This window comes from Xiphophorus couchianus, chromosome 14 (assembly GCF_001444195.1).
Source record: "Xiphophorus couchianus chromosome 14, X_couchianus-1.0, whole genome shotgun sequence".
In the NCBI taxonomy this organism is placed as follows: domain Eukaryota; kingdom Metazoa; phylum Chordata; class Actinopteri; order Cyprinodontiformes; family Poeciliidae; genus Xiphophorus; species Xiphophorus couchianus.
The window spans coordinates 23,940,509-24,084,687 of record NC_040241.1 but is presented as its reverse complement, the minus strand read 5'-3'; the positions used below and the strand labels follow the sequence as shown (position 1 = coordinate 24,084,687).

General features: G+C 40.2%; 1 protein-coding gene and 1 long non-coding RNA gene across 3 annotated transcripts; one reads left to right on the top strand and one right to left on the bottom strand.

The window, feature by feature from the left end:
* Positions 1–74,556: 74,556 nt before the first annotated feature.
* npy2rl (neuropeptide Y receptor Y2, like) lies at positions 74,557–126,789 on the top strand. 2 transcript variants are annotated; one of them, XM_028039244.1, is made up of 6 exons: positions 74,557–74,860; positions 100,825–101,066; positions 101,197–101,329; positions 115,617–115,782; positions 120,944–121,097; positions 122,432–126,789. In XM_028039244.1, exons 2-6 carry the CDS (start codon positions 100,878–100,880, stop codon positions 123,005–123,007), a joined length of 1,218 nt encoding a protein of 405 aa, XP_027895045.1. In that variant the 5' UTR covers positions 74,557–74,860; positions 100,825–100,877; the 3' UTR covers positions 123,008–126,789. The 2 variants fall into 2 exon arrangements, with proteins under 2 accessions (XP_027895045.1, XP_027895044.1); XM_028039243.1 differs by having other exon boundaries at positions 100,822–101,066.
* On the bottom strand, positions 77,819–78,799 carry LOC114157963 (uncharacterized). The gene is made up of 2 exons (XR_003598299.1): positions 78,051–78,799; positions 77,819–77,910 (listed from the first exon to the last, which is right to left on the bottom strand). It is a non-coding gene; the product is annotated as an uncharacterized LOC114157963 (long non-coding RNA).
* Positions 126,790–144,179: the final 17,390 nt, after the last annotated feature.

Below are 144,179 nucleotides of genomic sequence, written 5' to 3'. Positions count from 1 at the left end.
GTAGAACTGGGTGGTGTAGAATCAGATGGTGTAGAACCGGGTGGTGTAGAACCAGATGGTGTAGAACCAGATGGTGTAGAACCAGATGGTGTAGAACTGGGTGGTGTAGAATCAGATGGTGTAGAACCGGGTGGTGTAGAACCAGATGGTGTAGAACCAGATGGTGTAGAACCAGATGGTGTAGAACTGGGTGGTGTAGAACTGGGTGGTGTAGAATCAGATGGTGTAGAACCAGATGGCGTAGAACCGGGTGGTGTCTCTATCCTCCTGGTTCTAGTCAGAACTCCAGCAGCAGCGTTCTGGACCGTTGGGTTGTCAATCAGACCTGTGAAGACGCTGCTGCAGGAATCAAAACCACTGGATGAGTTTCTCTGATCTGAGACTTTAGTCTCTGGTTCTGGAAATGTTCTGCTAATGCACCAATTTCATTTAACACTTTAGTGTTTCAGCTCATTTTGAAAACGTTTAGCTCTAACTTAGTTTTTCTGTACAAATTCTAAAGCTCTAATTTACTTGACTGTTTTGTAAACATTCAGCTAAATAAATTTTGACATCTGTGTTGAAGTTTTGGTCATATTCATGCTCTTATTTTGAAGTGGGAGAGCACTGTTTCCTTTCTTCACGTTCTCAATGACGAGACTGATAATCTGCTAATTTAGCTTTCATAGGTTTGCAGCACTTTTCTTTGCACTTTGTGATTTTCTTTGAAAATACAAAGTACAACATAAATAAAAAACATTATTTATAGAAAAAAGAAAATATTTGATTATAGGCTTTGGGATTTAGGAGCAATGAAAACAAAAACTGAGTTTTAAAAACATTTTTCAATATTAATGATTAAAAACTAATTAGTGAGACCAGTAAAGAGAAAATGAACTGATCTTTATCCTCCTTTTATGCTTTTGCAGAAACTCGTCTGAGTTCAGAGAAAAATGTTTTTATCCTCAATAAAAAATGTCAACTATATTTTTATAAAATATTCTACAATATTGTTTAAAAAGCAGAAAGATTCTCTGTAAAGTTGCTACCATCCTAAAGATAAAACAGTTATTTCATTCCCTGACATCTGAAAGTGTGAAGTCCTAGAAGTTGCACTGACTTCCTCTAAAGATAGCAGCTTTCTTGTTCCTCCAGGCAGCATCACAGACGGAGCGATGTTTAAAAATACAGCTGCTGCCTTTTATTTTGGCTAATTATCATAAGAACAGCTCCGCAGAGCGCCGCGTCCCGGATCAAAGGAAACATTCCTGATCCGTCAGATGCAGAACTTTGTTTTATACTGACGTTTCCAGCCGAGGACGACGTCTCTGTGTGTGTGAGTTCGCTCAGATAACGAGTCAAAAGTCACAAACAAGCATAAAGTTCTGATGGGTCCCTCGTTTCTCCTAATTACCCTCTAATGATCCAGACTTTTAATCTTTAAACTTGTCTTGATCAATGCTTCTCAAGGCGTTTTTTCTCTATTTGATCCTAAATTCAGGGTTTAAACCATCAAAGAACCAACATCTCTGCTGTGGGCAAATTACAAAGCTGCATGCTAACAGTTAGCATAAATGGATATGTATAGAAAAAATAATCTGTGAAAAATTATCTCTTAAAGTTATCTTCTGTCATTCCTCAGAGTTCGTCCCAAGGACAAAGGGAGACTGGTGGGAATCCGATGGGAATAATCTCTTATTCTGTTGATAAGGACGGATGTGGAGGAAAGAGAAACGTAAACTGTTTCCTCTTAGTGCATATAAACTGGTTATCAGGTTTAGCAGAGATTTTGACTCCATTTATAGCTCAGAATGTCCTTGAATTGATAATAAATAATAGTGCTTTAGTATTTTTAAAATCTATAAGTCTTTACATAGAAAATTAAAAGGTTTATATAAGATCAACAAATACGTGACTCTGGTTTATTTATCAGTTCTGCAGTATTAGGATGTAATGTGCTGCTAATATCAGCTGTGTGTAGAAAATGTCAGTATGGACTGAATAACTGTACAAACCGTCCAGTCTGTAAGAAAGACACATTTATTGAAGTTGAACCTGAAAGATACCAAAGATAACAGTTTGAAAGTGAAACTAGTTCTGACCAGGTGATTCCCAGGAAGCCAGTCGTTTAAAACTCGACAGCCAGCAGGTGATCAGATGACGGACGGAGAACGTTTCTGGTTCTGGGTGAGATCTCTGCTGGACTTCATTCCTGATCCTGACAGAAGTTTGAAATTTCGACTCAAGTTGCATTTAACTTGAAAAAAATGAAAAAGTTTCAGACTTTGAATTTTGACCTAAAGACTTGAGACTTGAAGTGAATTTGAAGCTCAAAAATTTAAATCTTTACTGTGAATTAGAGAAAAAACTTGAAACTTTACTTAGATTTCCCGTCAAAGACTTGGACTTGAAAAATGGCTTGTGAGCATCTCTGATTCTCGAAGACATCAGAAACTGTTTGTGCACTGAAACTCTTTTGTTCGTTTTCCAACTGGCCACATTTTGGAATTTGGGAACAAATAAGTTAAACTCAAAAACCCTGAACAGACAGACAGTAGAACTAGAAAAGATCCTGGTTGCTTGAAATTAAAATATAACATAAACTCCTGGTTTGTGACTAAATGCATCATAGAGTAACATATTTGACAAAATAATAAATGTAATGTAAAGTCAGTCCGAAAGGATTTGTCGGATGTGTTTAAGTAACTTGATCACCTTACAGATTAAACCTTCTTCTGACAATCTAAATATAAAACGACTCAAAGTTTGAGCTTTTGTTCCTAAACTTCTTCTAAATCTAATTTTCTTTCCCTCTCCAGCTCGTCTTTATCCTAATTAGTCATCCCGATTATTTTCGTGGTCCTGGCCTGAAAGGCCTGATCTACTTCCTCAGTCGGCACGTGTTGAAGACCATCACTCTTCCCACCTCGTTACCCTCTCTGTGTTGTCAGAGTGCTGGGGCGATCGATTCAGAGGCCTAATCTATTGGATAATCAATAGCAGAGCTCATTATGGAGAGTGGGCTCCTGTCTGTTAATAATGTGGGCTTTAGTAGACAGTAAAAGAGGAAAACAGAGCTGCAGTTTTCATGTGAGGTTTGATTAAAGGACAATTAGAGGTTAGAGGTCTCCTGGAAGTGGCACAGGTGCTTGTTGTAAGGATTAATGATGGTGGTGTGTTTTCGCTTCACCTAGCCTGCTAATAAACCAGCTGATGACAGTGTTTTGTTGTTGCGCAACACCCCCCCCCTCCTTTCTGTCTCTACTCTCTCACTCTCGTACTTCCTCTTCTGAGAGGGGAGATGTGCTACCAGCTCTCCGTCTAACGGGTCCGTTGAGTTTCCTAAATCTGCTGGGATTTACCCTGTCCAGAACTGAAGTAAACTCTGTTTAAGCTGGTTTCGAGAAACGATTCGCCTGGTTATCTGACGGCCTACATCCAGGTGTCCCACCCTTCTTCCCCCTGTGAATTAGCCAGACTGAGCAGCCTACAGCCAACTAGTTTCACAGAGCACACCTGTTAACGGTCGCTCGTTCTCTATTTTGCAACTTGCATTTGTTATTGAACCAGGTAGGTTTTAGTGACTCGGGCGAGTCCCAAGGATGAGGTTTTAAATATGGGCTACCAGCAACCTAAAAACATTTTCCACCTCTTCCTCTCCAGAATCAAACATCACAGCTATTTTACAACCATCAAAGAACTTTAAGGTGACTCATTAACTGAATGTCCACAACATCTTTTAGATTTTCTTTATGCTAAATATTTTATTAGTAAGGCATTTTTGCAAGGGTCAGTACAGCTTAATTCAGTAGCAGAAATAATCAAATAAGTAAAATCAATCATCTAGTCTATCTTTCCCTACTGCTGACACTGAGAACTAAAAAAGGGAACCTTTGAGAGAGACGGACGGAGTTTGGCGTTTCGAACCCCAGACCTGGCTTGATGATGAAGAAGGTGTGGCAGCAGGAGGAAGATGTTGATCGGCGAAGGCCAGGATCTCCGCAGGTCTGATGAGCTTCCTCTCCGCATGGATGCTGAGGTCACACAGGACTTGGTGCTGGCAGGAAAAAAGGCACCAGTTCTTCTTCCTTGTCTTTGTCTTCATCTTTGTCTTTGGGGTCTGAACCCAGCCGATGAGAGAAGTGCGATTCGAAGCCACAGATTGTGGGCCAGACGGGTTGGTCTCCATGTGCAGGACAGTCTCCGGCTCCGTGGCCCCGGCTCTTCTTCAGCTGCAGAGTTCTTTGTCCATCTCGATCTTGGCTCGAAGCTGCCCGGAGGATCCAACGAACGGTTCCTCTTTTGCACTCACCTTATATAGGGTTCATCCACCCCCCTGGTGCGCCTGCTGTCTGCTTAGACAGATGATCTCATATCCATCACTGTCTTACAGACATTTCCTGATGTCTGTGCCAATGTCTCAGGGTTGCTCAACCTCCTGTGTCCCTTGCCTGCACAACCTTTCACCTACTCTCTACCTCCAACATATCAGTGATGTTTAATTGCAGTTACACCTTCTTACACCATTTCAAGTTTAATGTCAAAATCACATTTATATCACATTTATTTTCTTTAGCTTCTCTGATTTAGCATTCATTTATAATTTTATAACCATAACTTATATCACATTTATTTTCTTCAGCTTCTCTGATCTATCATTCATTTATGATTTTATAACCATAACTTATTAATTATTCTTATTATAATCTTAATGTGAGTTATTACAGATGTTTTTCTGAAAAGAAACCAAGAATAATCCATGATTCTAATTATATAATACCAAAGTTACAGTTACTTGTTTTTCTTGTAAGTGTTCTCACAAATGTAAGTGTAAGTATTATTACAATTAAACCAATATTAATATAAGTATTTTACTTTGAATCTTATCCAATTACTAATAATGTTTAGATTTCATTCTTTAAAACTTTCATGCTTTAAACTAAGAAGTAGTCTCAGCTATTTTTATAAATCTGCAGGCTAGAAACTTCCTCTTTTTCCAGGAAACCTGCTTTTCCTGTTTAATGACTCTCTCTGACTGACTATGATTTCTTATGATTAGATAGAAAAAAGTAGAATTAAAGCAAAGTTTGCATGAGACAAAAACAACACACACAACTAGATTTATTTTATTGACACTTAAGTCTACTGTTGGGCCTTGATGTCACTTGAGTGATTCATTTTAAAGATAACTTTATTTATTATTACTGTTAAACTAACTTTATTGACACTTAAGTCTACTGTTGGGCCTTGATGTCACTTGAGTGATTCATTTTAAAGATAACTTTATTTATTATTACTGTTAAACTAAAATCTCCAGCATGGGGAAGTGGGATGAGCTCGGATTTTCTTGACAGTTTCCAGCAGACTCCTGGATCTGAAGTGGTGTCAGACCTCTGAGATCAAACAACAGCCCTTTCCTCCTCCAGAGATCAATGAGAATATTTGAATCAGTAGCAAACAAACATGGCGGTTTTCTCTTGTTGGCAGGTGCTTTTAATCAAATCTGATCAAACTATGCAGGTTCTTTTTGGACAGAAGAAGATTTTTCCTTCAACCCTTCCAAACAAGCCAGACTAACCGAGGCCCGTAGTTTTCTACACTTAAGGGAAACATTTCTGGGACCCTCACTCTTGACAAGAAAGCATAGTTAATGTTTTCTAACTCTTCTCAGATTCATGGGCAGCAACATTTTCTCCTATCATGTTACTGATAATGTTTTCTCAATGTGGCATTGTAGGAGCCATTGCTGTTGAGCCAGTCTGTATCAAGTGGGGGCTCGTCCGGGATATTACAGTTTAAGATTGTTACCTTTTAACTTTAGAGGTGAGGTGTAGCTGACTTTTAGAACACATATTTTTTAAAAATGGTAAAAAACAACTCACACACACTTAAGCAAATATATATAATATTATGGAGGAAAACAAAAGCCACACTGGACAAAATGGACAAAAAGTGTTCAACTTAAATCTGGGAGAATCTGTCTGAGCAAGATGAGCCAAAGACGGTTGACATAAACAAAACAAAGAAAATCTCAACTGATTATTGTAGAGCTATATTTATGAAATTCCCTTTTTGATTCTTTGTGGTACAGCTGGTTGCACTGATGCCTTGCAGCAGGAACGTCCTGAGTCCAAATTCCAGCCTGGGGTCTTTGGAGTTGGCATGTTCGTCCCACCTAGACGTGTATTCTGGCTTCCTCCCAAAGCATAAACACACTCTGTTAAGATAGTTGGTCTCTTTAGGTTGCTTCCAGCCATGAGTGTGAGTGTGATTTTATTATTTGTCCAACCTGATGGACAGGTGACCTGTACTTGGTGCCTTTCGTCCAATGGATACTGGAGGTACAGGCAATGGAGGGATGGAAAATCCCTCTTTGTATTCTCTAAATTAAATTGATGCTGATCTCTGGCCCTGGAATAAAGGGCCAGTCCAACACAGTACAGTAGTTGTTTGGCTCCTGATTTCAAAGTTAAGATGTTTTTTTGCTTTATTTTTGCACTTTGAAGCAATCCTTACATCCTGTCAACACTTTCCCTGGACTCTAGAAATGAATCCAAAGTTTCTACACTTTATGACTGATGATGCTCTTTAGCAGCGACTTCAGAGTCAGATGGAATAATGAGTTGCCGAGTCGGACTCTGTATCATCACTTTTCTTATAGAACATCTTTCCGTTGCTCATTACTGAGAAAAATGCACACGCAGTATGTAAATGAAGTAGTTGGCAATTTTGTAATGTATTCCTGAAGCACGGAGTAAATGACTGCACGGAAGTGAACAGCACATCAGAAACATAATGGGCTCAACATTATGATGATGCAAGTACAAGAAGATGTGAGAAGCATTCCTGTCTTTGCTCTTTTGTCAAACTGCTTGACCTTCCTCATGGCTGAGAGGACGTTCTGGGTTTCTACTCAAACACTCTCATTTCATCCGTCACTCTCACTTAAAACCCACATTCATGTGTAAATACTTCCCAACATTTCAACCTTAAAGATTGTCTCCATATTACGGATTTATACGGCCAACCGTGCAATCACAAAGACTTAACAATCATGGGTCACCTTGGGGAACACCCAACATGGAAACGTTGACAGAGGGACAGTTAGAGAATGAATGGATGGAAGAATCAATGGAGCCATTGATCCAGGGACAATGCCTCCATCTAGGGCAGAAGGTAGAGAGAAAGTTGGAGGTTGGACAGAGCAGTAGAAGAATTGATGGAGGTGTTGATAGACGGATCGTTGGAAGATGGACCAACGAAAGGGTTGATTGAGGCATTGATAAAGGGACCGTTGGGGGACGGACAGATGGAAGGGAGATTTGGAGGATGGACCAAAGATTGATTGAGGCATTGATAGGACAATTGGAAGAAGAAAGGATTATGGAGGCGTTGACAGATGGACGGACAGGAATCAGTTGCTACTTCCTCTGTTTTATTTAGCTGGACTTGTTTAGTTGAAAGATTGAAGGAATCATTAAAATCTTGAGTTCAGGAAACCGGAGCTCATTGAAACTCTTTATTTCCTCACAAACAGTCCCTGTTTTCAATTGTTCTATGATCCCAAACATTGGACTGTTTTAAATCATATTCATGGTTTATGTGAGAAAACACATTTTCCTCCACCTACAGCCTCCTTCCTGAATATTGCCCAAATGCTGTAAATATGTGATATTAATCTCAGCGAGTCTGTGTCTGTGTCGCTGACAGATGGAGATGAGGGTGGAAGGAAAGTAAAAAGCAATCACACACCCTGACAGACGTTTGGTTTCACAGCCGTTGCTCCGGCTCGGCTGAATCCTGGTTGTCTGCCGGCTTCGTCTCCTCGTCACAGTTTAACAGACAAGATGCTTTGCTGTTCCATCTCCACTTCTCTCTGTTATTCCTTTATTTTCTGCCTCCGTCTTCCAGCGGCGCCGTCATCTTCATCCGTGCTGCGGCTTGTTTCCTCACAGCAGGTTGGAGCAGAAACGCCGGCCTCTCGTGTTTCTGTCAACGAGCTTCCAGCCATGGAGAATCTGTTGTTTTCAACCGATTCACAACGTGAGTCAGGCTGAGCCTCGGATTTACCTTCTGACAGTCATCATCATCATCGTCATCATCATCATCGTCATCATCATCATCATCGTCGTCGTCATCATCATCGTCATCATCATCGTCATCGTCATCGTCATCGTCATCGTCATCATCATCATCATCATCGTCATCGTCATCATCGTCATCATCATCATCATCTTTTTTGGCGTCAAATTCTTTTAGATTCTTATCTCCTTTAAGACTATCAGGTTAAATTATTTTCTGTTTGGATACTTTTTAGTTTCTTCAACTAGATATTTCTTTCCATCCGTTCATTTTTCCACTTTATTGCCATATATTTTTTATGTATTTTAAAATAAAACTATGAGACATTAAGTCAACCAAAAGCAGAGCAGAGTTGTGAAGTTGGACATAAGAGGTGGAATAATCTTTAAAGTGTGGCGGTTATTTAACTCTGTTTACTCTGTGAGGAGCATTAATGGGTCTTTACATGTAAACTAACAGACTGCATAGAGTTTGTGTTGAGTGGAGAACTTCCTCATTAAATCGGCCCCCTGCCAGCTCATAAACCTTCAGCTCCATGTGGGATTAATGCATAAAACTGATGTTAATCCAGTCTAAATACATGTAACACAGCTGGTTCTAAACAGAACCGGCCTTTGTTTACGCAGAATAATGTGAAGAATGGAGCCGACAGGGTGAATGGCTGGACTCTGGATGAATGACGGCGCTAATGAGCGAGGTCAAAGTTCAGAGTGGCTGGAGCCGACTGAAAGGCTTAATTACAGCCACTCACAGCCGACCACACCATCAACCCTGAAGAGCTGCGTAATGACTGCATGGCGCTGCACCATCAGCTCGCTCCTGTTTACACTGAGCAGGGCGAGGGGAAGCCCTGATTGGCTGCGGTCCGAGGGCCGCTGGCTCCCAGTCCAGCTCATTACAGACACACTCGGCTTCGATCTGCCCTGTTTTAGCCTCACTGGCCTCCTGTCTGCATACGCCGCTCCGCGTTTATCTCGATTGCTGTCATTAGAGAGGACTGAGTGTATCCATTTGCTCTTCAGCAGTTCAGCATGTCCTTAACTGCGTCTTCCCTCTGCACACTGGGAACAAATAAAAACCTGACAAACTCCCCTTCCTCCCAACATGACCTCTGTTAATTGGCTTTTCTTCTCCGCGCTGCAGAGGGCGTTTTACTTTAGGAGAAATGATGCCGTGCGTTGGGTATGCGCTGATGAATAAATGCTAAACGCTGTCCTCACTGAATGATGCTTATTTTATGGAGATAACTGGAAATCGGTTTAAATCAGAGTAAACAGAGGCGACCTTTTCAAACGCCGACATGCCAGCAATGCGGAAGATAAGAAACATAAAAGGTTTTATTCTGAGGAAAACGCTGACAGTCAAACCACTTTACATGCTCTGCTTTTTCCAAATGGAAATAATTATTTATGCTCAATATTAACTATGCACTGCTTGGATTAATGTATAATTACACCAACAACTCATTATTTTTACTTTAGATTCAGGTATTCACTAGGGTTGTGGATTTTACCTGCCTATGAATAAAATTGTTCCTGTTTTAATAGTTTAAACACCAAATATAACTTAACATACATTAATACACACATTGGAAACATGTTAGCGCTACAGAAGAAGCTAACATCCAAAGTCTTCCTTAGCTTTTCTCTACAACCAATCAGTGCAAACAAGAAATTATTGAAATTGATTGGCTTCTTTGCAAACACCAGCCAATAACATGTCGTTGTTCGGTATGTCAGCTTCCCAATCTGCATTTAAAAAAAATATATTTTAGATTTGCTCCACAAAAACAATGGGAGACAAGACAAACTTTACACGAGTGATTTAAAGTGATGTTCCACAGTAAAATCCACAAAGATTGAACCGTAAATAGGCGTAAATTAAGTTCTTAATTTTAATATGGCACAGACAACACAATATTTTGGTATTTAGTATTCAATCTAACCACTAGATGGCAGCAAAGAGCTTTAAAATTCATCCTTGGTATGTGAAAAATTAGCAGAAATAATCTTCCAGATGTTGTGTTGGTCTAAGTAATGCTGGCCGTTTGGGAAACTGACTTTAAATCAAAATTTAGATTTGGAGAAAGTCTTGCTCATAGTTTGTCTAGATGAATTAAAACAAAACACAACACAAAGCATCGATCCAATAGTCAAAATCTTTAAAAAAACGACCGGCTGGGAAAAGGATTTGTTCTGAAAATGTTTTGATCTAAACCACAGATAATTAGATGTTTTTTTCTGCTTCAATGCACCTGAATCAAACAATCAGTTCAGTATTAAATCTCTGGAGCAACATGTTTGTTAGCTTTTTGTCCCAGGTGAGTCAAACCACAGAAACCTTTAATTTGACACTCCTGATCAATTTTATTCCAATAAAATACATTGGCATTTGTGGTTCCAGCAGGACAAGATGTGTAAAAGTTTTAGAGGTGTTAACAACAAAGTTATTTTCCTGCCTAATTTTATTGTTATTAAGAAGCTCAATAAATCAAAAAGCCCAGGAGAAAGAAACGTAACCAAACACAAACTCAGCTTCATGTTTACATCACAGCTGCTCTTCATCACAACAGGCTTTGGCTCGTTTTAATTTGGCAGGAAGCTCAGAGGGTCCAACTCTTTCATTTGTGTACATTGTTGTTTTATCTGCAGGAGCGCGAGGTGGATTATGTATATGTTTGCATTTTAGTGGTGTGTGATTAGATGCTTTATATCCGCTCCAACAGCAGAGTCAACCCTGCTGCAATTTAAAAGGTCGCGCACCTTATAAACGACACCGCACACACACACACACACACACACAGCGGGAGGCCTGACATTATTACTGCAGACGTGAAGAAAGCCGTCGCCTTCCTGAATGCTAACTAGTCCTAATCCTTCCCCCCTTCGGGACCCATAAGTGAGCGTGTCGCAGCTTCAGAAGGAAACATACGTCGGTTGGTTTTTTTCCTTAGGATTTAATTTTCCAGACTGTTTATGTTCCTGAGGAAAGTAAATTAAATTTTAACGCTCTGCGCTGCAGACTTAATGGAATCCTGTGTTTTTAACAGGAGCAGAAATTAACATTTATAGTGTAAGTATTGATTAACTGGCAGCTTTGATTGATTTGTATAATAATGAAAAAATAATGGAACCAAACACTCGTCCTAACTCAGGTTAAGAGTTTCTGGGTGAAAATAATTTGATCTTGGCTGGTTGGAGGAGAAAGTCCACAGAAACTCTTTCTGTTGCCTTTCCAGGATGTTCTGGTAAATTGGGTCCCAGCAGAACTTTCTAGAGTCCAGTTCTGACTCCTGATCAGGTAACCAAACTACCGTAGTTTGGCGCAGGACAGCAGCTCTGCTTGGTGCTCTTTACCCAATATCTGGTTACGTTTAGAAGTGATTTTATCTGGTTTGTTTGGTGATAAATTCAGAGTGAAACTAAATAAAAATCTTCAAATGGTTTCTGAATGCTTGCATTAAAATTCAGAAGTGAAAGAGAAATAAAAGCAGAACAAAACAGACAGAAAAAAGTAGTTCTAGTTGTTTCTAGACAACGAGACACTTCACTTCTGTTCTGCATGCAAATTCATTCTGTAGTACAACGTCTCCTTCCTTCCAATTAGCTGAAGATCCACAGTGGCATTATGGGAACTTCCTGAGCTCAGATTCCAGCAGAGACAGAGTAGCATCAAGCTCCTGATCTACTGCAACATGTGGTTTTCCTTCAGGAAACACAAAGAGAACAAAGATGTGCTGCTTCTCTGCTGGTGGTAAAGCTCTTTATGAACTGACAGAGGAACTCATGAGAGGAGACAGCTGCTGGGTCTCTGGCTGTGTGGGCAGGAGTAGAAAATACTCCTGCAGCCGATGAAGACGTTGTTTTGTCATGAAGGACCATCTGATCTCTTCAGCTCGGACAGATTGTCTCTGTGTTGTTAATAATCCTGTTTCCTCTGGTCTCCTCCTCTCCACTGACGCCCCATCAGGCTTTTCTTCTTCTGCTTATTCATGTTGGGAATCAACAAGACACGAACAGCGAACAACTGGAGACTTTGTCCTGATTTTCATTTACTTATCTAACTTGGATAAAATGAAATGTTTGTGTTTGTGACACCCTTAGATGTTTGTCACATTTGGTTATGTATATTTCCTTCTTTTGGTTTTTTAACGCTACTTTTGTAGATAATAAACTAAATATTGTGAATTTCCCAGTGGAAAACGTAGATTAATGGCGGTGTAATACCACTAGTGCCACTAGGGGGCAACACGCCGGTGAGCTCGAAGCCGTCTGCCTTCAGACCGGCAGAGAAAAAGAAGAAAACGCGTCACTTGTGGATTTCATCATGTTTAATGTTCTTTACAGGTTTGTGAATTATTTAACCTGAAAATATTTAATATTTAAAACTTCCGTGAAATCTAATCTACCTTCTAATTTATGTCTTGTTTGTAAAATGGCGTTTTTGTTGCGTTTGAATGTATCGTGAACGTTTTAGTTCATCTTGATTTATTTTATTGTTCACCTAATAAATGGTTAGTTGATACAAGTTACTGTGCATTTTCTTAAATTTAATTTAAAATGCATTCATTTTAAATTTTAAATTCATTTTAAATTAAATAAGTGCTAGTCTGCTACATCTGTCACTCTTCTATGGGTTTCCCATTTTGTCAACATTATGACTAAAGGCAACATATTAAACATAACTGATTTCCAGTCTGTAAATGTTTGTTAAAATAAGTACTGAGAATTTAGCTGTAAGACAGTTAAACTGGGTGAAATATGTACATTTTGTTTTCTGCACTTTAAAAATATTATCCTCAGAGAATTTGGACTTTGTGAAAAGAAAATGATAACCTCGATAGTGACGGGTAAATGTTTGACAGTAACTGAAAAGTCATTGTTAAAAGAGCAAAATGAAATGTTTGTGTTGATGAGTCAGAAGAAGGGCGTTGATTTCATCATTTTCCTTGTTCCTTACAGAACAATTTTTCATCTGCCTGAGACCTGTCATGTTCAGAATGAGTTAGAAACGTTTTTAAAGATCAAACTCAGTTATGTTTCATATAAACCGAAGCCCCAACATTTTCTTTTCCTCCATGACTGAAGAGCTGAGCAGAAACTCTGAGCACGCAGCAGGATTATCTCTTAAGATTTAGAGCCATTCCCATAATCTGGGTATCCTTAAGATTGACGGACGGTGATAATCTGGTCAAAAGTTGATCAAATGATCTTGTCGTGTGAAACAGGCTTTAGTTTGACCCGAAATAATCAGAGAACCAGGAAGTCCAAGTGCCTCCTGGATCCCAGACATGTTTTCATCTGGTGCAAAGATAATTATCTTAAGTTTTATCTTTATTTAATAGAAGAAAACTGCCTGTCATCCAACATTTAACAACATCTAAGCTTTCTAGATGCTATTAAATGATGTTTAGATATTTCAATTAGGTATAATCAGGTGTACAACTGAATATCATCTCCATAGCAGTGATCAGAGTCTTTACAGTACAACAGAATTTACTCAAGCAGGAACAAATAAAGAAAGAGCAGAGGCTCCAAAACAGAACCTTGGGGTCCACCAAAACAGAACCAAAACAGAACCTTGGGGTCCACCAAAACAGAACCTTGGGGTCCACCAAAACAGAACCAAAACAGAACCAAAACAGACTGGAATAGCAGGAGATTGGTATTTAAAAGTACCTATAAAAATGTTTTAAAAATCTGTCAGATTCTGAAGGAATGAAGAAAACCAAACCAACAGATTTCACTTCTTATTCTGAATTAAAATGATTCGATGCTCTAAGAAAAGCTGTTTCTGCTCAACAGGAAACATGAAAATCTGACTGCAGATGCATTTATGCTGAGACACAGAGGCAGACGGTTTATTGGTGAAGTCTTTTTAAAACAAATGCATGGCATAAAATCCCTAAGTTGAAAAATGTATTGAACTAGAAAAGCCTGCTTGTGTTCACATCCCTGCTTCAAATCGAAGGTTTAATATAATCTGCTGGTTTTCTTAGAATAGAAAACTGTTTGAATTTACAGATGGCTGGTGTGACTGAACATTGGACTGCAGTCGTACCTGTTGTTTTAAAGTGAAGTGCCCTCCATGTGCCCTTTCTGCTGCTCTCTGGTTCTGGAAACACAACTGAGCTGAACTGGATCTATATGATGAAACCTGCAGATTGAATGTAATTGATAGAAAATGACGTTTGGGTTCATGAATACAGAGTGCAGTGAAATGAAAACCTCCCTGTTTGTGGGGAACATTGTCATCATGTTGAAACCTAATCACCATGTTTACCTGGAGCCTGCGGTCCGGGAACATTCACACACCTTTCATTTCCCTGGAAACGCCCAGAAACTCGGGTTTTCCTCGCCTTGATAAACTCACCTCTGCATACGTTTGGAGACGTCATGTTTTCTTTTCATGAAAGGAGGCGTTATTTTTCCATTAGAGACTTTGTGGAGTATAAATCATGTGGATTTGTTTGGGCCGAACAAAAACAACAGAGGAAGGAAAAACACAAAGTAAAGATTGATTCTGTTTTTCATGCGTTGCAGTTTGTTTTGGACCCAACAGACTTCAGTTTTCACTTTCACTGCAAAAACAAAATCCTTACCAAGTACGTTTGGAATGAGACAAAAATAACTGAGTAACTTTTTTAGTAAATAATTCCTTAATATTGAGGAGAAAATATTTGTTCCATTATAACTCAGGGAAATGTTTTGTTATAAGTGAAATAATCTGCCAGTGTGTTTTCATCAGTATTAAAGAATTATTGACTTAAAACTGTAATCTTTTATTTCTTGCAGAAAAGTTACTTGTAATTTAATTTAGTCTCTTTTCAAGTGAACTGAGATATTTTCTCTAGAAACTTGACCAAAATTACTTGGTAATATTTTGTTTTTTTTGCAGTTTTAACAATAAAACTTTAAACTTTTTGATCTTTTTGGTGAGTTTTATTATTCTAAATTTGTGATTCTCTGATTACTGTAGTTGCAGCTAAACTACACGTCTCTGTCTCTTTACCCTGAGGCTTAGTGTTACCAGTAAGATGGTAAAAACATAATTGTTCTTCACATCTTTTGCTGTCAGTGTAATTTATTGAAGCAAACTGGACCTTGTTAGTAAAGTACGTTCTGTTCTGGTTGGTCCTCTGAAAGCTCTCTAATTAAGAGGCATCAACTCCTGGTGGGAGCCACAGACACACCTGGATGCTTCCAGGAAGCCGTTGAGTTTCCCTCTTGGTTTCTGGTTTCCTGTCATTTAAAACCAGCAGAAACTCTTCCAGTTCAGAGCAAACGGATCCATGACCAGGTCTTCCTGCTCTCTCTGCTCCGGCTCCATGTTTGTTTGGTTTCCACCTGGTTTCATCGTCAGCACTGCCTCCAAGCGCTGCTGTTTCCAGGTAAACTGAAAGCATTCACTATTAGTTCTTTACTAAGGGCCCTGTATATTGTGGTGTCTGTTGAGCGGTTGCCGTGGCAACCATCAAGATAGCGGTCTTTTAAAGGAGAGCATTAGATTGCGCATTGTCTTGTTAAAGATACCTAATGTCTCTAAGAGCACAAGTTTCTTTTGGTCGTCTTGGTTTTTGAATGACGTGAAAACCTGTAAAATTATCATTAATAAAATCATTAATAAAATAAAATAAATTAGAGGTGGAACATCTTCCAGTCTGGAGTTACAGTAAATTGGACGAGGTCTTTGGGGTCCCTAGCTATAAGGTTCCTGCAGAGAAATTAATAAGATCAGAAGAAATACCTTCAGGGTAGTTGTAGGGGAACTATATTTACAGGTTAACTAACCAGCCTAACCAGTTGGTAAACCTCAGGTTGCCATAGAGAACCTGCAGGTTGCTGCATAACAGGATCTTTACAGATTACCAACAAAGGGCCAATTTCTAAAATGTTCCTTCAGGAAACCTTAGTGGGTTCCTGCAAAGTCTCTCCAGGGTTCTTACAGACTTCCTGTACGGTACCGGATGGTTTACCATCCCAGTGTTACCAGTAAGATGGTAAAAACATAATTGTTCTTCACATCTTTTGCTATTAGTGTAATTTATTGAAGCAAACTAGACCTTATTAGTAAAGTACGGTCTGTTCATTAGAGCTTCATCATGTTCCCACAGGGTAACAGGATAAATTCCAGAGTTCAGTTAAAGGTTTCCTGGTTACATCATGCCAGTTTGATCTGTCGTCCACCATTGTCTCCTGCTATCATCTGTCTGCTCTGGTTTGATTCCTTTAACTTGATGAATTCATTTTTCTGTAATTAAAATCATCTCTTGTCCTAATTTCTCTTCAGTCCGTCTCCTCCTCCCTCCTCTGTCCTACTTATTAAACTCACCTTTGTCCATCGTCTCCCCAGGATTTAAACCGTCGCCTCGTCTCCGTTTCTCCTCCTTCCCTCTTTCTGATCAACCAGTTTCTGTTGCACAAGTTCTTACCTTCCTATCTTCCCCCGCGTCTCCGTCTTCTGCCAACTTCTGCACCCTCCTCCTCCTCCTCCTCCTCACGCCTTCCTGCTCTGGATCTGTTACTGAAGTGCTAATGCAGCCTGAAGTCATGTTTGAAAAGAATGTGTGAATAATTCGAAAGAACAAGAAGCGTCTCTGCAAGAAAAGATGCCAAATTCCTGCTGATTGATTGATTGTGTAAAGTGCAGATTTATGTAAATCTGTTCTTCCTGATGGAGAGCAGAGATGGATTTTGTGTTTTTGTTTCCAGCTCTCTGATTTTCCCAAATGAAATATTGCAACAGGCTGGTTTTTGGGCACTGAAGTGCTGGTCCGCCCTCCTACAGACACAGAAAAATGAGCTTGTTAAAACCCTTTCTTTCTTTTTAACCTCCATACAAACCATAATTTCCTGCATAATTAAGGTCATTTGTCTGGAAAAAAACAGTAGAAGCTTTAAAAGTGCAGCTTTTAGTTGAATATTTACAATTTTGGAAATAATGACTCAAAATATGGGATGAATTAGTAAAATAAAAACATGCTGAGGATAAATAAATAAAATAAATCCTGAACAAATCTATATTCATGTGTGAAAAGCTGAGCAGGGTGAAGAACATCCGATGCAACAAAAGGAGATTCCTGCAGCAGGATAACAGTGTGGTCCCTCTGAGTCTGCCAGCAAAATGACTAACATGAATAATGTATGGATTAAACACAAACTAAAAATGCAGCCATTCAAAATCCTTACAGGATGAAAACAACAGGAAAAAACACAAACATTGGTTCAGAGAAGCTTTTCTCTTTATGTAATTCTATCAAAACGGCTTAAAATATTTGAGAAATAGTTGAAGAGAACCAGCTTCTGTAAAAACCTGAATATTGTGTCAAAGTTCCTCAGTGCAACAGACACTAGACTGTTAACAGACAGAGTCATTGAAAGTTGAGTGGAAGGAAAAAGTATGGTTGGAAAAGGTGCACCAAAAACATCCACTCAGGAATTTGTGGAAGTTTTGCAAGGAATGGATCATCATCCGGGCTGAGGAGAACCAGAACCAGATTATTGTTCAGTGGTTCTCTGTTCAGATTAAATGAAAGATTCAATTTTTATTTCTAAATCCCTGAATCTGAAGAAAGACGAAGGATGACTTCACACCTGTTCTGGTTAGTCTGCTTCAGTCCAACTCCAGTCCGTTTGTTTAGAAACTCCAGTCCGTTTGTTAGAAACTCCAGTCCGTTTGTTAGAAACTCCAGTCCGTTTGTTAGAAACTCCAGTCCGTTTGTTAGAAACTCCAGTCCGTTTGTTTAGAAACTCCAGTCCGTTTGTTAGAAACTCCAGTCCATTTGTTTAGAAACTCCGGTTCTTTGGTAATATTTCAATACATAATCAACCAAAAAAACAAACCCGGGTCCTTCTACAAATGGTTCAGTTGAAATGAACTCTGGTTTGGTTCGAATCCATATGTGAACAGCGAGCAGACTGGAGACCACTCCAAAAGCAGGAAGTGGATTACAGCGCAGGGCATTCTGGGTAAATACAACCAAAACAAACACATTAGCCAAAGACTAGGTCTGCTAAAATCTGACTCCACTTCATTTTTGGTTACATTTTGTTATGAAGTATTTCTCTCAGCATCGTCTTCAGAGGTTTTGGAGTTGTTTCCTTCTGTGTTTCTGAGTGCAGCGCCCCCACAGGCGAGGAGGGGAACTGGTTGCTCTAAGGGTTGGTTTCGTTTGACTCGACGCTGAAAATGTAACAAATGTCGCAGTTTTAGTCCTCAGTCGAACCGAGTCAACTGGACTATCAGCTGAACATCTTATATTTTCAAGTTTCCTTCTGCTGACAAGCTTTATGGAAATGTTGATTTCTTTATGTTCCCAGCAGGACTTGGTACCGACCCACTCTGTGTCCAAAGATCCCAACATGTGATTCAGAATCTGTGGAGTATCGTGAAGAGAACGACATCAGAACCAACAATGCAGATGATCCGAAGGTCGTCAGAGCAGCCTGGATCTCCACGCCACGCCGCATTGATGCATTAATCCATAGTGAGAACATAGAAATGACTTAGTTTTTGTGTTTAGAAACAGGGGTGGGAGGGGCAGAATAATACATGTTGACTTTAGCTGCAGGTTTTTACTGTAAAACTGAATTTATTATCAACTTAAAACAAAACTCCTGATTTTACTGTCATCTCCTAATTGATTTCCAGCTGACTGACTAAATCAGAGTTTTTCCTGCCATCACGTTTTTCTCTCGGCTGCTCATCTTTACTGCAGCCATCTGTAATCTCTAATCGGGATTCATCATTAGCCCGGACGTTTTCCATTATCCGTTGTGAAATGATGAGCGACGCAGCGTCTTAATCCGGAGGAACTCTTCTCCCCCGAAGATCAAGAAAATCTGGAAGTGCAATTTTCCCAGCAGGAGTCAGGATTTAAATGAACTTCCTGTCGTCTAATCTCACCGGGAATCTGCACAAAGCCGTTTGCTCACCATCAGCCTGCATGCTGGAGCTTTAAACTGATTTTTCCTGAATCATTTTGAGCAGTAAAGCCTCGACTCGATTTAAAAACGCAGAAGGAGGAAGAATCTCTGTGCTGTTTGTGTTTTCTCCTCAGAGGTTGGAAACGTTTTTCACGTCGTCACGTTTTGTTTTCCTCTTTTGATGCCGCGATCTGGAGATCTGTGACATATTTATCACCGCCTGAAGAATCAGAGTTTTTATAGCCGTTTCATTTCCCCCAGTTGCTGGGATGCATTTGAGAAAATCAGTTTTCTCAGTTTTTACTTTGGACTTTGACTAGGCCATTCTGAGTGATCATTTAAAGAATAATATTCCACAACACAACTCAAGTTCAGCCTGATGGAACATCAATTTTCAATTCTTACCCAAAATTCTTAACTCAATTTAGGTCTGAACTTTGACTAGACCGTTATGGCTTTTAATCTAAACCAAAACTGACTAATTAACAGCAAAATTAGTGAGCATGTGATCACTTTGCTAAATGATAAAGAAAAAGAATGAACTGAACTGGAGACTCAGTTTGTTTCACAGCTGAAACGTTTGGATGTAACCAGATGCAGAACCAAACGTTTAACCTCCCTGGAACGTAAACAACCAGCGGTTCAGCGCAGAGATGTGAGTTATGGTCATAGATTTAAATTCCCTGAAGATGCAAGATTATCTGTGACCTTTGCTGCTGCTGCGCCGCGTTTAAATATCTGTTTTAAGAGGCTGTAATAACAGGAAGCTGTGGGCATTAAAGCTCCTCTCCAGGTCTCGCTGTGGCAGACGCCGTCCTGTTGACAGCGGTGATGTGTGTCAGGATTCATCAGCCGTTCACGCTGCTGCTGCGGCCTGGCGCTGCGGCGTGGTGCTGCGGCCTGGCGCTGCGGCGTGGCAATGCGGCGTGGCAATGCGCCACTGTACGCGTGGGATGGGATTACGTCCCTGTGGATAATTGGTCAGTCAGCCAGCGAGCTTCAGGAATGACAGACAGCAGCTGCAATCTGCTGCTTTCTTTCATTTTCACCAGCAGCAATCGCACACCAGAATCCGAATCCCCCGGTTCTGTAGTCCGGCTCTGGTGATGAAACATCAATCTGAGTTGATCCAACTTCCTGTTTCTGCAGGAACTTTTAGATTGAGGCTGAAGCAGCAGAAAGAGCTGGAATCACTCAGCATAGAAACGATTTGATTAATGAAAACGCTGCTGATTCCAGGAACATTTGTCATGATTTTACTTTTCCTCAGTAACATCTCCTGGATGACACCATCAGCTGTTAGCTAGCTCTGCTAATCCACCTCATTTGCTTTTGCTGCTCCACTTTAAATCTCAGAAAGTCGTTGGAGGAGAGGATGTGATCTTTGACCTCCATGGTGGATGGAAACTGGTTTTGATTTGGCTTGTTGAGTAAATTTTAATGTTTATTAGTTTAGTTATTTATGGTTGAGATGGGAGAAGTTGTTCCGATGGTGGTGGCAGCATGATGGAGAAAGGGGCGGAGCTAAAAGCAGAACTAGTTCAACTTCCAGCAGGTCAACGACCAAAAACATGGAACCGGAGCTGAAATGGATCAAAGCATGGGCTAAAATGGCCTAGTCAAAGTCCAGACTGAAATCCAGTTGAGAAACTGTGGCTTAGCCAGCTGATCAGAGGCACTTAAACAAACGAACCTGAGCCGGTTCAAAAACTTCTTTCTATAGATGATCAAAGCTAGAAGAGACAGACACCAAACGACTGATTTACTCCACACTTTTCAGATTTGTATTGTTTTCTGTTCTACTCTCTCTAATGCATTGCTTTATGTTCTGTTACAGAAGATCCATGTTAAACAGTCGTTTTAATACGACTAAATATGTTTAATGAACAGAACAAAACCATTAAAATAAAGAGGCGTGAAACTTTATGATGGCAATTTATTTAATTTATTATGAAACTAAAAACAACGATAAATTAAATAATGAACACTGATGATAATAAGGTAATAATGATCTCCCCTGATTACATGTTAGATCTGCTTGCCTTGGTTTTCTGGTGCTTTTTAAAGCAGAAACTCCTCATTAGAGTTTTTATTGCATCAAAAAAACTTTTTACTTTCATTTTCTCCAAAACTTTTCACTTTTCTGCTCTTTTATTTTCCTGCCAGCAGCAAAAAGCCTGAAATTTCACGACGTTCTGATAATTAAACCATCCTGCGGTTCAACCAGAGCAATAATTTAACACATTTAAGAGCTTAACGGAAAATAAAATTCATTCTTTATGTTCTTTTTAGGTATCTTCACTGCAGAATTTTTTTGTATATTGTGTGGAAGTTGATGGTTTGTTGCTTTAAACATAAAGTGTACAGTTTTATATTTTACACGGTCCCAGAATTTCAGTGCATTTTATGTAAAATAAGTTTTTATATGTTACTGAAAAGTTACTAATGACTTTTGTCTCATTTCACTCTAGACTCAAATTCCTTGGTAGGTTTTTGGTTTTTGCCGTGTTGGGAAACAAAACGCTCAGAGTTTCTGTGGAAGCAGGACTAGAGAACTGAAACAGGTTGTTTCAGGCTAGTCCTCTAGTTTCAGGACTAGAGAACTGAAACAGGTTGTTTCAGGCTAGTCCTCTAGTTTCAGGACTAGAGGACTGAAACAGGTTGTTTCAGGCTAGTCCTCTAGTTTCAGGACTAGAGGACTGAAACAGGTTGTTTCAGGCTAGTCCTCTAGTTTCAGGACTAGAGAACTGAAACAGGTTGTTTCAGGCTAGTCCTCTAGTTACAGGACTAGAGGACTGAAACAGGTTGTTTCAGGCTAGTCCTCTAGTTTCAGGACTAGAGGACTGAAACAGGTTGTTTCAGGCTAGTCCTCTAGTTTCAGGACTAGAGAACTGAAACAGGTTGTTTCAGGCTAGTCCTCTAGTTTCAGGACTAGAGGACTGAAACAGGTTGTTTCAGGCTAGTCCTCTAGTTACAGGACTAGAGAACTGAAACAGGTTGTTTCAGGCTAGTCCTCTAGTTTCAGGACTAGAGGACTGAAACAGGTTGTTTCAGGCTAGTCCTCTAGTTTCAGGACTAGAGGACTGAAACAGGTTGTTTCAGGCTAGTCCTCTAGTTTCAGGACTAGAGGACTGAAACAGGTTGTTTCAGGCTAGTCCTCTAGTTACAGGACTAGAGGACTGAAACAGGTTGTTTCAGGCTAGTCCTCTAGTTTCAGGACTAGAGGACTGAAACAGGTTGTTTCAGGCTAGTCCTCTAGTTTCAGGACTAGAGAACTGAAACAGGTTGTTTCAGGCTAGTCCTCTAGTTTCAGGACTAGAGGACTGAAACAGGTTGTTTCAGGCTAGTCCTCTAGTTTCAGGACTAGAGGACTGAAACAGGTTGTTTCAGGCTAGTCCTCTAGTTTCAGGACTAGAGAACTGAAACAGGTTGTTTCAGGCTAGTCCTCTAGTTTCAGGACTAGAGAACTGAAACAGGTTGTTTCAGGCTAGTCCTCTAGTTTCAGGACTAGAGGACTGAAACAGGTTGTTTCAGGCTAGTCCTCTAGTTTCAGGACTAGAGAACTGAAACAGGTTGTTTCAGGCTAGTCCTCTAGTTTCAGGACTAGAGAACTGAAACAGGTTGTTTCAGGCTAGTCCTCTAGTTTCAGGACTAGAGGACTGAAACAGGTTGTTTCAGGCTAGTCCTCTAGTTTCAGGACTAGAGAACTGAAACAGGTTGTTTCAGGCTAGTCCTCTAGTTTCAGGACTAGAGGACTGAAACAGGTTGTTTCAGGCTAGTCCTCTAGTTTCAGGACTAGAGGACTGAAACAGGTTGTTTCAGGCTAGTCCTCTAGTTTCAGGACTAGAGAACTGAAACAGGTTGTTTCAGGCTAGTCCTCTAGTTTCAGGACTAGAGGACTGAAACAGGTTGTTTCAGGCTAGTCCTCTAGTTTCAGGACTAGAGAACTGAAACAGGTTGTTTCAGGCTAGTCCTCTAGTTTCAGGACTAGAGGACTGAAACAGGTTGTTTCAGGCTAGTCCTCTAGTTTCAGGACTAGAGGACTGAAACAGGTTGTTTCAGGCTAGTCCTCTAGTTTCAGGACTAGAGAACTGAAACAGGTTGTTTCAGGCTAGTCCTCTAGTTTCAGGACTAGAGAACTGAAACAGGTTGTTTCAGGCTAGTCCTCTAGTTTCAGGACTAGAGAACTGAAACAGGTTGTTTCAGGCTAGTCCTCTAGTTTCAGGACTAGAGGACTGAAACAGGTTGTTTCAGGCTAGTCCTCTAGTTTCAGGACTAGAGGACTGAAACAGGTTGTTTCAGGCTAGTCCTCTAGTTTCAGGACTAGAGAACTGAAACAGGTTGTTTCAGGCTAGTCCTCTAGTTTCAGGACTAGAGGACTGAAACAGGTTGTTTCAGGCTAGTCCTCTAGTTTCAGGACTAGAGGACTGAAACAGGTTGTTTCAGGCTAGTCCTCTAGTTTCAGGACTAGAGAACTGAAACAGGTTGTTTCAGGCTAGTCCTCTAGTTTCAGGACTAGAGGACTGAAACAGGTTGTTTCAGGCTAGTCCTCTAGTTTCAGGACTAGAGAACTGAAACAGGTTGTTTCAGGCTAGTCCTCTAGTTTCAGGACTAGAGGACTGAAACAGGTTGTTTCAGGCTAGTCCTCTAGTTTCAGGACTAGAGAACTGAAACAGGTTGTTTCAGGCTAGTCCTCTAGTTTCAGGACTAGAGAACTGAAACAGGTTGTTTCAGGCTAGTCCTCTAGTTTCAGGACTAGAGAACTGAAACAGGTTGTTTCAGGCTAGTCCTCTAGTTTCAGGACTAGAGGACTGAAACAGGTTGTTTCAGGCTAGTCCTCTAGTTTCAGGACTAGAGGACTGAAACAGGTTGTTTCAGGCTAGTCCTCTAGTTTCAGGACTAGAGGACTGAAACAGGTTGTTTCAGGCTAGTCCTCTAGTTTCAGGACTAGAGAACTGAAACAGGTTGTTTCAGGCTAGTCCTCTAGTTTCAGGACTAGAGGACTGAAACAGGTTGTTTCAGGCTAGTCCTCTAGTTTCAGGACTAGAGGACTGAAACAGGTTGTTTCAGGCTAGTCCTCTAGTTTCAGGACTAGAGGACTGAAACAGGTTGTTTCAGGCTAGTCCTCTAGTTTCAGGACTAGAGGACTGAAACAGGTTGTTTCAGGCTAGTCCTCTAGTTTCAGGACTAGAGAACTGAAACAGGTTGTTTCAGGCTAGTCCTCTAGTTACAGGACTAGAGGACTGAAACAGGTTGTTTCAGGCTAGTCCTCTAGTTTCAGGACTAGAGGACTGAAACAGGTTGTTTCAGGCTAGTCCTCTAGTTTCAGGACTAGAGAACTGAAACAGGTTGTTTCAGGCTAGTCCTCTAGTTTCAGGACTAGAGGACTGAAACAGGTTGTTTCAGGCTAGTCCTCTAGTTACAGGACTAGAGAACTGAAACAGGTTGTTTCAGGCTAGTCCTCTAGTTTCAGGACTAGAGGACTGAAACAGGTTGTTTCAGGCTAGTCCTCTAGTTTCAGGACTAGAGGACTGAAACAGGTTGTTTCAGGCTAGTCCTCTAGTTTCAGGACTAGAGGACTGAAACAGGTTGTTTCAGGCTAGTCCTCTAGTTACAGGACTAGAGGACTGAAACAGGTTGTTTCAGGCTAGTCCTCTAGTTTCAGGACTAGAGGACTGAAACAGGTTGTTTCAGGCTAGTCCTCTAGTTTCAGGACTAGAGAACTGAAACAGGTTGTTTCAGGCTAGTCCTCTAGTTTCAGGACTAGAGGACTGAAACAGGTTGTTTCAGGCTAGTCCTCTAGTTTCAGGACTAGAGGACTGAAACAGGTTGTTTCAGGCTAGTCCTCTAGTTTCAGGACTAGAGAACTGAAACAGGTTGTTTCAGGCTAGTCCTCTAGTTTCAGGACTAGAGAACTGAAACAGGTTGTTTCAGGCTAGTCCTCTAGTTTCAGGACTAGAGGACTGAAACAGGTTGTTTCAGGCTAGTCCTCTAGTTTCAGGACTAGAGAACTGAAACAGGTTGTTTCAGGCTAGTCCTCTAGTTTCAGGACTAGAGAACTGAAACAGGTTGTTTCAGGCTAGTCCTCTAGTTTCAGGACTAGAGGACTGAAACAGGTTGTTTCAGGCTAGTCCTCTAGTTTCAGGACTAGAGAACTGAAACAGGTTGTTTCAGGCTAGTCCTCTAGTTTCAGGACTAGAGGACTGAAACAGGTTGTTTCAGGCTAGTCCTCTAGTTTCAGGACTAGAGGACTGAAACAGGTTGTTTCAGGCTAGTCCTCTAGTTTCAGGACTAGAGAACTGAAACAGGTTGTTTCAGGCTAGTCCTCTAGTTTCAGGACTAGAGGACTGAAACAGGTTGTTTCAGGCTAGTCCTCTAGTTTCAGGACTAGAGAACTGAAACAGGTTGTTTCAGGCTAGTCCTCTAGTTTCAGGACTAGAGGACTGAAACAGGTTGTTTCAGGCTAGTCCTCTAGTTTCAGGACTAGAGAACTGAAACAGGTTGTTTCAGGCTAGTCCTCTAGTTTCAGGACTAGAGAACTGAAACAGGTTGTTTCAGGCTAGTCCTCTAGTTTCAGGACTAGAGAACTGAAACAGGTTGTTTCAGGCTAGTCCTCTAGTTTCAGGACTAGAGGACTGAAACAGGTTGTTTCAGGCTAGTCCTCTAGTTTCAGGACTAGAGGACTGAAACAGGTTGTTTCAGGCTAGTCCTCTAGTTTCAGGACTAGAGGACTGAAACAGGTTGTTTCAGGCTAGTCCTCTAGTTTCAGGACTAGAGGACTGAAACAGGTTGTTTCAGGCTAGTCCTCTAGTTTCAGGACTAGAGGACTGAAACAGGTTGTTTCAGGCTAGTCCTCTAGTTTCAGGACTAGAGGACTGAAACAGGTTGTTTCAGGCTAGTCCTCTAGTTTCAGGACTAGAGGACTGAAACAGGTTGTTTCAGGCTAGTCCTCTAGTTTCAGGACTAGAGGACTGAAACAGGTTGTTTCAGGCTAGTCCTCTAGTTTCAGGACTAGAGGACTGAAACAGGTTGTTTCAGGCTAGTCCTCTAGTTTCAGGACTAGAGGACTGAAACAGGTTGTTTCAGGCTAGTCCTCTAGTTTCAGGACTAGAGGACTGAAACAGGTTGTTTCAGGCTAGTCCTCTAGTTTCAGGACTAGAGGACTGAAACAGGTTGCTGGTAGAGCAGCCATCACCAGGTTCAACATTTCCCGTCTGCATGTTGAGGAAACGAACAGCCCGGCGCGTAAACATGAAATCTCACATCAGCAGAAGGTCTGATGGCCTGAGGGGACGAAGCTTCTTCCTCCGCGCTGTCGCTCCTTCTGCTGGTTGTGCAACGAGCCGACAGGGAGGGCAGAGACGACGAAGGCCGGTGGGAGGAAGAGGAGCGACAGAACAGAGGGATTAACCAACAGAGAGAGAGAGAGAGAGAGAGGAACAAAGAGTGGGTTAGATCCAACCCACTGAGACTGAGACGGCCGAGTCCCAGTGGAGACTTTAATCCACAGCAGAGAGACGGAGGCTGGGACAACATTTACTTCTAACCAAGGGTGTGTGTGTGTGTGCGTGTGTGTGTGTGTGTGTGTGCGTGCGCACCCGTAAGACTGAACACATACCTCTACAGAAAGCCTAGAGTTTTAACTGTTTTACTGCTTTATTTTATGGTAGCACGACTAGTCAGTGCTGACTATGAGTTTGTGATTTCCTTCATCGCTTAAATTTTAAACTCTTATAGATTTTCTTTTTCTGTAACACTTGCTAGTGTGAAACATGTCAGTAAATGTTCCTCATTTGTACACGTACTTCTGAACAATATCTGACTAAACAGGCCATGGTGAGGTTGCTCATATGTATCTTTCAGCTTTCCCTCCACCCATTATCTTACACACTTTAGTGTGTTCACTAACAAAATATAATACACCTCTAATTCTTTAAATTTTTCATTATTAAAACTTTTAAATGATCAATGTGAACCATCAGTCTGTATTAAAATAGCTAATATATTTCATATTATTTATTTAGATTTGATGTTTTAATGTGTGCCCTTGGATTTCTATTGATTTATTCAATGTGTAAATATTTATCAAACTGAATAGCTATTCCGTTTTTTATATAGTATTTTTTTCTTTTGGTGTTTGTTGCACAAATTTAAATATATGCTGGATATCAGCCAAAAATTCAATCAGTGAATTTGTGTTTTTTCTTAAATACTCCCTCTCACCGAGACTTACTTACATCTTCTGACAGCTAGCTTATAATAACTTATAATAACATTGACTAAGTTTGCTATTGGTACACTTTACCTAAAAATAAAAATTAAACATACTCACTACACAACCATGCTCCAAGAGTTGCTCATAACATGGTGAATTGTTTTGTTACCTTAAAAATGATCTGCAGCTTTTGTTCCTTGATGCTGTTCACTAATGTTCACTAACAGACAGTACAACATCTCTTGTAATTGATAAGCTTATAAATGATCAATGCGAAGCATCAGTATGCGCTAAAGAAGATCATATCAGTCAGATTAAGTAAAATATCATTAAACTCAAAGCAATCAAAATTATATTTCTCTGAAAGTCTTTTTTTTTTTCAGGGAGTTTAGACTGTATGAAAGGAATCAGTGAAATATACTATGAAATATTTTATCTGCTGCATCCCCATAATAAAACTTAAATTGTGAATTGAATGATTACATTGCATCTAGATACAAAAGAATCAACCGTTGATTAGTAATCATACTGACTAACAAGATCTGATCAAACAACAAACTTGACTACCTCAAGGGATTTCTCACATTGGAGAATAAACCATCTGACTTTCTTTAGCCCACTAAATTTAACTTTACCAAAGTTTTGCCTTGGTGCAAACAGGTACTGAGTTTGAAGCGGATCAGACGCCTTCAGCCATCTGCTAGAGCTAGACTCCGGCCTTCCTCACTGTAAAATAAAACATTAGACTTAAACAAAAAGTTCAAGCGAACATCACTTAATTATCATCGACTTGTTTGTACTCATCTTAAACAAGTGGCAGGAACATTTGGATATATAAGAAAAAAGCTTTATAAGTTAATCTATTTAAGTTGAGTCCATGCAACAAGTAAAATAAAATAAAAAGTGAACTATTTGAAAGTAGTGAGGATTTAGGGTGGTAAAAGTTGAACATTTTAACATGACCAGACACTACGCCATTTCTGCTCAAGCAAACCAAAAGGTTTTGAACAGAACAACCATGTCAAATAATGAGACCATGAATCTTTAATCTATGTAGCAAATATATTGCTGCTGCTGCTGTAGGCAGAAAATAAAAGAAGTTTTACGGAGAATAATATTTTGGATGAGTTTAAGAATATTGTCTGCCAAAATCACACGGTGTAACTACACTTGTCTTTTATATGTTGCAGTAATTGAATCTTTTTGAGGCAATTGGTTTGCATAAATTAAAGTAAATACGGTCTATTTTCCCGCTCCACATACTTAGCAATGTGCCAGTTAGCTTCCCAGTCTGAACTTCTGGGCAATGTCTTGATTCAGTCAAATTTTCTATCTCGTATCTCCTGAACTCTGATATTTTGCTTGCTGGTCTTCATCGTGCTCTGAATGCAGTATCGGGTTTCTCTTACTTTAACCCACCCAACTTGCACCTGATTGGCATGTTAGCCTTTTGATTCCCTCCCAGCGAGGCGGTGCTTCACAAAGCAAACTGTTTGTCAAACTGTTGATCTGTGGCTGTTTTAGAAGATATGGTGACTGAGGTTTAGACAGTACTAGCCAGCTCATGCAGCTTGTTTTTACTAGATGGCTGTCCTAAAAGTACATATCTTTAAAATATGAATAAATACGTACAATTCCATAATTATTCGATCCAACGGTTATAGAAGTTTTGTAATAATGCAATTCAGGTATTTTACATTTTCTGGACTAAAGGAGGATTTCAGTTCAACACCTGTGGTTTCTTAATGTAAGTGTTTCTGCTACTGGACAAGAAACAGGGTTAAAAGAGGATTTAGAAAGCAAAATACAAAGATGATAGTTGTTTTTACCGAGAGCAAGGCTGTGACTAGTTATCAGGACAGAACGAGACCTGTAAAACTATTGGGCCCATATGACCAAGGAGGGAACCAGTCATCTGCTCCAATAATTTATTAGCCTTTAGGAAATATTTTTGGACACAGCCATCCGCAGGAGCAAGATGAAGCAAGAACATCACAACATCAGATGTATTTTTTCATCCTTCTATCCGTGATTTAAAGCTATTTTTAATTTTGCGTCATCTTAAAGATGGAAAGAGTCAATTATTTTTTCACCCATGGAAAAGTGTAATGTGTTTATTATGAGTAGGATTAACCAAGCTGAAGGAAAACAAAGAAAAAGGATAAATAAATATTCATTGATACAGAACCGAATCAGCAAATATGAACTTATGAAACTATTGAAACCTTCAAGAATTTTATGTTGTGTAAGATATTTAAGAAACTAATACTGAACCTGCGTTCATGAATTTCTTTATTCGGTCGTTATCTGTAAAATACGTTTATCTTTTGTTTTGTTGAACACCAGACATCTCATCTCTTTCCCACAGTTTTTCACTTAGTTCCACTACTGCTGTGGATTTTATAGTCAATGTTTAAAGCCAACAGAGTCTGAAGCGATGGAGGAAATTTACGTCAATATGGAACCTGTTGGACAAACCGCATCTAATCACATAGGTAAGAACAAAGTTACAGAGAAATCTAGTATGTATTGAATTCAATTTTGCTAAGGTTGAGGTTTTTGTTAAGGTTGAGGTTTTTGTTAAGGTTGGAGCAGCTCCAAAGAGAGGCTCTGCCTCCGTGCGGCTATCTGTTTGGGAATGTTTTACTTTTGGCTGAACTCATCGCCCTCAGTGTACACAGTGAGTCTTGTTCTAGTCATCTTAAAGATGTAAAAAGACTAGATTTTATGTTTCTGTTATATTAAAAAGTCATTGTTCCCCTTCTAAAATCAAACTGATCAAATAGCAAGGGTGTTAGCAGAGTCACCCTTCGGCACAGCGTTCAACGTGACAACATGAGACTCACACAGGTTATGGCTTTCGTGTTGAACCCTCTTTGCATGAAGGACACACCTTTTATTGTACACGAGTGTTTTCAATTAGACAGGTCACGTGATGTGACTCACAATAATCCAATAATGATTAAAACAACAACAAATGAGAGCACAAAAACATTCATACTGTCAACAAAGGGTTTAAATAACAGAATAAAGCTTAGTGACTCAAAGTTTTGCAGAGAGGTGAAACATTACACTAAGACAAAACATTACACATGAGTTTGATTCATTTCAGAGTAGAATTCAATTTTTAACGAGATCCAAATTTTTTAAAGTTTTTGACCAACCTTAAAGTGTCTTCAGCTCGTGGAGCCGTTTCAGTGAAGTTAGCGATCATGGAGGGAAACTTGCTGCTGCTGTTCTGCTCGGTCAGAATGTTGCTGATGTCAGAAAAATCTGCTGTCATGTCATGAGCTGAAAAAAAATTAACAACCATGTTTGCAAAAAGAAGTGGCAAGACCGTATTTTCACTTAAGACTTATAAAATAGTTTCATGATTTTGGTTATGCCTGTAGAATTTAAACTGAGGTAACACTGAACAATGAATCGTTGGGTAAATAGTTTGAAAAAAGAAAAGATATTAAAGACCTGCTAACCTAAATGGCTACAAATGCATCATGTGACCGGAAATCAAAATTATTTAATTTGGGTCATTAATCACTCATCCATCAAACTCCGATTAAAATTTGACAGAAGGTGGCCCATATAGTCTCTCTGCTGCACATGTGTTTGGGGTTTCTTCAAATCTTTGGGGGCAATTTGCAGTGACCAACTGACCTGACCGACATGTTTTAGGAGATGTGGGGGGAACCGGAGCACCCGGAGAAAACCCACGCAAACACGGGGAGACCATGCAAACTCCACACAGATGGTGTCTGTGAAGACGCAGCGCTAACCGCTGCACCACCGTGCTGCCCACGTTTTTTCCAATTGGGTTGGGAAGGGATCTATTTTCTAGTTTGCCAATGGGGGGAAAACCTTTTTAAATTTGGTCGTGACGGAGCGTGGCATGGCGCCCCGTTCACAGAGGCTACAACCTCCATGCGTTTGATTCCAGTCCTCGGTTCGTCTCCTGCATGTCTTTCTCCTTCTCTAAATATCAAAATCAAGAACTTTAGACACGATCTTGATTGTCTTCACTTGTTTGTTTCTTTTTTGGCTTCTTCCATCCCAGAGTGTTTCGTACCTTCTTCCAAAATGAAATTTTAGACTTTTTCTTTTTACCATCTGGATTGTCCAAATCCTCCAGGATGGTTTCTCCAGCGACCTCGGTCTCTTCTGAGGATTCTGGATCCATGGAAGAACCTGATAGAGGTTCTCCTGAGAGATCCTCCTCTGAAGAAACCTCTTGATTTAATACTTTAGCTTGGTTCTGTGAGTTTTCTTCCTTCTCTTGGGAAACTGTGATGGGTTGTTGTTGGAAACCTTCTTCCTCGGCTCTCAGAGTGTCGGCCAGCAGCAGATCGTCTCTCGCTCTTTGTAAATCATTTTTCACACAAATGAGCTCCTCCTGGTGTTTTTCTACTTGCTGTTTTAATGCAGTTACTTCGGTTTCAAACCGACTGTTTAGCTCCATGTACAAACCGCTAACATTATCCAGCTCAGCCTTTGCACTCCTTTCCTTGTCTTGCAGGATTTTCTTCTCTTCTGTTGTGATTTCTTGGAGGATGGCATATTCAGCTCTCAGCTTCTCTAGAAGCTTCTTGTCCTCCTCTGTTTTCTCCAGGTGAGCTCTTCTTTCCTGCTCTACCTGATGCTGGTATGTCTCGATTTCTCCTGACATTTTGTGGAGGAGCTCCTCCTTCTCAGCTCTCAGCTGGTCTAGAAGCTTCTTGTCCTCCTCTGTTTGCTCCAGGTGAGCTTTTCTCTCCTGCTCTACCTGATGCTGGTATGTCTCAACCTCCTGCTTTAAATCCATATTGTCTCTTTCAAACTTACGTTTTATCTCCTCGTGCGAAATGTGAACCTGATCCAGTTCGTTCAGCATCTGCTTCTCTCTCTTTCTCAGAATTATAATCTCTCTAGCCATTTTTCGAAAGAGCTCCTCCTTGTCAGCTTTCAGCTTGTTGACTAGCTTCAGACTCTCTTTCTCTCTTTCTATGTTTGCATCTTTCTCATGTTTTATCTCTTGCCTTACCAGAGAAATGTCTGCATCATATTTACATTGCAGCTCCTTGTAGGAAGTCTTAAGTTGGTCCAGTTCTTCTTGGACAGCCTCAGTTTTCTTTCTCTCAGCCTGTATTCCAGCAACAAATGCTTCCTGGCTGAGGAGGTGGGCCACCTTTAAATCCTCAAACTCCTGCTGCAAGGTCTTCTCCATGTTTTTCACACCGTTATAAAATGTGGAGTCAATGTCTGCAGCGTAAAGTTCTGCTGGATCACTGGACATCTCTTCTCTCTCTAGTCTCTCCAGTTCCCTCATTGCCTCTTCGGCCTCGTTGATAAGAGTTTCTCTGAGAGCTTCCTGCCTTTTTAGACTCAGTTCCATCTCTTCCAGTTTGGCCTCCAGCTCGGCCGGGTTTTGGTCATCTTCTAACCTCCCCTTGCAACAAGACTTCAAATCCTCAAAGTCTTGTTGCAGAGGCTTCTCCTTCATGTCTTTCACATCGTTGTGAACCTTGGAAGGAGTGACATCAGAGTTAAGGTCTCCTGGATCACTGGACATCTCTTCCCTCTCTTCTCTTTCTAGTCTCTCAAGTTCTCTTTTTGTCTCTTTGATCTCATTAATAAATCTCTCTCTGAGGGCTTCCTGCTGTTTTAGCCGGAGTTCCATCTCTTCCAGCTCCGCCTCCAGGTCGGCCATGCCTTGGTTGTCTTCTATCCTGGCTCTCTCCATTTCCAGACTGAAGGCCAGTCTGTGGGTTTCCTCATCTAATATATCCAGATGTGCAGGAGCGAAGCTGCCTTGGGGGTCTTGCTGGACTCCCATTCTCGCCTGGGGTCTCATCATTTTGTTGCAGTATTGCTGAAATAAGTGAAACATTTCTTCTCAATACAATCACTAAAGTTGTCGATTGGTAAACTACCTTAAAGAGCTTTGCACACGTCTGAACTGGTCAGTGATATTGCAAGCAATGAAAAATATGCAGAATTGTGTCGCATACAATTCTGCAGTTGATGACATCACAGACTGCATCGCCAGTGACATCACAGAATCTTCCTTTGCTAGCAGTGTGACATCATTCCACCACCAAATATCTCACTATTTATTCTTGTTTACATTAAAAATAGTCCATGATTCACTCGTTTTTATCCAAACTCATTTCCGTTTGTTGCACCAGAACATATTGATGAAAACCAATTAAATTGTTAAAATATCAATAAATAGGTGTTTCAGCATCAATACGTGTTTCTTAAAATAACATAATATTGAACATCTTTTCACACTAATCAGTCCATCCAGGATTGTTTTTGTGCTTTTCTGCCATCAATATCACAGATTTTGTGGCGCTAATTTAGAAATATCTGTAAGGAATTTTTTACAATATTTGCGCTAACATATGATGTTAAATGTGATCTTTTATTAATCGCTCTATCGGTCATGGACTATAACTTGACATCAGGTCAGGCTGAGACAGCAGGCACTTGAACCCAAATGTTTATGGTCAATTTTGAGAAAAAATGTCGATAAACTCAGAAAACATGTTGATAAACTCAGAAAACATGTTGATAAACTCAGAAAACATGTTGATAAACTCAGAAAACATGTGGGGATCTGTTGATTTTTGTGTGAATTTTGCGGTTATTTGTAAAAACTGGAGGGGCCCATTGCTATGATTTGGAGTCTAGAGGGCCACATAAAAAGCTATGGCGGGCCAGATTTGGCCCTCAGGCCTTGAGTTTGACACACGGGCCATATATGATAATCTATAGAAGTTTTTTCAATATCTATACATTTTGAAGTTAATTTTCTTTTGTATTGTGGAAAAAGAGAGTGTGAAAGAAAATTTATAATAAATCGATGTAAACAACATGAAAAAGTAAAAGATAAAAACTAAAACTATTGATTTATAAATCTTGTTGAAAGTTGGTGTTACCAGGGTCTTCGACCTCTCCCCTGACATCCCGAAAGAGGGTCAAAAGACCCTGAGTCCAAACTGACGACTCTGATGGCTCAAATTAACCTTCATTCTTCAATTGTACATGTGGCCGTTGACCGTCAGGCCAGAAGGTAGGAGTGTGAATAGTCCATGTTGGGGGTGGGTATCTATGATGGAGGCAGCTCTACAGTAGACTCTCCTGTAGGTAATGCTCTTCAGTTTAGTTTTGAAGCATACATGAAGTGTTTTTGGAGAGATGTGACCTTTTGCAGCTGATCCATGATGTTGTGCTGCATTATCCAGGTCTCCCGCCAGGTCCTCTGATTGGAGGAGAGGAGGAGATGGCGGGAAGCGGGGAGGGGAAGGAAGCCCCCCCCCCAGACCGAAACATCCAGTGAGGGGGGGAGATGCTAACCGAAGGCGGAGCTAGCTCGGACTCTGAGGAAGCACAGACGGACAGCAGCGATGATGCCCCCCTCCCCGACGCCCAGCTGGCTAAGAGGCCGGCATCTGAGTCACCTCCCGACCTCACCCCCAAGGTAGGGAAGAGAGGAAGGCTGGAGGAACTCTTCGGTTCTTTCGGAGAGGAATCCAGAGCCTTCCTCGCTGGCTCATCCAATGAGGTCTCGTTCCTAGACTTTGCTCACCAATCAACCCCGAAGGACCCAAACAAGGTAACGGCTTTAGAAAGATGGCCGACACCGAGAGTCCGAAGGGGGAATGGAGCTCCAACCCGACCTGCACCACCATGTGGGAAGGAAGAGCTCTATTCACAGGACAGTCTCTGAACCCGCCTTGTTTTAACGACCGCCCGTTTTTTAACATGGTTTAATTTAGTATTATCTTGTTTTAATCCTTTAAAATGTCGTACTTGATTTTAGCCATCATACTCATGACTCTCACCTTCTCAACCATCAATGTTAGAAGTGTGAAGTCGCGAGTTAGAGCCCAGAGTGTTTTATCCTTTTTAAGCTCCGTGCAGTCAGATGTGTTTTTACTACAAGAATGTTCACTCCCGTTTTTAAAGAATTACACCCGGTGGCAGGACTTGTGGCCACGGCCGTCTATATGGAGCGGCTCCAATGAAAATAAAAATGACGGCGTGGCCATTTTAATAAACAACCCGCACATCTTGGTGAAGGGGAGCACCGTGGTGAGAGAGGGACGAGCACTTTTAGCAAATCTGACTTTTAACGGACAGGATTTTAACCTCTTAAATATTTATGGCTTTAATGACAAACATTATGACTTTTTAGAGGAACTGCAGCCCCACATGCTGGGAACTAAACTTTTAATAATTGGGGGGGATTTTAATTGCATTTTATCTAGAAAAGATAGGAAAAGAAATAGACAGGATTTTAAGGTAGACAAAACATCACTTTTATTACAGAGAATCGTTAGGGATTTTAAACTAGTGGACTGTTTTAGAACTATGCATCCTGGAGAGGAGGGCCACACCTGGTTCAGTGGTGATGGCTCTATGGCCTCTCGTATTGATTATTTCTTCATCAGGGATTGCGCCCTAACTGATGCTAGATTGTCACCGGCTTTCTTTTCTGATCACCTCCTTCTGTCCTGCACGCTTTCACTTCCTTCAGGTGCGACGACCGGGAGAGGTCTGTGGAAACTCAACCGCTCCCTGCTGGACGACCAGGTTCTGGTCGGCCAGTACCGGGAGCGGTACCGTGAGTGGCAGACCCTCCAAGACCTGTACGAAACACGAGCACAGTGGTGGGAGATGGTGAAAGGTAGGACCCAGACTTTCTTTAGACAAGCAGGGAAAAAGAAAAAGGAGAAAGAACAGAGATGCATGATGGGGCTGCAAAACAGATTACAAAGATATTACTTTTTAAACCAACAGGGAATGGATTTTAATAAAGAAATAAGTCTAACAACTGGTTGGAGGAAGAATCTGCAATGATGCTTCTTTATACACTGAGGATGCAGCAATCTGTCAAGTGTCCAGCGTTACACTAACAGTTAAAGCCTGATCCCCACCTTTCTACATTCCTCTCTTCCTGGTTCTTTCAGCCTGGAGTAAATGAAAACCAGCTGAGTTTATGTGTCAAGACTTAGCATGATTAGCCTCATCAAAGTCAGACATTTTTATTTTAATAATCTACTATTGAAATAACATTTGCATCATCTATAGCAGCAGTTAATGGACAGAAATATGGCTTCACTAGGATTCAAAACATTTTACCTGAGTTTCCAGGTTGCAGTTTGGACTCTTCAGTCCAGCAGAGAGAAGCTTCACTCCTGAATCCTGCAGGTTGTTGTTACTCAGGTCCAGTTCTCTGAGACTGGAGGACTGGGAGCTGAGAACTGAGGACAGAGCTTCACAGCTTCTCTCTGAGAGGTTACAGCCACTCAGTCTGAGGAGAGAGTGAAAAAACTCTGTTACTAGGCAATTCTTCAAAATTGTTTTCCAAACAACAAATATTTTTGTTTAGTAATCTATCAATTATCCTTATGATTAATCGAGTAATTGGATCAAAAAATTATAAAATAAATGAATGCTGCAAGCGGCGTCGTGCAGCCCTCGCAGCTCAGCACCGCTCCGGCCTATTGGCCACCGCGGGGTGCCGGCACTGCCACCCGCCAGCCACTGTAGACCCTCTGGCACAGTTCCCGCACCCGTCCACCAGGCGATATGCACCTACGCATTCGGCAGTGCTCTCCGACGACGCACAAAAAATCTGGCAAATTGGGTGATGATATATAGCTGTTGCTATGAAAATTGAGCCCAGTGTTGCTGCGGCGCTAAAACAGCGAAGGGAAAAGGGCTAACGTACGGCTAATTCAATTCATTTTAAAGTTTAACAATAAAGCTGCAAGAGAGACTACATGGGCCACCTTCTGTCAAATTTTAATCGGAGTTTGATTGATGAGTGATTAATGACCCTAATTAAATGATTTTGATTTCCGGTCACATGATGCCCCTCCCCCACCTTTCCCACCCCTCCCCCACCTTTCCCACCCATCCTCCACACAGATCCGTTATTCCCACGCCTTCAGACCTGTATGAGTTGTAAGAATAATACAAGTAAAGTATGAAAAACAATAAGTGTTAGATAATTGAGAATAATATACAATATAGTATATTTAAATAGGATGTTGTAGTTACCTCTGGTTTTAAACAGAATATTTTTCCTGAGACACTGCGGGAAACGGGAAAGGGCTCTGCGAGGCAGGTTAAAAAAATCCTAGTTGGGTGATTCTCATGACCTTTGGGGTCAAAACACATGCTGTGCAAGGAAACTCTATGTCACTGACATCCTCTGGCAAAGAATCGATAACAATGATGGTCAGTCTCTGGTTTTAAAACGGAATATCTTCCTGATCGGGTCTGCTATCAGCTCTTGGAATCTGCATATGTCCTCACCCAGACCCCCTGCCATGGGTGCTTGTCTGTGTGTGTGTGTGTGTGTGGGTGTGTGTGTGTGTGGGTGTGTGTATGTGTGTGTATGTTGAGGCTGATCCACCTCTGCAGGGAAAACAAGCAGCTAAACCCAAAAGAAACACGATGAGAAGATGCAACGTTTTCACCGACTCTAACTCAGTCTGGCCTCGTTTATCCGCTTGGTTTCCATCAATCATCCGTTCACTGACTTTACAAGATCAGGATTTAACTCCAGGCTACAGCTGAGCGTCATGCTGCCTTCAGGAACGGCTGGGAAATTTGGTTGATTTACTGAAAAACTTCACATTTTCAACAGTGACCATTTTCAGGCACAAACCTCTAGTCGGTTCTGTACTTTTAACTAGTTTTAACATTTACAACTTAAACATGAATTTAATTCAGAAATCAAACTTTTCTTCAAAAACACAAAATCTGACCAAATATTTCTGGAAGGTGGAATCTATCATTTTATTGAATTTCTCTGGGTTTCCTTCTGTTTTTGCATCCTGCAGTATTTTTCCCTTTTCCATGTTTTTTCATAATAATGGACAGTTTAGTGGAACAGAAAGTTTCCTGGAAATTAAAAATTCATTTCCTGGAACTTGCAAGGTGTTCAGTTTGAGCTGAGAAATATTTTATCACAGCTTCCCAGAACTTACTGGGAGCTCTCTCAAACATTTCACCACAGTTTCAAACTAAATAATTTACAAACTAAATATTCAGCTGAATGAACAAACTTTTTTTTAAGAGTACAGGTTGATCACAGGCTACTTCCTGGATCTGATGCAGAACTTCTGTGGCGCAAACTGTTTCATGAGGGAACAAACAGTTCCCAAAATTAGCAGATCACGTTTATAAATATTTTACTCTTCTTTATGAAACATGTTCATCTTTATATTCAATATCAGAACATTTGTAAAGACACACAGTCAGCAGCAGTAAATGTTGCAATTTGTAAATTTATTTGATTTACATATATTTTAATATTTATCTTCAAACTAAATATTTAGATCATATTTTCTCTCCAATAAGCAGAAACATCATCAAATCCTCAATATTTAGTTTTTACACTGCAAAAACACAAAATCTTTTCCAGTTTCTAGTGCAAATATATTAACATGTGTCTGTTAAATGTGCAGCAGTTGGAGGTAATGCTGAGGTTTCACATGTGAAGCAGTCTTCACATGTTCCACCATCACACAGCCAGCCTCTGCTCCGTTCACGTCCGGCTGACAACCTCCTGACATTCCCAGCAGATTGGAGAGCCGTCCGTCTCTTCAGAGCCGCGTTTAACGGGCCGGTTCTGGTGTTCTGGGTCAGGCTTCATACGGAGAGCCGGAACATCTTCCTCTGAAGAACTGACCCGCTTCACCCAGAGAGCAGCCAGGTTAAAACTCTGCTGCTGCAGGGAAAATGTCAGTCTGTCACCGAGGTCGTTCCGCTGGAGTGAGGATTTAAGCCGGAACATGTTGAGCCTGCTGGGAAATGACTTTGTCTCTTTGTGGACAGAAAGTTGTTTTTCAGGCCCTCAGAGAGACGAAGCTGCTTGAAACTGAAGGATTTGGGATGTTTTAAAGTCACGATTTGCAATTTTCTTGTTTCTTTCTTCAGAACGCGACAGACAACACTCAGGACTTCATCTGGTTTTGTTCCACTTGGTTTCACCCTGAGAGGTCGATTTGAACATTTTTTCCAAATGACTTGATTTAAAATGTTTCCACTGTCTTGCTGCATCAGTAGAAAAATCTTCGTAAAGATGTGAAAATCTAAGTTTATTCAAGAGTTTGGAAGGTGCAGTAATCCTAAAACATCAGTAGACACGATCCGGTTGAGTTTTATTTGTTGATTTGATGTTTTCCTCCCTGCATGGTGCAGATTGAAGTCTCTGTTTCTCCAGGACAGGCAGCCGGACCCGGCTGAGCCGCTCTGGGCGTGTGGGTGGGTTCGGCAGCTGCTGGGCTCCCAGCTGCATGTTTGCCTCCGTTATCTGTCCCTTTCAGTCACTAACAGCATCAGAGCCTGATAACAGGCAGATGGACCAGAGATGGACTGGAGGAAGAGGAGCTGAATGGAAAACAGGAGGTGATGGAGGGAGGGAAACCCGCCTCCGTCTCTCCACTCATGGATCTCAACAGAGCAAAGAAACAACGGAAACAGCAGAAATATTCATTAAGAAAACAATCTTTGAGTCCTAAATGATTTCCACACTTGTTAGCCGGAGATGAAGTCGATTTGAACGGAAGTGAAATCCAGACGACACTCAGAGTTTAATAGTTTCCTTCATAATGATATTGCTGCAGTTGCTTCCTGTTTGCCTCTGGAACCAATTTCACGGCCTGTTTACCTTAATTAAAACATTAAAATATGACAAAGCCAACAAGGGATGAACTCATTTGAAGATATTCTGCACTTTTGCTTTTTGGCCTCTTGAAACTGAGAGTTGGCTTTTAGTCTCTTTCTGAGGATTTTATTCACACCGATCAAAACTTCCTGTTTTAGTCGGCAGATTGAGCAGAAAATGAAACCGAGGAAATGTCTTCAAACTGCAGCTGAAGTTAACATGGCAAACACTTCTGCTTATATTATGTTTGTATTATTATTTCAAAGTTGTTAGCTCCGTTTAAACCTAAAAGAATCATGAAATAAATTGAACAAAAATGTAATTATTGCTCAGTTTCAAGCACAGACTCATTTTTGATTCCTGCTGCTGTTTTCTCACTTCTTGCTCGTTTAGATTCGGATTCATTGGGGATCAAAATTACAACTTTTGTTACGTTCCTGGCTGGTGTGGTTTTCTTTCACTGCTTTGAGTCAAACCAACCAAACCAGCCTGTAGGGGCGCTGCACCAAGAAAACCTCTGAATAAGACAGTGAGTGCAGCTCCTTCTTCAGGAAATGTAAACATAAACGGAGTGGCGACAGATTTTAACAGAGATTTCTCTTTTGTCTCCATATGAAGACAACAAGCCGTTTCTCCAGTTGGCTCTGGACTCGCTTGTGTTTGTTTTGGTTGTTTTCACCCAGAATGCCTTGCACTTTGATCCACTTCCTGCTTTAGGAGCGGTTTCTGGTCCGCTTGGCGTTCAGATATGCATCTGAACCAGATTTCATTTAAACAGAATCCAGACTGAGGCTTGTAGGCGGATCAGTTTGTTTGTTTTGGTTTCACCTTCACGGCTCACCGAACGAACCGGAGTTTCTACACAAACTGGAGGATTATTATCCACCATCTGTAAAAAAAAAACAAACTTTGCACTGTTTTGTGTATATTAGCAAAAAAAAGAAAAGATATAAACTGTGATGTTAGTTGAAAAATCTTCTAGCTAAACTGTTTTTAAAGGAAAACAAACGTTTTTTCAAGAGTTATGAAATTGGCACAACTAAATTTATTCTGAGAAAGAACTTTGTTTCTTTTCTTCTTTCTTAATTTTTTGTTTTCTTTCTCCTTTCATCTCTTGTTTTCTTTTCAGATAAAACACGTTGTGTATTTTCTTCTTTATATTTGAGCAATAACTTTAAAACTGGTTTCCAGTTTCCCACTGGTCATAAGTGCCGTGAATGTGAAACCATACTGGGACGACCCACAGCCGTCCCAGTATGGTTCAGCTCAGCCTCCATTCTGTCCCAGAACCCGGTACCGGTCCAGAAGACTGTCTGTTTGCTGCAGATACGTGAATGTAGGTCAGACAGCAGCACGTCTTCCTGTCCGTCTCCAGCCGTTTCTTCCTGCTCCACGTTCTGCTTCCTCTGAGCTCCTCCTGCTGTTTGGGTTGATTGTTCCCCTGCTGGACGGACCGGTGAATCCTGCAGGGTAAAACTTCTGCTACCAATCAGATTCCTGCTCTAAACCCAAATAATCAGCTCAGGCGGTCCAGTCCTAAAGCGACAGGACTCCATCTCTGCCTCCACCTGCTCTTTTAAATGGGTGATTTCTCTTCAGGCCCTCGGGGGACGCCTCAACCTGGAGCCGTTTAATTACAGAAATGAAGCAGGAAGTAAATCTGGAATAACTTCAGGGAGGATTTCAGAATTACAATCTGACAGTAAAACACCGATGTGACAATAATTAATCTTAAAGTTTGGTTTTGATTTTAGACCTCAGCTGCAGGTTTTATGATAAAATTCATAAATTCAAGCAAAGTTTGATGAATGTGTGATGATTTAATCAAATGTTTTGGTTCATTATTCTGCTGAAACGCTCAGTAATGACCCAGTTTTAGTCCAAAATCCAAGAGTTCTGGTGCCGTAAACTCTTCAACAAACTCAGAATCCAGCCCACAGCATCACAGATCTCCCACCGTACCGAACAACAGATTCAGCCCTTTATTCACCTGCAGAGTTTTCAGCTGTAAAATTCACGAAATCGACCAAAACACAGATTTATTCAAGTATAAGAAATGTTTCTACATGTTTATGTTTAAGAAGGTAGGACACGCCCATCTCATGGTTGCTATGGAAACCTGTTGCCTATTTTTGCTGTAGATTTTATTTTGTCATCCTCTACCATCCTGCTCACTCTGTCTGGTGACAAGATGAACATATTTTAATGGAATGTTTTAATTTATACTGTGACCTTTTCCAGATTCATAAACTGAAATCTTCTGCATTGTTTGGTAAATAAAATTAACTGGAATTAATGCATGTTTTTCAGTAAATGGGTTGTGAATTGGTGCTGTATAAATAACCTGAATTTAATTTAATTTTGAATGCTGGATGTTTCTGCAGCTTATGATTGAATTTGGTTTCATTTCAACATCAAGAAACAGTAAAAAAATAAGCATTTCTAAGAAGAGAGGTTGATTAAACGGCTTCAGCGTGGGTTCAGTGTGACAGAAACCAGTTTCCTGGTGGTTCAGAGGACTGACAGCAGAGCATTTATTTATTTTATTATCAGGCTTTGAGTGATGCTGCAGAGCGGCCAGCAGCGTTTGGCAGCTGACTGAGTCGCCAGCCTCACAGGAAATGATGAGCTGCTGGATGGAAACACGTTTTCCTCTGTAAACGTCTGAACCTGATGGATGCATTTATACAAACCTCTGGACTCCAAATCAATGTAATTTATGATCAATGTCATGAAACCTTCACCGGTTGCTTCGCTCTACGCCGGAGATGTCAGAATCACTGAATGGTAAACATATTTCATTATGTTAAAGATAAGCTGTCCAACAGAGAAACACATTAATGTGAACACAGAGTGGATAAAACGGCAGTAATCGCTCACTGACGACAGTCTGCTCTCACATGTCGCCATAACTGTCCAACATAAATGTGGATGAGTTGGTGAAGTGATTCCCCACCAACCAGAACTGAACCAGTTCAGGAATGAAAGCTTGGTGAAGATCTGGTTAAAAAAGATTGAATGTAAATTTATTGTTTGTGAAAAATCGTATTGAAATGCATCATTTTTCCTTTTCTTTCCACTAGAGGGCGACTTTATGTTTCTTTGTCGCTTAGAACCCAATAAAATACATTTATGTTTCTGTGTTACATCGAGGAAGTTCAAACTTTGATCATTTTAGTTTCCGTGTTTTATTTTGCATTATAATTTTTTTTGTGTCATTTGCACATTTATTCAGGAAAGTTGCGAGTAGGAACTAATATTTGGGATGTTGGTTCCACAGGGGCATCTGGGAGAGACGCACCGCCTGGTGGAGGAGAATCCAAAGTAGGAGCAGAAACAACCAATTTAAGTTAAAACAGTTTAATAAATAATGACTGTTAGTTATAAGGAGCTGATTTCTACCTTTAAAGATGTTTATGTGGTAAATCATTTTTATTGTATTTATCAAACTGTCACTGAAGTTCATGTTGTGTTTCAGTTTGATGGTGATGTAGTAAAATCTACCATTAGAGGTGGAAGTGATTCTGTCATATAAACTAAACTTTTAAAGCTGTTTTCATCGGCGCCTGCTGCAAACCAATTTCCTCTTGAAATATTAATAAAACTGAACTAATTGAGCAAAAAATCACAAGAAGAATCAGAAAAAGAAACTTGAGTCTAATTACCATTATTTATCATTAATTATCATGAATTAGGGAATGAAACAGGAGATCAGATCGCTGCTGATCTTCTGTTTCTGGTTATTCTAGTTTCATAAAAATGATCTGTTTTTGACTTCACTTCTATTATTCCTGGTTTTCTTGCCAGTTGATTATTTCAGGCGTCTTCAGGTTCATCCGTCAGCGACCCGCCGTCTCATTACAACACGGAAGAAACACAAGTGAATCATTTACCTTCATTTGTTTTCAGCTCCTCAGCAGCGCCTGTTGTTGGTTTTTTTTTGGGCCACACAAACCCTGAACATCATTAAGGATTCGTTTCAGAGATGTGCAGCTAATAAAACGTTGTTGTACAACCATCATTTCACCAGCCCTTCGTTTTCTCCAGAGCCTGAAATGCCTAATTGGAAGTTTTATTATTATTTTCCTTTTCTCTTCGCTTCAAAACCTCCTTGTGTAACAGTTGCTGTTGCCAGCAGTAGGACACACAGCAACACTTTGAATCCAAACTAAAACTGTCCAAACGCACATATGCATGTATGCATGTATGTACCGGCAGAAATATGCAGCTTCAACAACAAGCCGCTGGCGTCGCTCCAGCCTGATGTAATCAGGAGAAGCTGGACTGATTGCAGCTGCAGCCTGCCAATAAAATAAATGAATACATCGCGTCATATAAATATGATGATCTCCAGAGTGTGGCAGAACAGCTCAGGTGCTGCTGGCTGCGTTATTACTTGTGATATTAAGAAGAAGCAAACAGTCTCTCTGTGAAAACAGGAATCCAAGCAAGACGTGGCCGTTCAGCACTTTCCTTCCGGACTGATTGCACTGACTCCATCCTTTCACCTCCACTTCTCTTCTCATTCGTCTTCAGCTCCTCTTCTCTTCTGGAACAAAACCAGAGTTTATCACGTCCTCCTTCGCTGGGAAGTCATTAAATCACGGCGACCCGCTCCTGACCTGCACACAACCGACTCAATATGGCGTCTCACACCGAGACGTCGACAATGAAACCATAAACAAGGATTTTCAGGCCCTCAGCAAAAATCATTTGACATGTCATTTGATTCCTGACATTTTTTTGGTGAATAATGGAAGGAGAAGCCCACAGCATCACCGTTACAGACACTCAGAAACGCTGCAGGTATTTTAATCACAGATAGTGAATTAATAATCAAGACGGAAATGAAAGATTTTCACCAGATCTATAAATCTACTTCAGTGCTTTTTCAGGTTGTTTTGTTCCATATTGATCAAAAACAACTCCATCAAACTGGCCAGGTTCTTTTTAGTTTTATTGCAGAGAACAAAACATTGTAAGGAAGTAATTAGTGAGAAAAATCAATTGAAAGGATGCATAGGTAGTTTTTCTGACTGAGAGGAATCCCTGCGGTGAATCGAGGCTTCGCTTTGATAAATCGTCATCTGGGAACGCGTTTCATTTCATAATAAAAAAAACGACGCTGGGAAAATATAAACAAATCAAGCTGCTGCACAAAACCTCACCACGTTATGTGCTTTTCATGTCATGTTCAAAAATAGACGCAGAAGGCAGAAAATACATAAAAACGTTGCATTTATATTCACATTTATTCAGCTTTTAAGATAAAGTTCAAATTGCTTCTCCTCTAAAGTCACATTTAATCCTCCTCTCTGTCAGACTTTTTCCAAAAGGCATAAAATCAAATCAGGAAGAAGTTTAGTGACAAAAAGCAGAAGAAAGAAAAACGTCAGGCTGGTTTAGACAAACGGTTTTTATTTTGAGAACAAAGACGTCGTGTCAACAGAAACCTGCCTAAAATAGAGAGAAAACAATAAACAGAAATATAAACTTACACTAAATAAACCAGGTTTGCCTGGCAGAATATTTTAGATGCAGTTGGTTGTTTAGAAACGCCAGGTTGTTGAAAACGGAGCCCTGAGGAACTCCAGGTACACGGAGCTGAATGTGGATCTGATGGAAAACATCAAAATACTTGATTTACTGTATTTTATGGATTTTAATATGCATCACTCAAAAAAATGTTCTGAAGAGAAAAATCATTTCATTAGAGCTTAAACTTCCTGGTTTAGACTTTAACATCCAGACTTTAGGTTTTTGAAATGATAAACATTTTATATCTTGTTAGTTTGGGAACTAAATACATTTTTCCCACCGGTGCTGTGATGTTCTGGGACGGCAGCATTAGGACTTTGTTGGGAGCGATTACTGATAATTGTGGTTGTGTTGTGCGAACAGAATGAACGTCTTTTGTAAAACTGTTTCTTCCTCCACCGTGTTGGATGACATTTAAACCCTTTGGGAGGAAACGGAGGGATTTCAGGTGAAGGTTGCCTGGAAAAACCGAATCACATCATTTAGACTTTTTTTTAAAGAAATTTGTCTAGTCGGGTCAAAACTGTCATTTTCTCAGCTAATGTCTCCATATTTTTCTGATTCTATCTGATCATTAATCACTTCCTCCAGCCTGAATTAAGTGACAAATTGTACCTGTAAACTTATGAGGACAGTTGAAAACAGGAAGAGGGATTGTTCCGTATTAAACGTACATTAAATCAGTGATGATCGTTTTTCCTTAAACTTTTCCCCGTGATTCTGGGAGCGAAGCTGTAATCCATCATGCTAACTGAGCCGCTTTCCTTTAGCTCATCTAAACTTAAAGCTGCTCATCCATTATGTCTTTCATTCACAACTAATCCATATTTCTGATGCTTCGCTTTCGCCGCTGCAGATAAATGAGGGAGATCAGTTTCATCAGGAGCTGAAATCCCATCAGGTTTAATAGATTTTGGGGGAAACGCAGCGATGGCAGGTCTTCATCTGCAGCTTTGCTCTAGAAATGCATCGCCTGTTTCCATCGGCCTGCTGGCAGGTTGATGGACGTCTGGTCAGTAATCTGCAGCCTGCAGACGCCGACCTGAACCGTTTTCCACCCACATGTCCTCCTTCATGGAGCGCAGCTTCCTGTCACTGTTCCAGGTTCAGATCTGCTGCTGTTTGTGTCGCAGAGACAATAAATCATTATAATGCGTACTGAACATACAGGGAGTTATTAATATGTCAGTAAATGGAGAGCATGCATCGATCTGCTGCAGCAGGTTTCATAAGTTCCTGAAACTTTTTACACAGAAATCTAACAAGAAAACCTAAAAATGGTTTTAGTTTTTCCAGCAGCCAGATAAATAACAGTGGAGTAAATGATAAATTGTATTTTTTGGTGTCATTGTTACCGTTCTCACAGGTTTTTTTTCACATCTTGCAGGATTTACATTTTACTTCCTGGTCTATAAAAGCTCCATTTGAAACTTTTAGGCTGACTTTGTAAATCTCAGACGTTTCTTTGCATGAACACACAGAACTTGTCAAAATGTAATTTTTTCCCCCAGGCTTTCACAAGTTAGTTTAGTTTATTTTAGCGTTACTTTTCTGCAGTTTCTGTTCTTTTCTCAAAGTTTCTTTCTTTCCCTGAACGTCTCTGGACGTCAGGAGTTACTTAATGAGAACCTAGAGGTCACGTTTCCTGACCTTACAGGATGCTTTCTGAAACTTACTGGTCACTTTCTGGACGTTTGCAGATACATTTTATCAATCAGTAAAATTATTCACTTTATGTTCAGCGGTTTTATATATTTGATGTTTTCTGCTGCCTTTGCACTCAAATATTTCCTCTGTGGGACAATAAAATAATTTCTGTTCTATTGTAAAATCTGTATTTTGTATTTCTTGCACGTTTTGTCTCACTTTGTCTCTTTGTGGACATTCAGGATGATTCGTTTTTATTCTAAAATATCCTGGATCTCAACAGTAACGGGACAATTTGAAGGTTTATTATGATCTGGTCTCATTTCATGCAGAGTTCACCTTTCTTCCCCTGATTGCATTCCTGTCACACACACACACACACACACACACCCACACACACCCACACACACACACACACACTTCATTATTCAAGCAATTTCAAAGTGCTGGCTCCGTCTGAATGCTTGCGTTCATTGATAAACTCAGAACCTTTTGCACGACTAAAATACAGTATTCATTACTTCAGGCTCTGTCGTTCCTTATTGCATCTACATATCTGCTGGAATTATAAAATACAACCAGGAGTCAAGTTTGTATGACACCAAGCTGTAAATTATTCATAGAAATGAACTGATTTCCAGAAGAGTCCTTATGTATCCTAATGTGAGCAGATAGAGAAAAGGCGGTTCTGATTTATTACGTTCAGAGATAAAATTATTCCTTCAGATGAAACGTTTCACGTCTTTCAAATCGCATCATGTCGGAGTCAAACTAAAGTCAGCAGATCGTTTACAGCGTGTCAAACTCGAGGCTCGGGGGCCAAATCCGGCCCCCTGGAGCCACTAATGTGGCCATTTGGACCCAAGAGGGACAAATAAAAATGATTGACTCGATCAAATCAAATCAGTTTTTTATCTGGTTTTATTTATTTCCTGCCAAATTCCGTCAGTCTCTCCAATTTTTCCACGATTACAGAAAATCAACATATTCCTGCATTTTTTCACAAAATATATAATTATGAGTTTACTGTAAATTTTCCACCAAAATGGTAAAAAAAACCAACTTTGAGTTTATGTGATGCTAACGCCTTCCTGAAGGTGGCAGTATTTCTGGAGCGATTTTGGAAATATTTCTAAATTATCTCCATAAACCAGTGATTTTGATTACAAAGAAAACGATCCTGGATCCTGAACGAAAATTTTCAACATTAATTAATTTTAAGAATTATTTATGAATATTTACAGTTAGTTAATAGATTTAATCAGTACATTCTGGGACAGCCGGCCCTTTAAGAACAGATTCAGCGGATTACGTTCCAGTAACTATAAAGAGTCTGGAAATTTTGAGAACTTTGAAACTTTCATAAACGTTGAAGCTCTTCAGAACAACGGAGGAGTTATGGATGGAAATATTAGCAGAAACTGCAGCTGCCTGGATGGAAAATACACAGAAACTGAGCTGGCTCAAGACTTTTGCACATTATTGTAAATGTTTTCTCGAGCAGGAAAGACAAATGAGCTCCAAAGTGACATGATTTAATATGGATACATTGGATCGATGCTGACAGGAGGTAATATTCGTGGTGCAAACGAGCCTTGAGGGGCGAAAATCTGACGGTTTGTGTAATAACAGAAGAAAAAGTTTTCAGAGCAACAGGACGGATACGCCAAGGAAAGAAAAGTTCAGGAAACTGGAAACCAGTTTGAGAAAACTGAGAAAAATATGTTTGAGGAGGAGGAGGAGTGATGGCCTGAGGGATGAAGAGGTGAGTGGCAGGAAGAGCAGAGAGTAACACCAAGAAAGATTTGATTCTGTCCAAAGGTTCGTCGAGGGAAATGAGCCTCATCCATGTTAAATCTCCTGCAGCTCATTAAAACTGGACGCTGCTGCAGCTTGGAGCTTTAATTACCGTTTTACATCCCATCAGTACAAACAGGTTTGTTTATTAGCCTGGTTTCTGTTTAAACACTAACTGAGGTTCATGTTATTCATAACGTATTTTTTCCTAAAGGGAAGCAAATAAACCCATAAACTGGTAGAAATATTAAACAAAAGGAGATTCACTGCTGGCTTTAAATAAAGCCACAGTGATTTATTTCATAATTCTTGATGTTTGTTTTGGTCTTAAGGGTCGGGTTATGTGGATTAACTATGAGAAGTCACTATCTTACTCCACTCACAGCAAACTTAGAATCAATGAAAACGACTTGAAGAAACTATTTAAAAGTTACACAGATGAAAGTAATGTCTAGATGGAGTCCAGCAGAAAATATCCTGGTTCACTTCTTCAAGTTTTATCTCAATGTTTGTTTTTATTTGAGTGATTCAGCAGTGAAACTGTTTTTTTTTTTCTTTTTGAAGAAAGGTGAAAGAAAAGCCTGTCTTCATCCTGGCATTTAACAAACAGAAATAACTTGGGTAATTATAACTGAACTAAAACAAACAACTTTAAAAAAAATTAATTTAGTGTCAGAAAGTGGAAAAAAATGGTTATTTGTGTTAAGCTCATAATTTCAGCTGCATTTATCTCACTTGTTTTTCCAGATAATAGAAACAAAATGTTGAAACAGGAAGTAGAGGAAGGTGACCATAAACCAGACTGGATCTGTTTTGTGTTGGAAAGAGAACAAAGAAGTGGAACAATGGAGAACGCATCCATAATTAGTTAAATCAGAAAATATCGGAGGGACTTAAGATAACAGCAAGTGTTTCAGTTTATCTTAGAGTCTCATTTTCTGTAGAAACCATGGATGCCTTGAGAAGCATCCAGCTCAGAGCAGCATTGTTGGCCGTTAATCACCGTTTCCTGGTTAGCCTCCAGCGCCGAGAAGGCAGCAGAGATTTACTCGTTTGTGTAAAAGTATTTTAACCAGAGTGAAAGCAGACGGAGGTTTAATTAGTCTGAGGTGATTGGTTTCACCAGCAGCTGTCAGCGGGTCAAGAACCCGTCAGTAAACCTGCTGCTGATTAAAGACCCCCAGCAGCTACTCACTAATTACACTCTACACTTCCTGTTTCCTGCCTCACCTTCTCAGCGGCTGCGGTGCGTCGACGTTTTTCTCCTGATGAACCGTTTTTGGAAGTTTTTGTTTGTCAACCAAACAGAAACAGTTGGAGTTTGTCATCTTCATTTAATGTCTCATCAAGCGGGCGGCGCCGGCTGTCTGATGCTGTCGCTGCGATCAATGGATGCATAAATAAAGGAACTCAGGATGAAAACTACAAAAACCAGGAGTGAAGGTCTGACTTTGTTTTCCACGCGAACGAACGAAGCGATTTTTTAAAACATGTTTAATTTTTTCATGAAAAGCAGCTCAATGTTCTGGTTTCTCCTAGAAATCAGCATCTAGTTTTACATCAACATGAGAGTAATTTGCTTAAAAATGTTTATATTTTAGGTTTTTATCAATAGTACAGATGTTAGAAATTTAATGGAAAGTTTTAGAATAATTATTTGTGTTTATTCTGATCAAATTTGGTGACTGAATTAATAATTGGACCTTAAATCTGGGCTGTGATGATGAACACTGCAGAAAACTCTTTAGCAGAGTTTCTTGTATAAACATTTTAGTACACATGAAATGAGATAAACTAATTTATTTCAACAAGCTATAAAAGCTTGTTTAGGGTCAACAAGCCTGAATATTTATCAAGAAAGTGCGAGATCCACAAGCAGATTATTTCATCTGAGGAGGAAAAATGTCATGTAAGAAGCAGAATTATATAGTAACTAGTTAGATTTACTCAGTTACATTTACTTGAAAATAAAAAGGTTTTATTGTACTTTTTCCTTTTACTTGAGTAATTTTATTCTAAAGTATTTCTAATCTTACTTGAGTAAAATGTCTGGATTTTTTTACCCACTGAATGAAAAACAAACATGTTTTAACTAAAAACTCACCACACAGACAAACACCAGCAGTTTTTGTTAAAGTTTCATAAGTTTTGTTATTGAAAGAAACTAATTTGGAAAAAATTTCTTTTGCCTGATTTTGTTATTTTTTTGTTACTTATATGAGTTATTGTCATTTTAATCTTTAAAATACAAAAATTTCCTCATTTTTATATTTTTCTCTGTCTGATGATGTCATTTTTAAATTCTAACTGATTGATCATTTGATCAGTTACTCTGCACTTCAGTAAACTTTCTACCAAATACCTTTAAACTCTGACTTGAGTAAAAATACTTTGAAGTATTTCTTTACTTGAGTAAAATTTTGGGTACTTTAAAACAAGCTCATACAACTTACTGACAATATATTTGTCAGTTTGTTTTGTCTTATTTTACCTGCACTAAGAAACTAGGTCAGGTTAGATTTTATTTTTCCAGGTTTGGATTCAGTCGTGTCAACTTTTCTCCAAACTGATTAAATCTCAGACATTTTGCTCGGCACTTTGTTGGATCGTTTGGGTTTTTGGTCCTGAAGGCTGTTGATGTATCTGCTCCAGGATTATCTCCACACCATTACAAGCCATTAAATCTCCTCCTCTGATTTCGCTTTAGTAGGAACATGGTTTGTATTTTTAGCCTGTTACTATTCCAAACTTTCTCTCCAGGCTTTATAAGAGCAGTTAAACCGAGAAGCAGAGTGGTGAAGTGGTGCTTGGTGAGACGTGGCCTCCAAACACCCACCAGCCGAACTGCTTTCTGGATCTGGAGAGCTGAGAAGGAAAAGTAGCCAACAACAGGTCAGTGTGGGATTTTAGAAAAGCTGCTGGAGCGAAAAGGAAGAAGATTTCTCTTCTTCTACTTTCCTGGCTTGCAACAAATTCCAGAAAGCAAAAATGTCGGGCTGCTGTTTTTATGCAGGCAACTTTTTTAAATCCTAGAGATTTGCAGCGGCTGATGCTTCCTGCTGGGAGCTCAATCTGAGAGTGAGGAGAGGAGAGAGAGGAGGGACATGTTCCTGCCTGCAAACATAAAAATCAAACACAATAACCTCGAGTTTCAGGATAAATCTGCTCTGTTTCAGATTGAATTTTCTGGTTTCTCAGCAGGTCAGAGTTCACATTTCGACTCCTTGCTGCTGCTGGGACCTGAAGTAAACACGCCAGTGACTCCACACAACTCCAGACAACAAAATCCCTCATAAACCCGAGTGAAAGACGAGTTGGACAAGTTTCTTTATGTTTTTTCTGTGTTTCTGCTCCGGGTTTGTGAAGGTCAGCGGCAGCGTTTCTCCCTCAGGCTGTAAAACCTCACAGCAGAATGAAACATTTTCAACAAATAGGAAATTACAGCAATAAACTTCAACCTTAAAGATTTAATTTTGAGACTCCTTCACTGTTGAAGTGAGAGTGAACAACAGAAGAATCAGAAGTCAGTGGATCATATTCAAAATAACCAGAGAAATGTCTAAATCTGGTTTGGCAAGCGAGTTCATCCTGACAGCAGGCGGCTGGAAGAACCTTCAAAAACCTAAAATGTCATCATGAAAAACAAAACAAGGTTTTCTCCTGCTGATGTGAAAGTGTTTCTCTGTTCCTGCAGCTCAGCAGGGAGGGAAGCTTTACTCTCTCAATAAACAAAAAAACAGGAAGGTCAGAAAATGAAAACATAAACCAAACACAGAACACTGTGAAGCACGGAGGTGGAAGTGTCATGGTGTGGGAAGGCAGCAGGATTTGGCTTGTTCACCATATAAAAATATAAATAAATAAAAGTAGAACTGGACACGAACCAGAACATACCAGTAGATCCACCAAGGACTGGGCTGAAACCTGAGAAATGGAAAGCTTTAGGCCTAGTCAAAGCCCAGATTTTGGTCTCAATCAGGTGAAACTTTCCTCAGATTGATTTCAGAGCAGGTAGATCTGTGTGATGGAGTTAAATGATGGAGTTATTTCAGCCTGAAGGATAAACCCTGACTCTACCGGGTGCGGTTAGGGTCAAACATCGTTCCGTGTTGTTTGCATAACGAGTGAATCTTGTTTTCTTTGAGTTGATTCCTTATGTTTATATGAATCCAAACGTTTCTCCAATGTTTCCAGATAAATATTCTATAAAAAGACGAACATTTGACTTCCAGTTCTGGTTGTTTTGATTCAAACCTCAATAGGAAGCTGATCTTCACGGCGTCAGAGACGATAACTCTCACCGTCTATTTGGAGCTTGTAAATGCTCTGAGTCGTCAGTGAAAAGGATTTTATCTCTGCTAGTTTTGCCTGAAGGATTTAATTTGCTCCTTTCTTCTTCTTCTTCTGTTTCTGTAACGCAGCGTAAATAAATCCTCGCTTCGCTGCGAGTGAACATCCGGTTCTCCATCTGCGGTGAGACAGTTTATTACTCTGATGATGGAGGAAAAGCGTTTTAATGCGTTGAGTTTGGATTTTTAAGAGACAGATCAACACGAAGCTGAGCGTGAACCGACCCAGTGGTTATCGGGCCAGCCTCTGGTACCATCGCCGGTCGGTACCGAGTCCAACTGGAAAATAAATCAGCACCTTGTGTTTTGAGTTCATTAGCTGATTGGAGAGTTTCCAATATTTAACTTTTTTATTTTTTTATCTACTTATTTAGAGTTTTAAATGATTCCCACATTGAATGAAGCATAAACCTCACATTCTCATATTATCCAATTATTTAAACATTTTTAATATCAATAATAGCATTTTTGGGCTTTGACACGCCCACCCTGCAACATAATTTTTAATTATCTGGAAGCTGCAGTGATTAAACTTACAAAAAATGAGGCTTGAACTGTTTAACTTTGTGATGAATCTGCCTGGGTTTCACTTTCTGAAATGACTTTTTCATATTTTAATTTCTGAGATTCACCTGAATGCTAAAGTCCTGACGGGTTACAGCGTTTCTGTGTGTAGAGTAATCTGGACCTCGCCTGAACAGAACCTTCAGCTCAGAACCAGTTATCTCTGCATGCAGTTTTGGGTTTTGCTGTGTTGTTGCGCAACACCCCCCCCCTCCTTTCTGTCTCTACTCTCTCACTCTCGTACTTCCTCTTCTGAGAGGGGAGATGTGCTACCAGCTCTCCGTCTAACGGGTCCGTTGAGTTTCCTAAATCTGCTGGGATTTACCCTGTCCAGAACTGAAGTAAACTCTGTTTAAGCTGGTTTCGAGAAACGATTCGCCTGGTTATCTGACGGCCTACATCCAGGTGTCCCACCCTTCTTCCCCCTGTGAATTAGCCAGACTGAGCAGCCTACAGCCAACTAGTTTCACAGAGCACACCTGTTAACGGTCGCTCGTTCTCTATTTTGCAACTTGCATTTGTTATTGAACCAGGTAGGTTTTAGTGACTCGGTCGAGTCCCAAGGATGAGGTTTTAAATATGGGCTACCAGCAACCTAAAAACATTTTCCACCTCTTCCTCTCCAGAATCAAACATCACAGCTATTTTACAACCATCAAAGAACTTTAAGGTGACTCATTAACTGAATGTCCACAACCTCTTTAGATTTTCTTTATGCTAAATATTTTATTAGTAAGGCATTTTTGCAAGGGTCAGTACAGCTTAATTCAGTAGCAGAAATAATCAAATAAGTAAAATCAATCATCTAGTCTATCTTTCCCTACTGCTGACACTGAGAACTAAAAAAGGGAACCTTAGAGCGAGACGGACGGAGTTTGGCGCCTCGAACCCCAGACCTGGCTTGATGATGAAGAAGGTGTGGCAGCAGGAGGAAGATGTTGATCGGCGAAGGCCAGGATCTCCGCAGGTCTGATGAGCCTCCTCTCCGCATGGATGCTGAGGTCACACAGGACTTGGTGCTGGCAGGAAAAAAGGCACCAGTTCTTCTTCCTTGTCTTTGTCTTCATCTTTGTCTTTGGGGTCAGAACCCAGCCGATGAGAGAAGTGCGATTCGAAGCCACAGATTGTGGGCCAGACGGGTTGGTCTCCATGTGCAGGACAGTCTCCGGCTCCGTGGCCCCGGCTCTTCTTCAGCTGCAGAGTTCTTTGTCCATCTCGATCTTGGCTCGAAGCTGCCCGGAGGATCCAACGAACGGTTCCTCTTTTGCACTCACCTTATATAGGGTTCATCCACCCCCCTGGTGCGCCTGCTGTCTGCTTAGACAGATGATCTCATATCCATCACTGTCTTACAGACATTTCCTGATGTCTGTGCCAATGTCTCAGGGTTGCTCAACCTCCTGTGTCCCTTGCCTGCACAACCTTTCACCTACTCTCTACCTCCAACATATCAGTGATGTTTAATTGCAGTTACACCTTCTTACACCATTTCAAGTTTAATGTCAAAATCACATTTATATCACATTTATTTTCTTTAGCTTCTCTGATTTAGCATTTATTTATAATTTTATAACCATAACTTATATCACATTTATTTTCTTCAGCTTCTCTGATCTATCATTCATTTATGATTTTATAACCATAACTTATTAATTATTCTTATTATAATCTTAATGTGAGTTATTACAGATGTTTTTCTGAAAAGAAACCAAGAATAATACATGATTCTAATTATTTACTACTAAAGTTACAGTTACTTGTTTTTCTTGTAGTTCCCACAAATATAAGTGTATTATTACAAGTAAACCAATATTCATATAAGTATTTTACTTTGAATCTTATCCAATTACTAATAATGTTTAGATTTCATTCTTTAAAACTTTCATACTTTAAACTAAGAAGTAGTCTCAGCTATTTTTATAAATCTGCAGGCTGGAAACTTCCTCTTTTTCCAGGAAACCTGCTTTTCCTGTTTAATGACTCTCTCTGACTGACTATGATTTCTTATGATTAGATAGAAAAATGTAGAATTAAAGCAAAGTTTGCATGAGACAAAAACAACACACACAACCAGATTTATTTTATTGACACTTAAGTCTACTGTTGGGCCCTGATGTCACTTGAGTGATTCATTTTAAAGATAACTTTATTTATTATTACTGTTAAACTAACTTTATTGACACTTAAGTCTACTGTTGGGCCTTGATGTCACTTGAGTGATTCATTTTAAAGATAACTTTATTTATTATTACTGTTAAACTAAAATCTCCAGCATGGGGAAGTGGGATGAGCTCGGATTTTCTTGACACCCCCTCCACGAGGTCAGACCTTTCACATGCTGGGAGTCCATCACCCTCCTGCAGTTCGCCGTCCTCATCCACTAGAAAGAGAAGAGGTTCGTCTGGGATGTGAAGATGCAGATTCTTCATCCTCAGTTTTCACAGAGGGCTCAGTGTAGTCATCAAAACTCCACTTCTCTTGACACCCCCTCTTTGGAGTTTTGATTTCCCCCATGAGGTGATGAATGTCGAAGAAAACTTGGATCGCTCTGATTCTTCTACAGGAACCTTCGCTGGATGAACTGTCGGTTCTTCAGGATGTGGAATGGTTCTTTAGGGAAGATGGGCTGAGACAGAAGGCCTCAAAAAAAAAACTTTTCTGGCTGTTCAGCAGAGCAAAGCAAAAAGCATAAGCATCATGACGCTTTATCCGTAATCATGATCCTTTTCCATTTTAATCCATCAGGTTGTGACAGGAGTTCTTCTTTAGCATAATCCAATTTCTTCACGGCCCTCCCAGTCCAAAGCCTTGAAGTTGTTCTTTGAACGGCAACCTTCCTGTAATAGTGGCCAGTCTACTGTAGGATGGCATGGTGCTTGATTCTCTGGCCATCTTCTCGTAATGTTCTGGTTTGCTGTAGCCAAGAACTGGCTTGAGCACTGCTTCCTCATGGACCCCTTTCTTCATCAGTAGTACTGTGTTGAAGTTCAGTACTTACTTTACAAAATCTCGGGCGTTGAATCTCAGCTTGATCACCGTAGATGCAGGCCGATCTTGAGCTTTAATCCAAACTCTCTGCCCTGTTTTCAGTGACACTTCAAGCTGCAACTTCCCTTTTCCTTCTCTAAGCAAAAAGGAGAAGTGTCTTCGCCTCCCTGCTTTCTGTGACGTGAACGGAGTTCCTCTGCAGGGGAAGACCTGCTCTTCTAGCAGTTGTCACTGTGTCCATCAGCACCAAGAGGTACTTCTCACCTCTCTTTCCTGTTATCCCATTGGCTCTGCTACATCCATGCAGACTGAACCCCATGGGACTGTGCTCTTGATGAACAAACCTTCCATCCGCTGCCCTGGGTGCCCTGCGTATCGACCACATACCTCAAAGTCACACAGCTGCATCGGATGGGCTGAAGGGACATCCAGCAGTCCTGCTTGCTCAGTTCTTCACGGGGGTGTAGCACGCCTGCATATTCGAGGGCCTTATGCACGCACCGTACTACCTGGTCCCCGTGCTACTCTAGGACCACCTGTCCTTAGGTGTTCTGTCCCACCTCGACACCGGCAGAGACAACCTTTCTTAGTGGCACGAAAGGTCGTCATCTTTGCCCCTCCATAGGGCTTCTTCTCAGGTGTGCGCCTTGTCGCTGCACCTCAAGTTTCGGGCGGAGCCTCAGTTCTGCTTTCTTCTTCCATAAGTTGTGATGAGCTACTTGTTTCCCTCTCGCGCTCTCAAGCTGCTTCTCTCGGGTCTGTGTGATGACTTTAACCATGTCTGCGTCTGTGGGATGATGTCAGCTGCTGGTGTTTGTTCCTCTGTTGCCGGATGTCTTCTCGATGGCTGCAGTGGAGGACGCGGTGTGCTTCCTCATCCATCGTCGGCTGATGACACCTTTCTCCGTCTCCTCTGCATGGTTGCTGGCTGGTCTGGTCAGCATTACATCACGAACCACTCCAGCAAGAGTGAGCCAGCTTTCCTTTGTCAGGGGTTGATGTTTCAGTTCCTCATTCTTGGAACCAACTTCCCCACTTGCTTCAGGTCTGAGTCACAGTAGCTGTGTAGAAGCTGATGCAGTTCTGTTGAGGTCTCCTCCTTTTCCAAACGATCTGGACGGCCGGCTTCCTCCGGTTTCTTCCCCAGATTTTCCTCCTCGAAGTGATCATCCATCACTCCGTCTCTCTGTCGGTTCGAGTTGTCTATCCCCCAAAGCCTCTCTTTAGCCTTCGAGCAGGGATGGGTCTAGACTATGTTGGCTACTAGCTTCACTGTCTGGATCTGGTCATTTATCCTCAGTAGAAGCCTTCCCTCACCTGTATGCTATACAGTTACTGCAAGGGTTGTGACTGACGGCCTTATCAGTCACCATTAACTCTATTCCCTAAGAGTTAACCATCCAAGTGAGCTATTCAGAATCACACATCTGTTTTTACTGACTTGGTTTATGGGGCCCTCCTACTCCGTTGGATCGAGCCCCACGTTGGGCGCCACTTGTTGTTGCGCAACACCCCCCCCCTCCTTTCTGTCTCTACTCTCTCACTCTCGTACTTCCTCTTCTGAGAGGGGAGATGTGCTACCAGCTCTCCGTCTAACGGGTTAATTGAGTTTCCTAAATCTGCTGGGATTTACCCTGTCCAGAACCGAAGTAAACTCTGTTTAAGCTGGTTTCGAGAAACGATTCGCCTGGTTATCTGACGGCCTACATCCAGGTGTCCCACCCTTCTTCCCCCTGTGAATTAGCCAGACTGAGCAGCCTACAGCCAACTAGTTTCACAGAGCACACCTGTTAACGGTCGCTCGTTCTCTATTTTGCAACTTGCATTTGTTATTGAACCAGGTAGGTTTTAGTGACTCGGTCGAGTCCCAAGGATGAGGTTTTAAATATGGGCTACCAGCAACCTAAAAACATTTTCCACCTCTTCCTCTCCAGAATCAAACATCACAGCTATTTTACAACCATCAAAGAACTTTAAGGTGACTCATTAACTGAATGTCCACAACATCTTTTAGATTTTCTTTATGCTAAATATTTTATTAGTAAGGCATTTTTGCAAGGGTCAGTACAGCTTAATTCAGTAGCAGAAATAATCAAATAAGTAAAATCAATCATCTAGTCTATCTTTCCCTACTGCTGACACTGAGAACTAAAAAAGGGAACCTTTGAGAGAGACGGACGGAGTTTGGCGTTTCGAACCCCAGACCTGGCTTGATGATGAAGAAGGTGTTGCAACAGGAGGAAGATGTTGATCGGCGAAGGCCAGGATCTCCGCAGGTCCGATGAGCTTCCTCTCCGCATGGATGCTGAGGTCACACAGGACTTGGTGCTGGCAGGAAAAAAGGCACCAGTTCTTCTTCCTTGTCTTTGTCTTCATCTTTGTCTTTGGGGTCAGAACCCAGCCGATGAGAGAAGTGCGATTCGAAGCCACAGATTGTGGGCCAGACGGGTTGGTCTCCATGTGCAGGACAGTCTCCGGCTCCGTGGCCCCGGCTCTTCTTCAGCTGCAGAGTTCTTTGTCCATCTCGATCTTGGCTCGAAGCTGCCCGGAGGATCCAACGAACGGTTCCTCTTTTGCACTCACCTTATATAGGGTTCATCCACCCCCCTGGTGCGCCTGCTGTCTGCTTAGACAGATGATCTCATATCCATCACTGTCTTACAGACATTTCCTGATGTCTGTGCCAATGTCTCAGGGCTGCTCAACCTCCTGTGTCCCTTGCCTGCACAACCTTTCACCTACCATCTACCTCCAACATATCAGTGATGTTTAATTGCAGTTACACCTTCTTACACCATTTCAAGTTTAATGTCAAAATCACATTTATATCACATTTATTTTCTTTAGCTTCTCTGATTTAGCATTCATTTATAATTTTATAACCATAACTTATATCACATTTATTTTCTTCAGCTTCTCTGATCTATCATTCATTTATGATTTTATAACCATAACTTATTAATTATTCTTATTATAATCTTAATGTGAGTTATTACAGATGTTTTTCTGAAAAGAAACCAAGAATAATACATGATTCTAATTATTTACTACTAAAGTTACAGTTACTTGTTTTTCTTGTAGTTCCCACAAATATAAGTGTATTATTACAAGTAAACCAATATTCATATAAGTATTTTACTTTGAATCTTATCCAATTACTAATAATGTTTAGATTTCATTCTTTAAAACTTTCATACTTTAAACTAAGGAATAGTCTCAGCTATTTTTATAAATCTGCAGGCTGGAAACTTCCTCTTTTTCCAGGAAACCTGCTTTTCTTGTTTCATGAATCTCTCTGACTGACTATGATTTCTTATGATTAGATAGAAAAATGTAGAATTAAAGCAAAGTTTGCATGAGACAAAAACAACACACACAACCAGATTTATTTTATTGACACTTAAGTCTACTGTTGGGCCTTGATATCACTTGAGTGATTCATTTTAAAGATAACTTTATTTATTATTACTGTTAAACTAACTTTATTGACACTTAAGTCTACTGTTGGGCCTTGATGTCACTTGAGTGATTCATTTTAAAGATAACTTTATTTATTATTACTGTTAAACTAAAATCTCCAGCATGGGGAAGTGGGATGAGCTCGGATTTTCTTGACAGCTGTTAGCAGGAACCCGGCTGCGTCGGCTCGGCTCGGCGGTAAACTCTTCTCTCCTGCAGAATCAAAGCAAACAGACCAAACCTGAAGCGAAACAATAAACCTGAAGGTGCTGAAACTTCCTGCCGGGTCGTTTTAATGGCTGCAGTGTGAACAATCCCCCGGATCTCCATTTGAAACTGAGTCACATCCCAGCCCCCCCGCTGTCCTCTGGGGTTATTATCAACCTTTCAACATTCATTTCTTTCACCACGTCAAACGTGACGCAGCCTGGCTGCATCCCTCCATCTCTCCTCTCCTCGGAGCAGTCAGCCTCCTGCCTGCTGTGACAAACGCAGAGCGGGGAGCAAATTAGCCTCCTGATTCAGGATCACCTTTTTTTTTACTTCTCGTGTAATGAGAAAGACATCAGCCAACGTTTTTTGGAGAGCTACCATGACAAATGGCGTTTCTGCTCTGCATTTATGTTCCCTCTTGACATTTGCATCCATTTCTCCTTCGCTTTTGTGTCCAAATCGTGTTGGTTCTGCTCTCTGGCGGCGTCACTGCCAGCCCCGATGGGATGAAATTAAAAAGAGACGGATGATGGATGGAGTTCATGTGAAAATTGTGTTTGGAGGTGTTTCTGAATGCAATGAGAGGCCATTTGCCCCCTTGAATGGAGCAAATAATTTTGATGTAAGTGTCAGAAAGCGTTAGAGCAGAGAAACGTCTCGGCACGCAGGAGGTCAGGGGTCGTCGTTCCAGCCTCAGACCTGAGGCTGTTTCTGCACCGTTTGACAATTTTCTGTAAATATCTTGACTCCAAGTCTGAAGTTGTTCCTGGAATATCTCTTCCTACATCTCCGCTCAGCAGGGAGGCCTGAACTTCCTCTGGCCTTGGTTTGATGTTTTCAAAGCTTCTTCTGTTCTTTGATTCTGATATTGATATGAAATAGATTTTATCTGACAACTTTGCCCAGAGAAACTTGACCAAATGTGTCTTTCCATCAAGTTTAGTTCTAGATTTTCAGACAGTAACTGAAAAGTTAGATGCTAACCTTAAAGCACTAATCATAAACACTAGTTCTGCTAAAGCTAAAGCTAGCACGCTAGCACGCTAACTCCAATTCAAATTAAATCTTCCCTTGAAAGACTCCAAGCTGCTATCAGGTCTTTCTAAAGTTTTCATTTTCTGCTACTGAAGCCATTTAATAAATAATCTAATGTACCTGATCTGAACTTTTCCATTATTCTTATGCATGTTTGGTCAGAGTTTTAGTGTAAGATCATTTTTTATTTTGTATTCCCATTAAATCGCTCTAAATGTCATATAAAAGGCAGAAAACTTTTCCAATGTTTTACTCTAGTTGTCATTGTTTTATTGATGTTATTGATCGGATCCCTGGGTTCTGTCCAGATGGAGAGAACGAGCCGAACCAGAGCAGAACTGAAGGTCTGCTGAAGAACCTCATTCTTCTCTCCAGTGTGAACCACCTGATGGAAACGGTACCAAACTTAGAATCACATTTTGACTTTAATGACTAAAAAGACAAACTGGAACATTGAGCTCAGTAGAACTGGGTTTAAATGTTGATATGCTAGCTTGTTATTATAGAATAGAATAGAATAGAATAGAATAGAATAGAATAGAATAGAATAGAATAGAAGTACTTTATTCATCCCAGCAGGGAAATTACTTCGCAGTTACAGCATAGAGACAAGACACAATAACAACTACCACTGAGTAGTAGTTATAGATAAAATAAAAAATAAAAAATAAAATAATATGAATTGTGAAAATATAAAATGCTGTTAATATAAAAAGCAACTTAGAGCAGTCCTTGCAAAGATTCAAAAAATGCAGATATGTATATTTAAATATATGTGCCACAGTGCAGTTGTGCAAAATTGGACTGATTAGTGCAATCACAGCAAGAACAATTGTCATTGTTCTTGCTGTGATTGTTAAACTATTTAATTCTTCTCTACATAATAATAACTAATTTTGCCCATTTCTTGCCTCCAGCCAATTTATTTTGCTCTCACCTTACTGGGAACCCGTCTGACCTAGAAACTGGTCTATAATTTCTGAGTTATTTCAAATTATTTATGGAGTTTATGGATTCAACATCTTTGCACTGCACAAAATCTCCAACTCATTTTCAGGTTTAAATGCAGCAGAGGAAAAATATTATTACAAGTAAAAATCCCAACTGGGTGAGATCAATAAATAAACCTTGAATTCACGGCGCTCTGCCTACCGGATCAGGTCGACTGAACCCTAATGAGCCGATCTCAGGTGAAACTTTGCTAACCCGCTTCAGGGTTTTACAAGGCAAGCCAGGCTTCAAACTGGGCGGCCAACTGGGAAGTCAATCAATAAACATCAAAGTTAATGAGGAGAGCGGCGGAGCAACAAGCTGATGGCTGAACAAACCTGAACACATGGCGGGGAGCGGAGAGGTGCTGGCAGGAGCAGCATCAACTGTCAGCCACTGAAAACCTTCCTGCAGAGGAACCAGAACTGAAACAGTCAGAAACCTCCACTGTGTGGAGGAGTCGGGCTTTTTAGTGTTCAGCTGGTTGATTTTTAATTTACAATCTGCTCACATGTTTGTGATGCTTTCCTCTTTTTTCTCTCTTTAGTTGATTCTCATCAGCAGTTAAAGAGCTTCTCACTCGGATCCACGCAGGTCCAGATGCTTTACGCTGGTTCTGTTCCTTTAAAATGATCCATTAACTGAACCGTAGAGGTTCCTGAGGAAACACCTGGTTCTTCCTGTGTGGTGGGTCAGTTTGGTTTAGTTTCTAGTTCAGATATCTTGGTACGCTTAAATATGGCAAAAATAACTTCAATGTTCATCAAGATGAGTTTTAAATAAACAATTTTTGAATATTGATAAAATAGTTTGACATTTTTTCTGTTGTAAGTGAAATAATCTGCTAGAGGAACTATTATTTTAAAGTTAATATACAAAATACTGACTTAAAAAAGCTCATATCTTGCAGAAAAGTTAAAAAGTTTCATCTTAATTCAAGTGTAATAACAGATTTTCACTAGAAACTAAAAAGGTTTTGTATGGAGGAGGATTCATAAAGCTTCCTACATTAATCATAATTTGTTTGAAGAGTTAACTGACAGAAACATGAGATTAGCTTGAATTCCTTAAAGTCTGGTGAATGCACTCATCCTTTAGGTTTTATGTTTGTCTAAAACTCTGGGGAAAAACGACACCATTTGGAAACGTTTCTCTTATCTTCGCTTCTTTTGTCTTTGCAGAATTGGTTATTCATAAAACTTCAGTGAGTTTAATGTTGCTGTGACGCATTACTAGAGGCTTTGAAATGTAATGATGGAGGCTGAAAAGCAAATACTCAAATGTGTTGTTGCACAGAATAATTTGAGGGGCTTTAATCTTCTGGGACGGTTCTGAGCAGATCAACAGAACTCTGTCCCGCTCTCCTGCTTCTGTTGGACTTAATTAACTGGATTGGCTCCATTTTCTCAATTCACAAAGTAAACTTGAGAGAAAAGATGGATTTTTATCTCTACTGCAGAGACACAAAGGCAAACAAGTAAAAGAATGTAAGTTTAGGCAGAAAATTCAACATAAAGAACAGAATATTTTCGCTGTTTACTTCCTGAAGCTGCGTATTGTGATGCAATCAGGCGGTGATCACTGAGGAGTTTAGAAAAGTTTCCTCCTCACATTAATGGCCAGGTTACTTTGAATAAACTCAACCAGGATTTCATCTGACTAATGATTGAAGCCATGCAGCTTTACGTTTAACTGGAAAATTCCAACTTCATATTTGGAAAATTCAACTGGAATGCCCTCCAAAGTGAGATATCCCACTGGCAAACTGGAAACACTCCGACTACCTGTTCATGATGTTCACATCCAGTTCTGATCCGACCGACTGAATGGTGCAGTTAATCTGTTGCTAAAAATATATCAAATATGACTTAATAGAGATTTAACTTTGTAATTTTGTGCCTTGAAATTGGGCCTCTGCCTCTTTAAGAAGCTCCTGCTCTTTCTGAAGCCCCGCCTTCAGGAAGTCATCCCAACATGGCGCCTCTATTAACCCTTTAAGAACGTTTTTACCAGCGCTGCTCTGAGGAGTAGCTCCAGTCATCAGCTCAGCAGTTCCACCAGGTGTTTGCTAATTACTGCTGCTAGTCTGAAGGAGCTGAGCAGTTGCCATGGAGATTAAAGGATTCGTCTAACAAGCCTGAAAGACTCAAAGCAACACTCCAGTTATGTTTTGATGAGAGAGTAACATTATTACGCTTATAAAAGTTGATTTTATGTAACACTGCCCCTTTAAGAACTGCTATTTTGTTTTTTTGGAGAACTTTTTCTTTAAATAGCAAAATTACTGTAATTGCAGTTTATGTACTTTTGCTTTCTGAAGCATTTTTTTTCTTTTGCAATAATAGAATCACTTCAAACTTCAACTCAAAACCTTCGTTGCATCTTTGAAAGATGAACCGTCAGGACTGCAGCTTTGCTCCCGATGATGAAGAGCAGCGTGAAGCTGAGACCAGCAGCCTTGTGATGGAGGAACGTCGAGCTGATCCCGGCTCCGTTATTTAACGCTCATGTGAAGTTTGGCTCAAGGACACATCAGAACACGTTAATTAGAAACGGAGCGACGCGCCACTGATGCTGTTTTCATGTGAGCCGTCTTACTGGAAAACAATGTCAACGTCTTCGCCTTATTTCGATGTAACAGATGAGCGAGGATTTGTGAAAGCGTGTCCGCCTGCCGGGGGAAGCAAAGAAGCGTAAGTCTTTTTATCAGATGTGAGTGAGCGTCATCTCAAGACAGGCGGCTCTTCAGCTTCCCCTGGTTTTAGGAGGGAATATTTTCCCTGTGGGTTTCTGCTGCCATGAAGCTTTGAAGCTAAATGACAGGAGCAGTGAGGGATGGGATGTTCGCGGGCTTATTGGACCACTGGGCATTTATTTGATACATTTTAATGCTTTCAGTTCCTAGAAAGGCGGATTTATTTACAACCTGGCCGTTTTTAAAGCTCCACAATCCAACTACAGCATGTTCATGTATCAAAGTCTGATTCAAATGTAGAAACACGCAGAGCTGGAAATGTTATCGAGTTTTTCTGGATTTATTTTAAGCGTCTCCTGTCCTGAAAACGTCAGGTGGGTCTGGGTGCCGTTGTGTGTGAGGACAGATTTTCTCCAGGAAGATTAAAATATTCCTGCTGTTGCATAATGGAGTTTAATAAAATAAAGGCAAGATAAACCAAATCTGGTTTAGGGATAAAAGAAGAAAAGCCACAGTGGATTTGATTACTAAAGTTTGAAGAACCAAAATATGTTGCTAACTTAGTCGTTTATTTTATCGGTGGGACTGAATTCAAAAGTTTAATCAAGGTAATTTACGTAATTAATTAATTGCACTTTATTCTTAAACCTATATCAGCAAAATAACCATTACAATTTAAAATCAATTTTTGTTGCTAAGTTACTGAATAAATCGACATATGAGGTCAATGACAAATATATTTATTGTTTTTAATTTATGGAAATTCTTTGAACAAACCTTCAGAAAATGGATGCTGATGTCTGTGTGCTGCTACACGGTTAGCATTGAGATGCTACTTCAGCCTAGCCTTCACTGAGAGGCTAACTCCTTTTAGCACAACTTCAACACAATAGTCTTTCCCAACGTCCAATCAGATCGGTCAAGAAAGCAGCTCTTTTGTCCTTCGCTGCTGTTTGTAAATGTTGTTGGTGCGTCACATTTACAGGCGTACCAGAAACGCAAAACAAAGGTTCCAGTTCGGGACGTGTGATTAATTGTGTTAAAATGTTTAACATGTGATGAATTAATTTAAATTGGATTGTTTTAAATTCCTGCCCTGGTTTATTTCTATAACACACATGGGATTTATTAAAATCTCATCTCCCTGCATTCAGACGACCTCCAGGATCGTAAGCCTTGTTTTTCCAGATGACTCCATCACACCGTCTCCGCCAAGAGCTGCTTGTCTTTGGCAGAGAAGATTTCTCAACATTTTCATGGACGTAACTCTGCTGGTCAAACCACAAATGAATTTTCCTCACTGACGTGTCGCCATGTAGGAGAAATATTAAAGCGTTTCCATGGATTCCTGCATCACAAAAGAAAAACCTCAATAAACTCCTTGTGTTTACGCCGTATAAACCTTGTTTTGAATCCGTCCTGATGGCTGAAAACCTCTGTCACCTTCTGCAGGGATGTATGAATCCATCTTGTAATTTTTAGATGCATGTTTTGTTTGCCACACCTGAGTTTAATGAACGGCTCATTTCCAGGCCTCAGCAGAGCTGCATGACTTTCTGCTGAGGAAATCTGAAGCAGGTTCAGGTTTCTGGAGAAACACTGAACAGTTGAAGCTCTGGAGTTGCAGACGATGCTCCTCTGGTGTGAAAGCAGAGCGTCTCTGGTACTGACTGATCAGCATTTAAGAAAGCTCAAGCTGGACTTATCTTTTCTTTTTTAGCTCTAAAATCGAGACAATGCCTGGATGATCCATCATCGTTTGCATCTTTTTGCGTTTTTTCCCTTTTGTTTGATGCTGGATGAAATGCTGAAGCAGCAGTTTTACTCCATCAACCATCTGCCTGGTACCAGATAAGCTTCTCATTATCTCTGATTGCTTTTAATCTGCGCCATGTGAGAGTCAGAAACGTAATCTGAAGTTCATCTCCACGGGGATTGGAAATGCTCCGTTATGTTTCAGGAACATACGGCTCTTTGCTTATATTCAGCATTATGGAAAAGAAACACGCCTGCCATTGTTATGGTGCATTAGCTGCTGACAAGCATTGTGTTTGTTAGTGCTCTGCTCCTCGTCCGCAGTTCCTCCTCGTCTCGCTCCGACAGAGGAAAAATGTAAATGCTGAGGAAAACATCTGCCAGATGGATGAGAGCTAAACTCCACCTGGCAGCCAGTGGAAAAACATCGATCTAACCTGCTGCTAAAGAAAGCAGGTGCATCCGAACCAACCACAACTTTATTTTTCTGTAAAGAATTGTTTTCTTCCATTAATGCAGCCTGCAGGGAAAACGTCTACGTGACAGTAATGAATATAAATACTGAGAAACTCTGCAGAAATGGAGAATAAACCAACAGAGTCGACAGACCGGGATAAAAATAAATAACACCGGTCACGTCTCCTGGATCTGGAGGAGCAGGAAGTAGGAAGAGTTTAATTAAAACTAACAAAATCTTGAATTTACAGAAGACAGAAGGGAAGTGATGACTGGTAACGTCTCATCAGAACAGACAGAAGTTACATATGGAGTACCACAAGGCTCCATCCGAGGACCAGCTCAGGTTATAACAGGAAATAAGATTAGCTACCATAACTACGCAGATGACACACAGCTCTACATTACGATGCCACCAGGTAACCTTTGACCCCATCCAATCACTGAACAGATCAATGTGTGGATGTGCCAAAACTTTCTCCAGCTGGACAGAAACTAAAGTTATTATCTTTGGACCTAAATAGGAACGATCTAGAGTTATAGATCTAAAGTCAGTGCACAGCTTCAGTTAGAGATCAGGCTGACCTCTGACCTCTGACCTGAACCTTCAGAGCCACATAAAGACGGTTCCAAAGTGGACCTTCTGCCAGCTGCAGAACATTTCCAGGATCAGAGAACTAAAGTCTCAGATCAGAGAAACTCATCCAGGCGTTGATTGATTCCTGCAGCAGCGTCTTCACAAACCAACAGTCCAGAATCCTGCTGGTCCAGAACCTGCTGCTGGTCCAGAACCCTGCTGGTTCAGAACCTGCTGCTGGTCCAGAACCTGCTGCTGGTCCAGAAACTTGCTGGTCCAGAACCTGCTGCTGGTCCAGAATGGATTAAACCTGCTGACCTCTCATTTTCTGGTTCTGCTCTACATCCAGAACCAGAACCGAACATGGAGAAGCAGCATTCAGCTTCTATGTGCCACAAATCTGGAACAAACTTTGAGAAAACTGCAAAACAGACGAAACACTGACTTCCTTTAAATGAATTCATTCTAGTCTGGAGTGCAACTTTTGATTACATTTTATTTTACCACAGTTTTTTTTTTGCTCTTTATTGATTTTATTGTTTGTTTTTTGCCCTGTTGGTGAAATGTTTTACACATGAAGACATTATTTGTTACTTTCTGTTGGTCTGTCTCATGAAATCCCAGTGGAAATCATTTAAAGTCGTGTTTGCAAGGCACCAAAATTCACAGCTATTTTTATTTCAGGCAACTTCTCAAACGTGTTTTCTGTTTGTGTTTTAGTGTATTAATATTCAAGTACTGGAAAAATGTAGATTTTTTAACTAGAATGTGGCTCCGTGCAGCAGAACCTGACGAACTGAATCTAGAAACATCTTAGCAACATTTCTAGGCTCTGGCAACGACAAGAAAAGAAAGTGGAAAGATGCTGCAGCATCTCAGAAACGCTTCACAGCCTGGAGGTAAACGCTGCACATAGAGCAACTTAGAAACATTTTATTTGTTCTCCAGGTTTCCCTCCTGCTGTCATCATGTCCTCCTGTTTTCATCCCACCGTCTGTCTGAGCTGGCAGGAACTTTATATCCAAACCGGAGATGCTGATGAGGAAAAGAATCTGCAGTGACAAATATAGACCCTGCACTCCTCCACCGCTCACATATTTTCTATATTTCATGCTAACCATGAAAGATGTAATTCTCTCTGACTGAAGTGTCCTACAATCTTGTGAGCGGGATGGAGGGCGAAGGCGGTTCTGGACCGCTGCTACGCCACAGAGCGTGTGTGGGGCAGATGAAGCCATAAGTCTGATTTTCACACTCGGCTGCTGGCCTGACAGGAATAATCTGTCTTCTGACGAAACGTCGCGCAGCAGAGGCTGATGGGTTTCCCTACGGATCCAGACCCATCCAGACGGATCTAGACCCATCCAGACGGAGCCGGACGGATCCAGGCGGATCCAGACGGATCCAGACGGATCCCACCGTCAGGACGAAACCTCAACAACTCTGCCAGCTTATTCTGCTGAACAACTTCATGTTTCTAAATAACAAAAACAACACAGAAAAAACTCAACTTTTAGTATTTTTGGTTTAGTTTCAAGTGAAAATATTTTAGTATGTATGAAATAAATTAAAACTAAGTTCCAAGAAACTTTACAGGAAGATATCAGAACGTGTTTTAAGTCAGTCATTCTTTAATGATGATGTAAAATAACTAGTTGCACTGACAGATTATTTCACTTATTAACCAGATTATCGGTGAAATAATCTGCCAGTGGAACCAGAACCTTTTCCATCATTATTAAAGAATCGTTTCTTTAAAACAAACTCCTTTACGTTGCTGAAAAGTTACTTGTAATTTAGTTTTGCTTTATTTAAAGTGTAATAAGATATTTTAACTACAAATTAGACAAAAATACTTAAGATTTTGGTTTTTTACAGCGAATAATTTAACAGTATCCGTTAATACAAACTGTTGCCTTTTTACTCCACTTAGCTCATCTTATTTTTAGTTTTCTTAATTTTAATCCTTTGACTTTTCTTCACATCATTTGGAAACAATTTTACTTTCACTAATAAATATAGCCCACACTTCTTCTGTGGTTTATTTGATTTCTCAAAAATGTTAGACGATCCACGATGAAGATCATTCATCTTTTGTTTCCATCTTTTATTATTCTCTATGTTTCCAGGTCTGAAAGAAATTGTTTGACAGTTCTTGAGTTAGTTTTAGTTTCTATAGAATGGAATTATTAATGTTCATATGTTGTTCATATGAATTTCCAAATGTTGTGAATTTTGAGCAAACCTTTAAAATGTTGTAAAAAAGAAAATGTGAATTAAATTTGATTCCATCTACTGGTTTGGAGCAAATCAACCAGGACACAAAACGTGACTCTATCAGAGGTCGACAAACAGGAAGTAAATGTTAAACAGGAAGTTAACGTTGCTAGCTAGAATAAACGGCGCCAATCAAGCTGGAGGTTTGGATTTAGTAATTTTTCCAAGTGTCATGCCTCTGGTAAGGCACAGACTCATCGGTGGATGGGAAAGTTTTTTACATCTGAACTTATTCAGTAAATGTAAAAAGTGCATGAAGAATCATTAATGGAAAATGGTTGACATGTTTTCTGGTTCTAACAGTAAATGATGAATTAATTAACACTTTATGAAAACATTGTTTAATCAGGGTCATAAAGTTCAGTTTTATTTTCTCCTTCTATGCCGTCATGCAGTTTGACATGAATAAAATATGTGTTGAATGTTGATGCTGTGTTATCTGCAGACTAACAGCCACACTCCAGCAAACTTCATATTTCACTTTAAATTAGCTCCCTGCCTTCTCACACACACACACACACACACACGCACACACCCACACACACACACACACACACACACACACACACACACACACACACACACACACACTCTCTCTCTCTAACACATATCTGCCACGTCATACACAAACTGGGTGAGACATGTTTCTGCTCCAGCAAACCAAACTCACACAGGCAACAAGCAGCATCCTGGTCACATGTGGGAGCAGTGGATCGGAACCGGGCCACCCAGCGCCGCTCACGCATAGCTGATTGATCTAAACAGAGACCGGTGGCGGCGACGGCGGCGACGGCGGTGGCTGGTGGTCGCCACATTCCTCAGCTCTGCTTACACTCAGAAACACTCCCACTTCCAACTTCATTATGCTTTTATTGTGAAAAGACTGCATCGGTTTTACAATGGCTGCTGGGAGATAAGGAGTTGCCTTGTCAAGGACGTTATATTTTTAATGAGACAATAAATAGAATAAAACTATTTGAAAGTTTGACCAGATTTTTCTGCATCCCCAGAAAGTTTAAAACCGTTTGAAGTGAAAGTTGATCCGGTTCATTTGGTCAGAAGGAAGAAACTGAACTCCTGCTTCACCCTTTATGCCTTTTCTCAACTTTTTCTTACTTTTTCAGTCTTCTTGCCCAAAGCTAAAGAGAAAACTTTATTCCATGACACGAATCAGGAGATTGTTGGTTTCTGTTGTGATAGAAAAGCTGAAACCTTGAGAACGTGCCGCGCCGCGCCGCCTGTTCATCATCCGCCTGAGCTGCACGTTAAGCTGGAGTTCTTCCTCCAATTTAAATCTACTAAACAGGCAGGACGTTTCTTTGAGTCCAATTATCTCTCCAAGAACCCAAAACAGGATGACAATGATGAGGAGAGTCACTCTGTAAAAAAACAAACTAACTAACATTTGGAGGTTTGAATAAACGATCAGGTTTAATGAGCTTCAGCAGATTTATTGAACATGACTGACAGGTTCTGATTTAACCTGATGAACATATTCAGCTGATTCTGGACCAAAATGTTGTTGTGTGGTTGTTAGGTCAGGGCTGTTCCAGTTGTTTTTTATTATTCTTATGAGAACATGTAGAATGAAACAAGAACAATTCAAAACTCCATATTTGTTAGAAGATTTGTCGAATGAAAATAGGTTTAAATTTGCTTTAACACACCTGATAGTCCAGCAGACTCAGTTTGATTCAGGACTAAAGTTGTAATATTTGTTACATTTCCTGTTTCCTCACCTGTAGGGGGCGCTGCACTGAGAACCACTGAAGAAAACAACATGAAAACCTCAGAAGACACTGAGCAAAAATTTTCTTCTTCATGACATGTAAACAAAAATGGAGTAGCATCAGATTTTAGCAATTGGAGGGTTTTTCTTTTGTCTCTGGCAAAAAAAAAAAAACACAAGAAATTTCTCCTGGTGGTTAGACTCACGTTTGTTTTGGTTGTATTTACCCAGAATGCCCTGTTCTGGAGTCCACTTCCTGCTTTTGGAGCGACCTCCAGTCAGTTTGGTGCTGACACATCCGTTCAAACTGCGCCACAGTTCAACAGAAACGAGATCGAGGTTTGGAGACGCTCTTTTGGTTTGGTTTGGTTTGAATACGCGTTCTCACCTCCCAAACCGGAACCGGACTTTCTATCAAAATGGACTGGAGTTGGATTAAAGTGGACTAAACAGATCTGACGTGAATTAACACCAAAACATTCAGGCTTTCTTTACCTGCTGGGCCTCCTCTCTCAAACAAGGACATTTACCACCAGCTGTGTTTCCACTGATTTTATAAATGCACAAGTTGGAATTATGAAAATAAATGAGTTTATTAGAAACACGACAATTTAAAAAACAAGTTTTTCCAGAAAGGGTTTTGTGTTAGGATCAGATGTTTTTTCGGCTGTACTGAAATTTGCGTATTTCGCAAAACCGCATTCGTAACACACTCCGGTGATCGACAAGCAGATGTTACCACTGACAGAAAAGACGAAGAAGACGACAGGAAGTGGTTGGAGGATGATGGGAGCAGCATTGATTTATCAGGTGCACAAACTTATTCATGTGATTTTAGTTACGTTTTTTAAACACACCAATTGTGAAACAGTGTAGCCAGTGTTTTTAGCCATCTAGATCTTTTTCAGACGTATTTGCTCCAATGATTTGAAAGAATACAGAGCTTTCAAATTAAAACTCAAAGGACTTACTCAAGTATTAACCACAAGCTTTGACAAACTTGAAAGCTTTGCCTCTGGATTTATTCCCCTGAAATGAACAGAGCTTCCCTGTTACAGTGTTTGTTCTTTCAGATTTTTAGCCTCGTTGAACTCAGTAATGCGTTGAAGTGACTGAAGTTTCTCTCCGGCCCAAATGGGTCAGATCTGAAAGACATGGGATCGTTTATTTTTCTGTTTAGTTGAGCAGAGCATGAAAACCTTTTATCTTCATACTAAGACGATCACTGAAGACTGAAGCACATGTAAGTTTATTGCTTCATTTTCCTCAGGAAATATTGGATTTTTAAATTGGTTTTATTCATCTTTAAAAGTAATCTCTGCACAGAGCGCGGATTAAAGTGCTAATTAAACGGCCCTACAGCAGAGTATTGATCAAGGTTCACCTAAATCCCCTGAAAATCATTGAATGTTTTTTAAAATTCTCCCTTTTCTCTCAAATAATCTGAGCTTAAAAATCTACAAGGACCAAAACAGAAGGCAGCTTAACGTGATTTCACAAAGCAATGACAAAACCTGAAACCTCCATTATTCTGCAGCGTTTGTCTCAATCTAAAGCATAAATAGACATTTGTATTTTCTTTTAACATGTAAACAAAATGAAGGGAGTTTAACCTGATCAGTTTGAGCTTTGGGCTAATGAGCCGCAGGACGGACGGAGCTGCCAACATCAGAAACATGATTCCCGCTCAGCAACAGGAAGGACAGACGGACGCTTTCAGGAGGAGCAGCGTTTTATTTGTTGGTGTTTATTTTCCTGAAAGTTCAAAATTATGAAGAGAAAAGAAGTTCTTATAGGAGTTAGAGATGAAGTTTCTGTTCTTCGGTTTTTGTAAAGCAGCTCAAAGTCAGGCAGATTGGATGGAGAAAATCTGAGAAGATCATCAAGTTTTTCTACAGATTATCAGTTGGAATCAGGTCTGAACTTTGACTGGACCATTCTAAACCGTTTCATAGCAGCTCTTTGTCCTAAAATTAGCAGCATTTTTAGCTCCGTCCATCTTCTAATTGACCTGAAGAAAAGTCTCTCCACAGCATAACACTGCCACCACCGTGTGCCACTGTGGGGATGGTGAGTTCAGGACGACGTGGATCCAGTTTGTTGGTTAAAAAGTGTTCATTGCAGTAGAAACACAGGAGTTTGATATTAGTAAAGATTAGGTCAGATTTCACCACCAACAGTTTCCATAAATCATAATTTATGGCAGAAGAATCTGCTCTGAGCGTCACCTGAACGCACCATTTATCAACCTGACACGGTGGTTGCTGCGTCATGCTGAGGGAAATACTGACCTTCAAACGAAGATGGATGGAGCTGCAAGGAAACTGGACAACAACTCCACATGTTCTGAGTTCGGTTCTGTTCCGGGTTTCATTTGGAACCAGATGAAACTCAAATTTTATCTGGAGATAAAAACTCCAGTTTTTATTCTTAATATTTAGACATTTTCTGTGTAAATATTTTCACCCAGAACAGTTCTCCTTTTTATTCACCTCCGTTCATTTAGTAAAATCTCTCACTTCTTCCTCTCCTCTCTCTCTCGTCCCTTTACGGAATGAAACCCCTCCTCCTCCCGCCGCCCCCCCCTCGGCTCTGACGCGCTGTGCGTAAAAGCGCTTCAGTTGCGTTTGTGTGTCCAGAGCTGACAGAGTCGAATCGTGGCAGCAGCAGCAGCGGGGATGGTTTAACTCCACAACTTCAGCCTGTCTGCGGCCGGTTCCCCCCCGCGTGGGTCGGTGGGTGAGTCCGCGCGCCCTGAGGTCCGGGACTAGGAGCCGGTGACGGACATGAAGGAGGAAACGCGCGGCGGAAGTCACACCGACTCGGACTGAGTGGGAGACTCCGGCGGCGCGTGGATTTTGGCTCATCCTGTCCTGTGATTTCTGATGGCAGCGGAGCGTGGCGTGGCTGCCCCCGGAGACACGCGGAGGTCAGTGTGCCGCGCGCGCACCACACCACGGGCTTCATGTGTTCACACACGCACACACACACCCGGACACGCAGTCACACCGAGGCGCTGAAACACACACACGTGCTCAAATTTGGGCGCGCGCGCGCGTTTTCCAAGTATTTGACAGCACGCGCGTGCACGGCAGGAAAAGAACGCACGTGCGTAATGCAACTACAGGAAAAAATAACATCTGTTTCCTGAAAGCTTCTGATGATTTTTCTTTAAATTAAATAATATATCTCCACTATTGGATAAACATTAAAGCAAAATTTTATTCTTTATTTTTTTTAAATATAATTTTGATTTAATTCCTGCCAATATGACAAAAATCTCAGTGTTTAACATCAATTAGGATTTTTTTTGTTTTGAAACATTTAATCACAAGTTTTTATTTTATTTAAATATGAAATTTGAACCAAGTCAACAACTAATTTAGTTTCTCATTTTTCTTGTATATGTTTTACTTAAATGTTGAATTTGGAGAGGTTGTAACCAAGGCAACTGCATCTGCACTTCAGATGCACTTCATTAAGTAAATAATGAAATATTTTTCATAATTTAGTTGAAAAAAGTGTTACTTAGGAATCAAAGTTTAATATTTTGCAGCTGATACAAGATGGTGAAATATGTTTTGTACAAAAATCAAGAAAACCAAATGAATTGTGTGATGCTCTTTTTCAGTTACGTCATCAAATGAATAAATTTATTACCACTGTATTTTTTCTATGTTTGTATTTTATTTCCACTTGGAAACAAGAAGTTGAGGAAGTGAAACTGTTGTTGAATCGTTGGTAGAAAGTCCCAGTCTTCATGGTTTTATTTTGTGTGCGTTTGTGCTGCAGGTTTCCTGCATGTTGGTGTCAAAGCTGCGGTTTGTGTTCAGACTTTGGGTTGTGGGCAAACAATGAGCCGGGCTGGAGCTGCTGGACTGGACCCACAGCTGATTTGCTGTTAAATGAGAGAGAAACAACAGGCTGTGATTGCCAGAGATGTTTGCTGCTGCTCTTATCCGCTCCCAGATAAGAAGAGCTGCGGTTTAATTATTAAGCCATCACTTCCAGCTGGAGCGTCGCCGGAGACAGAGCGGTGCAGCGCGTCCGAGAGGCTGCGCTCCGCTCCGTCCTGCAGCTCCTTATCTCACCAGGCATCACGTCAGCGCAGGCGTAATGAGGCGCGGCGCTGATACACTCACACCTGGAGCGGCGGCTCACAGGGAGGACGGTCTGCTGGGTTATTTTACAGCAGCTCCAGCTCTCTCTGGGTTTGGGTTGTAATCCCACTGCTTGATCTGTGTGACCTAATCTGATTTGGAAATTAATCTAATAATTATAAACAACAAATCCGAGGTAATCCAGATTGGAAAGCAGAGTGAGCGCCGCTGGTTTCTGAGCAGGAAGCCATTTTTCTTTCCAGTTTTTTCTGCAGCAGCAGCTGTTTTGTTGAGGGTTTGCTTTGGAACCATTAATCTGTCAAATTTCTCATTTATTCAGTTTAATGTCAGGGATTTCTGCTGCAGCCTGCTGATGTCCTCCTGCATTGCTGTTGGGCCAGTCAGGGAAGAAATATGGAGTTTGCTGTTTCTTCCAGTCGGTTTGCAGTAATTTACATCCCCTGCATTTGGACTTGCAGTCGTCTCATGAAAAATGCCTTTAATCCCGGTTGCACTGACCTCCTGAGGCGCCGGAGGGAAGAAAAAAATCCTTGGCGCGTTTTAACGGGCTGCGTTATTTCCCCTGACGCCCCGAGCCAACAGGGCCTCTGTCGACGGAGGCATTTATCACATCCACATTACCTGGAAACAGTTTGAAATCATTCGTCAACGGGTTTGAAATGCCCAGGTTTCCGTTTCACACCTTTCTAAATCAGCAGCGTTTACAGGTTTGAATTTCGAAGTGAGTTGATTTGGACTTCAGATATTCCTGTGACTCAGTGACGATGAGAGACGCTGCAGATTGAGCTCTGATTGCTCAAACCAGGCAACATGCAGGCGGAGGCAACATCTTCACTGGAAACAGACACGCAGCTCTTTTGTCTTTTTGTTGCTTTGTGCAGCTAAGAGATGAAAATGTTTTTCACAGAAAAAGCCTCTTGTTGAGAATGTCTCTAAATAAAGACGTCTGTTCATGTCTTGTTGTGGTTGAAAGATAAAAGTCAAGAAAAAAACATCTTACGTTTCCACTGTAATGATTGATTTTACCTTCTGGTACAGTGATGGCAGCTTCGCTAAAGATGTTGGTACAGAGATGTAATTTTGAAGTGAAGCTAGTTGTTTGAAACAGAAACGTCCTGCAGAAAATGTCTGGACACGTCCATCTGTTTAACCAGACCAAGCTTCACCTGCTGGTGTGTTTTAAACGGGCAGTGTTAAACATTTTATAGCACGATCAAGTAGCTGTTACCTTTAGTTGTAGTGAAAATGCTAATACAACTTAAAAGAAATTTAATTTTACAAACTGACGCCTTGAAATTGGGTCGCTGTCTCTTTAAGAAACTCCTGCTCTTTCATTTTGCCATTTAAAACTGTTTTCAGGAGCATTGGACTGAAAACGGTTCAGTTCAATGAACTGATTCATATGATGAGCTCAGCAGGTTTGCAGTTCCTCCAGGTGTTTGCTAATTGCTGCTGCCGCTAGTCTATAGGAGCTGTAAGATGGGCTTATTCTGCAAAATGTGGATTATTTCCCATTAGTTGCCTATAAATGATCAATCAAGACAATTGTGGCTGAAAAATCCAAAATTTAATGCAGCCATAAAAGTGATTGTTCATAATTTTAGATATAAACAGTAATGTAGTTGAATCGTTTCAGATCAGTAACGTCTTAATGCATGAAGTCCTTGTCTTTCTACCTTTGCCTACTTTTCAGCTACAACAGAAAATCACCTTTTAAAATGACTGAATTGTATCTAATGTGACCTCAGTGCTTTCAAAACATCAAATCAATACAGAAAGTTTATTTAATTTGACCTCCATTATTGTCTGTAACCAATGCAGGTTTATGTAATCAGAGTCCATTTCTTCTGGTCATCATCTGAGATGAAGTGAAATTAAAATAATTCATTCAGTTCAGTTTATTTATGAATTTACAGCAAATGCCGTTTCTAGCTTTAAATTGAAGAATAAACTTTTTATCAACAGAAATACAAACTTAATCCAGACATACAGACTCACCGCTGATCCATACGATCCAGTTTGATCCTCAGCTGATGGAGGGCGGAGTGGGTTGGTGGGTGCAGAGCTTAATGGTGCGGCGGGAAGGAGAAGCTTGTGATGTCTGGGACTCCAGTGGAGTGAAGCTGAAACGGGGAGAAGTGCTCATGTTCACGATGCGCTGCGGCGGCAGAGAGAGTAAAAACACGACCCGCCACAGGAAGCGCAGGACAGTAATCCAGCTGAGTCGTAGTGAGGATGGGTTAGCACAGCTCATAAAATAAAAATATAAGACCTGCATCCACTCAAAACCTGAGGTTTTTAACCCTGACTTCTTATATTTGTCCAAATAATCTACATCTGCAGAAAAAACGTCACTTCAGTCTGGTTGAGTTTTAGAAAGTCCGTTTGGATTTTAAACAGTAACTTCCTGTCCAGAGAACTTGTCGTCCCAGAAAAGGCGGGAGTCGTCATAGCAACCAGTGACTCAGCAAATTCTTTTGTTCTGGTGGATAAATTCCATCATGGCCGCTTAGCGACTGCGTTTAAATGTTCTGCTGTGTTTTCTTTTTATTAAAACACAGTAAAGAACTGAGGGACATGATTTATTTTTTAAACGCTTCAGCTTCAGTTTCTGCTGTTAGTTAAACTAAAACAAAGCGTGACAAGCAAGTGGCGGCTTCCTGCATCCAGGTGTTCTCCCACCCAGAGGCCCGACATGTGACGGATCAGAGAGTGACTGGTAACCGGCGCTGCCTCGGCCTGCCGGACCGCCGTCCCCCTCCGGGCGCGGCACCCCGCGGTGACCGCTGCATCTGTTCACATGGTTACATAACCAGGAGAAAGCCTGCAGCGCCGCCCCACCGTCCGCCCACCCTCCTTCTGTTACCGTGGGTTGTCAGATCCCAACACACATCCACAGCCCAACGCCTGGGAAGCTGAGACCAGGCTGCACTGAGGTTTATTTACTTATGTTCTGTTCTTTCACCACGACGTAACGACTGAATCTGGGATACAGATGTCAGGGAGTTAAAGTCACAGGAATCAGTGTGAGGGGTTTATCACCACACAAACAGACACACACACACACACACACACACACGCCAACACGGACACAAACAGAGCGAGAGTGATCTGATGACTGCTGGCAGCTGAGCTTCATCCCCACGCGGCGGCTAGCGTTCTGCTTTAGCCCCGCCCCCCCCCCGCCACATCTCCATCTCCCGTCTGTCAGTGGGAGACTCCGCCCCCTGCTCCGGGGGGCGCATAACCCCGCGGACCCCGTCACCACCCCGTCACCACGCACGTGATCCGACGGCTGCCTCCGGGCGACAGCGGCACATATTGCCATCAAAGTCGCCGTCTAAAAGATTCTCTGGAGTTTTTTTTGTTTTTGTCTCATCATATGTTGAAGGTCTGGATATTTATCCTCTCAGGCTCACAACGAACACGACAAGAGAGAAAGATCAGATATGAGGATTAGTTCTCTGTAGCTGTTAGCATGGTGATGAAGAGGAGGGAGCCAGATCTGGGTTTATCTTCATCGCCCTCTTTCCTCTGGCTGTCTTCTTTTTCTTCCTGTTTCAGTGTCCTCCAACTGTCAACACCGACTACTCGCGTCACAGGACACAAGAGTAAAAAAAATACTTTTTACTCTTTCCTTAAAGGAGACGTTGACACGGCATCCGCCGGTCTCAGGGAATCGACCCAAACACAAAAGGATTTCAGTTTCTGCTGGTTCCGAACGGAGCGGCTCGCCTCGGAGCAGCAGGGAAACCCAACGGTTGTCACCTGCAGTCTGACAAACTGCTTTAATCGATTAACAATCGATTCCACTACAAATATGCACAAATCTTTCAGTATCCTACAAATGTTGAAAATAACCCAAACAATTTCACAGCCGCCGTGTTTTCATTAAACGAGAAATTAAATAAAAATCACATGTGAATAAGCTTGTTCGCATGCGGTTTTTATTGAAAATCATGACAGCGACAGACAGTTAAATAAAGTTGGATATTATAACTAGTTACATTTACTCAGTTGTATTTGAGTATTTTTACTACGCTGTACTTTTTACCTTTATTTGAGTAATTTTATTATGAAGTATTTCTGCTCTTACTTGAGTAAATTACTGAATGAAGAACAAACATGTTTGAACCAAAAATTCACCAGACTGCAGTTTTTGATTCCTAAGTTTTTATTGAAAGAGACTGAAAAAAATATTTTGCCTGATTTTGTTATTTTTTGTCACTTATATTAATTATTGTCATTTAAATTTCCACTTAAGGTAATATTTTGATCTGATTGTGTAATTCTTAAATATTAAGTGACTATTAATTTGATCAGTTACCCAGTACTTGAGTATATTTTTTATGAAATACTTTTTACTTTTGCTTGAGTACAATTTTTGGGTTCTCTGCCCACCTCAGCAGTTATATGACATATATTTTGATAATTCAGCCAATCAGAGGAGACGTCGGCGTCTTATTTAGGCGTTGGATCGACAAGCCCCGCCTACTTGGGAGCGTTTCCGTTTGCGACGTTTTGGGGAAATTGTAGTTGCCAATTTTACAGAAGAGCTTTCAAAAGTCAAACTCAACTTTTTCTAGGCACAAAAATAAAAACAAACCGTCATCTTAATACTACTTCCTGTTTTCTTCTTTGTAGTTTCCGCCAGTAGTAACATCCGGCTGTTGATCATGTGACTTGTGTGATTTGGAAAACGTGTTTCCGTTGAAGCTTTACAAAACAAATCTGTTTTAATTCGTCTGAAAAAATTCTAGCACAAAACTTTTTATTGGGAAATGTGTTTTTTCAGAACATTAAGCAAATTTGTGCAATCTTATGTTTCCCGTTCCGGTCCCTGGATCGTTTGGTTCTGCGCTGCAGAGAACGCATCATTCTGCACTCCACTCTGAGAAGCGACATGGCCTCAGTAATACTCCTCTGCTCCTGTAAAGGAAGTTTGTGCTGCTGTTCACAGCAGCATCAGGAGGAGGAAGGCATGAAGGCTTGTAGACGGCAGCATCAGTGATGCTAACGCTGTCACACAGCAGGCGGCCACACGCGTCTCTGCTGCTCATGCAGCTCACCGAGCCGCTGCGAGGCTGAAACACGACAAAATGTCTCACAGTTCTGCTGCTTTCCCGTCAGAGTTTTCTTATTTCTGACCCTTTTTCCGTTTCCTTACAGAAAACTAAAAACAAAACGCAGGGAGGGAGATTTCACAGCACTGAAGTTCTGCTGGAAAAGGCTCAGAGCTTGAAAATGACAGGCCTAATTTAATTAAAGGTGGACGTTCTTACTGGGAATTTGGAATATCCAGCATAAGAAACGCAACACAAAATCCAGGACCAGCAGGGGGCGCTAATGCAACAACCTGTCAAGTGTAAACATGAACGAGGGAGAGTGAGCCTTCAATTAAAATAGTCGTGCGGTGAAATACGAATATTTGTTAACTAATTAGAAGTTAAACCTCCAGGAATTTATTGTTTAGGTTTTAATAAACAGATGTTGGTTTATTTTCTACAGCAAATACATTTAAAATAAGACAAAACTGATAAGTAACTATTTGTCAGGAACTTGTTTTAACAACAATTCCTTAATATTAATGAAAAGGTTCTACTTCTATTGGCAGATTATTTTTATTTATAACATAGGAAAAATATCTTGTTTTAAGTGAAATAATTTGTAACTTTTTCATCAATATTAAGGAATCATTGACTTAAAACAATCAGCTAAAAATCGCTGAAATGTTACTTTCAAGTTAGTTTTGTTTTATTTCAAATGCACTAAGATATTTGCACTAGAAACTGGACCAAAATTAGTTGGTGATAGTTTGTATTTTTGCAGTGCAGAGTTCAGCATCAGTATTTACAACAGTTACATTTTGGCTAAAAATCTTGATGTTTTGATGTTATTATCATTGTCAGGAGCTTTAATAACATCAGTGCGGCTGAGAACGGAGCGGGCCGTCTCTGTGCCGTGCACAGCGCCGCAGCCATCCAGTGAGGCGGATTAAGTCAAAGCAGGAGCGACAGGAACGCTGCGTCTGTCTGAAGTCGGAGCGCTGATTTGGGAATTATGTTTAAACTAGGAGTTAGGAAACTGCTGAGATTGTGGAAGTGCTAAATATATCGACTTTTTTTCTTTAAATACTTAAAAATGTTGACTAATTTTAGTTCTTTGTATTTTACTGGTTTAGTGGGATTCACACTTAGAGAAAGGAGCCACGTAGATATTTCTGAGTTTACTGGGTGAAATCCGACTGTCTGAGTGGGAAAACCATCTTTAGTGGGAGTTCTCGATACGTTCTTACTGGGAATTTGGATTTAAGAAACGCAACACAAAATCTAGGACCAGCAGGGGGCGCTAATGAACAAGAAAGAGTGAATTATTAATTAAACAGCAGAAAACGAGGAGTAAAAGGAAAGTTTAACAAAAAAGTGAAAGATTTGAAACTAAATATGAAAATAAATCATAAGATTTTCTCAACTGGATCTTGTCAGTTTTCAGAGTTTATTTCTGCAGCTGGACAGAAAACCAAAGTACTGGAGGGAACTGGAGAAGGTTCTGGTTGCAGTGGAGTGAAGTCCTCTCAGGTTGAAGCTTTTCTTCAGGTCGTTTCATCCGAACATTTCCCAGGCGGAGCATCGATTCAGGCGTGTCACACCTTCCTCCTCGCTGTCTCAGGTGTGACTTCAGTTTCAGGTGTTACTGGTGAGACGTTCTGGTACAGAAAGAGCTTCAACTTTCCACCAGCACATCGGAAAACATCCAGATCTCCAGTTATATAGTAAGTTTATGGTACGGGCTCCTTTTTGTCTAGGAATAAAGACGATATGCCTTTAATTTTGGAAAATCATAATTTTCTTTTGCACATTTACAACTTGTGAAACCACAGAATGTTTAAGTTTTTTCCTGTGAATGTGGGAACAATTTCAGAGTTTTTTTTGTGGAAATTTACTTTGGCTTTTTATTTGATATTCAACGACCCAAATCCTCCTTTGTACCTGGAATCAATTTTTCTTTCAAAGTTGGCAACAAAAACCTGGATTTGTTATTAGCATATTAGCATTAGCGTTCCCATTCTGAGTGAAACTATTTCCTTTTTGTACAGATGATCGGTGGCAGAGCGGCTGGTGGCCTCTACCTGAATCAAACACCTGATCATTTTAAATGTTCTCCAAAAAGTTTTACACCACATCAGCTTACACGATGTCTGCTGGATTAGACGTTGGGCGGTTGATTCTGCTCTGTGTTTAAATGGGACGAACATGTTTGTGTTCATTGACGTGGTTTTCCTGATGCGTGGCGTGGCGTGGCGTGGCGTGGCGCCCGTTGGAGCGTGTTGTCAGTCAGAGCTGGAAACGAGGTCGAAGGGTTAATTAAGGTCGCGTTTAATGTCCGCCATGTCAACCAACACAAAGAGCCCAATTTATTCAGGCTGTGCAGCTTTACCTTCACTTCTGCTTCAATCTTTTCTCATTAGTTGCTCTTGGTAATCTGTCGCCGTCTCTTTAGACGTATAAGGAGCAACAAACACTGTCAGGAAATGGTTTCCAGCCGCAGAGAGGTCAAACCTCTAGCAGGGAACTGGGATGACTCACCGGCTCAACATTTCCACTTCATCAAAATTCTCTCCCTTTCTCATTTATGACCCACCTATCTGTTATCTTGTCCTCTCCTCCATTAATCCTTGCTGCGCCAATCTTCCCGCCCCTCCTGGATCTATCAGGGGAATTAATTAAAGCAGATTTTGTGATCCAGGTTACAGACAATTTCATCGGAGCAAAAAGCCATAAAATGCCTTGTTTGTCTCCTTATCAACAACCTATTACCGCCCAGGTTCACCCAGGTTATGCGTGCTCTATTAGCCAGATGGCCAATGGTTCTGTTGTTCCGCTGCCTTGCCTGGTAAATGTAGGTTAAATATATTTTCCTTTTTTATTGATGCTCTTAGTCCATTTGTTCAGCTCTTCCCCCCTCAGGGTTCTTGGTTTTCATGTTTTTCTTCATGACACCAGTTCGCAGTGCGTTACTGGGACAGTTTTTACCCCATCAATACGTCACATAATTAAATTTGGAGAAAATAATTTGCAGTCTGGACCTGCAGCCGGCGGATCTTATACCGCCAGCGTGTCTGAATGTTTTAACATGATCTACTGGATGTTTTATGTTTGTGGTAAACTGGGAAATTACAAACACATGGCAAGAAAGGAAGGATCTGCTTGTATGTAAATCTGATGCAATAAGCAATAAACCAATTGATTGCATGATAAAATAAAACAAACTCCATAATTTCCATTTGCATGATTTATTCTTTTTTTTTTTTTTTTACCAAAAACTGGATGATAAAAGTCTCCAGTTTGGTGTTTTGGTTTCCACTGACTCGTTTTTTGAAGGACAGTTTTGTTTACAGAGACTTTATTCTTCAGATTATTTGTTGTTTCTGTTGTTTGTTTGTTTATATTTGGATATTTAAAATTTCTTCCAGCTCCACTCTGCAAAAACTGAAATCTTAGTAAGATTAAATATATTAAATTAAGGAGATTTATGTAATTTATTTCACCAAGATGTTTTTATGTTAGAATATTTTTCTTATCTTAAGTGTTTTTGTACTTAATTATCTCAGTAAGATATAAAAGCTTGATGCTAAGAAAATATAACTTATTATGAGTAAATATATACTAGAAACTAGAATATTAACATGCAGTGTTAAATGTTTATTAGAATTTAAAGTTTAATGATCTTTGAGAATAACATCTCTCATTATTATTATTATGCCATTTTTACCATAATGCTACTTGAAAATGGTCCCAAAACTGTAATATTATGATTTATCACAGCGTCTGGGACAATTAGCTGTCCAGCTGAACGTGGTTTTTTTTTTGTTTGTTTTAATTTCTAATGACATTTGTTAGTTTTTACAGTGGATGAGGAACCTGGTGGCATGTTGAAAACCAGCCAGGTTCTGGATGGTTTGAGGGTTTTTGATTGAGACTCTGGGTTTGATACAGATTGGTTCTGATGTGTAATTCTGCTCCTGTCTTTGCGCCTCTTCATACATATTGTATAAAATCTCGTTGATCCGTTTGGACCCGGCTGAGCAGAGCTCCGGGCCGTTTACCTGCCGGCCTGTATTGACATTTACAGTGAGCAGGCTGAGTCACGGCTCCTCTCCCTCCTTCCTCCAATTAATTTCACTTCAGTCCAGCTCAGCTTTGATGCAGCGCAGCAACACGAACCGTCGGCCATGTGGCCTGCAGGGGGAGCCGCTGCTGAGGGCAGCAGAAAGCTTTAACCTGTTCAACCTCAGTTTATATCACCTGATTCGGTCCAGATCCTTTTCCTTTCCCCTCTGACCCCATGGGTGAGTCTAACTGCTCTGGAGAAGAAGCTAATTTTATCCACTTGTGTTCACTTTCTGCCTGTTATTGCCTGAGCTGATGACTGAATGTGAAGGTTGGGGCATAAACACAGATTTATTGATAATTTCACTTAATTACTACAACAAAGCAGACAGATGAAGCTCCTGTCTTGTACTCAGTAAATCCCCTGAGACACAAACTAAGGACAGAAATTAAACCTAATGACCTGCTTTTCCATCACAAATGTGTAGAAAACTTTACAGATGTTCTGATAATGTTGAAAAAAAACAACAACACAATTTTGTAATTATGTTGTTTCCATTAAATAATAAACACAGTTAAAGTCACACATGAATAAGTTATTAATAACATGCGACGCCATCTTCTTCCTGTTGTCTTCTTTGTCATTTCTGCCAGTAGTAACATCCAGTTGTTCATCGTGTGACTCGTGTGAAATGAAAATGTTTCCATTGCTTTTTTTTTATTTAAAGAAACCAATTTAGATGCATCTGAAAAACCACTTCAATCTGGCGTAAAAACTTTATATTGAAAAACTCAGAATTTTCTTGTTTCCATTAAGCAAATAAATTTTTCGTGATTCCAACTTGTGCAGTTTACCAACTCTGGAAATAGAGTCCATAACTCAACCTTTGGTGTTTTTTGTAGGTTTTCATTAAGCTGGTCAGAGTTTCTCTGAGAATGAGCCGCTCCAACATGTGCAGTAAAATATTCATCTGTTAGTTTGGGATGTGAGTTAAATAATTTCCTCTGTTATCCATGAACTTCCTGTGGTTTCATAGATGCGGCTTCCTGCCGGCGCTGTGCGCCGCGTCCTGCCGTCTGACTGACCATTCTGGGTCTTAAGTCTCCGCTCTGCTCCCGCTTAGGAAGATAAACTTTGACAATCAGTTTACTTTACGGTCAGACTATATTTATGTTCTATAAATTGAACATGAACTCCTCATCTGAGGTTTGATCTGAGCTGTTTAATAGAAACATGGCGTTCAGCTATCAGTCTGAACCTTCACCCTCCAGCTTGTCGTCTGTCTGTCTGTCCTGTAGAAGCAGGGAAAGCATGAAGCAGTAAATCTGCTGCTTTACCGCTGACATTAAGTCTGACAGTAGGAAGATTACTCTGCTTTTAACCTCTGAATATTTCAGCTTCTCTTTTCAGACCTTTAGAGCTAAAAACTCCCTGGGCCAGCTGAGCTGATTAATGTTCAACACTCTCCTTTTATTTAGATTTCTCCCCTGCAACGGCTCTGCCCCCCTCTAATGCATTCTCTTTCTGTCTTCATTTAAATCTGCATCTCTGTCCGCTGATTTATTCACCACTCCATTTTTTTCACTCTCCTGTAACTTCCAGCACCTCTATTTTTGTCCCAGAGAGCAGCGAGAGGCCTGGCTGCGGCGGCGCGTGTCGCTGAGCTGAGCGTCTGAAGCACCAACTGTGAGATTTAAGATGTTTTTGCTGCTTTCGCTGCTCGTCAGAGCCTGAGGTGAAACTCTCCTCATTAAGCAGCTAAATAACCTCAAGCAGATTCACTTATTTGTTCTGTACTCCTGATGTCTGGGAAAGCAACCTTATTACATGGACCTTAATTAGCTTTTGGAACAAACTTTGAAATCTTTCACCCAATCACATGATTTGTGGGTTAGAGTTAACCAACCTTAAAATATCCTGTCAAGTCTCCCGTTTTGGCCTGGAATCTGCCGTATTTCATTTCTGCTTCCCGCCTTCCTCCTGTATTAGTATTGTACCGTTTTCTTCATATAATAATTTATATAACATGATAACTATCTTAAAGGAGATGCAGCATTGAGGCGGTTTGATTATCAGATGATGCACTCCTCATAAACCTTAAATCCTGATGAGCGCAGACGATTGGAGGAGTCGTTTCACCTGCAGCAGCTGCTTGTTCACCACCTGTGTGCAGAAAATCTTAAAAAGCAGAACTCGTCTTTCTCTCCCCAAAATAAATCCTGCTCTTGATGACGGCCTGCCTGAGTGAAACCCCGCCAGGCTTCTTTTGCTTTTTCTGCAGAAATCGGTTATGATGGGTAAAAAGTTACAATTAAATCAAACTCCAAGTGTACAAAGATGTAATCCAAGAAACAGCATAAAAAAGATCCGTCTGATGACATGAAGTCGACTAAAGGATCCCTTAAACCTGCTGCTGCTGCACACAGGAGAAAACTGTGGAACAGATGTGATTCTTCCCAGAAATAACAGCAATAAAATGAGTCCAACTCATCCAGGAAGTCCGTCAGAACGAATCCCAGAGGAAAGATGACTTTTCCACCAAGAAATGTCTTGATTAAAAATGATGACTTTTGTGAAAATATTCTGTCGACTGATGAGAGAGAGTTTTTTTTTGAAGGAGTGGATCTAGTTAAATCTGGTTGAGAATTGAAGGCAGGAAAACACCAGATCTGGTTTATCTGACAGATTTGGTTCTGATATTTCCATTTTCTATAGTTTTATTAAATATTAGATTGGTTTTCTGTTTATAAAGGTGCAAAGCTGAAGCATAAAATGAATGAGTAGAAAAAAACTAAAATCTGAGCACTGAAATAATGAAAAATTAAATGTTTTATTATAAGAAGCGTTTCCACAGATCAGCAGAACATTTTAGAGATAAATGAAAACATTTTGCTCCTAAACTGAACACATTCAGGCCTCAAACATCCACAAAACTCCCAGAACCTCCAGATAAGCCTGCCAACAGCATCCGTGTTCTGGCCGCCATCTTTGTGAGGTCACTGTCATCAGTCCATTATGAAAAATGGTTCAGATAATTTACTGACATGAGAATAAACCACCATTTTCTAAAAAAGTATTTATTTTTTTAGGAAAAGCATCCATTTACTAAATGTCTGGAACTTCAAGCTGTGCCAGTAAAATGTAAAAGAAAAATCGAAGTCATTTACTCAGTGGCATTAAAATGTCAGCGATCATTTCTCCTCCTGCAGCTGTTTTCTGACATTTGAATAAATTTGGCATTTGAAATCACAGATCCTGAGAAGCAGACGCCATCTGGAGCGGGACGGGATCGCATCCAGAACCTTTTCTTAGTTTCACCTGCTGGTTTTTAATTGGCCGTTCATTTAGCAGAAACAGCAGGAGGCTCAGCTGCTCCTGTTGGGCAGATCGATTATCGATCGATCGATCCTTCTGGTGTTTCTGTCGGATTGGTCTTTATTTTCATTTCCTCTGACTTTGTGTTCAGTCGTCATCCTGAAAGGAACCAAAGTTATTTTTTAAAAGCGTTTATCTTAAAGAAGCCATGGAGGATTCTGTGAGCAGGACTGTGATGTGTGTTGAAGGCTGGAGCCGTTGTGGAATCCAGAGGCCATTTCCAGTCCCGTGTCGCTGGTTCCCAGTACGACCCTCCAACCCGTCTCTGGGCTTTGGAGGAAACTCAAATGTTTTGTTGCCTGCTGACGTCACAGAGACGTTTCATCTGGTCATCGAGGTTTTTGAAGCCATTTGACTCCTGGAAGCATGAAAAGTTCAAACCAAATATTGACAATTTTTACTCTCAGGCATCAGACTGAACTTAAATGTTTTTTAAATACATAAGTTTTGTTATTTTTTTTAAAGCTATCATTAATTTTTTAAAGCAATTATTTTTATAACTTTTCTAAAGATATAAATTTTTTTTTAATCACCAATTTTATCATTCTTGTTTTAAAGCTATTGTTTTAGTTTTTTAAGGCTACTATTTTATTATTTATCCATTTTTTTTATTTAAAAAAAAGGATAATTGGCACTAGCCCAGGGCGGCAGGTTTTGGGCTCCACAAATATTTTAGTTTTTTTTTAAAAATGCATAACTTCATATATTATAACTTTATTATATACTTTACTATATTAAATCAATATGCACACATAATGCGATGTGTTTTAAATTTTTGTTGAATTTTCGTCAAGATTAAAAAAAAAAACACTTAAGTATTTTAAATATGACCTTTATGACTCCACAGTTTCTTGGCTTCTGGTGAGGGATTGACCAGAACCGACCCAGGAATTGTTACTAAAACAAACATTTCTTTTCCATTTATGATATTTTAATAAAATGTGCTGGTCCGTCTTCTAGCTGCTTCCTCTGGTCCGTTTGGAGGAATGTTGAGTCATCAGTTGGATGTTTTAAACCTGCATGTGTTGTTACCTTCTGATGCGGTTAGGGGACCAAAACGGGCCCCACAACAGACCCAGACTGACCCTTTTCCTCCATCATGACCTAATTTGACACTTTGCTCATGAATTTTTTAACTCCAACATGTTGTGCTGCTATCATTTCCTTCTCTGTTTGAGTTTCCAGCTCTTCGTGCAGAGCGTTGGTTCCTCCGGACTAATCTGAGCTGAAGTGGATCTGTGGCCCCTGGTCTGGCGGCTCTGAATGATGCACACTGATGCGATTTCATTAAATCCTCCTAATGAGCCGCTTTCAGAGGGGATCGGTCCCGTTTCGCTGTTGCAGCTGTGATTACGCTCAGACCGCAGAGGCAGAGCAGGCTGCAGACGATGATCATCCGTCCTCCTTTGCTTTTTGTCTCGGGGCCCCTCCCAGTCGGCCCTGCTCAGATATTTCTCCCAGGGAGGTTTAACAGATTTAACAGGAGCTGACCTCTGTGCTTCTGGATTCTGCGTTCGTTCAGCGGTCGATGCTGATGGTGAGACTTCCTGCGTGAGAGCAGCGCCGGACCCGCGGGTCTGCTGTCGCCTCCGTCTGACTCTTTTGTCCTTGATTCAGTGTCTGACGGTGCTGCGATGGTGGAGGACGGCGCCGCTGGACGCCATTATCGTTTCAGGAAACAATAGCAGATCTGACCTTCCATGTTTACATTCATCCACACAAAATGCTGAGCTTCATACTGACATACAGGAGAACTGATGGAGAACGGTTTGTTAGGAAAGGTGGATCAACAGGTGTGCAAACATGAAATCCACCAGTCTCAAAGTGTGGCCCCGGGGCCATTTGTGGCCCTCAGACTGATTTTGTGCAGCCATCACTTTGTAATCAGGGTAAAAATGGTTACCAACATAATTTCCTTACACAGGAAAATGTGGTGGAGGAACTTTTTGTTTGGAAAATGTCTCATTGTTTTTTTTTCTTCTTTTTTAGTAATTTTTGAACTTGAAACATCAAGTAGTAATTTTTACTACTTTAGTTTTTAACTCAGCAGTAAGAGATTTTTAGTTATTGTTTTGTCTGTTTCTTTGTATGAAGTAAATAATATGTAATTCTTTAAACAATCAAGTCGGAAGTGAATGAACCAACCAGCTGTTGCCGCTGACGACATTTATTATTATTATTTATTATTATTGGCTTTATAGACTTAGAAGGTTTGGTTTTATAACTGATGTAGAGAGAAAATGTCGAGATTTAATGACAAATGGGTAGAAAAATATGTCTGAAATATATATAATATTGGTAAATATTGACTATAGCAATAATATGGATATTGAATATCAATATTGGACCAAATTTTCATATCGGTGCGACTTGAGTTCAAAGGTCAAAGTCTTTTTGACTCAAGCCCCAGAGAATTGGGGCGGAGGGCGAATCACAAGAGACTAATTAGAGACGGAGTTTGGGAAATGTGAAAACGAAGTAAATAAATGAAAAAACTGACTTTCTGTAAGAGACAAAGACATCTCAGTTTCCAAAATAGTCGACATAATAACTACGGCATGACTCAGGGTGTTTTCACAACACTGTTTTTCTAAGATGAAGAGCAGATTTACATGGAAGATGTAAACAAAATTATGATCTTTTATTGTAGCTTCATCACAGAGACGGAAAAAAACCCAGTCAATTATATTTGATCTAATAAAACCCTGCAGATTAACTTTTTAAAAAAATACCAAGAATTAAAAACCAACACAAACCAAACCACAGGTTCTTAATTACAGGAGAAAATAATCCAAACGAACACAAACAAAACAAAATGTTCTCAAAACACAAAACTCATCATGACAACCAGAATAGTTTGGCATGAAGGAACAAAAACAAACACAACAGCTCCTGAGTCATTTCACAGCTTTGCACCTTCAGATTGGTGTAAATTTTAATGAAAGTTGGGTTTTCAATGGAAAATCCTCCCAGCAGTTTGTTGTTGTTGTTGTTTGGCTGATAGGCCTGATGTTCGGTGGCCCGTCTCAAATCACGTTACTGCATCATTACCACTCCACAGGAGTCCCTCTGCTCTGGGATCATCGCTGGATGATTCTGGGCTCCAAACATTCTGCGTTAAATAATCATATTTATCAGCCAACATGTCTGGAGAACGAGAGTCAAACTGGGTCAACTGGGAATTAGCTCCACCATTGATTAGAATCCAAATGAACCTTTTGGACTGGGCCAACCAGGCTCTCTTTAGGACAATCGATTATCCCGATTGAGAGTTAGCGCCGGAATGAGCCGCTGTAGTTTGGTTTGAAGTTAGAAGAGCGATGACTGGGAGGCAAATGTACTTTGACTTCTATTTATTTTGCTGCGTAAATAGAAGAGAAGATATTTTCTAGAACTTATTTTTCCTTTTGGACTGAACTTGGTAAGAATTTTTTTAGTTTTCTGCTTCGTCTTGTTACAGAAAAACATGAACTTGAAGTTGCTGTCGTCATAAAATATCTTTAGGGATATTTTTTACTGATTTTGAAAAGGAATCATTTGTCAGTTTTTTTTAATTGAAGAATCTTTTTGCTAAATTATTTACGATGGTTTTCCTGTGAATTAAAGGTAAAAAATGATAATAAATTCCTAGTTGCAGCTGACCAAGCAGCCCTGCATGTTTATAGCTCACATATACAATGCAGTTAAATGTTATTTAACATTTCAGTGTAAATAAAGTGCATGTTGAGTTTGTTGAAACCAATCTTTGATGGAAATTGTTGTGACTGTTTTCAGAAGTTAAAGTTTGGACTGAATCTGGTTGAAATCATTTCCTTCCTTCCTGTTTGTCTGTTTTTATTCAGTCAGTGGAGATGAAATGTGTAACGAGGCTTTTCTGCCCCTCTTTAATTGCCTTATTAGCAGTGATTCCATACTTCATCCAGTGGTAATTATGCTCATAAGTCTCTGCCGGTTTTATTTTCAGGAGCTGAAAAAGTTCATTAATGTAATTTGGTTCATTGATTTTTCCCAAACTACCAACAGAAAGCTCAGAGTTTTACTCAGAAAGGTTTCAAAGTGAAACGATTTGGAATCTGCCAGCAGCATGAAAAGAGCGACTTTTTTGTAGAGTTTGTTTCATGTTCAGTCTGTTTCCAGTCCCCACACCGGATCTCATGAGGTCAAGGTCTGACCTCTGACCTTGGATTCTGCTGAGGATGTACCTCATCTTAATTTTTAGCTTTTTGTTATCAGTTTGTTTGTTTCCAGGGATCCCAGCTCTGCTTCAGTTTTAATTTTAATGTGAACTTCCTGGTGGATTTTCTGATGCCCCTGATACAGCAAAACATTCCCAAAGCATGACACCTCCACCTCCATGCTTCATGCTAGAATGCTGTTTGGTTTTGCCAAACATTTCCTCTGTTCTGGTCCAGATAATTCAGTTTTTGACTCATCTGTCCAGAAGAATCATCTTTTAACCTCTTTCTAGTTCAAGCATCTTGTTCTTTGGATCCACTGTCAGATTTCGGTGAGTCCTGTGAGAACATTTTAGGACTTGGATTCTTCCTTCAGCATCTTGCAGGCGAGGCAAAACGAGCTGCAAACACATGAATGATTCAAACTCCAAAACAAAAAACATCACATCTTTTACAACAGCAGCGTATTAATAATCTTTCCTACTCCAGACTCCCCCTGGTGGTCTGGAGGTCTTCCATTTTGTGGAGCCAGTTTGCAGCGTTTATATTTTCCCTTTTGCTTTTGTTTCCATTTGCATTTTTTCTGCAGATTCTTTTGTTACTTTTGGTTTCTTGTGTTTTGGAGTTTCCAACATTCATGTGTCATTTACTGTGTTTTTATCTGTCAGCCACTGTAATTAAATATGAGAGGATATCATTTCATCCCATATTGCACCATCCTACAGTGTGTAAGGAAATGGTTGTTCCCTCTGAGGATTTATTTTGACTCAATTTTTCGTCTTTCTGTCTAATCGACACGCTGATTGTCGTTTTAACTTACATTTTTTTCCTATTATTTGGGTGAAAATTAATTAAAAAAAATCATGTTTTCCATGCTTACAGTAATGTAGAACAGAGTCAAAGCCTAAATAGAAAGCAGGATTTACCGAAGCTGATTTAAGTTTTGCTATTTTGTTTAAGTTTTTTTTGTGGACGTTTTGTTCTGAGCGGTAAAAACCGGAGCGATTGTTGGAGCCTCTTTCTTCAGTGCAGAATCCAAATCATTTCATCTGCAGAACCGGGTGCAGACTGCTTGGCTCTGAATCGCTACATGGTCCTCGTCATGATGAGTCACTATGAGTTCATCTCTTCGGTTTGACCCCGTAAACCCCGAGAGAAGAAATAACCGTCCGCAGCAAATCTGCCCGGATCCACCATCTGCTGAGTGTCTGTGGAGCCACTAGAGTAAAACTAATGAAACCGACCGTCTGTTTGCTTTGTGAGAATTAGAAAAAGTGCATATTGGTTTCAGGAGATAACTTGAAATGTGAAATTTGAGTCAAAGTCAACAAGTGTACAAGGTGTGAGGAGAGGATTAGCAGGAGAAAACCATTAATAGGATTTGTTCTGGAGGAAACTTTAAGGTGAGAAGAGACAGAGCCGTGGTTAAGCGAAGTCACATTAGTTTGTATTAAAGACTTTTATCCAGAGGAAACATTAGCAGCCCGGTTCTGGTTTGAGGGATTATGTTTGCAGCCTGTAGCTCCAGTGCTGACTCTCAAAAAGAGGCTTAAAACTCACCAGGCTTTTGTTGGGAAATGAATCCTCTGAAGTTAGAAACTGTTTCTTCTTTCTGTGCAGACTTTGTTCCTGCCGCAGCTTTCCTTCTGAATGGATAAAATGTCATTTCCTGTTATCACTGAAGACTCAGGAGCTCAGAATGACAATGAATTAGTTTAAGCAGAGGAATCCATGGCCTCACTTTACACCTTTATTATTTTTTTATTCCTCCTCTTCAGTCCAACAGTTAAAATGGAAACTTGGATCAAAAGCCAGAAAATCCTCCTATAATCGCATAACTCAATAGATGAACTTAAACCATGTTGTTTACACAATAAAACAACTAATTTATGTTCAAAACGAGACTCAGGAGAAGATGCAACAAATTATCTTATACACTTTACCTCTACATTTTGGTGTTAAAATGTAAGAAAATTAAACTTCTTCACACAAGTTTAAGTTTCAAAGTGAAAAGAAAAACTAAAATGAGTTTTCATATTAGACCAGAAGTTGAGTTTTTACTCACCTGAATGTTTTTTAAATTAGTTTTAGTCTCAGTTTGAAATTGAACTGTAAAAGTTTATTTTTTTTCTGAAAAGAATGTAATTTATAAAGTATATTATATTATCTGAGCAGCTGTTTGTCCCAAATGTACTTTTGAGTTAAAGTTCCTGAACATTTTTGATTTTATTAGCTATGAAATTAAGGTGGATACAGAAACTTTGATAATAAATGAGAAATTATTTCTGCTTCACCTCACATTTTTATTAGATTTTCCTTATTTTGGTGATTGACAATCGGCCGTTACTTTCATGTGAAGTGAATCCTTTCTGCTGACCTTTTCCAGCAGTTTTATCTCCACCGTTTGATCTGCCGGGTTTTTGTTGCTATATTTAATGACTTTTCCGACCCGTCTTTGACCTTTTTTCAAAAGCAACTAGTGACAAATCTCACACATTGTTTCACAGATATTGTTAAATGTTTTTCAATAAAATAAAATTGGGATATTGAAGCTGCATTGTGACATATAAAACAAATCTATCTTTTAAACAGACCAATAATCGGCCTGAAAACTGCGATCAAAGTTTTTTTGATCGCAGTTAATTTAAAAAAACTCATTTTTTTAAGAAGTTATTTAAAAAACTCCTTGTTTTTTTTCTTCTATTTTTAATCAATTTTGTTTATCTGTAAGAATGTCACCCTAAAACAAAAAGAGACTCATGTTCATCTGCATCAAACTCAGATTTGCTCCACAAAATCACTGAGGCCCTGAAATGACCTTTGACCTTTGAAAACACCTGCTTTAAAACTTTGATGCGTCTTAAGAAAACAGATTTGTGCATCACTGCTGGATTTCTAATAGAAAATAATGAAGGCTAACACTTTAATTTATGGATTTCCTATTTGATTGGTCGTCAGAAACTGGAAAACATAGTATTTTGAAGACAAAACAGTCTGAAGTAAATCCACTTTAAATGTTTTCTGCTTTAACAAGTTCAAAATAATTCATACTGTGACTCCACAAAGCAGTGAAACTCTTTTATTCTGAGCCATAGGAATGTCAGGTTGACTTCAACCCCCCGCCTCTCTGCACTCATCAGTCCTGCAACAGACAGACAGACTCAAGTGTTCAGTGCAGGCGGCTGAGCTGCAGCTGGTTTGATACTCCGCTGCACTCAGAGGGTTTGTAAGAACGAGTCAAAGAAGTGGAACATGGAGCTCCAACATCAGTCTGTGATTCTGCTCCCTCGTGTCGATGCAGCTTTAATGTCTGCAGCAGAAAAAAAACAGATGATTCCTGAAAGAAGCGACTCAGGAGGCCAAGCTGCCACCGAACCGAAGCGTCAGCCTGAGTTTGGGTCAAACTGGGAGAACTGGGCTCTTCTGGTGCAGCTGATGGCTCATATTTTTAGAGCAGAGTGGAGAAAATATCTGGCTCTTAACAGTAAACAAACTGAACATGAAGAGAAAAGCTGAAGGTCTGACAGCTGCTTAGTGTCGCCTCTTTAAAGCTCAAAGTCTTGCATCTAATTACAGGTTTTATTCTCACTCCTGAACGACTGATTCACATTTTTACAAACTTTGATTCATTATTGGATAATCTGAACATCCAGTAGCAGCATAATTAGTCTTAGTGGGACTGATTTTACATCATCATGTTGAAGTGATGATTAAAAATAATCCTAAAAGACTATTGATTACTTTTATTTTTCCTAACTGTATAGCTACATAGAGCAGCATTTATAGACCCATAAATACTTTTTTAAAAATCATGTCATCATTACGGTGCAGAAAACAGTTCAGTGAGTTTTTTTAACATTAACTGAAATTTATTGTGACAATAATGAATCAAATTTCTTATCAAGACAATAAATTGTTGATATGATAAATAATAATCTAATAAGAATAAACCTTTCTAACAGATAAAAATCACCTAAAAACCCAGTTATTGCACCGGACCGGAGGGTTTTAATTCTATTTAAACTCAAATATCTTGAACTCACGTTGGATGAGAACAAACAGATTTACATGATAGAAATCCAGCCAATAAACCTTCAGGATGTTTGTGATGTCATCACTTCGACCTCTGGAGGTTTACGACGCCTCGATGAATTTATGCCGGAAGCGTCGAGCAGAAGGCGGTTTAACAAAGAGGCCTTTAAAATATCATTTCCTGTATTAAATTATGTTTTTATTTATGTTGTAATTAATTGAAATAAAAACCCAGTTATTGAAAACCCAGTAAAAACCTGAGAAGGAGCCTGAAGATGACGCCTTGTGTAGGAGGATATTTTTATTTTTCTCTGTTTCTATTTAAAGAGCTGTGAGACCTTTTATGAGGTGAGCCTGTAAAAGTGTCTTTGCTGCTTTTTGTGGCGATTTGGGCGCCGCCACTGATCAATCAATCAATCAATCAATCAATCACACTGATCCCGAGCTGAACGCCCTCGGACAACTCGCTCAGTGAAGCGGCTTGATGGGAGGGTTTAATCCCACATGGGTTCTGACAGCGCGGCTGCATTCATTTTAATGATGCCCTGCGTGTGTGTGTGTGCGTGTGTGTGTGTGCGTGTGTGTGTGTGTGTGTGTGAAGGTCTTATCTGGCCTACATTGCGCAGCAGCCAGTCAGACAGGTCCCATCTGTACGTGTAGCGATTGTTAAAAGCTTCCCAGCTGGTCAGCTGGTCCCACCTGTAACCTGCAGATTAACTTTCAGTCTCTGTGTTTGAGGTTAAAGAGGTGAGTTAGTTTTACACACCGACACGTTCAGCACCAACATCTACATGTAGCACTAAAGGCGAAGTGGTGCCACCTCACAAAGACTGACAAACTTTAATTTAGTAAAAAAATACTCCACACTGGACCTGGAAGATATTTAAAATATCCAAAATAAAAAAACAATAAATATAAGAGAAATAAAAGCCATACACAACTGAAACCATAAATAAAATGGATTGTGACGTCGCTGTCAACAAACTTGCCCTTCAAAAATTATGAATAATCAGGAGGAAAATAATGTGATTAATTGATTAATTGATTAATGCGACAGGTTTACTTTAGAGCAGAATCTGTCAGGATGTGAAAACTTTGTGTTTTATTCTTAACATTTGGTTGGATCAGCATTTAAACGACTTGGATCAATGATTTTAGATTTCTAACTTCTATAAACAGTTTGCAGACATTCTGACATGAACTGGTGCAACAGAATCAGGTTTGTAGGCCATTTTTTTACATTTTAGCTCCGCCCACAAATGTTCTGTCAGACTGAGGTCAAGACAAATCGAAAACTTTGACTCCCTTAAACTGTTTTCTGCCCAACTTGTTGTCCGTTTCCAGATTGATGGAGGGCAGTTGCTCCTTACAGTCTTAGCAGATGTATTCCTGTCTTTCCGTCTTTGAGAAATCCAGATCTGCTTTTGTCACTTGGCTGCTACTTTCCCTCTTAAATCCTCTGAGATCCTCACTTTGAGCCGTAATGACAGATACTCAGGAGTCTCTCTTTATCCTCCATGATTCATTGGAAGTTAATCTTCAGCTGCAGATTCACTTTTTAACGGTTTCTGTGTTTGCTGAGTAATACGCCAAATCTTTGAGGTAACTTTCCCTCTGCCCACAGGCTGTTCGTCAGTAGAAGCTTATTTAACGCCTAGTTTGTGTTTTCTTTGTAGATATTAGCAGCCTGAGGCTGCGGGGAGCTGCCCAGTATGGCCGCCATCTGCTGTCGCTCTGCCTCATCGAGTCTCAGAGATCCGCTGAGACGCCTCAGGGCGGCATTAAACTGGAGAGTTTAAAGCCAGTTCCCAGCGTTCAGTCACTTAAAGAAGACGTGTAACGGTACTCAGTGCTGCAGGACGCACAGAGAGGCTGCAGCTCCGCTTTTCAATATCAGACTGATTGATCAATAACCGACCGACTTCACCAGAAGAAAACTGAATGCTGTTTTCTCCAAAGCATTGACTTTGTTGCCCTTAAGCTAATTTGGAGTGAATTTGGCTTCGTGTCATTGTCTTTGTAGCTGATGTATTTCTCATGAAGCTTTGAGGAAAAATTCACATTTTGCTTGTTTCTGCTTCCGTTAAAATCTTTACTGCTCCTAAAAACAACCCAAATGCTTAAAAAATAAAAACACCCAGCCGGCTTTTGACAATAAGTTTATATTTTCTGGGGTCTTGAAAATGAAACGTCTCAAATCAGCAGGCACTCCCCTGTTGCCTAGCAACCCCAGCTGAGCACATCGTCACCTAGCAACCCAAGCTGAGCTCCAGCACATTTGATCAGCTGGTTTTACAATTGTATTCTTTGTACAATGGCTGCTGGAAAAGATAAAGTGTGTTGTTGTTGGCTTACCATCCAGAAGCCACTTTCTGCATTCTGGTTGGTTGTGCAGGAGGCTCCACTTCCGCTTTTCAAAATGTACAGTTGTATATTTGTGGTTTCCAGCCATTTTCATGTGCGAGTGTAAGCCTTGAATTGGGGGCGTGGCCAGCAGGAGCTGATTTGGATTTAAAGTGACAGAGGCCCTAAATCAGCTTATCCCAGAACAATGAAGTTTTATGTTTCAAAGAAAAATCACAAACGGCTGAACTTTATTCTGAAGCTTCAGTTCAATAATCCCTCAGTTTGATTCGGCAGTAACAGATTATTGACTGAAATGTCAGACCAGTTCCATTGCTGGTTTTTAAAGATGAAACCCATTTCTTTTTTTTTATTGCCAATGCACGTGAACAAAAAAACAGGTCAAGTCTACCTGTTCTGTTCTTAATCCGTTGACCTAGAAAGCAACATGGAATATCAGATTATGGCTCACACGACCCCGTCAGATAATCTGGTAACTGGAAGTGTAGATGAGACGGAGAAGCTGACATTCACTCTAATTTAGGATTTCTCGTTTTCATCACTGAAATTAAACGTCCTGCTCTGCTGACCGAGAGGAACAACCTGCACATAATCTGATCAGATTAGTGATAATCCATAACCATCTGACTAATTTCTAGTTATCCATGGCAATAAAGACACAGTAAAAAACAGAGTGGATGCCAGTACATTATTTTTCTACCAAACTTTCTCCTTCCACTCACCTTTCTATATTTTTCACAATATTCAAATTTTGTGAGACACAAATTTGGATTTTTATTAAAAATTCAAATTGACAATATTTAATTCTGTGTCTGATCAGTTTATATAATAAAAATATTTCACATCCTGGAATGAGTTATAAACAAAAAACTGAACTTTTTTAAATGAAATTCATTTTTTTGAGCCATACTTGTACCGTACTCATTTTTTAATATATTCCTCACACACCAATTACCGTGTTGAAACACTCCACCAGCATGAAGCAGTTATGCTCAGTTATACTAAAACTTGCTATTTTGCATACTAAAAACCTACATTTATGTTGATCATACATGTTTTTCCCAGAGTAACAGTCTGTTTACCTGTAATTGTACATGAATTGATTCATGCAGGCGGTGATGGATTAAAGCTGAAAGTCAGTTACAGCTGGATTTAATCCAGCTGAATCATTTTAGAAAAAAATGCAAAAAATTATGGAAATTATTCGTAGGGTTAGGGTAGTAAAAAGCGGGAGTGTAAAAGGAAATTAAAAAAAAGAAAAAATCAAACATATTTTCAGTTTGTTTGTTTAAATTAGTTAATAAGAAGACAAATTAATGTAATAAAAAATAAAGTGCAGTGATGTTTTACTAGCGATCCGTCGTGGGAACCGGTTGGTAATTTAGTGGAGTATTTAATCCAGGAAGAGGCTCCTGTCACTCAGTCACCTGATTCGGCCGTCAGTAATTATGATCCACTTCAGACCAGAATTATCTGCATGCAGATGATTCTGTTTTGTGGTTTTCCTCTTCAATAAGCATCAGCAGCTACTGAGTTTTTTTCATAACAATAGCCACAAATACAGCCGAGCTGAACACATTTCCCCAAGTGCCTCTTGAAACCCCAGAGAGCATCCTTCATCAGTAATGACCCTGATCAGAGCCTGGGCCGTAAACAGAACCGTTTACCCGTCATTTATCTTCTTCTTCTTCTTCTTCTTCTCCTCCGTCCAGCAGGCGCAGCGAGCTGCAGTGAAATGGAGCTGCTGGCCGGACGCGTGTGACTGGACATGGAGGCTTTGGGTGAAGTCAACGCCACGCAGGAGGAGCTTCACTTCCTGCCCCCGCCTGACGGCGACCCCAACAACCTCGGTTACCATGACTACCCCCCAAATATCGGCATCCTCCCCCCGGTTCTGCCAGCCGGATTCGAGGGAGTGAATTTTCCAGAAGACCCCATCCGACTGCTGAGCGTTCAGGTGCGGGTCGCGTATCTATTCCCAGAACATCCTCCGTCTTTAATTGGAGCAAAGAAAAGGTTAAAGGTTACATTTCGCTTCACATTAGCGTGAAAACGTCTGACAGCTGTTTGCTTTGGTTTGTTTGAAGGTGGTGTTGATCTTGGCCTACAGCACCATCATCGGGCTGGGGGTTCTGGGTAACTCGCTGGTCATCTACGTCATCTATCGCTTCAAGACACTGCGGACCGTCACCAACTTCTTCATCGCTAATTTGGCCGTTGGTATGTTTAGACACACACACACAGCTCAGCGCTAAATTAGCTGCTTGTCAGTCATCGTTTAAACACTTCCATGTGTTTTATTTCCATCTGGACGTAAACATGACAGAAATACATCAGGAAATCTGACAGGAAGTGCAGACAGGAGCTCAGTTAATGCATCAATAACAGCAGAATGGGGTTTTTAGCAATGGAGCGTCTCTTAACGTCTGTTTTTATTGGGTTTGACGTAATAGGTCATGACATGCAACTGTGTTAGCATCACAGTTAGTAGCTCGTTAAGGTCATGTTTGGTTTAGAGGAATAATTTAGTTGTTTATGCAATGATGATGGACAGCAGTCAGATTGGTAAATAATCTTCATGAGGAAGCTAACAGCTAATAAACTTACAAATGTGAACAACCTACCAATCATGGCAAGCTCTAGTATGAGAGCTTGTATTTCTTATAAATAAGGGCAAAATCAAAACTTTGACTCGAAAGTTTCTGTTCAAGATTTGAAGATTTTCTTTGATCATTTCTGTGTTTCCTCCCTCTGAAAGGAAGAGTTGAAGTAAATCCCATCAGAAGTGGGTTTTCATGTTGCATGCCTGGGATTGCATGTTAAATTTTCTGTTTGTGGAGATTCTTTCATTTCCTCCTGGGACTAAAGGTCCCCATGTTCATTAATTATACATACATATGTAGTGAGATGGCTTTAAAGGAAACTGATGTAAGTGTGTGTAAAGTGCTCTGAGCTAATCTAAAACATGTAGGACTTGATGAAGTCGTGGTTTGGTGACAGAAATCTAAATGAATGTTCGCTCTGTTGTGTTTGAAAGAATAAAACCTTTGAGCCGTTTGACTGACTGATCTGCTGATTTGAAATAAAACTGTCAGCAGCGATGAACCAGATTTCTGCTCTGTTGGTGATGAAGGTATTAAAACAATTGAAGATGAGTTTTACTGAAGGCAGATTTGACTTATTTTGTTAACCAGAAACACAAATGATGGGAGACATGGAAAAAGATCTTTCACTTGCATAAGCCCCACTTTTCTGTTTTTGTTTGATCAAATGAACCTGATTGCTTATTTTTAATGAGTCACGTTCATTTTTAATCTGAACAAAAAAACAAAACAAACGTCAGACAAAGATAAAAAGTGACTCACTGTGGTCTTTAAAATGATAATCAGATGCATTTTAAAATAAGTCATATATTTCAGCGTTTTATCATGGATTAACATTAATATCTGCCTACATGCATCAGGACTCTAATGCTTACACATATGGTGACGTTTTATGACATTTACTTTCCCTTTGGGATAAATAAAGAATTCATGAATTTGAATTTTATCGTTTGTTGTTTCTAAATCTTTTAATATGCAGATTTCTGTCGGTTGAGGTTTCTTGAATGCGGCTCGGGGAACGGGAAGCCGTTGGTCCGCTGACTCCTGCTGGCAGGAGAAGGCCGATGGTCATTACCACTAAAACACAGTCTTTGCATTGATTATAATTGCGGTTCGTTTCTCGCTTTGAACTTCAAAGTCGGATCATAATGGCATCAGATCAAATGTGATTAAAGAAAAAAACGCCAAACAAGTGAAGCAGGAGCTGACAAAAGGCGACAGAAATGTGTGTTTAATAGGTTTTCTGCCAAGAAACAGAACCGTCCAGCTGAATTCATTCTCTGTGCCATCTGGACCCTTAGAGGTTAAACCAACAGAAAATGTTTTTTATACGGTAAATATGATTAAAAACAACTCCATTAGAGGTGTAACAATACACCAGAGTGTTGGTTGGGTACATGGGCTTAGATTCAAATACGATGCAGGAAATTTCAAGTAATTTGATCTGATTTTCAAATTTAAGAGGTAATACAGAAGCACAAAGCGTCATTGTTACAGAAGCTGGCTGCGCACTGAGCGCTCAATCTGAGCAAATTAACAGAGAGCTGAGAGGAGGGAAGAACTGCTACAGAAAAACCTCATAATTGAGTGATGCTGATTTAATTTTCCAGGAGGGCTTGGTAGTGGACCGCACTACCAAACGTAACTGAAGCTGGTTCACTGACCGCTCTGTTACTGTGGCTGATTGGTGAGAAAACTGGCCTGACCAGAACTTATAGACAACATAGGGAGATGAGAGAGCAATGCAGATTGCTTGAAGGTAGCCATAAAAGCAACCTGGGCTTTCATTACCATTCACCAGCCTTTGAAGGGATCCAGGATTAGTTGAACATGTTGGCCTAAATATGTTATAATTTTCCTATCAACTAAAAATTAGCTGTTTGTGATACGCCAAAAGTCATAATTACTTTAAAAAAATTTATATTTTGTTATATTTTCCACCCATGGAGGCCAGCACTTCTAAACCTACTGGGTTTTAGTCCATTCTGTACTGAACGCAGGAAAGCTAACTTTACCTCAGTAGTTGTCTCATATTGCGTTTGACTGGTGTAATTTTAGATACTGCCACACTGTGTCACTGTTGGCTGTAATTAAAAAGAAAAAATCAGTGAGGTGAATCTGGATCATTTCCCAAATGAAAGAAAGAAGAGCGCAGTGGGAGAAAACCGAACACAACGTCCAAAGAACCTACATTTGTGCCCTCAGCATTTCTCTCCAGAAGACTTTGTCATTTATACGAGCAAAACTGACAAAAGGCTCTAACAGGTGATCATTACCTTAATGAGTTAAAAATAAATGCCATGCTGACAGTTTTATCCTCAAAGCGTCTAAACCTGCTGCCGCCAGAGTGCTGGAAGCTCTTTAAATGCTAATGGAGCTCTGTGGCAGTACGACCGGTGGCACTACTGCTGCCCCGTTTACCTCGTTACAATGTTTCTGATTAATTCATGAGAATGGCACTAAAATGACATGACGGAGTCAGAAGAGGCCAATAAACCCAGACAATGATACAAGTTATTTGGGTCTCAGAGGCAATTATTAGAGTTTCAGTCTCATTGTTCACATGCAAGTAGTTTTCACAGAGCCACTGTTTGTATGTTTGATACATTTTATCAGGAATAACAACTTTAAATATTCAGTTTTTCTAAAATTTGAGAAGAGCTGAATGTCATCAGCATAGAGGTGAAAAGACACATCAGAAAAAGTGCCTGATTATTTGGTAAGACTGAGCCCTGTGGTACACCACATGTCAGGCTGTTATCTCACTTCTTTGTCATTTTCTTCCTTTGCTTCCTGAGTCAGCTGATGCCTCCTTTCCTCTTTTGTAATTACTAATAATTGCTGCTTTTAGTCGCTCCAAGGTTTTAGAGAAGAATAGTTAATATTGGGTTTAGTAGAGAAATTACCTAGTAAGTAATTGTAATTAGTTGTGTAACTATTTCATTTTAATCAAAGTGCCTTTAGATTCAAAGTGATCAGCCTACGCTGCCTACCGCCGGCTCCGAATCCGTGAAAGGGCAGAGAAGTGAAGTCACCACTGAATCTTCAGGCTGAAAACCTTTAAATATTCAGAAAACGCCACCAGAACCTCAGAGCTGCAAACACTTTCCCAGTCATCTGCTTCAGCACATGGCGGGCGATCTCACCTCCACTTTATTCATCTGAGTGTGAACAGGCGTGATTCACACATCCCACACCTCTACATCTGATGCTCGCATGTACCCGCCTAATCAACCCAATTTAAAGTCTCTAGAGTCTAAAGACCCAAATATTTAGGTGACACAAGGATCGTCTGTAGTCTGACTCATCTGAAGACAATTCAAAAGTGTTTTTGAACAATAAACATGACGGCAGTTTATAAAATTAGATTTTGGAGGTGAAACAAATTGATTAAAACCTGACAAACTAAATCTCAGTATTCTGTAATTAGCGCCTAAACAATAAAAACTGTAAGACAAAAAGCATAAATATGCACCAGGAGCTCGTTGATGGAGTACAGATGATGAGTTGTAATGAGGTGCAGAGTAATGCTTTGGTATGTGAGCTTTTAATCTGGAAGATTAAATATTAATTGCTAACGATGTGATTAGAAATAAGAAAAACTGCAGGAGATAAATCAGTAGAACCGACCTCCAACAGAGTAGGAAGGAACAGCAACAAGTTTCTAAATGTTATTCAAAGTTAAAAGGATTCATTCCACGTCTTCGTGCAACACAAAGGTCAACTAAGATTGTTTCAACCAGGAGAAATCAGGATGATCTTTTCACCAAACTTAAAGGAAACAAAAAGAAAGCAGGCGACCGGATTGCTGCGGCTCGACTGGCCGTCCTGCCGACCGGCCGGCCGGCTCCTAACGAACCGCAGAAACAAATAATCACATGGAGCTGTTGTTGTTTTCCCAGTGTGAGAGTTTACCTGTGTGTGAAATGAACGACCTAGAGTGTGTGTTGTTCTGAGACATGCTAAGAAAATGAGATGCAAAGCAAACGTCACTGCTGGCTGTAATAAATGAAAACAGAGACGATAGTTTGTTCTGAGAAACTTCTGGTTGCCAGAATATCGCATCAAACTCGTTTTTCACATACTTTTGTGTTTTTAAACTCTTTTTCAGATGTTACGGTAAATGTTATCCCTTTTTGAAGATTCTTAAAGTTTTAAATATTCTGATTTCATTATTTTTACTTCTTCATGTGGCGCTGAAGCATGCTGCTAAAACATTTAGTGGTGGGTTGTGTTTTGATCCTGTTCTTTGTTCACTGATGCTTTTAGGTGGAGTAGTGGACACACTCCACACATGAATGGTCTCAGGATGCTTTCAGGGCAGCTCTCACCTTTTCTTCTCATTATCAGGATCTCTTAAGATGCTTCATCTCAGAAAATAAACATACTCAGTTCTCTGCAGCCCAGTCCGTGTACCGCTTCCTCAGGGACGACTGTTTTTTTTTTTGTCTGTAAGGAAAGTGTTTTCCTCTTCGTTTTCTGTCCCGACGTCGGGCCGGTATCCCTGCTGTCCACGCAGAAACTCTTTGACCTGCTGACCTTTTTATCTTTACTGGTGGCTCCCAAACCTTTAGCTGAACTTTGTGTTCTTGTTAATTCAGTTTCTGTTTGGTTGGGTTTTTCTCTGGCTTGCAGCAGGATTCTTGCCTTTTTGATGCAAAGTGACATTGACAGTCTGTGTTTTCTTGAAGGAAACTACAGTAGACAGAAGAAAGATTTCAGGAACCAGCGCTGTTCTGATTTGTGTGATATGAACTGCTGATCAACACCGATCTAAAGATCAGATCGCTGAAATGATGCCAGCAGGCCACTTTGTGTTTTGGTTTTAGGTTAGTTTTCACTGCTTTTCGTTTAAAATTGCCTTTTGTCTGATCGGATGCCACAAGGGACATATTCTCCCTCGGTTCTCCTTCCAGTGAGATTTACCTGCAAAACCCAAAAAGGGAATCAGGACGGATCTTGAGTTTTAACGAGGGGGAGCAGGCATTCGCTCTCTTCCCCCAGATTAAAACACAAAATCTTACCAACTATGTTTTGTTTAGTTTCTAGTTCAAATATCTTAGTACACTTGAAATGAGATAAAACTAACAAGTAACTTTTCGGCAGGATTTATGAAAGAGAAACATTACTCCATGTTGTAAGTGCAGAAAAAGAACATCTTCAATTCATTGGACTTGTTTCCTTGGATACTTTACATTCAGTTAATGCAAAAAAACAGTTTGATGGACATAAATGATGGTAAAATCAATTCCAAAGAGACACATGCTCAAAATCTGCCATATCTGGGCATTTAGTTGAATTTATTGATGATCATATTTTATTGGGCGCAACATTAGTACTTCATGATCAAAGTCAAGTATCATTACAGAAGATAAAACCCAAGGAAGCCATAATCTTACCTCCTTTGACTGTCATCTGTTTCCTGTAAGTATTAGAGGATGTGGATGTGAACTTGGTTCATCCCTGAGGTGTTGGAGCTTTTCTCTCCCCTCAGTGATTCATAGGTCAGATTAAGGTTGGTCAGCAAAGAAAACCTGCCTCTGTGAATTACCAGCTGGTGTGAAAAATGTTTTCACCATATCAAATGTTTTTGTCATCATCATCTTCGTCTTTGTGCCAGCCGGTCTTTGTATGTTGTAAGTTCCTGCAGCAGACTCGTCGCTGGATTCACAGGTTGGCAGCTTCTGCCTGAAGGACCAGCTTGTTTTTCGCCTTCACTTTGTTCACGTTTCCTCCTGCGCTTTGTCTGATTCATGTGGCATTTCCTCACAGATGTTTAATTTCACACCAATCCCCAACCTCCATCTGCTGACAAAAGGTGTCTGAGTCGGTTCATCCGAGGGTCAAAGCACAAACTCAGGATTATTCCACGTCCAAGTTGTCAAATTAAAAAAACTCTTTTTGTTTATTGTGCGTTTTCTGGCCAAGTGGGATTTATGCCACTTTATTCAAAATAGACGGATCCAAGATAACTACAAACAACTCAGCAAGGCAATGACCCATTTACAGTTTGGGTTTAATCCGTTTCTGCACAGACTGCATGAAAGCTGCAAGGCAAGGATTCTCTAAAGAGGAACTTAATCCATGTCCTGTTCATAACTCAGCATATTTGGGAGGATTCTGGGTTTTACAAAAAGCCTTTGGACTTATCTACATTGTGGTCATCTGGGGACAAAAGCTGCCATTTTTGGAAGGTGTGCATCTCCATTCATGTGGCCTAAGTCAGACCAAAGTTCCTGTAAGTCCTCTGTAGTGGTGACATGCCTTGTTGCCTGATTTCCTGCAGGGCTCTCAGCCGCCGGTGGACTGCTGCTTCAGATTTGACCCACAGCTGAGGTTTGATGGTTAGGTCAGGGCTTTCGAACTCATTTTCATTGTATTTCATTTCTTAAAGGGCCGGTTGTGCCCGAATATATTGATAAAACCAATTAAGCAGTTAAAATATCAATGAACAACTGTTCAGTTTTATGATTGTTTTAGTGGGCTTTGCAATCAAAATTGCAGATTTTTTGGTGCCAATTTAGAAATGTTTGTAAGGAATTTTTATATTTGTGCTAATGTATGATGTTAACTGTGACTTTTTATTACTTGCCGTATCAATTATGGACTAAGGCTGCAGCAGCAGTCACTTAAACTCAGTATTTTTTAACAGTTTTGAGAAAAATTTGCAGTAAAATCAGAAAAAAATGTGGAGATTTTTTGACTTTGTGTGAATTTTTCAGATTTGTGAAAAACTGATCTGGAGTCTAGAGGGCCACGTAACGAGCTATGACCGGCCAAATTTATAGTTTTATGGACGTTTGTTCCAGATTTGTGGAGCATAGAAGCTGAATGCTGCTTCTCCATGTTTGGTTCTGGTTCTGGTTCTGCTCTGCATCCCCAGAACCAGAACCTGAGAGGTCTGCAGGTCCAGAAGAGCAGATCTTTAAGCCGTTCGGTGATTTCTAAGCTGACAGCAGGATTTTAAAGTCTATTCTCTCAGTGAAGGACTGTAGAGCTGGGTGGTGTAGAACCGGGTGGTGTCTCTATCCTCCTGGTTCTAGTCAGAACTCCAGCAGCAGCGTTCTGGACCGTTGGGTTGTCAATCAGACCTGTGAAGATGCTGCTGCAGGAATCAAAGCCACTAAAGAGAAACTAAAGCCTGGATGAGTTTCTCTGATCTGAGACTTTAGTCCTCTGGTCCGGGAAATGTTCTGCAGCTGGGAGAAGGCCGTCCTGAAGGTTCAGGTCAGAGGTCATCAGGTCAGGTTCTGCTGGTATCTAAAGAAGAGAGGTGAGGGTGAAACGGATCACCTCAGGGAAGCAGAAACAACCAATCAACATGTTGGCACTAAACTGACTAAAAGCCAAACGGGTATCGAACAGGTAATGTAGGTTTTCTGTTCCCACGGTGTGAATGCCAGATGAACTCACCCCAACCTGTCTGTGTAGCCATGGAAACGTTCAGTAGCGTTTCACCACTTCACCTGATCCTGAGGGGAATGTTACATCGCCTCGTATGTTTGACATTTATTTAGTCTTTATGCAGCTGAACGCTCTCTGTGTTTGTTAAACTTCTTCCTCTTGTGTCTCCACATGATGTTTTAGGTCACATTACAGCTGAATTGCAGAAAACCGTAATGTGACTTAAAACATTGTTGCTTCCAGCTGCTTTAAACCGAGACATGAGACGAATGGCTCGCCATGTTCGGTTTGCGTCTCAGTCCCCGCTGTCCCGTCCCGCTGCCCCGTCCCTCTGCCCCGTCCCGCTGTCCCGTCCCGCTGCGTAACGCAGCTTCTTCCCGTTTGAAGTCTTTCTCCCATGTCTGCGCCGAGCGTGCTGCTCTCTCTCCCCGTCAGAGTCGTCTCAGGACACCAGAATGGCATCTTTTCTGGCCGAATGAACAAACCGTAATGGAGAAGAAGTGGCAGACGGCCATTTTGTACTTTTTCAGTACTTCTTGCATAATGAGAAAAGGCAACAATACTGCTGAGAGGCACATAATGTGAATGAGGCCGTGAGCCTTTTGTGCCAGACAGGCCCAGTTTCAGAAGAGAACCATCCCAGAAGTGGGGCTGAAGCGAACCACCCAGGGTTGAGTTTGAAATGGAAATTAGACCAGTGAGAGGCTGTCAAATGAACCTGAATAAATGATGCCATTTTATCTGGTCTCACAAGGCTGAAACAACCGACATGTTTTCATTTTTCTTCTGAGAACTGAATAGGAAGGAGGAAAAAGGAGACGTTTGAAAAGCAGCAGCAGAGGCAACATCTGAAGAAAGGAAGAGAGAAATATGACTCAGTGAAAGTCCATAACGGCTTTATAAACTGGAATAATCTGAAACTCTACACTGGAGGTCCACAGAAAACAGTTAATGTAGCAGAGATCATTCGTCCGTCCAAGGCCTGTTTTTGTAAAAAGACTGAAAACTCTGGAAATGTGAGTTTGAAACGACATGTAGGAGCTGGAAACGCTGCTGACCGCTGAGTCTGCAGGAGAATCAACTTGTTTCATAAACAAAGATGCACGTTTGAAAAGTTTAACTTGAAACTTAAATAATACAATCCACAGATTTTAATATTTTTGTTTATATATGTAGCGTATATTTAGCACCCAGATAAATAAGGCAGATGAATCAGTTCAGTTTGTTTCTGATGATTCATTAATTCAGACTCAATCTGCTTTTCCTTAAAACAAAGATCAACTTCTGGAGTAAATTTATTCAGTCCAGCATTCGGCATTTATAGCAAATCATAAGAATGATGGAGGATAAACTAGACTTCTTTGGGTTTAGTTTCAGGTAGATGAGACGCCATTAAAGAGAAACTAGCTCTTCCTGTGTCGCCTGCTGGGACTTTGATTTGAGTTCTGCTTGTATGTTTGAGTTTTTTTTGTTTATTTGGTGGCAGGTTGGTTTCCTTTTGAAATGCTGCCGTTTGATGTTGCTGGTTCTGTTTTGGAGATTTCAGCTCTCACAGCCCCAAATATTCATCTGATTTGTTTGTTTAGCTGCAGCTTCTGGAGAAATTGACATGAAAAGATTCCCTTCCTGCCGTCCTCTGTGGAAGTAAACACGCTGTTAAAGGAGCTTTTTGTCAGGCAGACACACAACTTGATTTGTTGTTGCTGCTAAAAGTTTCTGGAGGTACAGGATGAAGCAAAAGGAACAACTTCAGCTCCTTCAGATCTCCTTTTATTTGAGAGTCTCGGTTTTTCTTTTCTGCTGAAGGTTTAATAAGGAACATGAAACAGAGAGAAATGGAGAAAGGTTCATGACTTTAAACATCAGAAGTTCAGGAAGATTTCTGTCCTGACTAAGGAAGCCTGGGAAGCAGAGCAGATGCTTGGCAGAGAGTTGATGCTTCATTTTCTTTAAATCAATAAAAGTTTTGCATTTCAAATAGATATCTGCTGCTACATCCTCCTACACTATAATGTTCACTGCCTGACACTTTGATCATTACATACATTTATTGTGACATTATTTGAATAATAATAATGTCACAATATTTATTTCCGTCTGATGTTGCATTAATTTGTGCTGGATTGTTACTCCTGCTGTAGTTTTTGGTGACTCCTGAGAAGGTTAAATGTTTTCTTTATTTGTAGATAAAGGCTCTCAGTGTTGGGCTTCGTAATTTTTTACATTTTATTTTATGAAGTAGAACCAAAACATGATACATGTGTGATATGTTTTCACATGGGATCAGGTTAGTTTGGATCTCCTTATTTCTTTAAAAACGTTTTTTCCTCATACAATTGATTTAGTTTGAAACATACAAAAAAAAGCAAAGCCAGAAAATACATTTCAATTGCTAGATATAAACCTAAAATGTATTTCTTCAATAAGGTGTTTGTGTTATTAGGCTGTTTTTTCCTCCTCTTCCTGGTTTGTCTTTTCTGATTTCTTCATTTCTCTCTTCGCCCCGAGGCGCCACATTAGAAACAGAAGAAGCCAAACTGCAGCCGACTCGGTGCAGAGCTTCGGTTCTGGTCTAATCCGCCCCGACAGAACGTGCTTATTGAAAACTTAGTCATCTAAAGTCCTTGTGTTCTGCAGGGTTTGACCCCGACCCGCCTTGTGGAGAAGCGGTTTCACTGGACCTTCTGACCCGTTAATGTCTCGTCAGAGGAAAGGTTCAGCTGCTAACTGAAATTCAACCTGATGAGAGTCTGAACTGAGTCCTGATGCTGTGAATCTGCAACGTCTTCAGAAAGATCTATTTTTGTTTGTACCTTTAAATGCTGAATTTACTAAAGACCAGACTTCATATGTTTTCAGTTTACAGTAAGATGTAGTTGACAGAATGACAAGATGCATTTTTCTCATGTTCTGCACATCATTTCCTCTCTACTCTGGTTTATTATCTCTGTTTTGCCAAATGCATTTTAAATCAAATGTTTGCTTACACTGCATAAGAAGACACAAGCTTTTTTTCTTATTACCTGACTAAAACATATCCTGCCCTTGTCTGCTAGGGTCATAAAAATTCTTATTATTTCTTTGTCAGATTTATTCCATTTATTCATTTGATCATTTATTATTTGGAAATTTAATTGACATTTACAATTTTTTCTTAAATTCTGGAGTTTCATCTCGTTATTTGAAACTTCCTCTTGGATTGTGACTCAGTTTCAATGTCTTTTGTATCTTTCGTCTCAATTTTGGTTACATAATTACATAGATTGTGACGCATTAATAATTTAAAACAATGCTTTTTTTTTTTTACATACAAAGGTTCCAACCTAAACTTGTGTATTCGTATTTTTCATAAGCCCATAAGAAACCCATAAAAATGGTGATGGATGATGAAGCAGGTTAATTTTTGCTTCAGAAATGGATCTGATGTTTGAAAAACTGCTGATGTTCACGTTGTGCTGACAGGAATTAACCAATCAGTGAAGCTATTAGAGCCTGAAATCGCATCTCAGTGCCAAACGTGTAGCAGCACACAGACGTCCACAAATTAAAAAACTTCTCATGAACGAAACTCTGTAGAGCTGAAGGAATGAAAAGCAATTTGCACCAATCTGGTGGTTTAATAATCTAAAAACAGACAAATGAAACTATTTCTGTGTTGCTTTCAGATTTAAATGGTTATTTTTTGTTGATTATATGACTTTGGATTAAAATGTGATCAATTGCAATGAATTAATTACAGATTCTGCAATTAACTCCATTACTACAAAGTCCAGTCTCACTGTATCCAATACTGGACGAAGACATGGAGACAAATGGACAGGATGGACTTCAGGACTAATGTTGACTCAGACACTCGGACCAGTCTCTGTCTCAACTGCTGTCCCCATAGCAACAGTGATTTAGACTCAAATGAGTTTTTGTCTTGTTCGCTTTTGTCTTCCAGCTAATCGTTTTGCTTCCCAGTATTGGGATTATTGTAAAACATATCCAAGAGGATTACCTTCATGGCTTAAAAAAATAACAAGAACAGCATCTAGGCTGGACTGGGTTTCACTCAGTTACAGGAACTAAAGTCTAAAGTTGACATCCTGTCCTGGTCTGATTGTTGGTTTGGCTGGAGATGATGTTTGGCTTCCTGGTGGCTGCAGAGGTCATGTGACCTGCTGTCTGTGGGCAAATCTCTGGGCAGATGGCATCACGGTTCCCCAAGCTGAGTTGGGCTGGACTCTGAGGCTCGGTTCTGCCTCTGCGCGTCCTCAGCTGACTCAACAATAATCTCTGGATCGTGACATAAGAGCAGGCCTGAAGGAGCTTCATGGTAAATAAAGATCAGGGGGAAAATAATTCAGGATTTAAAAGCACAACAGACAAATTAAACCTGATGAATTAAATCACATCAGCTTAAAGGATTTGGCTGTTTTAACTTTGCCTGTTTGAAAATAATGTGGAGCTGCTTTTTGTGGGTCCATTTCACTTATATTCCTGTACAAACATTTAAAGTTATGCTGTGACATATTGTATTCGCATTAAAATGAAAAATGTTGCATCATCCGACTCACAGCTGCCTTTCTGCAGCTTCTTTCTCTTCATGGAGGCTCATAAATCTTTAATGAGCTTCTATTTATCTAAAAGACGATTTCGCGTCTCGGATATAAACCCTTGAAAAAAATAATTTGTTTGGTTTGTTGAGCTGTGTTGGCCTCCTCCTCCGTCTCGTTGTTAGCAGGATGGATGCAGTTTGCGTAACGTTCAGAGCAATCATCCCCGACCAGCCGAAACGATCAGAGTGATTAATTATCCGCCATGAAGGGAAAGATGCAAATCCCAGAGAGGTCTGGTGGAGGATTGATGCTCAGCAACTTCTGCTGCTCATTCAGAAAACATTAACTGGAGGAGGATGACAGACGTTCCTAATGACAGCAAGATGAGCTACTTCAAAGCAGAATATCTGATTATACTTTGTAAACTATTTAGATATGCATTTTTATCTGATCCTTCCCAAATTAGACAGAATTAGACTAATGGTTGTGTTTGTCCATTGAGCTTTGCTCGGCTAGTTGCAGCAAGCAGGAGAGATCAGATCCATGAAGGCAGAAGTCCCAGTCAAAGGCTAATAAAGATATTTTCAGACTATTTGAAATCAAACATCCTGTAAAACATATTTTTTGTCCAGACCTCAGTAAACATCCTAAAAGTTAAACTTCATGAAAGAGAAACATTCTGAACCAGAAACGCTGCTGATTGGAAGGGTTAAAGGTGAAAGTAATATCTGAAGGATGTTTCATGAACAATTAAACCCAAACTCAGCATGTCAGAGAAAACAGCTCAGACTTTCCAGCATGACAGTGGAGGGTTGATGATCTGGGCGCCTTGCAGTCACTCAGTTCAACCTCATGTATACGAGTTTTCTCCTGCTTTAGTTTTTCTTCTAAAACGGCTCATCTGAAAATGACCGGTCACCCACAGTAGAGATGTTTGGCTAAGAGGCAGACCGATAAAATCTGAAGGAATGAATGTGACTGAGCTGCTTTTCTGCTGCTCTCATGGTTTCATCAGGCTGCTGCTGTGATGTTGGCTCTGATTTGTGTTTGATGGCTGACAGTTATTCTCTCTGGTTTTGGATGCTGTGGAGCTGGAAGAATTTTTCCTCTTACATTTTTACTTTTGGACGGTTGTTGTGATGTGTAACCATGACAACAGGTTGTTGTTTTTACAACTGGGAGAAGCTAATTAGGTTCTCAACAGCTCAGATAAAACCCAAACTACAGCCCTGGATCTCAGAGGAGTTAAAACGAGGCTTCAGCAGGAGAAAAGAACATTTCTCCTACTCCAGCGTCTCTCTGCCAGGTTTTCCAGCCTTTTGACCAGGAGGAGATTTATGAGGAGCTGCAAAAGCAAATGAGGTGGATTAGCAGAGCTTGAGAACAAATGATGGTGGCATCCAGGAGTATTGTCTCTGCTGCCTGGACATTGAGCTGTTAACATGCTAACAGAGACTGTCATGCAGCAAGTCTTCAGTCAGAGGTTCCTTCAGATTCACTGCAGTACTGACTGCTACTGGAGAGCTTTCCTGCATCACCACTAGAACGACTGAAGGAAAATACTTGGATGATATTTTTGAACCTAAAATATGTCAGAATTAATTTTTTTTGACAAAAAGCATCAGTTATCCAAAACTAATGAATCTTTTCTTATGATTATTTCAGCTGCGATAAGATCAGAGTCGACTCGTTGAGCCAGCAGTGAGACGCTGGTGATGATCTGAGCTGGTTCAGCAGCAGTGAACTCCTCTGAAGTACTGTGGAGTTTAATATGGTTTAATACCAACTGGGTCAGCAGAACCATGATCCTGAACACAACAGCAGATCCACAACAGGCTGACTGAACGAGAAAAGAATCAAGATGCCATGTTGACCTAGTCAAAGTCCAGATGCTGTGGTTCTGTTCTGTTTTTGTGACTGAGATGAGTAACAGTGGACCTGTGTGTTCTGGTCCTGCAGCCGACCTGCTGGTCAACACGCTGTGCCTCCCCTTCACGCTGGTCTACACGCTGCAGGGGGAGTGGAAGTTCGGCAGCACGCTCTGCTTCCTGCTGCCCTACGCCCAGGTCCTCGCCGTGCACGTTTCCACGGTGACGCTCAACGTCATCGCCCTGGACCGCCACAGGTGGGTGGAGCTTAAAGCATCAGACTGTCGTCATCTGCTGTGGTTGATTCTTTAAACCTTTATGGCCACTTCAGACCTAAAAACCTCGTCAGGTTCAATAAACCTGTTGATTGATTTTTGATCAATTATCTTCTTTTGAAAATTTAATTCTCCATCGTCTCACAGAACAGATGATTGGAATAAAATTCACTTTTTGATAGTACCTTATGTCTTTTGCGGTTTCTTTTGTAGAAAACATTTTTTTTTTTTATCTAGAAAAAACTTTTATTAAAATCGGATCTGGTATGAAACAAATATAGGTACATTTATTTTCAAGATTTTACTTTTAATAATAATTTATTTAAGTTATTTTTCATTTTAAAAATAGAAAAAGGATTTTCATACAGGTGAAAAAGAAATATTTTGAATTTTATCGTTTTTTCTGGACGAGCATTTCCTGGTTTCCTGGTTGTCGTCTGCTTTCCTTCGTCTGATTGGCTGAATGTTGGTCACTATAATAAATTATTCAGAACAGCAGGAAACCTGATTTTCTGATTTTCATAATTTAAATTTGTTCTACCTTATGGAGGATTTCAGACCTGGGAACCCGTGGAGCACCGCAGGCTACAAGATTTACATCCAGAATTAAATTTTAATCCTGGAAACAGCAAAGGATTAAATTTTAAACACTGTTATATTACATTTAGTGCATTGAGATTCTCCTGAGGGCCTCAGCAGTGTCATAATGAGTTTTCTTCTCTTTCTATCTGCTGGGGAGAAATCCCTGGTGTTTCTGTTTGAGTCGAGCCTTACTTACATTTTTATGAGATATATGCATATTATTCTTTGTGTTGTTTTGTTTTTTCACATATTTCTTCTTTTCATCTCTTTCACCTTATTTGATTTACTGATTTTAATTTTCTCTATTTCCCAGATGTAATACCAGTTCAGTGTTTTGAACATAACCACAAATAAAAGTTTTATTAATAAGCATGCAGTGTGAGAAAATGGAAAATCAACAAATACTGGCAGAGATTCAGTCCAGTAAGTAAAAATCTTGCTATATGTAACCTGAAGTTTACTCAAATTAGGATTTATGACATCATATTTTGTTGAATTTCTCTGTTAAATGCTCTTAAATTCCTTCAGGCTTTTGCAGTTTTCAGTTCTGCTCAGTAAAAATGGCGTTCCTCCAGGGTTCAGTCTCAGATCCATTACATTTCTTATGTTTTTTTGTTTTGTTTTTAAATCTCAGATTCACATGCATTGATTTAAAACACAAGTTCTCATAGTTTGCTTTTCTAGAAAACTGAGAATTAACAAAATTATTTGTATTCTGAGTAACGTGAGACATATTTATGTTTCAGATTTTACTTTCTTCATTTGGCAGAATTGCCTTTTAAGTGGCATAAAGGGTAAAAAAAAAAGGAGTAATTTAACTTAATTAAGTTGGTTTGGCTTCATTTTACACAAAGCTATTGAGTTCTGCTTTATTGGACTGAGATCAGGAAAATAAAAACATTCTAGTTATATTTAATTTGAGCCTCTATTTATTGCTGCTGCTTGTTTGGAAGAAAAATGCCTTGAACTGAATAAAATGGATTGGGTTCAGTTAACAGGGACTTTGTTTGTTGCCAGCAATCCTGCAGAAAATTCACCAGCTAGCCAAGAAAAACTTCTTCAGTCCCTGGACAGGAAAACATAAAAATGTTGCTGATGCACAGCCCATTAACTCTCTTAATCTAAAGATGTTTTAAAGGATTTGCGTTCAGAATGATTTAAAGGATTTCTCTGCTATCCAAAATTGAAAGCTTGTCTTTTTGTGACCATATGCTGCTGATGTCCAGCACCTGCTCAAACAACCCGAATCGTTTCTGCTGAGCTTTAAACACTTTCCAGCTCCGGAGGCCGGAGGAAACTTTTAATCTCACCTTTGCACAGGTTAAACTCTGGCCACTGCTCAGGTGTTCTCGCGCGTTTCTGCTTCGGCTTTGGCACCAAAGGGAGCGACGCCAGCTTTTAATCCACAGCAAACAGATGGCTGCCAGAAGACCGCAGAGGTACACCTGGCTGACGAACGGTGCATTCACCGAATATAAATAAAAAGAAAGACAGGAAAAAGAGCGGCGGAGACGATAACGACTCCGGGTGTTAATCTTTACTGCTCACTGGAGGCGACAACTAAAAATCAGGACAACAAAGTCAGAGTTTGTTTTTGTTTCACCTCCAAAATAAGTATCAGCCAGACACGTTTACTGCAGTGTTCATGCTTTGATTTTATTGCCTTTAGATCCAGTCCAACAGTTTAATAATGTCATAACTTTGGAAATTCTTCAGCATTTTCACAAAATAAGACGTGGTCACCTCAGATTAAAAGACTTTCTGATGGCAGAAAGTGTTTGAATTGATCCAGTTATTCTGTTAATCAGGCAGATTAAATGAGTTTTCTCAGAGTTTCAGTCAGGCGGTTAATCAGCCATCAGAGGGAGGAGCTGCCATGTTGGTTTCCAGTTTACCTGCTGCACTTTCTCACTGGCATAATCAGGGTTGCTGATGGATTCCTGGTCGCTGATTTTCCCAAATTACTGACACAAAAAGCTCAAACTGGGACAAAGAAGAAATGTTTTGTTTTCTCACTTTGTGGGTTTTTAAATGATTGTGTCAGCAGTTGGTTCTCAGTAATATGAAAAAGAGGCTGATTGAGTGAAATGACCTGAAATGTCCCAGGGAATCTTTTACTTATATGTATATTTTTGACATTAGTTTGTCAAAACAGAAAGTATATTAAAGAGAAAGTATATTAAAGTTGTAAATGTTGAGGTTCCTTATTTGTGCTTTACATTTCTACAGCACTGTGATGAAGTTCTCTGATGGGTTAATCTGTAATCTTCTGTCCCATTTAAATATGACAGATTATAAAAATATACCAAGTAAAAGCAAGATTCAGCTCTAATTTCATTTAGTAATAGTAAAACTTGGCCAAAATCAACCTGGCCTTATATGAAAAAGTCCAACTTTTTCAGAACAATGTGTGCAATGATTATTATTTACATGTTTCTCCCATAACTTCTCTCTGACCTTTTGACATTTTTATGCAATGTCAAGAAAAATGTTTATTAAAAAATGGCAGTAGGTATTTGAGTGTTTTTTTTACTGGATTTCCTGTTGTTTCTCTGGAGTCACGATTCCAGCTCTAAGTGGAATTAAGTTGCATTAAAGTCCTTCATTAGCTTTTCACCTGCACCTCTTCATCTGCTCTTTATGCATGCATCAGAGTACCAACGTTTCTCAGAAACGGTGGCAGTGAAGGACTTGGCATTCCTAATGAGACTGCAGCTGGAATCACAACATCAAGCTGCAGGTCTGCAGCTCTGGCTCAGTATAATGATATAGTAATATTTTTATCACAGTTAAGCTTCATTAGTTTTTCTAAGTTGGTGATAATTGGAGAGTAATTTACAGTCTGAGCTTCTGAGGTAAATTAGATGGTGTTTCGGCTGAATGAGGAAAAATGTTTAATTTAGAAGTTAAATTTAACATAGCATGTGAGAACCTTGTTATAGAGGTGACTGTTATTGTTGGTTGTCATATAAAGTACCTTCTAAGACTAATAACCTTTTGGCAAAATGAAAGTTTGAGTCACAAAAAGCTGATTGTTTAACTGGCTGAACAGTAACTATCCCCAAAAAACGCTGCCAACTAGATTTACCTCTGCAAACACGTCCAAGCCTCCTGACTGGATGATGAGTAAAATGATATTGATGCAATGAATTTATTGGCCATCGATGTTAGAAGACACATTCAATAGTCGTGGAAAAGATGTTAGTCTAAGAAAGGTCAAATTATTAGCAGAGAAAACATCTAAGAAGATTTCAGAAACTGCTCAAATTAGGTTGAAAACTGTCCAACACAACTAAAAACTGGAAGGAAAGAGGGGAACCGTTGTCTTATGAGAAACTCTGTGATCAATAATCAATTTCCTCCTCCTAAATCTGTTGGATGGACGTCTATAAAGATGTAAAAATTCACATTTTTAGCCACCAGATGTTTCTAACACTCATGATAGGAGTTACGGTTTTCTACACTGTGACTGAGGCTCGAACTTTAAAAACAACTGCGCTAGAAAAGGCAGGAATCTCCATGGCAACCAGTGACCGGAATCTGTAGTTCTTCTGGAACAGTCTTGCTGGTGGTCCGCGGGCGCCCCTAGTGGTGCGCAGGGTACTGCATGTAAACGACCGTTTATTTGCCTCTGTGACGTCATCTCAAAGCGCGACGCCACAGCTAGCTTACCAAAGGATTGCGTTTAAAAATATTAATGGATAAATGGCTTAAACCGAGTCACTCAAAAGAAACCCTGAAGATGGAAAGAAACCAACAGCAGGAATATTTATTTGACCAGAGGAAACTGCGTCATTCCTGCTTATTGAAACTCAGTTGGTGACTGCTAACAGCTATTGTTATTTTTATTTAATTAAAAATTATTTAATTGGCAAATAAATACCTTAGGTAAACACAATCGATAGAAATGAGTGGATAATTTTTATATTTAATAGTTCAGAAGAGGATTTTTATTTCTGCCAAATCAAGTCAAGTCTATTTTTCTTTAATTGTGTTTCTAAATTACAAATAGCCCTAAAATGTTATTAATGCACAAAACCATTGGAAATAAAGAACAACTTATTTTTTGTTTCCATGTACTTCACATCATTTGAAATCTTAGCATCCATATTTTTAATTTAAATTTGGTGGTTCTGAGTGTTTGTTGAATGTGGAACATGAAAAAATCTGATGTTCCATCATTTTGATCTGACATCTTCTGGTCTTCGTTGTGCTTTAAATAAAACCACACAGTGAGTTCTCTAGATGTTTTCTGACTGAAGTTCCTGCTCTGGATTCTAAAACCGCTGGGATGCTTCATAAATAACAAGCTGCTTCCACAGAGACATCAGCCTGAATAATCCATACGGCTTTTGTTCCTGCTCTTCCTGCGCAGGCTGAGGTTAAGTGGCAACATTACAAGGGTGGAGAGCTTTCCTGCTGCTTGTTCATGAAATTCCTCTCAGCTCCAGCTTCCATTAAGCATCTGAGGCCATCATTAGTGTCAGTGTGTGTTTTACAAGCTGGACTCAGCCCTGGGTGTGTGTGTGTGTGTGTGTGTGTGTGTGTGTGTGTGTTTCAGGTGCATCGTGTACCACCTGGAGACCAGGATGAGGAAGGATGTGTGCTTCGGGGTGATAGCGCTGACCTGGGTGCTGAGCGCCGTCCTGGCCAGCCCCATGGCCATCTTCAGAGAGTACGGCTCATTTGTGCTGGACCCCGGCCACACTTTACAGGTAGCTTTACCTTACAGGTAGCTTTACCTTACAGGTAGCCTTACCTTACAGGTAGCTTTACCTTACAAGTAGCCAGCAGCTCAGGAGGGCTGAGGTTTTACTCAGGAACAGTAAAAAGTAGCCGTCCCAAGAAATGACTCAAGCACTGAGTAACTGATCAAATCGTTTAATATTAAAAAATTACATTATCAGACAGACCAAAATGTAAAGATAAGTGAAAATTAATGATAAGTAAAAATAATTCATGTAAGTAACAAAAAATAAATAAATCAGGCAAAAGAAAATTTTTCTACATCAATTTATTTGAATAAAACACTTAAGAAAGTTTAAAAACTGTGTATTTGTGTCTGTGTTTTTGGTTAAAACATGTTTGTTCTTCATTCAGTGGATAAAAAATCCAGAAATTTTACTCAGGTAAGAGTAGAAATACTTCATAATAGTAAAAGAAAAAGGTTCAGCGTAGTAAAAATACTCCAAAGAGTTTTTTTTCCCAAAAAAGTTACTGAAGTAAATGTAATTGAGTAAATGTAACTAGTTACTACCCAACTCTGCCAGTGATTCCTCTCTCTCTCTGTCTCACACACACACACACACACACACACACACACACACCCCCAAGCAGCAAACAAACCTGTGCTTTGATCCTGCTGCTCCTTTTCTTCCTCCGTTTCTCCTTGTCTGACTTTTCTCCTCCCAGATTCTTCTCTTCTCCCAGCTGCTGCCTCTTTCACTCTCGCTTTTATCTTTTTTACTGTGGATTTCTGCACTTAGTGTAATTCCTCCACCTGGATGCTGCACAGCTTCACTTTTTCACGTTTTCCTTTCATCTTTCTAAAAAAGAAGAGAACTGCCATGTGTCACTTTCCACATGAAAGGGTGAAATATTTAACGATTGTAGCAGATGTACAGAGCGGCTAGATTAGGAATAAGAATCATTTTGGTGGTTTTTATCAAGAATTCATTTCTGTATATTCTCCTGCCAAACAGACGGACATTCCTGCAGTCTTTGGTTTTCATCTACAGTTATTGACACTTTTTGAAGGTCCTTTATGCTTTTAATACTCAGTTATTTGTCAAAAATGTCTCTCCTGGTTTTCCCTGAAACAAAGTGACAAAGTTCAGGGACTCAAGTCTGTTAGGCTTGGAAGGAACTTTAAAACTTTTCTCATGTTTTTAAGTATTTTTTACCACAAGTATACAAAAGTTCACCAAAGATTTTAAAAATCTAGAACGATCTCAAATCAAGCGTCTTGCTTCTCCAGACTTTCCTGCAGATTATTGATAATTTTCCTGTAAACCTTCTGAACTGAACATGTGGTTCTGTTTCCTCACAGTTCTGTCGGGAGAAGTGGCCCGGTAAAGGTACGGACGGTACGCTCTACAGCATCTCCATGCTGATCCTGCAGTACTTCCTGCCGCTGTCCATCATCTCCTTCGCCTACGCCCGCATCTGGTCCAAGCTGCGCGGCCACGTCAGCCCGGCGGAGAGCGGCGTCAGCAGCAGCGCCAGCTCCGAGCGACACCGCCGCCACCGCAAAACCACCAAGATGCTGGTGACCATGGTGGTGGTGTTCGCCGTCTGCTGGCTGCCCATCCACGCCTTCCAGCTGGCCACCGACATCGACAGCTCCGTGCTGGACATGCGCGACTACCGCCTGCTCTACACCATATTCCACGTCATCGCCATGTGCTCCACCTTCGCCAACCCGCTGCTGTACGGCTGGATGAACCGCAACTACCGCGCCGCCTTCCTCGCCGTCTTCAAGTGTCGCAGAGACCGCGGGCGGGGCGGCTGCTTGGACAGCATCCACCCCGTCGGCGGAGGGGCAGCGGGCGCAGCGAGGGCGAAGAAGATCGTCCTGGAGACGCAAGACCCGGTCTCCACGCACCTGAACGCCACCGACGTGTGACGACCGCTCACTGGAAGACGGAGAAAAGACGGACGGAGACGATGGAGGGAGTTCCTCGGGGGATTAAAAGTTTTTATTAGCCGGAAACAGAGGAGGACATGGAAATGGTGGAGGATTAGAGGGACAGTGACAGAAGAACAGCGAGAGAATGAATGACTCAGAGTGGTGGAACAACTGAAGCGGCGTCTCTTTGAAGACGTGACCTCGACATGATGGAGAACTCCCAAACGACGAGGAGGAGGAGGAGGAGGAAGAGGCGTCCTCTGGGGCGTCGGTTCAAGTCAAATTCATCTCCATCAGACAAGTTCATGAGTGAAACAGTTCACCTTGGTGATGCAGTCTGGGAACAGGGCTGAACTCTGCATGTGAAGCATTCATTAAACCTCCAGTGGCTTATTAAAGTCCCGCAGCAATCAGGCTGCTTCCCGCCGCAGGAGAAACACGCAGCCTCTGCGTCTGATACGGGAAGGCAGGTCAAATTTAGACGGATTACGTTGAGAGAAGGGTTTTGTTTTTTAGATGGAGGAGGAGAAACAAAATGTTTGTGTGATTAAGATAAATGGGTTTAAAATAAAATGAGCTGGAAAGGATCCCTGCTTTCTGCCAACACATGAATGTTCAACCAGACTGACGCTTACGTGGCTCATCCAGTCACAACTTCATTGTTTTTGATAAAATGTTTTGCTAATTTCTGCTGTAAATTTGTGATTTGGTCCGGCTTGTTGAAGAAACGTGAGCGCCGGAGTGTTTTTTATTATTTCCAGTTTTTGAAAATGTTTGTGCTTTTAGTGCAGAGCTGATTCATATGCATGGCTGGCCGACCTTGACGTTACCGAGACACAGGCAGCTGGAAGAGGGACAGGAAATAAAACTTCTCTTGATCTCACAGGATCATTTCTGTCGATTTTCAGTTATTTTTTCGACTTCCTGTTTTGATCCTGTTGTTAACATTCAGGTGAGGCAGAGGAACAACATTTTAACATTTTTTGTTTTTTTTCTAAAAGATCCAGATGGTTGGACAATATTAACCTCCTGCGTTTTCTGCAGCTTGTTGAGATTTTTCCCCGTTGTATCGATCAAGAACTCCTGATTTGTAACATTTCAAAATAATGTCATCAGTTTTCTATTTATTCCAAAAAATTATTAAAGTAGTGTCGGGATGTGTAAGACATCTTAAAATAGATTAGTTTTTTTTTTTTTTTAATGTGGTGACACATTCTAGCACTGAAACATTGAGAAAAGTCCCTTTAAAAGAGAACCAGGCCGCAGCATTACACATCCTCCTCCCTGCTAAGCAGTGGCTATGAATACCAGTTAAATCAAATGTGTTTTTTGTTTCAAACCTGACGTGTTTTTTACAAATATTTCACCAGTTAAAGTTTCTAACTTGGCAGAAATTACGCCCACAAGATCAAGTAAAATAAATTATTTCAGAAAATAATGACACAAATATGTAAATAATTTCCCAAACATTTTTTTTTTGAAACACCATAAAGTATTAAAATAATAGTAAAAATCTTTTTCTCGATCTTGACCATCATAATATCTACAACCCCAAATAAATTATTGCAAAAAATAAAATTAAAAAACCTTAATATCAAGATCGGTGATTATGAAAAAGTGACGCCTAAATATTAATGAATGTGACCTTCATTTATTGTTCAGACGAGACATCAGAGGAATTTTAATGGGTTTGAATCGGACCTGCTGTCTGATGATGATGATGGTGATGTTTTCCTTAATAATCTTCATCATTGCTGCACACAAAACCACAGCTTCCTGCCTGAGTTTTAATTTCTAAACGGCGCTCGCTCCATCGTTCAAAATGTAATTTACAAATGGATTTAATTATGAGTTGAAACGTTAATGGCTCCATTAGTCATGGATGGATAAAACATGAAGGAGTGAAATCAGTGATTCAGATGATAAACTAATCAGAAACAAAAGAGGGAAATAAAAGAAAAGTTCAGGGGACCAGAACAAAAAAAAAAAATAATCTGAATCTCCTGATTTTCCTGAACTCATCTTTTCATTTTCACTCCTTTGTGTTTTACAAATTATTCTTATGGAAAGTAAAGAGTCTTCTTGGCTGAAATAATTACATTGTACCACAAAGTGCTTTAGTTTAAAATTTACTTTAAATAAAATAAAATGTAATTTTTTTTATTTAATGAAAGAAAAAGTTTTAAAATGTTTTGCTCGTTTTTAGTTCCTTGAGCCTTTGATGTTAAACCTTTGTCTTTATTAAGATGTTGTTTTTATTGAATCCTTTAAAGCACAATTTCACAAAAAAGAGGAAACCCTGTGATTACATGAATATTTACTATGAATATTATAAACAAAAATAATTTCAAGATTGCCAAAGCATTTACTTATACTCTATGTAACATTGAGACGATTCATTACTGCAAAAAAATATTTCCCAGATCTAAAGAATAAATCTAAAAAATCTCATCAACCATTTATAGAAATAATTATGCTTGGATATTTTGTTTCATCTGTCCTAAATGTCACCAAAATGTCAAAAGTTAAAGAAAGCAGCAACTATAAGTTGGCGATATTAACTTAAAATTGTATCACAATATTTTGTAATATCATGATAAAAACTATTTATTACGTATTTTTAGTCTTTTTTAAGTAACTGCATGGCTGTGACTGCATGATACGGCAACCAACAAGTTTAAATAAAACATTTTAAACAGGCTTCCTAAGGACAACAAACTGCACAAAATGACTGAATTCAACATATTTTCAGATTTATTGAGACCATCATCAGACAAATATTGTAGAAAGTACTGAAAATCTTTTACTTTGACTATAATAGTAAAGATACAATAAATTCCCATCTCCAGCAGAGACATTTAGTGTTCAACAGAAATAACATTTTCTCTGATGAATGTTCACATTGGGGTTATTTGAAAAATAAAATCTGAGTTGACAGAAATCTGAAAACTTTATTAATTAAAGCTTCTAAAAGGTTAAAGTCCTGAAATCTGGTTTAAAGTTTGCCTGTTGTGTCTGTAAGCAGGAGAATTTGGTCAGAATTGTCTTTATTTATGTTTACATTTTCAGAATTTACTGAAGTTAAGATAAAAATCCTTTTATCCTATTAGCGATAAAACTGACTTGTAAAGCTAACCTGATGCAGGTAATTGGGTCCATATTAACACGTTAACCACGTTTCTCTTCTTTCTTCTATGCTTTTTGTATAAAAACATTTACGGTGGCTCAGAAGGGTCAAGAAAACACAAGAGCTGCAACAGAAGTGATGCCAAAACAAACATTAGCATACCTTTGGTCGTGACTTTTGGCTGTTGTTTCATTGTGGCTTTTGTATTTTGTTGACCCTTCTGGGCCACCGTAAATAATGCAGCACATTTAATTATTGTAGTTTTATTTTATGTTGCTATAATAAATATCCTCTCCTTTTTGTTGTTCGTAGAAAGGCTTATAAACCTTCTTTTGGATCAGCGTGAAGGACTGGAAGTCCAACTTTTCTCATTTCTTTTTTATTCCTGGTTTTGCTCTTGTTTTTAAAGTGAAACGTTTCATCTTGTCTCTGCAGATGTGAAATATTCTGAGGTTTGTGGCAGGACGACCCCAGATGCTGCTTGACCTTCTACCAGACGTGAATGTAAACCACTTTGTAACATGGCTGTAATGTTGTAGAGTTCATTATAGTAACGTTGTGTGTAAATATGAACTGTGTGAGCGACTGTAACCAAGCACAACCTGTTGGCCTTTACTTGTGTCCAACAACAGATGTACTATTGTCAAGCACACTATCGTCTCCTGGCTCTTTCTTACTGGGTTTGGCTCTTTTATTCACATTTTCTGGAGTTACTGTAACTAAAGCTTGAGTTATATCACACCTTCCAAGACATAAAAATCAAGAAGAAAAATGAATGAAAAGCAGATATTTTACCAGAGTCCACCAATCTGAAGATTCAGAGTCGTTGGATGCTGGATCTGATTAAAAAACGCTGTTTTTATTGATGGAAGATTAAAACACTTCGTTTCATCATCCGTGAGCCATAATCATCAAAATTAAAAGAAACAAAGGCTTGAAATGTTAACAAACGAGTTTCGCTTTCTGAAAATAGTGACAAAAATGTATGATTTTTATCAGCAGGACTGGCTAAATTAATTTAGCATTCATTTTGACCTTAAAAAGACTTTAAAGCATTAAAAATTGAAATGCAATTAAATGCATTTTTCATACATAAAAAAAAAACATCCAGAAGGAACTTTTGTATTTACACGTTTCTGGTACGACGGTAAATCTGACGCACAAGTAACATCATAAGTTGCGATGGACGACAAAACTGCCTTTCTTGGCACACAGAGGATTTATATAATTTCTGCTTCGATCTGATTGGACGCTTCGAAAGATTTTTATTGTGTTCAAGTTGTGCTAAAACGAGTTAGCTCATCAGTGAAGCATCTCGATGCTAAACATGTTGCAGCTAACGCTAATGTTAGCGTCTACAGTCAACATTTCTAATGGGTTGACCAGCTGCACCAATCTGATGGCTGAAGGACCAAAATGACAGATTAAAAACAACAAATATTTTTTGTCATTGAGCTCATGTGTGAATTTATTCAATAATTTAGCAGAAAAAAGTGATTTGAATTAAAATTGTTGCTTGTTTTGTCACTATCTAATTTTCCAGTTAGCGGTTTAACTAACCGGCATCATCAAGGGTCACATCTTAGAACTGGACTTCAATACTAACCATCAAGACAAGAAGCTTGGTGTGGAACCATTAGGAACCGTTAGCGTTACTTTCTTTTGTAATGCAGACCTTGAAATATTCTCAGTTCTTTGAGTTCTTGACCTTCTTGACCCGTCATTAAAGTCTCCATTCTGTCATAACTCAACCTTCACAGTTGGACACAAATCCTTCCACTTTTCTCCTCACTTTCTGTCAAAAGCTGAAAGTCATTCAGAGCTGATGGAAATCAAAACCAGAAAACTGGACTGACTTTGATGAAGTTCAGCAGGAAGCGACTTCCTGTGCCCTGAATTATTCTGCTGAAACTCTGAATGATTCTGGTCATTAATCATAAAGTCTCTGTACTGTATAAAAATCATTCATCGAGGTGGAAAATATTTAATTAAAATTCATCTAAAGGACGCTTTTTTTAATGACTTGGAAGTTTAAGGATGATTACCCACAATGCACTGCTTCTTTTAGGGCGCTCTATCTAAATACATAAGCCAGAAAAAGTTCAAATGCATCTGCTGTGACAACCTGCTGCTTTAGTTTCTGATATTTTCCTCAAAACAAAACTTTTGTCCTTAAAGAAAAACATGAAGCATAAATGTTTTATTCAGTGACTATACAACAAACATTAGAAAGAAAAAACAGGTGTTGATCTACAAAATAAATAACTGAATAACAATAGAAAAATAAAATAACCAAACAAACAAGAAGGTATACATAAAAAAGTTTAACATTAACAAAGACAGTAGAATACAACAGAAATATCATTTATTTTATCAGTAAATGACAAATGAACCAGGATTTCTGGAGAAAAGTTCTTTGGACGGATGATTTGGACACCAGGGGAGAGAAGATGTTTTACATTCCTGATCTTCCACAAAGGCTCATTTTACCACAGTAATAATAATAATAATAGAAGCTAATGTTTGTTTTATCATTCCTTGGAGTTCAGAAACCAAAATGTGCCGAATCAGGCTGGAGTTTGGTTCAGCGGTGAATCAAACTAAATGTATTTTTCAGTTTCTTCTTCCTGGTAATCACTCTTAAGGATCATTTTTAAATGTTGGATTTTTTTTTCCGACAGAAACGATCCTGGTTGTGTTAGCAGTTAGCATGTCTCCTCGTCTATAGATGGGTTTTCTCCAGGTACTCTGGTTCCCAACGTTCATGTCAGGTTGTTTGAGTTGCTCTTTGGTGTGAGAGTTGATGTCAACTAGAGTAAGAAATAATGGACTCAACATTAAATTTCAATCTTTTGCAGCTCTGAAAATGTAAAAATCCCCAAACCTCACTGAGTGCGTGAGACAGATGCAGAGTTTTTCCGTGGTTTGTGGTTGTTTTTCTGATCTGAAGTGTTCATTCTCAGCAGATCTTAATTAGGATGGATAAGTCCTCAGGCTTGGAGAACGAACTCTCTCTAGACGCCTTTCATGCAAACAGTGTTTGAGATCCAGTTCAGTTTGTTTTCCACCTGATGATGAAGGCAGATCCCAGAGCCTGTTTACATTTTAAACCCAGCAGAACCGCCTGGTTTCATTACATTCTCATCATTTAACACCGGAGGGTTTAATGGAGCCGGTTTTCTACACTTTCACACACTAACATTTATAATTGGTGTCTTAAATCAAGTTCATGAACTCACTGGGTTTATTTTAACTCAGCTGTTGAGCAGAGTGGTGAGAATAAAAGCTGCTGCTCTTCATTAAATCAGGTTAAATGTCTCCTATTTCTGTCTGTGATAATCAAATTCATTTGTATTTGCTAAATGCCAGTAGAAATGTTCTTTGTTGAATATTTATTTTTTGTTCTTGGCGTCCCTGCGACAGACTGGCGACCTGTCCAGGGTGTACCCCGCCTCCCGCCTGGAACATAGCTGGAGATGGGCACCAGCAACCCTCCCGACCCCATTAGGGACAAGGGTGAACAGACAATGGATGGATGGATGGATGGATGTTCTTGGCGTTCAGAAGCAGACTTTATTGTCCTCATGCTAACGGGAAGCTAATTTGGTGTAGCATTAGGGGCCAGTGTCAGTTTGGAAAACCTTCTTGTTCCCAGGATGTGGGTGAACAGCCATTCACTGAAAACAACCAATCAGGCGGTTTCCTGATCACCAGTTTGGTGGGTTTGAGGACTTTATGTTCTGCAGTGATTGCTGTTTGTCTGGTGACTCATCCCGTTATATATTCACTGCTCTCACACTGGAGCTAACAATAAACCTTTAAGTCTCCTTTATCCATATGGAAATGTTCCTTAGAGCTAAAGCTTAAGCTTTTTCAGAAACAGGAAATGGAAATGAAATGGCCAAGCGAAAAATCTGCAACTCTGCACAGAGTTTTCATGGTGGGCGATGAAAACTGTGTGTAACTGCTGGTATGTTTGTGCAAATGGGACCTGCTCAAGTTTCTTTTTCTAAGTTGACTCTTAATTAACTAAGTATTTTTCTTCTTGTGAATAATCTTTCTGCCTGTGTGGAAATCGGCTACAAGTTGTTCATAGATTGAAGCTCCAAAATCAAAAATGAAAAAAGAAACCAGCGTTGGAGCAGCTGATAGGTTCAGTCTCTGCCGCCTTCGGATTCTCCCACTCCAAACTTTTCCATTATCGCTTCAGCCTCAGTCTGTACGGGTATTGGCTCCTCTGGGAGGAGAAATAAACGGACAGACTCCTGCTTCAACAGGTGTGAAGCAGCAGCAGCAGCGAGGCATCGATTAAAACCTGCTGGAGGTGGAGAGCAGGAGGGCCAGTAACTGACAGGAACTGATGAACCAGGCTGGAAGAAGAGAAACAGACGTCTTATTTCAGTCCAAACACGCCGGGTTGTTCTCAGCTGACGGGTTAATGGAGGAGCAGAGACCTGCGTCGCCCTGCGTGACCAAACACCAAAATCCAATTTCATTCTCTGCTATAATGACTGAAGCAGGTGGGAGTCAATTATAAGCTGCAGCGTTGGCTCTGCTGGTGTTTTAAGGTTCAGAATATGATAGCGCTGAGCTAATTTTCAAGGGTCCTTGTTTAAGCAGAAGCTGGGAGAAGAAATGGAGGCCGGAGAAGAAACAGCTCAATTAATCTGGAGGAATGAAGGGAAAACTTTGACTTGGAAGTTTTTATCCAGGCTGGAAACAAACAGAAGATGTTATTAAACCATCTGAGGAGGATAAAACCATGTTTGAGTTTGAAATTCATGAATAATTAATGGCTGGACAAACAGATACATGCATAAATCAATTTTCTGTTGATTTTATGCAACCTACCGACACAATATGGTGCAAAGCTGTATAGTTAAACCACAAAGATGCATCGTTTTCAAGTCTTCCAGACCAAATGAGTCCAAACTTTCCACCTTTTCCTGCAATTAAAACTGAAAATCTTTTATTTTCTTTCTGCCACTTTTAGCTGGAAAAATAGATTTTTATAATCCATTCAACTTTCATCTGTCCTCCTCCAACTTTAGGCTCTCCTGTCTTCGTCTGAAGTGTCTAAGTTGGCTTGAAGATTTAGATACAAAAATAAAAACTTAAAATGTTTTATGAGATCTCATTGCCATCGTAGCACATTAGAAACAGATACTGAGACATTTGGCTGTACTTTGCAGATCATCTCAACCTCAATCAGTTTGAATAGAGAGATGTGATTAATTTTCACATGCAAGACTTGGGTCCGGACTTTGACTAGACCATTCTGTTTTTCTACTCCAGACAAATTTCCATTCCCTGGTTCTGCTGGGGAAAGAAACATCCTCACAGCTTGATGCTCACCAGGCTTAACGCAGAAAGTCACTCCTGACTCAGAGGGAGGAGGCCACCAGTTTCTGGTTGGAAACATAAATCTTTTAGAGAGGGCTTCTGGGATGTTGGCTAAAAATCAAGGGACTCTCTGAGGCTCTTTGCTCTCACACAGGCCAACATATACAGCAGTAAGTCATGAAGAACGTCTGGATCAACAAGGGAACTTTGGAGGAACAAGTTCCGTTCAGACAGGATGATTGATGAAAGCAACAGAAAAAAATCCCAACAAGACAAACCCAACACCACCAGGCTTTCATATTTCACCCATAAACACAACAATTTCCTTCACTAATTATCTGCCCCATAAATAAGACATTGTTTTGCCAAGAGTGACTCCTCACACAATCCTCCCTGGAAAATCAAACTCCCAATCTAAACAAAACAGGAGACTCAACTTGAGATTCATCAACAATAGATGGAACAAAGAACCAAAAACCTTACAAACAAGGTCAATACTAAGATAGAAACCCACTGAAATATGATCTTAAGATGAATTCAGGTGTTTTAAGTTGTTTCAGAAGAACCACCGGAGGCCTGTGTGTGACAGAATGTAATTAACTCATAAGTTGTAAATGTTCTCTCCCTGAGCTGAAGCTTAACATTTCATTTGTTGCTGTGACAACAAATGTCACTGTGGGAACATTTATGGCTTGGCAGAAACGTCCTCCGAGTCCAAACCGTTCAGAAACCTGCTGCAGCGTTTCTCCTTCCACAGATGGGAACTAAAACCCGGCTGTGTAATCGGCTTCACCTCCACCGAAACGCCAAAGACTCGATGAATAATAATTCAGCAGTCACAGCCGGGCATGCAAGAGCAAACGGTTACCGCAGCCAAATCCAGATCCTGTGTCAATCTCTGAGAAAGCTCCAGATCCAGCGATTCAGACCCAAACTGGAGGAAACGGGCTGAGAGGCTGAAGGTGAGGAATCAAACACCTGTTTGTGCTGCTTGGCTCTCATCCAGCACAAACAGAAAACGAAGCTCCGCCGCTGTTTACCAGCCTGCAGGGACTCCCACGGCGAGGCGGCCCTTCACTGCTGCCTTCTCCACGTCTCTCTGTGGGGAAGCATTAATTGCTCTGTTAAAGTGGGACGAACTCCTCCTGTGATGGCTTCATCCATCAACACTGACTGCTTATTAGGCTTCATCTTCATGCAACCTGCTTCTGCTGCTGCGCCATCAGTTGTTTACTGCTTCTGTCACAGACAGTCATGTGTTTAGACTGGAAAAACATCAACTTAAGGCAAGTATCAGGATGTTTGTAGCACCTTTTACAGCTCTAACCTGCTTAACATCTTAAAACAAATAATGGACAAGAATTCATCCAGTTTGGCCAAAGGAACAGGAATAATATCTGGATATAACTTTGCAATAAATAGTTGTGGCTCTGCAGAGATAGCCAGACATGAAGCTAATGTTTCCAGCTGTCTTTGTTCCTTTAATAGACTCTTTGTCCATTTTCTACCTGAAATCCAGGTTATTATTTGGACTTTGGTCATGATCTTTCATCAGACATCAGGTTTTATCTCATCAGCCTCTAAAGGCCCAATAGATGTTTTACTGCTATCTAATGTGTTGCTGTGGTTGGCTGGGATGACTGAGTACACAGCCCTGTGGGACACCGTTGGTCAGTGAATTTGGGAGAGGAAAAGTGGAGACTGGAGAGTTTTGTAGGAAAGTCTTTAGTCCAAAGGCAGATGGTGGAAAAGAGTCACACAGAAAGAACCATGTTGGTGAGAATATCCTGGAATATGGCGCTAAATGCTGAGCTAAAACAAAACTTCAACCTTTTTTTACGGTTTGAGCAAAATAAATGTCAGATATCAACAGATTCTTTTCTGATCTAAATAAAGACGAAGACTGGAAAACGTGTATTTGGATGTTTATAGTTGTTCTAGCCCTCAATATTCTGGAGTCATTAAAGTTTAAAATTATGTGGATTCAAACAAAACATTCAATCAATTTAACTGAAACACATAAAACATGCAGGACATCAGTCACTTGAGTGTTGCAAGTGAACTGCTTGGTTTTGGTTGAAAAAGGTTTTATAACCATTAATGATTCTTCAAAACAATAAAACGTCAGAATCAATCCTGTGATGGAGGGAGAGCGAGAGGAGCGTTTGAACCGGCCGCAGAAAAAGAATCAATCAGCTGCAATAATTACACCTTTGGAAAGGAGGCAGCAGGAGAAAGTTTAATCTGATCATTACATTTAGAGAGAAAACATTTTAAACAAATGAAACTGTCTCAAAGTGTTTTATCTCCCAAAAGAACCATAAAGCTCAATAAAGGCATTAAATACTCTGTCAGGATCTGTGTTTTTCTGTGTTTATTTAGAGTTTTCTGTGTCCTTGAGTCTCTTCGTTGTCCTGTCCTCCCCTTGATTGTTCCCGAGACAGGTGTGTCTCGTTTCTGTGATTACCCTCCCGTGTATTTAACTCCACCTGTGTTCCTTGTTCCTCGTCGGGTCCTTGTCGTTGTCAGTGTCTGGTCTATTCGTGGTCAGCGTGTCGATGTGCCTGCTGCTCGTTGTTTGGACTGTGCTTTATCATTAAAATCATCATATTCATCTGACCTGGGTCCGCTGCGTCTGCCTCACCACCCGCACTTCATGACATACTCAGTAGATTTTCTATTATGTATTTAATCTCTGCTACCATTCTGTCACTTCTTAATATGTCCACCTTAATTAAAAAGAGAGTTTTATATAGAAGATGATATTAAACTCCCTATTGTGTCCAAATTATCCTCATAAATATATTTATGGTTTCTGCTTCAGGCCTGAGTGAGAAATTATTTAACTTTAGAGTTTTATGTTTGAAGTTTCATTTGAGTTTCTGTTTGGATCATTTCTTTCACAGATTCAGCTTTAGTTCAGGCTTCTGTTTGTTTTCTACTGTGTTTATTATTATTATTATTATTATTATTTATTTTAAGGTTCTTTAGATGTTCCAGATTTGGGATCTTCCTCTGCCTGGTTCTCCCTCAGCTGCTTCCACTTTCTCCTGATTAGCTTCTTTGGTTCCTGGTCGTTTCCAGTATTTAATCCCGTTTGTCCTCGTTGCTCTTCACTGGTTTCTTGTGTTTCTTTCTCCTGGTCTTTGCTCCAAATCTCATGTCTCCTTTTGATCTTTGCTGTAAGTCATTTCTTTACTTTTCATTAAACCTCCTGCTCTGCAAATTACCTCTGGATTCTCTTTAATCCCAATCATGACATGTGGTTGGATTAATAGTGACTAAACTAAACTAACACCTTCCTTAATGAAACAGAAAACATGTGAAATGCCAGCCTCACTCCTCAGACTTTTAGTTTAGATAGTTTTCTCCTCTTGCTGTGTTTGTGGCCAATCATCCTCCTTCCTCCACCAGCCGCTGCCTGGTACCTGCAGAGCAATCAGTGTGTTTCACTGATTTGACTTTGTGAAATATTTGGCTGAACCTGCAGCGGGGGAAGACACTGAGAAGTTGTTATTGTCTGCAGGCATATCTGATTCCTGTTTCTGATTCCTGCACTACGCTTCTGAAGAGATCTGGTTTCTCACACATTCAAAACAACACTGTGGTATTTTTGTCTCTGTCGGTACAAAACTCCAGGCAGGAAGAGGCCGACATGGAGCCAAGTCAGTTTCCAGTTTCCAATCTGATAAACAGTTGAAATGTTTAACTATTAGTAATACTTAGGAATATTAAACAGGAAGTGTTTGTTTGGTGATTATGATGCTGATTATTACAGGTTGGAGTTGTGAGGTTTTCCTATAAAAAGGGATATAAAACATGCTGACAAATTTCTTCTGTTTTTCTGTCTTTGTTGCATCTCAATGTTTCAAATCATCACGACAAACTGAGCTGTAAAACACTAAAAATGCAGTAAAAATGTAGATTTTTCAAGATTTTTGTTGGGCAAATGTATAAAACTTTCTTGACCATTTAATATATAAATCTACCAAAAGTTTAAGTAGCAAATTATTTTTACGTTTTTGATCTCCTGGAAAAACATGTTTAGAAAAATCAGGCAGTAAAAGCTTGAATGTTTCCTGAAGCTAAATAAAATGACAGTATAATCAGACAGTTCTGCCTCCGCAGCACAAATGATGGGACTCCAGTCTTTCTCACCCCGGCTGCAGTAAATTGATTGAATAAATGGTGCATAAACATTTGGGTCAGTCCATCTTGTCACATAGAAACAGCGGTTGGCGGAGCCATCAGATAAAACACCAATTCAGCTCGAAGCGCTGATGCTCCAATAAATCCATAACTGCCTGCCAGGCCCCCTGCGGCTTCGGCCCAACGCTGGTCATTTCCATATTTCAGCCCTCAGCATCCATCCGTCTCTCTGCTGGGCGATGAAGAAAAACCGTGTGAGAAGTGGAGGGATTCTCAGCTGATTTCTTTAATAACTAGAACTAATAACTAAATAACTAGAACTTCCTGTTTCATTTACCTCTGAAGTCTGAATATCCAAATTAGCAGCGTTCTATTTAGTCGAAGTCAGGATTTCAACATGGCAAAACCCAAGTAGTTATTGCTCACCATACATTTTATGAACATTTTAAGCTTTACTTTCCATAACCAAACATCACTTTTCATTTCTTCAGTTTAGAGTTGCAGGTGTTACATGTAACTTTAATTTTAGACGAACTCTTGCAACTGTGTCTTTAAAACAAACAAGTTTCCACCACAGATTATTACTGTTGATGGGAGGAGCAGCCATATTGAAACACAAAGTCTTAACTCGGATGGTCGGAGTTGATCCCTTTTCCCATCAGGAAGTCCGACTTCAGGAGGCGTTCAAGTTGATTTCTCTGACTGGGAAATCGGAAACTCGGAGTTCTGACTAAAAATGGAACGTATTAATAGTACTGGGGCTCCTGATCCAACAAAACATTCCTAAACAAATTATCAAAATGTTTTTCTTATTTTCTGTCCAATCACTCTTTATAACTGGTTTTCCTCATGTGCCACTGGAGTCCCAGTCGGTTCCACTCAGTCAGTCTCACCTGTTCCCACTCCAGTCGGTCTCTCCCAGTATCTCCCAGTCTCTTCCAGTCAGACTTTCCTCTTTCACTGATTTTCCTGCAGGGTTTTTGCTCCTGTTTCCTCTTACAGTCCATGTTTATAGTCTTTTCTGTTTCTTTCATCTTTTTCACTTCTCTGTTACTCACAAGATGAGTTTTGATAAATTACTCATGTGTTGTTTATATAATTCAAACTCTGTGATATTCCCCACTTATTTGTTCATCTTTGATCATCTTGGATAAATCAGTTTTGTCTCATTCTTCAGACTCGTCAATGTGAAATTGGTTCAACCCGGAACAGAAACCCATTCCAGCTGCCAGTTCTCATCTACTGATCCACAGATGGAAGCCCTGAACGCGTGTTTAGTATTTTTCTCTTTCACAGTAAAGCTGAAACTGATGGTGGAGGTGCAGAAACTCCTGGACATCAATATGTCACAAATCTATCAAGTAAATGTGTGAGGAAGGAAAAATGTTAGTCTGATCTGCAAACACCAAACACTGAGGTAACATAACAGGAAAACTAACCTCCACTTCAGAGAGCGTCCAACATAAACTAATTCATCTATAACAAGTCATAAAAAGTAAAATCTTGCAGATGCAGAGTAGAAAGTTTGGCTTTTATTAGATAGATAGATAGATAGATAGATAGATAGATAGATAGATAGATAGATAGATAGATAGCATTTATTGTCATTGAACAGAATTCAACGAAATTTCCATTGCAGCTCCCGTGCAAAAGGTCAAATATATACAGTATAAATAAGCAAACACACAATAATAATAATAACAATATATACAACTAAATTAACTAAAGGCACTCAACCACACCAAAGAAGTAGCAGCAGGTCCAATTATGGCAAAGTACAGATGATGTGACAGTGCAAAGTGCAGAACAATATGGCTGTGTGGGGGTGGGGGATATGTATGTGTGACTGCGAGGTTATGATATGTGTGGGAGGGGGGGCGGCAGGGAGTAATGGCTCTGACGGCTGTGGGGAAGAAACTGTTTCTCAGTCTATTTGTTGTAGTCCGTATATTCCTGTACCGCTTGCCTGATGGCAGCGGCACAAACAGTCTGTGGCCCGGGTGGCTGGAATCCATGGCTATGGATCCAGCTCTCTTCTTGACCCGGTCTGTGTAAATGGAGTCCAGGTCTTTGAGGGGGCATCCCACAATGCCTTGTGCTGTTCTCACCACCCATGTCAGTTGTTTCCTCTCCAGTGCTGTGCAGCTACCATACCACACAGTCATGTTGAGGCAGAGGATGCTCTCGATCATCGCCCTGTAAAAGTTCACGAGCAGCCGTGAGGAAAGTCCAGCCCGTCTCAGTTTCCTGAGGAAGAAGAGCCTTTGTTGTGCTTTCTTCACCAGGTGGGAGGTGTTTGTGTTCCAGGAGAGGTCAGACGTGATGTGGAGGCCCAGGAACTTGATGTTGTCCACACGTTCCACCACTTCTCCATCTATGAGAAGGGGAGTGTGAGCCGTCCTCCTGGACCTTCTGTAATCCACAATGACCTCCTTGGTCTTCCCTGTGTTCAGCACCAAGTTGTTGGCTGAACACCACTGAGTGAGCTGCAGAATCTCCTCTCTGTAGTGGGTCTCGTTGTTGTCTGAAATGAGACCCACTACTGTTGTGTCGTCCGCGTACTTCACGACTGTGTTGGTAGGGTGGATGGCCACGCAGTCGTGTGTAAACAGGGTGAAGAGAGCTGGGCTGAGCACACAGCCCTGCGGCGTGCCTGTGTTGAGGACCAGTGGGGACGATGTTGAGCCACTTATTCTCACCACCTGAGGCCTGTTGGTGAGGAAGTCTCTGATCCAGTGGCACAGTGAAGCGGGCAGCCCCACCTCGAGTAGCTTCAGCACCAGCTTGTCTGGGATGACGGTATTAAATGCTGAGCTGAAGTCTACAAATAGCATCCTGACGTAGGTGTTGGGATGCTGCAGATGGGTCAGGGCTGTGTGCAGAGTGATGGAGACAGCATCCTGCTAGTAACACGAGTTATTGTTATTGAACCAGTTATTGTTCTGCCAGTAACTCTAGAAACCAGAACAATCTGTAGTATTTATATGATGAGTGATCGTGATGGTATTCTTGACCTAAAGTACATTTTCTTTAAAAATATTTTTCTATTTGTAGCCAACAATCTATGTCAAAAACCATCGACTTTGAATCTTATTGACAATTTGCAGCAGCTCTGCCTCCAGTCAACGACTTCCACAGCTTCTTCTTCTTCTTCTTCTACTATTAGACTCACTTTCCCTCAGCAGCACTTTACTACAATCAGTCCTGTCTGTTACCTCTGGCGACGGCTTTTCTGCCGCTGTGAGTCTGTCAGATTTGAGGCCTCACGCCTGTTCCCTCAGGCGCAGCTTCATGGGAAACTTGTCAGTCAATGTGACGCATGGCCAGCCAAGGCAGCATTAATAATTTGGTTTTGCACACACAGTCATGCCTGAACTCACACACAGACGGCGTGCGCAGGGCGGCACAGACCCAGTCAGTACAGCGGCTCTGTGGGGAGGCTGGAGATAACTTAGCATTGTCTGATGTCTAATTAAGAGTCTGACCACCTCCACAACAGCTGAACGTTAGTGATGAACAAACTGGGAATCCATTAACAAGATACCAGAGTGATTGATAAAAATCCATAAAGATTTCCACTGCTAAGTTCAAGTCTGGATGGATGACCTAGAGCTGCTTTGCTAAGCTGTTAGCATTGCTGAAGCAGGGATGTCAAATTTACATTTTGAGCCAAATCAGATCCTGAATGTCCTCAAGGCTGGAGCAGAATATAAACCCATTAACAAGCTGCTAAGATATGAATAAGTAGCTATTTCTGCCTTCAGTAAGTAATTATTAAAGTTAACTTATTGAACATCTTTTCACATTTATGTCATTTTGCAGTTTACACACAAAAACTGGTTCAGTTTGATTAGAAAAACAATATTTAAGCACAGAACTGTCAGCTTAAAGGTTTTCTTTAGATGTCCTGCTACAACCTAGGGGGCCACATAAAAACATTATGGCGTACCAGATTTGGCCCCTGGGCCTTGAGTTTGACACAATAGATTCCAGACTGTAACCAGCACAACTAGTTAAAGGTAAAGTTTTGATTTGAAAGGTTCAGGGAAACGTTTTACAGACACCAAGACGGGACTGAGCTGGTCGTATCGTAACACCTCCTGTAAGCCAGAGGTTTCCAAACCTTTTTCTATGGGGGCCAAAAATGTCAAGTTGAATAAACTGCAGGGGCCACACAAATGTTTAGTATTTTTCTCCTTAAATATGTTTAAACTTTTTATTTTTACCTGTTCAAATATAAACTAAACTCACAATAATGATTAATGAAATAAGTAAAGCAGTCAGATTGTTGTTGATTTAAAACATTAAAAATGTCCAGATGTAAAAATAACAAACCATTTTATATTTATGCTTTATGACTTGCTCTTTCTTTATTAGAGAGCCTCTCCCAGCATCTTTGTTGTCCCATTTACTATTAAAATAAAGCAAAAACCTGGATGGACACTTTGTGTTGCACTGTAAGACATTAAATTATCTTTGATCAGTGAGAACTGCACCTTAACATGACTGAAGTCTGAAAGGTGTCCAGTTTATCCTGACAAAGGGTGGAACTGTCCGGTCAAGAAGCAGCTTCCATCTTGGATTAGTCCTGACATGTGACCCTCCATCAGAAGCTAGCATGAAGCTAACAGCTTAAAGCCCCTGGGAACTGCAGCCTTTCTCTAGGAAGACGTGTGCAGAGCCTTAAGGTTGTCAGATCATGTTGTAATTAGTTATTTGCATTTGATTGGCCTCCTCCTTGGGGAAACTGTGATTACACGACCTGAACCAGTCATTTCAGAGATCATTGTGTTGATGATTGTAATCTGTGTGACTTGCAGCACTTTACTGAAGATACTGAAAGCTGCAATCAGCCCCATCTCGCCTCCCGCAGCCTGTCAGACGGCGTCGGACACTCTGGCAGGAATCAGCAGATGAGATAATGACTGGTTTCCTTCACACACATCCAAAACCTGACATGTTCCTACATTAAAACTGGCACACTTTAATATTCAGCTTTAATCACTGACTCATAAGCAAACATGTTCCTTCAACCCACACTTTTTAACATTTTGGTGTTTGGTATTTTTACCTGAGGATATAATGAATAAATCTTTTTCACTTGTTTGTGTCTCAGAAGTTTTTTCTTTCAAGATCTGGGCAAATTTCCAGTTTTCCTGCCCAACATTTCAGGTGTTTATGCCAGGAAGTAGCGATTTATGTTGAGGTACCAGAAACTGTCGGTGCTTAACTGGAGGAGTTCAAAGGTCACTGTTTATTGGAGATGAAGGGATGAGGCAACATATGGATGGATGAATGGATCGGGGCTCTACTGATGAGGTGAAAGGTCGACCGTGTGTTGGTGAGATGAGAATCAGAGCAGAAGAGGCCAAACTGAGATTCATCTTATAGGGAGGAAATATTTATTTAAGGATGACATGAGAAGCTGAATAATCAACATTTTACATCAAACTTATTTAAACATTTTTTAAAGATTCTGAGCTCCAGAGTCATTTAACCAACATGGATGGATGGATGGATGGATGGATGGATGGATGGACGAATGGAAACAGTTTTCTGTCTGTTTTCCATGCAGACCTTAAATTGTTAACTTCCTGGTTTGCCTGGATATTTCAGAATATTCCAGATGTTTTCCAGAATATTCCAAAGTATTCTTGTCATTTCCAGATGTTTCCAGATGTGTCGGATCAAACTGAGTTAGTTTTTTTTATTTTTTGGACATTGTTAGGAAAGTGGAGAGCGTTAATCCTCAGAGGGAATCGTTCAGAGCCTCTCTGTGTTTTATCAGACAATAACACTTTCTCCAAATATTCAGTCATCATAGCAGTATTATTATTATTATTATTATCTTCTGGTTCTCGTTATTGTTGCTCCGTTGGGAGGTATTTGTTAAACCGAAAACAACAATGCTGGTGAATTTCTGAGAAACTGAGGGAGTCGAGTCCATTCCCTGTTTGGTTTTCCTAAAGCCTCTTGCTCTGCTCTGCTGTTTGTTTTTATGTGTTTAGATTGTCTGAGCTGCTGAGACTTGTTTCCTGTCTGCAGGACATATTTGCATTTTAACGCACAGCCCTTTACATCCAAGCCAAGATGCACAAACACTGAAACACAAAGCAGGTTGGCTCCCAGTGGACCCTGGGGATGAAGCCCGTCCAGCCAATCAGAGGTGAGCTGAGCTGCTGCATTACTAATGAGAGCGAAGGGAAAAAACAATCAGCAGAAATAAATACATGAAAGCAGCAGCTTGTGTTTTATTAATAAAATACCTCTGGGATAAATAGAGCAACAGGAGAGAGTTAAACTATGAATAATAATGACCAGCACCAGAGAAACTGTTTACATTCACACCATAAACCACAAAGTGTTTTAGTACTTTCATTTAGAAACAAGACATGTGGTGTATCATCACTACCACCAGAGAAAATACCTGATCTGATACTTTCAGAGGAGAAGAACCAATCAGAAGACATCGCTGTGGAAAAGAACCAATCAGAAGACACCGCTGTGGGTGAGAACCAATCAGAAGACACTGCTGTGGGTGAGAACCAATCAGAAGACATCGCTGTGGGTGAGAACCAATCAGAAGACATCGCTATGGAGAAGAACCAATCAGAAGACACCTCTGTGGGTAAGAACCAATCAGAAGACATCGCTGTGGGTGAGAACCAATCAGAAGACACCGCTGTGGAGAAGAACCAATCAGAAGACACCTCTGTGGGTAAGAACCAATCAGAAGACATCGCTGTGGGTGAGAACCAATCAGAAGACATCGCTGTGGAGAAGAACCAATCAGAAGACATCGCTGTGGAGAAGAACCAATCAGAAGACATCGCTGTGGAGAAGAACCAATCAGAAGACACCTCTGTGGGTAAGAACCAATCAGAAGACGTGTGGATGTTATCCATGCTGGAGGTGAATACTGAGCAGCTGGTCTTTGAGCTAAAAGTGTAAAATGTCTTTCTTAACGTTAATCTTATGATCAATACTTTGGTTTTTATTTCTGTTTTGATCATTTATCTGTTTATCTTCCTTCTTCCTGCCAGTTTGCCTCTGGCTTCAACAGCTGCATCCACTCACCTGTGATTAGCTCTTCTGCTCCCTTTGCTACTCTTCCTCTGTATTTAAGACCTTCATTGATCAGTGGTAACCACCGGCTCCATATCAACCCCAAAATATTGAAAAAATATCTGTATTTTAAAATACACACTCTCTGCAGCCTCCACAGGAAACGACCTTTGACCTGAAAGAAAGAGAAAATGATTCTATGGTTTATTATAGAGTGAAACTAAAAACAAAACCTACATTTTTATTAATCTATTCTATCACCACTGCTGCAAATGTAAATACCTTCAATTTATTCTTTGTATTAAGTTGTTTTATTTCTCCAAATATTTCTGTTCAATAATCTGTGAGAAATCGATCAGAAAACAGAAATATAGAGATTTTCTAGAGCGTCGAAGCTTTTAGTTTTTGTCAGCCTGGGAAAGTGAGTTTTCCAGTTCCTCTGTCTTTAAAATCACTAAAGCTTTAACAACTGAACCATTTTTATTTTTTCCAAGCATTCAGAGGCGATAGAAGAAACTTGGATTTAACAAAACATCTAATGTCATATTTTGCCTTTTCAACTCTGTATTAAAGTTGAAAATCCCTGGTAGTCATTCAAAAACTACTTACCTGTCAAATGAATCCTTCAGCCGCTGCGAGTGGAAAAGTATTTTCTTATTGTGCTGACAAGAAAATTAAAAGTTTTCTAAGCTGCTTTCAGGCCATCGTGTTTTTATTAAGAGCAGAGCGACAAAATGAGAAGCAGGCCGTGTGTTTTTTTATCTGGCCTTTTGGGCCATTGAAGAAAACATCTTTAGAAAAACATAAATGTGCCTTTTGGGTTTTCCAAACATTGCTGGTTAATTAACTTTCAGAGAGAACAGCTCTGACTGGAGGCCAGTTGTCTGATCAGTTTGAATTCGTGTTTATACTCAGGTTTCTCTTCAGCTTTCAGGATGGTTTTAAAAGCTCCGTTTCAGTCTGTGTATAAAACACAAGCAGTTCCTCTGGATAACCGTTTGAATTATGGCTGAAAAATGTGTGATGAAAGCTCTGACTCTGCGCCTCGGCCCGGGGACCTGAGGTCTGTTACATCATGGCTCATGAAGCAGAGCCCCGATAAATTTATTGGACATGTTTAAAAGGTCTCACAGTCTCCTGTATAAAGGTTAAGAGATGCTTTATTTCACTAAAAACCACGAGAGAGAGAGAGAAGAGACACGGTTGTCTCTAAATATAAAACAGCTGCAGGAAACAGAAGGTTAGGATGCACCAGAAAATGTTTCTGTGGTTTATTATAGAGTCAAACTAAACAAATACCTCAATAAATCACTTCATTAGTCAAGAGTTGAGCTTTTTTCCCTGAAAAGTCTTGAAATGTTGCTGAAAACAACTCTTTTACTAAGTAAGCTAATAAATTCTGGTTCCTGTTTGTCTCTAAATCAGTCACCGCTGGTGTTGTTGGTTCAACGCTCCGTTTCTGGAGCGTTGCCCCCTGCTGTTCGG

Coding starts and splice junctions, on each gene's coding strand:
- npy2rl (XM_028039244.1), top strand. CDS start 100,878: ATGGAGGCTTTGGGTGAAGTCAACGCCACGCAGGAGGAGCTTCACTTC. Junction 101,067..101,196: donor TCCGACTGCTGAGCGTTCAG/GTGCGGGTCGCG, acceptor GTTTGTTTGAAG/GTGGTGTTGATCTTGGCCTA. Junction 101,330..115,616: donor CATCGCTAATTTGGCCGTTG/GTATGTTTAGAC, acceptor CTGGTCCTGCAG/CCGACCTGCTGGTCAACACG.